Here is a 144179-nt window from a genome sequence, read left to right as displayed (position 1 = left end):
AGAAGGAATTATAATGCAACACACCTATGCACAGATCAGTCTCTGAGTTCCATGAAGAGTACACAATGGGACATCACAGCCAATGCATTTGTTGATAACAGTAGCATTAGTCTCATTTCCTTTCAACAGTAGCTCTCCTCGACTACATGTTCTCATGTTCAAAGTCTGAGATTACTTGCTGGAGATTAAAATTCAGTTTGCAGTGCATTTTCCCCTGTGAAGTCCTCCTCCTTAAGGCTTCTTTCATCCCTTTGAGCAGTGACATTCTCTCAAGACTGAACATATTCCACATAGGCCTTTCAGTTATTCACAAACATAATTTACATATTCAGACATTGTTTTGGCTGTATATCCTCTTTCGAACAGTAATTCCTAAATTTTCATGCATTTGTATACTGATTATTCAGTCTTCATCACTTCACAGCTACATCTCCGTAATGGCACTTTGATTCTATCCATTTGTTTCTATTTGTTCCATCAATTCCTTTACCTTGTTGCTGAGGCTGCATGCTTTTAGATAGAGTGTCTTTAATTTTATCGCTTCAACATTTTCCATATTTTGACTTTATTTGATTCTGACTTTTGTTTCCTCTGCCATTCATATTTCCTCTGTACTTCTCTTCCAACCAGTTCCAGCTTTCACTCCTTTCTGAGATATTTTTGAATCAACTTGTTCAGTGATATTATGACACAGCACTGGATTTGAATCTGAGACTCGTGGCCCAGAGGTAGGAACATTACCACTGCACTACAAGGCCCTTTTCACTCTTTTCCGAATTCCATCTCAGGATTTGATCCACTTGTCATCTAGTTTTAAGCATCCCAAACAGCTCTCGCAAATCTCCCTGCCAGGATATTGGTCCCAGTCATGTTAAGATAAAATTCATCCTCCTTGCACATGTCACACTGGTTTCGCTACCTTGCACATTTAAAGTTCAGCTTCCTGCACCATCCAATCCAGCCACATGTATATTTGCTCTGTACTGCTATTTATGTAGTTGCAAGCACATAACACTGAGAGTGATCCTAAGATTACTGCCTTTGAAGCCCTGCTTTTTAATTTATTTTCTACCACTCCAAACTTTGACTTCTGGATCTCATCCAACTTTCTACCTGTATCGTTGGCAAAATATGGACCATAACCTCTGGCTGTGCACACCCCCGCTCCCCCGTAAGAATGTTCTGTAGCCCTTCAGTGACATCCTTGACCCCGTCACCAAGAAGACAACGTATTATCCTGAAATCATATCTGCCATCACAGAAACGCCTCTTTGTTTCCCTGACTTTTGAATTCTTTACCACCGATGGTCTTCTATGTTTCTTCCTTCTTTCCTGCACAGTTGAGCTTACCATGTTACCATGGACTAGGCTCTGGCTAAATTTCTCTAAGGAACCATCAGCCTTAACAGCATTCAAAACAGAAATCTCTTTAGTGAACAAGATGAAATTGAGACACTTGTGGTCATCCATTTCATCTCTGCTTGCCCTCTCTCACCCTGCAGTGTGATCACCTCACAGATCATAATATTCATGGAAGCACCCCAGATGTTGGATAACAAAATGTAGAGCTGGATGAACACAGCAGGCCAAGCAGCATCTTAGGAGCACAAAAGCTGACGTTTCGGGCCTAGACCCTTCATCTCTGAAACGTCAGTTTTTGTGCTCCTAAGATGCTGCTTGGTCTGCTGTGTTCCTCCAGCTCCACACTTTGTTATCTTGGATTCTCCAGCATCTGCAGTTCCCATCATCTCTGAACTTCAGATGTTGCTTGAGTTCCAAAAGCCACTACCTTGATTCCCAAACACTTGCTGTTTTATGCTACAATATTCTGACTGTTATGACTCCTGAGTACTGCTACTTTATCTTCCAGAGCCCCCACTGTATTATCTCCTAGTACGTGTGCTGCTTTAACCCTAAACACTCATTACTTCAACTGCTAAATTCTTACTGCTACAATGCTTGGAGCTTATTCTGCCTTATCCCTTGAACGCTTGCTGTTTTATCCCTCAAAGTCCTGACTGATCAGGAGAAGAAGAAGAAGCAACGAACCTCAGCCTGCCACCATGACAGACTAGACCATATAAATTCAGAGTGAGACAGAACAACAGCGTTTCAACTGATGCTACACAGCACCAACAATGTCACCTAGAAGGGAGACAAAACATTTTCCTGAAAACCAGTCAGCTTGGTGAACCAACCAACAACTCCAACTAGAGTTTCAGTTTTTGGGGCAATTAGAAACTTGATTGAAAATTGAGCTCGGTTTCTGAAGTCTCTACTCAACCCTATTTGGATAGTTACAAACATAAAAGCTTCCACTGACCAGTACAATAGGGTAACAAATTAGAATGGAATTATATATTTTCTCTTGCATTAAAAAAAATTCCGGGATTTATATGATTTGTGAATTGGTGCAGTTTAATTAGAGCAGTTGAACACAGGTTTATTACAAAAAAAATTTAAAATCTCTATTTGCAACCTGCGTGTGACCAGATTTTAAATCACTGAATACTGAAACTGACTTTTAAAAAACATTGCTGAACATTGGATGTTTTCAGTGATGCACAAACTTTTAAAATTTTAATAGATAAAAACTGTTGAAAGGTACCAACCTGTGCCTTTGTATCAAAAGTGTTTATTTATAAGGTCCTCAATAAAAGACTGAAGCTCTGTGTGATAATTAATTTGATCTCTGGCTGGAATGTGAATGCAAGACTTCTTTAAATCAGTACAAAAGTTTGTGAAAATTGTGCTGAACATTACCTGCATTTGAAACTTCTTGGTTAGTTTCATGGATTCCTCCAATTTCCAGTGAATAAAAATATCATCAGCTTTTATCAATATAAATTTCGAGAAAACACAAGGTGGGAGTAGGAATATTAAAGCACAAATAGGAGATGAGTGTACCTGTGATAGGGTGAAGGAAGGTGTGACTAACCTCTAGAAGACAATATGCTGTAAGTTGGTCAAATTGCCAACTTTCGACTGGCCTCCATGGAATGTGACTGAGCTTCCTCACACACCGTTTCCTGTAAATATTCTATTCTGACAGGTTCTCCACCTTCATCACAACTGCTCTGATGATGTATTATTCCATAAAACTACTTGTGAAATTTCTTCCTGTTTCCTCAACCAGGTATTTCCCTCCAATGTGATTGACAGGGCCCTTGATATTTCCAGCTGTGAGAAGAATCCTGATCTTCTCATCATCTGTCATTGTAATCCTCTGCTCACTCTGACTTTGACCTTTCTTCCATCATCTCAACAGAAGGACTCACTAGGATGTTTCTGCTGTGCTTATTTTTGAGGAAGCCAGTTCTAAAATGTGCATAGTGTTTCTGTGATAACAAAGTGTGAAGCTGGATGAACACAGCAGGCCAAGCAGCATCTTACGAGCACAAAAGCTGACGTTTCGGGCCTTGACCCTTCAGTTCTATGGTCTTGATTTAGCCTACAGTTATAACCAGTTGATCATCGCCGAATGTGACAATGAAAAGATGGCATTCTGAACAGGCACTGGGAACTTTACAAATAGACACAAATGACATTTAATGCCCCTGCCATCATCATATATGTGATAAGTAAAGCTTTTGGAAACTTTAATTTCCAGTCCCTCCTTGTGTGCCTGGATGGCATACATCATCTTTGGCTTGACATTCGAAGAGACAATTATAAGATGAAATAGTAACTGAGCCCATTTGCCACACTCTAACTTGAAAATCAAACCAGAGGAGTGCTTTGCTAATCACAATGAGAACGTCCAAGCAGAGTGGCCATGGCCTAAGATGGGAACGGAGCTGCATGAACGTTTTGGTGCAGCCGATTGCTTTAGGAGGTTTCAGGTAAGGCTATGTACAGTTGGCCATCCACACTATAAGTTACTGTGTAAATTAAAGAATGTTGAAGGATTGCTTGGGACATGAAACATAAGGTATATCATGGGGTATCACAGGTAGTCAGACATAAGCATGTGAAGACTCCTTTAAACACCTTCAAGAAGAAACTTGACTTCTCACTTGTCCTTTTCTACCCAGATTTCCATTCCCCTTTCATAGCGGAAATTGACACTAGTTTCCTTGGCCTGAGAGTGGTTCTGACACAAGTTCAAGGACAGACATGAATGGCTATTGTCTTGGCCAGTTAGAGTCTTGGGAAGCATGAGAAGAGTATGGAAAATTACTCCAGCATGAAACTGAACCATACAAGTGGGGCAGGAGGAAATGTGAATATAGCAGTGGTAGGGGACAAGGGACAAATATTGTCCTCTGTGGCCATGAGCATGAGGCTTAAAGGCTTTGTTGTCTAATGTGGATAAATGAGAGGTTATCCACTTTGGTAGCAAAAACAGGAGTGCGCATTATTGTCTGAACAATGACAGGTTGGACACCAGTCTCTGAAAGTAAGCACGCAGGTACAGCCAACAGTGTAAAAGGCAGGTGGTATGTTGGCCTTCATAGCAAGATTTTAGATACAGGAGGAAGAATTTCTTGCTGCAATTGTATAGGGCCGTGGAAAGAACACACCCGGTGTATTGTGGGCAACTTTGGTTACCTTATCTGAGGAAGGATGTTCCAGCTGTAGAGAGGGTGCAACAGAAGTTTACCAGACTGATTCCTGGGATGACATATGAAGAGAGACTGAATCAGTTAGGAATATATTCACTGGAGTTTAGAAGAATGAGGAGTGGATCTCATGCAAATATTTAAAAGTCTATCAGGAATAGACAGGGTAAACACAGGAAGGATGTTCCCAATGTGACCTGGGAGTCCTGAACCAGGGGTCACAATTTAATGATTTGGCTAGGCCATTTAGAACTGAGATGAGGAGAAAATTCTTTACCCTAAGAGTAATGAATCTGTGAAATTCTCAGCCACAGATGTTGGTTAAGGCCAAAACATTGAATGTTTTCAAGAAATACTTAGGATATGGGATCAAAGGATATGAGGAGAAAGTAGGAAGATGGTACTGAGTTGGATGGTCAGCCATAATCATAGTGATTAACAGAGTAGGCTTGAAGGGCGAAATGTCTTATTCCTGCATTTATTTTCTGTGTTTCTATACCTGGTGCCAGGGTTAAGGACACCTTCCAAGGGTTGGATAGGAACTTGAGTATAGCAGGAGGAGTCCAGTTATCATTGTGTATGTTGGTACAAATTGGATCAATAAGACCAGAAAGGAGGTTCCATTCAATGAATTTGAACAATTAAGACCTAAACAAAATAGCAGAATCTCTAAGGTAATAATCTTAGGATTGTTACCTGAGCTTTGGGAAAATTGGTGTAGGATAGATGAAGTTGAGGAGTTAAATGCTTTCATGTGGGTGGAATTGAATTCAGTTCTTGAGACACTGGCACCAGTACTGGGATAGAACAGAGCTGTTCCACTCAAATGACCTTCACCTGAACCATGCTGGGACCAGTTTCCCAGTGAACCAAATAACTAGAGCAGTAGAGACGCCTTTAAACTAATTTCAATGGGTTATGGTTGGGAAGTGGGCTACATTGGCTTTCAAATAAAAGGGCATGACAGATTTGTAGGGCAATTATCTTGATAATGGTATCCAGAGCAAGGCTGGAAGGGACAGAATGTACAAGCAGAGAAAAGCTTGTATATAGGGTCAAAGAGGGGAAATGGTAAAAAAACAAAATTAATGGCTCTTTACTTAAATATACATAGTACTCCGAATTAAATTCTTACTATCTTTATGGAGACATGTTTACAAGGAGATCAAAATTGGAACTAAATATTCTGTGCTATGTGACTTTTTGAGAGGACAAGCAGGAAGGGAATGGTGGTGGGGTAGCTTTGTAAGTACCAGATGGAAGAAGTATAATAGCAAGAAACAATCTTGGATTAGATGATGTAGAATCTATATGAGTTGAGGTGAGAAATTACAAGGAGAGAAAGATAAGATTTGGAGTAGCCTAAACTCTCCCTAACTGTAGCTGTTCTGTAAGACAGGGAATACATCAGCAGATAATGAGGGCATGTTAAAAAATGTCTATACATTATTCAGGGGTAACTTCGATCTTCATTAGATTGGGAAAATCAAATTGGTGAAGGCAACTACAAGGAAAGTGTCACATGAGAGACAATTTCCTCGAATAACATACTGTAGATCGAATCAAAGCTCAATGTATTTTTAGATCTGGTAATCTGCAAAAGGCAGAATCAATAAATGATCTCAGAATAAAATATCTCCCTGGTAGAATTTAGCAATGTGTTTGAGACTGAGAATCTTGGGTTAGAAATAACTATGACTGTACTGAAATTGGGTAATTACATGGGGATGCACAGCCAACTTGGATGGAATGGACTGGAAAAATAGTTTATCAGGATGGACAGTAGAGAAACAATGACTGCTGTTTAATAAATTAGCTCTTGACTCACAGCAAAGATATATCATAGTGAAAAAGAAAAATTCTAGAATGGTGATAAGCACTTCATAGTTAACAAAAGAAGCCAAAGATAGTAAAGGTAGAGAACATACAATGTGGCAAAAAAGAGTCGTAAACCAGAGGAAAGTGTTAAAAACCAACAAAAGGTGACCAAAAAAATTAAGGGTGAGAAAATAAATTATGAGGGAAAAATAGCAAGTAAATTTTTAAAAAATAGACAGGAAGAGCTTATTTAAATATATACAAAGAAAGAGAGGGACAAACGTGAGCATTTGCCCCTTAGAGAATAAGGCTGAGGAAATAATATTGTGGAACCAGGAAATGGCAAAGGAGTTGAATAAATACATTGCATCAGTCTTCAAGGGTCAAGGGTACGAATAGTATTGCTGAAATATGAAATAATCAAGGGTCTAAAGGAGGGAGGAAATAAACACAGTAAGTATCCCTAGAGAAAACATACCATGGAAAGTAAAGGGGCTAAAGTCTGGCAAGTCCACCGAACCCAATTAGTTATATATTAGGAACAAAAACAAAGTTGCTGGAAAAGCTCATCAAGTCTGGCAGCATCTGTGAAGGAGAAAACAGTTAGCGTTTCGGGTCCGGTGACCCGAAGAGGAATGGTTCTGAGGAAGGGTCACCGGACCCGAAAAGTTAACTCTGTTTTCTCCTTCACAGATGCTGCCAGACTCGATGAGCTTTTCCAACAACTTTGTTTTTGTTCCAGATTTACAGCATCTGCAGTTCTTTTGGTTTTTATTTAGGTTATATATTAGGATTTTAAAGGAAGTTGGTAGAGAGATAGTGGAAGCACTGGTAGTAATCTTCCAAGAATCCACGTTGGGCTGAATTACCTCTCTTTGCACGTAACAGTTCTGTAATTCAGTGATTCTATAGTCAAAGTATTAGCACATGATGATTGTCCCACTTTGGGAATTCAACATCTAACATTAATGATTAGGAATGCAACTTAAAGAGCAAGAACTCATTGAAGCTTTGCAACATCTATGGTGTTGCCAAGAATCATATCACCACAGTATCATCCAGAGGATAATGGACAGCGCAAATTATTTAAATGAACCTTGTATATCTCACACATCCAAAGGCTGCTCTCCACATTACATCTTCTTTAGATGACTCTCAGTGCTTTCCATGCATCTGGGCTCACCACACTTTCTAATGGAGATGGTAAGGTCAATAAATTGATAATCGAGCAGCAGATGAGGCTAATCCAGCTGTTTGAGATGCCATCCAAGAGGACTAAGAGAGAAGTGCTGAGAAGAAAAGCATTGAAAAATTGCATGGCAACAGGAATGACAATCCAATTACGCAAAGCTATTCCTCTGAAATTGCAGTCTCAGGAGTCAGGATAAGGCACAGGAAACATTGACAACCCAGGAGACAGTTTGTGACATTGGAGGTTGACTGTTCAAAAGTCAATTGGAGGAGGCAAGCAGAAACTGAAAGCTCAGCTGGCCAAGGAAAAGACCCAGGGAAAACGGAGTCGAGCGAATTATGCACCTTCTAAGCTTGTTCTTCTCCTCTGCAGCAAATGTGGCAGAAAAAGTCATGCAGACATTCTCAGAAACACCAACTAATGCTTAACACAGAGTTCACCACCACAGAATAAACAACCTCCTTACGAGATGGACAGATGCCACAAACATTTGGTCACCCTAAGTTAACATACCTGAATTCATCTGTTGGTTAGATATGAAATAATTTATTGACATTTCCAATTCTCCCCAGCAATAAATTTAGACCACTGGATAGACTTTGATGCACCTGCTTTTCAGGAAAATTAACTATGGGATGTCCAGGCAGGTTTGTCCAATTTGGCCAGATATATTGGCCTCCCTGCTAAATTCATGGGACCGATTTTTAAGTACCACAGGGAAATACCTAAAACAGACATTTTGCACCTTAAACATGTTAGATTCATAAAAAAAGGAACAGGAGAAGGCCATTCAGTGCTTCAAACCTTCTTCAATATGATCCTGGGAAGGATTATGAGAAGGATCCCTTTAATGAGTTACTATTCAACGAGCAAATCAGGTTGAAACAAAAATAAAAAAGTGGTGGAGAAATTCAGCAGCATCAGTGGAGAGAGAAACAAACTTAATGTTTTGAGTTGAGTGACCCTTCAGGATTATTTACCAACAGCCCAGTTGAAGGTGAGTTTAAAAACATTTTTGTAAAGAAGCCCTTCTGCCGCCAAGACGAACGCTGAGTTCTCCTAAGTTCAATAATGGCTGAATTGCTAACCCATACCTCACCCCCTCCCCTCAGTCCAATCTCCTCCTAAGGTATTGTCAATGAGGTATGTGGTCAACTTTGCATTTTCACATTGAACAAGCTGAATATAGAGGCACAACAAGCACAATCACGTCAGCCTAGAATACAAAGGTTTCAGGACCAATGCAATTGCTCTTTTGGTTGGAACCAGTACTGCTCATACAATGTCGAACCTGATCCCACAGAAAATTTCCAATCAATTATTATCCTCTGGATTCCCACAGAAATAATAGTTCTAATTTCAAAATCTTGATATTGTGTAAAAGTATTTTAAGCTTTTAGTTTTGAACATGAAGGTATGCCACATTAATGCTAAGGCGTGTGTTTATATTTTTGTCTCATGTAATACAAAACCATTTCAGGTTTGATGAACCATCACAGCTAATTAAAAGCCAAAGCTGTCCCACCTTCCCAACTATGTGGATTAAGTGCCCCCTGCTGCCTGTATGTGGATGTTTCCATCTTCCACACAAACCAATCTATGTAAGATTGTTACTTTCAGGCTGAAGTGTGGGCAGGTTCCTAGATTCATTAGAAATTTGATTTGAACTGTCCAAGCTAATTTTATTTAGGACCCTCACAGACAGACAAGGGGAGACTTCTGTTTAATACTATAGCCTGGGCTGGATTTTAATCTAAATTTCAGAACAGTAAGTGTTCCAACAATATACACCATTACAAACAGATAAGGCACATTATTTCACATCCCTCATACATACAATTGAAACATTTAAAATATATAAATTTGTAGAAGTTCTAATTATTAAAATAAAGAGCTTAAATTTGTCTCCTTGTGTAATCAAGTCAGAGGGGCAGCAATTTACCTATTTTCAGGCCAGAATCTACTGTGTTGGCACGAGATGCTAAACCAAACTTGAATCTGGAGGCTCACTGCACTGGAATTAGTGTAATCCCAGCATCTGTAATTCTATGAGAATTGTCTTCAGTTCACTTCTTGAATTTTGGTTTGTTTACATTAACAACAGCAGCCCGAAAGCAGTGCTGATGATATTACAGATTGCCGGAAGCATTCTTGCCTGATTCTATACAAATGACTTTGCTTTTAAGGTTTTTTAAAAAGCTATTTAGCTACAATATTTCAAGCACAGCAAATCCCCATCTCTACCACATTTTGTGATAGCAGTTCTGATATTGTTGATAATGAAATCATACAATGTTATTGTCAATTGATCGGATGCACATACAGAATCACCTGACAATTTAAAATTTTTAAGTTTTCATTTTATTTTGTATTCAAAATACTCCTGACATAATGTGTGTTTGCTTTCTAATAGTGGTTTAGTATGACTATAACAGTTAATGATTGCTCTTTCAATGTTTGTGCCAAAATTGTATTTCCTGGTTTGAACCTTGGGAACTAAGGTTCATTTGAACAAAAGAAAAACAGACAAAGGTTTCTCTAAAAGATTTGATGTGAAAACAGCAAACATTTAAGTACAGTGACCTTCAGACAAGCTCTTGAGGAAGTGGAACAGTGGAGGAAAAGGAAGCTAATTTGTCACCCAAGTCACCACTGCCCAAATGAGGTCAATGTCCCTCACCGTGGATTATAGCACATGGCGGAAGCTGTCACAGTCACACAGCACTTCTGGCACTAGATCTTAATAACCAAACTCTAAAGGGAGTTTCCATCCAACTGGGAAGCATATGGAAATATGAAATACACAATGATCAAGTGAGGGACTTGCGTAACTTGAAAGATATATCCTGTATTATGAAATTATGAATAGGAAAAAAATTGCATGCTTTTAAAGGAGCCACAACCCTTTGTCAACCTATCCATAGTTAAATATCACAAAATTCTGATCTCACAGAGATTACTGTACAGTTTTCACACTTCTCAAAATGTTGTCTTTTTCCACTTAACAACTGGAAATGTGTTTCTTTCTCAAATCATCGTTTCCTACATGGTTAATACAAATTTCTAAACTATCTTTGTGAAACATTTCAGTATAATCTGATGTTCTAGCTTATGCATATTTAAAATGTTAACAATTTCTTAGTCCTGTCATTTTAATGGCTTTGGAATAATTTCTGCATTAAAGGGTATGAAGTTCTAACATTCTCAAAGCTGTGTTTTCTGAAATTGCAAACCTTCACCATGTGATTATGGTGAAGAAGCAATGAATTAGACAAACATCAGAAATGAAATGCTGTAGAAAGACATTTCCATGGAATTCCCTCACTTAATACATAATTCCTGTTTTAACTGAATCTTGAACAACATATGAACTTAACTGCAAGGCTTGACCTAGAATTGTTCTATTAGATGAAGTGGGGCAGATTGTTACAAAAATATGTTGGACATCATTTCAAGCAAGTATCTGAAAAAAATAGATCATGTAAATGAATTGATCTGATAGTAGCACAACATGAGGTAAAATCATTCCTTTAATGCAATACCGTTTACGTTGCCAGCTGAACCATACTCGGCATGCACTCTCCTATTGTGTCCTGTATGGGCATAATCAGGGTCAAAACATGTCACAAGACCTGAATTTTCTTAATTAGTAGTCTGATCACCAAAAAAGGTAGACACCCCAGAAGGAAAAACCAGTTAAAAACATCAGTAATACACAATGATGCACTGGTTGTGTTGGAGCACTGTTCTGAAGTATTCAAACAGGTCAGACCAGCACGCATCAGGTTAATCTTTCTGGCTGCTCAACCAGGGGCAATGACAATAATCTTGGTGCCAAAATAGCTTGGGAGAATGAGTGAGAGTTGTTGAGTGGACATAATGCATGCAACCGTGCAAGTTATACTCCAGGAGCTTTGATGAGTTGCATGTGCAATGTTAAAGTTAGAGTGCCCTGTGGGTGTGTTGTAGCAGAGGGAAAAAGGTGACACCTGCCAAAGCACAGAGTAGTATTGAGCTTCTTCCTACACTGATGTCCGGTCTGCTTAACTCAAGGCACAACAAACCAGAGCGCAAAATGCACTGCTTATCATTCAATTCTCAATCATTTTACAAAAAATATTATAAAGATTGGATGTAAATGTGGAATTAATCTCAATGCTGATATATCAAACCACAATACAAAAGAAAATCACAATTAGTTTTTAATCTTTGGATTTTTTACAATGGAATGAAAGGAATGGTCTGCAGGCTTCCAAAATTAGCTTTTCATAACCAATGGAGTTATTCAGTAGATGTTATGATGTTGTATATCATTAAAAGGTCTGCTTTATGTTATTCTATACATCTTAACGCTTTTGATTTTAGACAACTTATCTGTTTTTTTTCCCAGATATTAGGCTGTAAAATGTTAAAGCTACATCAGATCATTGATTCTTCATTGATTGGACCTTATGAAGACTGCATCAGTGCGGTCTGTCGAGCAGCAGAAGCGTTTACCTCTGCATGTGTGAATGCCAGAAGTTGCTATCAGTTTGAAAGTGTAATGGTGGTGAATGCTGTTAGTTTCATCATGACTACAACTGTAAAATTCATGCTAGCCATTTAAAAGTCCCTTGTCAGTTATTTTAAATGAAGTTGTCATTTATGATTCATGCATTTCCCCATGAATCTCATGTTTCTCTGAACTAATTTCATACATTTCCCAGAAATTGCATATATTTGCTCAGAAATATCATTAAGATCTGTAGAAATGCCTCATATGCAAAAGATCTATACTTTTCTGCAATTTTTGGAGTGCCATAACAGTTGTGTTTCATTCAACTGAAACAGACAGGTGAGATGATCTGAGAGTGACAGCCATGCATGTCAAGACTGTGTTTGACCAAATGTGACATTAAGGAGCCCTAACAAAATGGGAATCAAACTCTCCATTGTTGGGGTCATTCTTGGCATGTAGGAAGACAGTTGTGGTTGTTGCAGGTCAGCTATCTCAGCTACAGGACGTCTCTGCATGAGTTCCTCAGGATAGTGTCAGAAGCCCAACCATCTTCAGCTGGTTCAGCAATGACCCCCTGCCATCGTAAGGTTAGCAGTGGGGATCTTCACAGATGATTGCACAGGACCACTCGCAACTCCTCAGATACTAAAGCAGTCCATGTTTGATTGCAACAAGATCTGGACAATATTCAGACTTGGGCTGACAAGTGGCAAGTAACATTAACACCACACAAATGCTAGGCTACGACCATCTCCAATAAGAGACACTGTAACCACTGCCCCATGACTTTCAATGGCGCAATCATCACTGAATACCCGATTATCAACATCCTGTGGGATTGACACAATTAGACTCAGTAAATAAACACAGTGGCTACAAGAGCAGGTGAGAGGCTAGGAATGTACTGCGGTGAGTAAGTCACCTTCTCTCCAGGGCCTGTCCACCATCCATAGGCACCAGTCAGGTAAAATACTCCCCATTTGCCTGGATGGCTGCGGCTCCAACAACACTCAAAAAGCTTGACACCATCGAGGACAAAGCAGCCCGCTTGATTGGCATTACATCCACAAACATCCACTCTCTCTACCACCGACGCTCAGTAGCAGCAGTGTGTACTATTTACAAGGTGACTTGCAGAAATTCACCAAAGATCCTCAGGCACCACCTTCCAAACCCACAACCACTTCCGTCAAAAAGGACAATTGCAGCTGATACATGAGGACACCACCAAGTGCAAGTTCCCCTTCCAGCCATTCATCAATCTGGCTTGGAAATATATCGCTGTTCCTTCACCGTCGTTGGGTCAAAAATCCTAGAACTCCCTCCCTAATGGCATTGTGGATCAATTCACAGCAGGTGGACAGCAGTGGTTCAAGAAGGCAGCTCACCACCACCTTCTCAAGGGTTACTAGACACAAGCAATAGCCAGGCCCTCATATTTCACAAGTGAATTTAAAAAAGAGAGTGAAACTGGTTAAAAACAGCTGAGCTGATAGTGAATAGGGAGCAGTTTTTACAATGCAGCCATTTTCCTTTTCCATTGATGCTCTGTTTTGGGTTACTGGCAATGATGAATTTAATGCACACAATGATACAGTTCCTCAGAATTATAATAGATATGGTTTTGTTTACATATTTTTTGCCGGCTATAAAGGTTCTTTTGACTTCAGGGTTAATGATCACCCCTGTAAGCAAACACAATATCCTTTATCATCAGAATGCATGTTTGTCCAATAATACAATATTGTTGTAATACCTGTGAGTCTAACAGTGACACTCCCCTATTATCTGAACTTTTTTTTTGCAATTTGCACTTGTAATCACTGTCAGGAAAATTGATTGGCTCATGATAGAAGAGCAGATTCAAAACATTAAGATGCTTTATTTTGCAGTCAGTAAGCAGATGGAAATGATAACTATTACAACAAATGCATTTTTCCATTTTTCTCTCAGTAACAAGCTACTAAAACTTTGTATTGAGATGAACAGCAGACTTCACAGGTGCCCAGTCTGCATATCAAATAATGTTTTGTCTCAAATCAGACTCTTCCACACACAAATCATCCCTGTATCTTAAAGTAGAATCATGGAGTATTACAAACAAGAAAAAGATTACTTTACATAGCAAGATTGTTTTTCTTCATGTGACCTTGTCTATTCTCACTAGCATACTCCTCAATATGTGTTTGCTTTAAGCAGCTAAGTCCTTTCAAATGTATTGTGGGCTCTGCTTCAACACATCTTTGTACTGCTGCTGGTTGCAGCTACTTCTATCAGGAGCTCTGCTCTCATGGCATCCCACATTCATATGTCCGCTGCCAGCCTCACTCATACACTGTTACTCATCTACAACCACTCCGTAACATCCATCATCCAACTAGACCCAGGTTAAGCCACCTCTCTACTGCCCTTCCTTTTGCCCTCAAGAAGAGAGCACTGTAGCTTCTCTGTTTCAAATGGTGAAATACAGACATTTTCCTTTCTGGATATCACATTTTGGAATTCTTTGCATTCTAGCAATTTTAAATAGCTGTTTATTAGTCTATGGTCTGTATATAGAATTTTTAGCATTTCCTTAGCATCCCCATTTCAATGATGTTTACTTTCTTTCCATAGAACTTTATTTATTATTCAGGCTTCTGAGGTATGCAGTTTTTCCCTTGTTTCAGGCTTGAGCTTTCTTGTTATCACATCTTTCATCTTTAGAAAATTATTTCTGATTATCTCTATCCTCCTTCTAATTTCTGCATCACAGCTGCCATCTTCTGCTATGATTTGTCCTAAATAGACAAACTTTTCTACTTTATTTCATTGAAATACCCTTCATTTCAGTCTCCATCCTAGCTGCTTTTGATGTATTCATTCTAACAATCACTGTTTTTGGTGTTCATACTCAATCCATATTCTCAACTTTTAGATTTTACTTGATCTACAAAATTTTGTATGGCTTCATCTGATTCTGCAAATAGTGTGTTTCTGACCTTGCCTCTAATTTTTACATAAAAACACATCTAATTCTCTGTGTATGCGTCCTGAGTACTAACTGTACAGATTTTGATGACAGTCTGTCACGACAGTACAATAATCAGATTTGGTGGCGCAGAGGAAATGTCATTGACCTAGTAGACCAGAACCCCAGGCTAATATTCTGACGGCAGGTGATGAAATTTGAATTCAATAGAAATCTGGAATAAAAAGCTACACTAATGGTAACCATGTAATCGCTGCAGATTGCCACAAAGAAAGAGACATCTTGGTCTCTAATATCCTTTAGGGTAGGTAGTCTGCCATCCTTACCTGGTCTGGTCTACATGTGACCCCAGACTTACAGCAATGCAGTTGACTTTTAATTGGTCTCTGGCAATAAGTGCTTGCCTACCCAGCAATACCCACATTCTGTGAGCAAATTAAGAATAAAACATGTTGTCCTACTCTCCTCCTCAGTGGAATCACATCTAATTGTCACTTTTCAAATCTGGTGTATTTTTCTACCAGCCTAGCAGAGAAGGATCCTGAAGTTCCTCTTTCTCAGCTAATTCCTTTTACCAGTTCTCAGACATTGTCCTCTCTCTGGCAAACATGACCAATTGACAGGGCTCTGAGTTCAATTCTGTCATTTCTGCAAATACTTCCTTTTTGGTAGTCACATGTGAGATGGACAAATTTGTTCCAAATTTCCTTGTTCTGTTACTTTGGAGACGAGTTTGTCCCCAACCTGCCCTACGTTCTTTGTGACACTACTTCCCTCAAGTGGCTATCTCAGCTCCTGCTGTACTGCCCTGTGGCACTCCCATGTGCTTGACTATCCAGAGACTTCCCTAGCCTCCCTCCAAATTTGTAAACACAACTTGCATAGCCAGATTTCTTGCTTATCCAGCAGAGTGTAGATTTGATTTTGCTTCTCAGTTTCCCTACTTGATTTAGGGCTTTCTACATCCTTATTTTGTCCAAGGCATTTTGAGATACTTGCTCCTGGGAGACTGGTTAGCTTCTGCAGTGACATTTTGACTGTGAGAGACTAATTTCCCACTAGTTGTGGGCCAATTTGGGATCTTGCCTGCTCTCCTCCAAATTTGTAAAGAATATTTTAGTTTTCCAGACCTGCAGCTCATCCAGTAGGGGTCCAGATATCCTTTCTTTTAAATTTTCTGTCTGGGAGCTTTCTATGTTCCTATTTGTTCCTGGAAAGAAACAGAAAAAATACACTTTGGTTGCATCTCCTTCAACCTCTGCTACTTCTACATCAGCATCTTTGATTCTTTTTCCAGCTCCTCAATTAACTGTACACCCAGCTTTCAGTGATAATGGGAACTGCAGATGCTGGAGAATCCAAGACAATAAAATGAGAGGCTGGATGAACACAGCAGGCCCAGCAGCATCTCAGGAGCACAAAAGCTGACGTTTCGGGCCTAGACCCTTCATCAGAGAGTTCTCTGATGAAGGGTCTAGGCCCGAAACGTCAGCTTTTGTGCTCCTGAGATGCTGCTGGGCCTGCTGTGTTCATCCAGCCTCACATTTTATTAGCCAGCTTTCAGTGCCTGGGATTTATCAACCTCTCCTGAACTGTCTTTTGGGTGGTTGCAACTGGTCATGTTTAAAGGAGCAACCATTTCCTCAAATTATGTCCCGGTGCCTAAGTTGTGTGATATTTTTTGGACACCTGACTCTCAGGGAGTTGGGTACCTTTTGTTCTCCACCCTATGGCTCTTCAACTGTGCATCTCGCTCACTATCAGTTCATCTGCATGGGAATTATCTTGATCCCTGTTTATTTCGCAAAGTGTTTTCCAATTTGCATTCTGACGTACTCCTCTCATGTCTTTTATACTTTCCTGGTTCTTTTGTTCAATTCCTTTTACTTTACAGTCCTGACTGAAGCCTTTTAATTCCAGACAACCAGTCTTGACCACTTTCACCCCTGATGGGTTCGTTTGTCACTTACAGAGTCCCTGAGCTTTCTCCAGCCTCCTGCAGAATTTAAACTGCTCAGTGTGTACAGTCCCTCTGCACTGGCTATAGGATCCATACTGAGGGTTATGTCTGATCAGGCTCTTGTCTTAGCCTTTCATTGCGCGCTGTACTGACCCAAACTAACCTGATGGCCTTGATAAACGCTGAATGGTTTCCTCTCCATCTTTCCAATATCTACAGGCTCATTTATTCCCCTCAGAATATTTGGATGTTCTTCAGTTCTTTGTCTTTAAGAACAACCTGTCTTTTTGCCTCCTGGTTTCTCATTTTCCTCCCATTGAACCAACTTTCTGATACCTGGTAGTTGGTGGTACCTGCTCGGCTCCATCCACCCTTGGAAGGAAAGTCAGCAGTAAGCTGAAAAACCAGAATTTACTCCCACACCTCACCCAAAGCCAAAACACTGTATGAGCAGGCTGCAACACATGGTGGTGGTGTTGGTGGGGGGGATGGGTCCAACTTCAGTCCCCTGGCCGAGGAAGTAGTCCCGGCCTCTAGAACTGACAGTCTATCAGATTGCCCAGCAGCTGTAATAATGCCAGTAGAGCTCAGTAATGGACACTGCAAGGATTGTAGGCAGGCCCATAAAGTGATGACCACAGAGTTAGGATAGTCATGGCTATTGGACCAAGGGAGGTTCCCCAAATTGAGGGGGTGGGTTTTGAAGGATAAGCAGTAGGAAGAAAGTGGGGGGATGGGTACTGCCCTCTCAAGGAGTGCTCCCAATGAGCAAATGGACAGCCTCCAAAAGTATTATCCTTCTTTGCTTCCTGTCACACCATCGTAAAAAGCTTTGCTTAAAAGTGGGTCAATCAGTCCTCCCAGCTGCCTACTCCAACCACTTTATGGCTTTGCCAGTGCACTACTGAGGTCAACCAAGCTTTTAAAAGGTTTAATTGATGCTTCATTGTTTGTTAAATACGGTGGGCAGGTTATTGATTTCAGCACCACTTCGTAACATGGGGGTGAATGGGAAGTTGATGGACAAACTGCCCAACATATGTTAACATGCCTGCACAGTGAATGGGTATGTAAATCCAACCCCACGTATTGTATTGAAATTTACCATTGCTCTAGTGTTAGCTTAAGGGAAATTTCTGCTCTTATTTACTTGCTATAAAAATTGTTTCAGCTACTGAATTTTCCTTTTGGCTTCCAATTTTTTTTGGTATTAGTTGCTTGGGTTTCTTTGTGCACTTCCATCAAATTTAGCTCATCTGCAAACTGTTTTAATGTTTTAAATTGGCGGTGCTGCCTTACTGTTTGTGAAGTACAATTTTTTTAAATGACCCACAATATCTCTCTTTAGGGTTAGATCAGAAGTTTGCTTTATTCATCATTCAAACCTGGAAGACAATTTTCACAATACATACATGCGCACAAGCGTGCAGGGAAAAAAAGAATCTATTATATGAGGATAATTTTTAAGTAATGCAAAGATATATGAATTCACATGATTTTTCAAGCCCAGAAAGTTTGGATCCTGTGAGGGTTCTTTCCTGTAGGAATTCAGATTCCGGTGGATTCAGCTAGAAAATTGCAGAATTCCTTTTAAAATTGACAAGGATGCAGCAGTATGAGGATGGTGCGTCGAGACACTTGATCCACATTTCTGACAAATACAAGGTATCTTCTTGAATTACACTTCGAGGAAGCTTGGGCTTTAGGCAGGTTTAGTTATGTCTGTAGTCTGGTAGAAGTATTAAGAATAGATTAACTTCTGAGCAAATTGAATGTTATTAGCAGACTAATTATTACCAGACCAAGGCAAGGAGGTCCAGAAATTACTGTTAAATTCTTCAGAAACCAAAAGAGTTTTGGTCATTTGACAGGATGGTCACTTTGGCTAAAGGCAGCGGTTTGATAGCCTTTTGTTCACCAGAACTTGCTATTGTTGACTGCTTTCTGGTGTTTGTTGACTGTACAATTCACACAACAGAAGGATGAAAGACTCCAGCAGGTTGTTAAGGTCTAACCAGATTGCAACTTTCTAGAATTGTACTTAACCTGCATCATATGATTGATGACAGCATGTTTTAGTCCATCGAAGTCTATTTTCTAAAAAATGCTTAATTTTTAAACAATTTATGATCTCTCTCATGTCTTATCAAGATGACAACACACTAGGTGTTGTTATCTCTTTTTATCCAAATGTTAAAGATTTCACCTTCTGGTACATAATTCTCATTTTGTGATTGCGAGTTCCAATGCGTCATTGTATAAATATACCCGTTTTTCTTTAACCTGACTGTATGCTTGATTTTCTTTTCAATGTAATCATACTAGTGTTCCTTTTCTCTCCTCTATCTATGAACATATCTAGCATCTCATCTACCATCCACTCATTCTCTCTTACATTTTTCACTCCTTGAATTAATTATACTAACGTCTATGAATCTCATGATTATTTTAAATGTGCATCCTCTTGATCATGTCTTGCCACCTATTTACTTTAACATAACTTTGTAAAAACTTGCAGACTTCTATCAGATCACTGTTAGTCTCCTGACCTCTAGCCAAAGAATGCTGGCACCTTAGACTGGTGCACATCAGGGACGGCTTTTGAAAGGACCGGAAGACAGGCACTGCGGCTGTTGTCATGACTTTGTCAGATCATCCAGCAATAAGAAGCAATTTCTCAAGTCTTTCTCCATACTGTAACCCGCTGAACCTAGATAACTGTCCACAAAATCTACACTGTACCTTTTCCAATGTTTTTATTCTTCCTAAATGTTTGAAATTGCAGTCTAATTAAGATATATTTCAAGTATTCCCATACGTCTTTGCTTTCCATGTCCTGCTTCAATTCAAAACCAAAGGTTCCATTTGAAATAAAAACAGAAAATGCAAGAGATACTCAATAGCTTGTGGAGCATTTGTGTATAGAAGTGTCATTGAACTGAAACCTTAACTCTCCTTTTATCCACAGATGTTGCCTTACCTGTTGAAAATTTCCAGCTTTTACTATTTTTATTTCAGATTTCCCAAATCCGTGGTATGTTCAATTTGTGAAAGAATTCCAATTGCCTTTTATATGATGTTATTTACTTCCACTGTTACCTGATTTTCGAAGCGCACATGTTCACAGCTTTCCACATTGGTGGAAATGCATTTCAATCTTTCCATAAATATGAGCAGAAAGTGGCCAGTTGGCCCACTCTGCCATTAAATAATAAGATCACAGCTGATCTGTTTTGTGTTTTGAATTCCACTTTCCCATCCACTGCCGATAACATTTGATTCTTCAATCTATCAAGAATCTAACCACCTCCACCTTAAAAAATTCAATTCCCCTGTATTGACTGCCTTCTGAGATAGAGTTCCAAAGCCATGCAATCCTCAAAATTCTCCTAATCTCTCCCAAACAGGCATTTTCACTATCTCTTCAGTCTTTCAAGATATTTCAATACTTTTTTGCGGCCCATTCATTTTCTTAAGTTATGCAACCATTAGCATAAAAACAGAAAGTAGCAATATTGTTCAATACTTTAGAAAAGGTTGCTTGATAACGCACTGTGGTGAGAACCAACACTGGGAATACACAGGAGAGATGAGTGAAATTGCCCATGAAAGTGAGTTGGGAGGTAGAATTCAATGAAATCCTTTGATGCACAGGAACTTTTGACAGTGATACCAGCATGGTATCAGAGTCAGGTCCTGAAGAACACAGATATATTTGCCAAGCATAAACATGACAGCGGTAGGATGCAGATCAGGGAGGTGCACATGGATGGGGAGCCTATGTCTAAAACTCCATGACAGTACTCCCCAGAGGATGAAGAGAAAGATGTGGAGACTGTGACAGGGTCACTTGTAGAACTGGATGTGTTGCACCCTGTTGCGACTAATGTAAACTCATCAATATGACCTGTCAGGTAAATCCTGAGGCATTCTGGCAAATGATGATAGACGATTGTGTGCTAAATAAGAACATTCCAGCCTGTGTGTCAACTGTGGCAGCAGTGGCTGATCTCATAGCAGATATACTCTGGGAAGCTAAAGTATTGGTATTGTACATTTCAACAGGCCCTGGTCCCTACCAGCGAGGAAAGAGGACCAGGATAAACTTGTGTTGACCTTTAAAGGTCAGCTTCTCTTTACCTGAAGGATTCTGTAACTGTCCTTTGATATTCCACCAGTGCATGACCCACAAACCAGAGGATTCAGCTCACCCAGTCAGTTAGTACAATATGTGGATGACTTGTTGCTGATCTCAGGGACTGAGGAGCAACATCCAAATCTCTTGAGTGAGTTGCTACAACAGTTGAGGACTCATGGTTAACCCTGAGAAAGTTCAGACCGGCTAGGAGGTACTTCAGTTCTTGGGACTGAGGACGGGTCATAGACAAAGAGAAATGAAAGAAATTGAAATGATCCAATGATGAGTCAGGGGTCCAAACATTGCTGGCTTTAACAAGATACTGCAAGGAATTCATTGAGGTGTGTGTAGGAATGGTTGCTGCCCTACTCCAAAAGGGAGTTGAACGGATCTGAACAGAGGCTTGTCAAAGTGCTTTTCTTCCAGCTAAATACTGGCCTGCACCTTGAGCCCATCATAGGGGCTATGGAACCCAAGAAGCAGTATACCCTGGAAGTGGCAGCTTCTGACACTAGTCAGACCACAGTTCTGATTCAGGAAGTGCATGGTCAGTCCTGGCCACGTCACCTATGTCTTCAGTGCACTGCCCCATGTTGTCGACATGTGAACAACATCTCTGGGCCAGCTTTGAACAATATAACACCTGTGTATACAGGCACATATGACATACCTTGAGCACACACCATATGCTGACAAGGCTTTTGTTGAAAGGGAGGATTATGGATGGCATCATGAGTGGCTCCCATGTGGCCTGATTTACTCTAAATGCCACTCCCTGACCTCCTTTTCCCTTTCGGAACCAAACTCAAGTCATTCGCATAGATAGTAGGAACTGCCGATGCTGGAGAGTCTGAGATAACGCGGTGTGAAGCTGGATGAACACAGCAAGCTGAGCAGATGCTGCTTGGCCTGCTGTGTTCATCCAGCTTCACACCGTGTTATCTCATTCACATAGGTGTTTTTATCTGGGTGAATTCCAGCACGTATATCTCCCTCAGTGTCCTATACACCCTCAGTGGTGCATGCATAGGTTAGACCCTCACAATCTCTGTTCCTTGCCAGCTTTTGCTCTGGAATAAGCTTTATCTTCAAGTCAGAAGGAGAGCACACCAGGCCACAAGACAGCCGCTTATAGTGCCATCCTTAATCCTCCCTTCCAGATGGGGCTTGGGCAGGCTATACTTCATCTAAAAGGGAAACCAGTGGTGATAGGCTGTTTGCTTCAAGCAATCATAAAAGCCAGAATAATAGTACTACAACCACGCAAAAGCTCATTTTAGGTAGGTAGGGAATAAAAAAGCCAATGAGCTGACTGAAGAGGGAGACAAGAAAGATAGTCATTTGAATCTCTATGGGTCCAGAATAGTAGCAGCGTTTACAGGCAGACGTGAGGTTATATCGCTACCCCTACTCACTGATCTCACAAAGGTTCAAATTAAGGATCCAAATGGAGAATTCTATACACCACATTGATATTCCTAGGACTGAGAGTAACCCATCCTCCCAAACATAGAGGGAACTGTAACCATATCTATAAACTATAGTGCACTGGGTGCAATCGTCCAGGCACAACAAGAATAGAAAGGCCTGGAAGGAGTAGGGAGTCCAGTGACACGGCAGTAAGGTTAGAGGAGGTAAGTAATTCAAAGGACACAGGTGGGTGGTGCCTGAGAAGCATCAACAGAAAGTGATACAGTTAGCCTACAGATCCTAGTGCAAAGCACCAACATGCTGAGGAAGCTTAGGATGGTATCAAACAAATGGAATGGTGGTTTGGAATGCTGTTGAGTATGAAGGACTATGTGAAGGGATGTTTGATGTATCTAACAAACAACCCAGACCCACAGAACAGGAAGGTGGACTTGGGAATGATCCAAAGGGTGGAGAGACCATAGCAGTTGGCCACCATCAGACCTTTACCTACCACAAAAAGGGGGATACAAGAACTGTCTGGTGTTAGTGCACAATTTCATCAAATGGGAGCAAGCTTTCTTGTACAACAGCCACAGCATTGTGGCCTGCCAAAATCCTGGCTAGGGAAATATTTTCAAGACAGGGAGTGGCTGATATTGAGGAATCAGGCTACAGAAGTCACTTCACCAACTGGGTGATGTGAGCAATTATTCAGGAGAGAAGCCAAATGAAACGTTTCACACAAGCCCCAGTATTCAGAGACAGATAAACACACGTACTGGACCATCAAAGCAGCTCTGCAGAAAGACTGTGGAGCTGGATATGGATGGGCGAGCGTAGGGGGAGGGGCTTAGATTAGTTCACAGGTCAGCACAACATCGAGGGCTGAAGAGCCTGTTCTGCGCTGTATTGTTCTATGTTCTATGCTCTATGGATGAACACTGCAGGCTATGCAGCATCTTAGGATGCTGCTTGGCCTGCTGTGTTCATCCAGCTCCACACTTTGTTATCTTGGATTCTCTAGCATCTGCAGTTCCCATTATCTCTGCAGAAAGACTTGAAGGCACAGTCCCAGCAATGAGATTAGTTACTACCCATGGTTCTCATGAATATTCAAGGGGATAAGATATGACTTGCATGAATTGGTGACTGGAAGACCCATGTGTTCTCTTCAATCACCTGCTAATACCAACATCGACAGAACAGTAAGTCCAAGAAGTGGCTAACCAAAAATTAACCTGAGATCTGTAGGACTAATTGCAATTGTTGCATCATCGAGCAACACCAAGAAGAAACCTGAGCACTGTCAATGATGCCTTCTATCATTTTACCGATGATTGGTTAGTACTTGATCAGGTTGGCTTTGTCTTGCATTTTGTGTACAGGACATACCTGGGCAATTTTCCACAATTTATCAGGTGGATGCTTGTGTTGTAACTGTACTGGAAGAGCTTGTCTAAAGGAGCAGCAAGTTCTGGAGCACAATCCTCAGTACTGCTGCTGGAATATAGTCAGGGCCCATAGCCTATGCAGTATCCAGTGCCTCCAATCGTTTCTTGATATCATAGGAGGGAATTAAATTGGCTGAAGACTGACACCTGTGATGCTGGGGACTACTGAAGGAGGCAGATATATTTATTAGGATAATTGTATTGGATACTGGATATTAGGATAATAGTTTTTAAACATAATGAGACATTGGTTTAGTCCTGGAATTTATCTGAGCTTTGGGCTCCTGGTTCAGCTTTGAACATCTATCTATTCTCTCTGTGTGAAGTTGCTTTCTCCTGAAATACAGAAAAGCATTTTTTTTACTTTTCCAATAAATTTCTTCACAAAAGCAACCCTTCGTTGAAATTGCACGGCACTCACTTCAAAAGTAATTCAATACCATCAAAAAGTGCATCAGTGAGAATGGGCAATCGATGTGCACAGGACTGTTTGGGGAAACTTGTCTCTTTGTAAATTTGAAGTGGATTTCCAGTTGGTGAACTCTCTTTATGGTGACTAAATTAAATGCCATTATTCAGATGCCAACATTTCCTTTGACACAGCTCAGTGAAATAAACTAAACGTTTTTTACTCATTGCTGTGAAAATATGACAAAATATTATTAATTAAAATAAATATTAAATATTTCCGACACAAATTGTCTCTCACTGCACATTGGTAGCAAAAAATTAAGTGAACACAAAGAATGATTGTTTTTAATTAGCTAGCCCATACGGCAACAAGAATGCTGTATGACAGATGGTAATGGGATTGATTTTATCAAAAACTTGCACAGTTAAGAAATTTTACACACCTCACTCATAAACACTACGTGGATGATTTAATCAGGAGTAAGATCAGACAGCACCTACAACTTGACTGAATTTTTTTTCCTTGAACTATTAAAAGTCTTGTAATAATACCAATTAGAATTAATATTAAGGGCACAAAGTATTTTTTGCTGCTGAAAATCTAGTGATATAATCTATTTGAGTGCTTTGGGCTGACATAACCTCCAGTGTTCATTGTGAAATAGAATAGCCTGCAGCTTCTTAAGCTTTTTATTGGTTTCTCCTTAAAGCCGAGAAAATCAAACATTCTGGCAGGATCATAATGATAAATTATAGTACATCGTTAAATTGTCTAAACTATTCACTGATTTTGTGTGATCATTCTTTAGAATATATCACAAAAATACATAATAAAGCCAACATATTTCAATGTGCACTGCACATGGATAGACAAAGCAGAAACGTGCATAAAGTGTGACATACAATTGTGCGTTATTTCATTTTTTTATAGGCTTTCATGGACAAACTGTGAGCTATATTTTATTGAGCGACTATACTGGTAATATCAGAGCCTACCTCAGAGCACTCTCAAAAACAATTTCAAGCTATGTATGCATTGGTATTCATAGTACAGCCAAGGGGCACAAAGCTCTTTTTTGTGGTCCTTAACAAACTTGCAGTTGCTATGTTTGTAACTCACTTTATTCTGGCATGTTACTGAACTTAGTCTTATCTTCTGTAAAGGAAAATGAAAGAATGTAATTAGGAAACAGAGGTTATACTGGCATCATTTCTGCAGGTATAAGATCCAATCAGGAACTGCTCACTACAGTAAAACTTAAATGGAACTCACTGTCCAAGTAGAAGCCACATTTAATTACGTTGTGCCAAATATTCCGAGCACTCCTGCAATGCAAACCAGTTAACTAAGCAAAAAATTCATGCCAGTCTTTAATATGATAAAATTGCCAAACACTTCACAGAAAAATACGTTGAGTCAAAGATGTGAATTATTAGGTACAGTAACAATTAGGACAGGAAAAATTTAAGGTAAAAATGTTTAGAGAAAGAATTTCATACATGTGACTTTTGTATCAAATAAATTGATCCTCACTTATTTTGTTAAAGGGAGGAGAGAATGCAGAAGAGTCTACACCTGGGAATGAAGAGTTTGAGGATAGAGGAGAAATTGAGGACATGGAAGAATTTTAACCTGGTATTCGAAATGTAAGTTTGAAGCATGAAGCAATCCAATGGTAAAGGTTGAACTGCAAGGACTAGGCCAAGGGAGGAGACTGGGCAGGATAGAAATAACAAGATGTGGAGCTGGATGAACACAGCAGACCAAGCAGCATCAAAGGAGCAGGAAGGCTGACGTTTCGGGCCTAGACCCTTCTTCAGAAATGGGGGCAGGGAAAGGAGTTCTGAAATAAATAGGGAGAGAGGGGGAGGCAGACAGAGGATGGATAGAGGAGAAGATAGGTGGAGAGGAGACAGACAAGTCAAAGAGGTGGGGATGGAGCCAGTGTAGGTGAGGAGGGTCCGTCCTCGCTGGACCGACCTCTCTCCTCCCTAACTCCCCACCTACACTCACCTTTAACGGCTCCATCCCCATCTCTTTAACTTGCCTGTCTCCTCTTCACCTATCTTCTCCTCTATCCATCTTCTATCTGTCTTCCCCTCTCTCCCTATTTATTTCAGAACTCCCTTCCCCTGCCCTATTTCTGGATAAGTGTCTAGGCCCGAAATGTCAGCCTTCCTGCTCCTTTGATGCTGCTTGGCCTGCTGTGTTCATCCAGCTCCACATCTTGTTATCTTAGATTCTCCAGCATCGGCAGTTCGTACAATCTAGGATAGAAATAGCTGTGTTTCGATTATGCTCAATTTTACAAAGGTTGGAAACATAGAAGCAGAAAATGAAAATAGTTGAGTGTGAAGATGAGAAAGATACACAGAAAGACAGGAATACATTTGCATACAGGGGCAAATATTATTGTTAGTGATGTTTGAATATATTAGTCTTTTTCTTGCAGTGCAGACTCAACGGGCCAAAGGACATCTTCTGCACTGTATGACTATCTGCCAAAATAGCAGAAACTGCACCTGAGACTCAGTGTATGAAGTGCAATTGTAGTGATTGTAATGTGGTCAGCCAGGTTGACCTCATAGAATATGAGTTCCCTGATTGGGGCTGTTACTCTGGTCCAATCAGGGCCCCTGGCTGACAGATATAAACAGGAGTGTCTAAGGGAGATGGATCAGTGTCAAGGACTCTCCATGTGTCAATAAAGGGTAACTTGGTGACTGGACATCGGCCTCTGTGAACTTATTTCAGTGTCTGCTGTTTCATTCCATCATCATTCAAATCTCAAATGTGCAATGGAGCTGAAAATGGCTGCAACTACGTCTGGAGTGGCTACGATATGTGTTTCATTCAGTGAGGGAGAGGCTTCACTTCAAACAAATGAGGCCCTTCTAAAGCATTAGTCAGACATTCAGACTGGATCAGTGAGATACACCTGCAAACACTACAAGCTGTATGACCCATAGACATTAATCTACCGTGAGAACTACAAATACTGGCTCCAAAGCTTCCCTTACCACATCATGCAGCATTGGGGCATGGTGAGCAGCTAATGAAGTGAGATAATGGGAACTGCAGATGCTGAAGAATCTGAAATAACAAAGTGTGGAGCTGGCTGAACACAGAAGGCCAAGCAGCATCATAGGAGCTCCTAAGATGCTGCTTGGCCTGCTGTGTTCATCCAGTTAATGAAGTGAGCTTGGGAAGATGGCATGAGAAAGGCCTTGTGGAGAGATAACCCTCCATGAAACGCAGTGAGATTAAGCCCAAGGCATCAAGTTCAACATGGACGCTGACTGCACCTAGCTCTAGTCGAGCATCTTTTCCAATGTCTCCACTGTGTTTTACTGTTAAAAGAGATTGTCTATCAGTCAGTTCTAGATGGGTCAAAATATCCTCCAATAAACATTTGTTCGACTGAATCCATAACATTGGACCCTGTCAGAAATGCTATTCCCTAGGTACCAATCCCATTCCACAGCCTGGCCATTGCCCCACATGAATCAGACTGTGCATCTTATCTGTCTCTGAACTGAGATTCTATCACATACTACTCTATCACAATGGCTGCCAACTTCCAACTCCTTGACTTCATCTATCCCAGCCTTTACCTTAGTCCATTTGCTGCTGAAATCTTCATCAAAGCTGTAATCACCTCTGGACAGGATTATTCTAATGTTCACCTATGCTGACTTTCTATTGTGCAGCTTCAATATGATTCACCACACCAAAAGTCTGTTGGCTGTATGTGGTGGACAACAGGAACACAATAGATGTGGTGTATCTGGATATCCAAAAGGCATTTGACAAGGTGCTCCACAAAAGGCTGCTCATAAGATAAAGGCATTACAGGCAATGTATTGGCATGGATTGAGGATTGGTTCTCTAGCAGGAAGCAAAGTGCTCCTGAGATGCTGCTTGGCCTGCTGTGTTCATCCAGCCTCACATTTTATCATCTCAGAAGGGAGAAAGAAGTGTATTAGTGGTTGGCGAACAGTGACTAGTGGTGCGCCTCAGGGATCAGTGCAGGGACTGCAATTGTTTATAATTTACATAAATGATTGGGAGTTGGAGACCACTTGTAGTGTGACAAAGTCTGACACTAAGATGAGTGCTAGAATAAAGTGTGCTGAAGGCTCTGAAAGTTTGCAGAGAGATATGGATGGTTTAAGTGAGTGAGAAAAGGTCTGGCAGGCGGAATTCAATGTTGATAAAAATTATGTCATCCTTTTTGGTAGCAATAACAGTAAAAAGGACAATTACTTGAACGGTAAAACAATTGCAGCATTCTGCTGTGCAGAGGGACCAGAATGTCCTTGTGCATTAATCGCAGAAGGATGGTTTGTGGCACAACTGGTAATTAAGAAGGCAAATGGAATTTTGTTCTTCTTTGCCAGAGGGATTCAGTTGAAAAACAGGGAGGTTATGTTCCAGCTCTACAGGGTGCTGGAGAGGCCACAACTGGAGTACTGCATGCAGTTTTGGTCTCCTTACTGAGAAAGGACGTACTGGGATTGGAGGTTGTACAGAGGAGATTCACTCGGTTGATCCCAGAGTTAAGAGAGTTGGTTTATGAGGCAAGGCTGAATAGGCTGGGGATTATATTCGTTGGAATTTAGAATAATGAAGGGGAATCTTACAGAAACATATAAAATTATGAAGGCAAAAGAAAAGGTAGCAGCAGAGATGTTGTTGGCGAGTGAAACTAGAACAAGAGGGCATAGCCTTAAAATTAGGGGAACCAGATTTAGGACTGAATTAAAGAGGAACTTCTTCGCCCATAAGGGAATTCCATGCCCAGTGAAGTAGTTGAGGCTTCCTCATTGAATGTTTTTGAAGCTAAGAAAGATAATTTTTCTGAATAGTAAAGAAACTAAGAGTTATGCTGAGGGGGTGGGTAAGTGGAACTGAGGCCATGTAAAGATCATCCATGAGCATATTGAATGGTGGAACAGGCTTGAAGGGCCAAATGGCCTATTCCAGTTCCTGGTTCTTATGTTCTTATGTCATTATGTATTCCATCCCATACAAAATTCCACTTGCTCATTAATCCTGTCCTGTATGATTTAGAATGGCTCCTGGTCTCACAAGTTCAAAAATGTTAAGTTTACATCCATGGCAAGAGTTTTAGGCCTCTTTAGAAGTAGGTGCAGAGGTGGATGGATGCAAAACATCACAGCCACTAGCCATCATGTCAATTTACTGTTGCTGGCTCTGCTGCAACTGATTCTGATCAGGAGGTGGGAAGGTGGGACACAATACCCTTCCTCAATCACTTCCTTAACCAACTGATCTTGCTAACTAACTAACCAGTTCTGAGGAAGGGACTCTGAACCCAAAACATTAAGTCTGATTTCTCTCCACACATGCTACCAGCTTTTCCAACAATTTCTGCTTTTTTTTTGTTTTGATTATCCAGCATCCACAGTTCTTTTGGCAGCTAACAAGCTTGCCATCTTGCTGTGATGTGATGCGAGCTGTTGTGATGTTGCGGTAATATTCCTGCTACTGAGTCAGAAGGTTCACATTCAAGTGCCTTCTACCACAGAGATGTGTCGAAAAAGATAAATTTTTCTTAAAACTTTGTTTAAGGTCAGTTTGGAATTTGTCGGGGGTCTTAGATCAGAGACAGTGCGTTTCATGGGGTTTTTAACATAGCACTGAGCTAGCTATGACTGTCCCAGGATATTAGGTGGGTCAGATAATAGAGGCCAATAAGTAGAGGCACTCAGGTCTCAGCAGATGAGCAAAGGTGGCAGAGTGAGTCCAGAGATCATGTATCATTATATGATACATGGGAAGGGGATAACATGCACAGTGAGTGCAGCTGAGTACAAGCAAGGTGACAGCTGGATATAGAATTAAGGTTTTCAACCATTAGAGCAAGTGGTGATAAGGATTGTCATCTTTGGTAACAGAGTCCAAATATCAGGCCTGAGAATGGCAGAGCAGAAAAACAAGGGGCAGAAATGCAATAAATATCAAAATCAAGTGCCCCACCCACTAATGAAGAAGCTACTTGAACATTTCAAGGATCAGTGCCGCTGGAGAGCACCAATCCAAGCTAATGATGTTTGAAACGTGTACTCTCATTGAAGAAGGCCTCATGCCACACAACAATTCACTGCACCCTGCAGCATTTTTGCCGGACTGTTGATCCAGAGACCCAGATAACATTCTGGAGATCTGGGTTCGAATCCTGCCACAGCAGATGGTGGAATTTGAATTCAGTAAATATCTGGAATTAAGAATCTAATGATGAACCAATTGTTGGGAAAAACACATCTGGTTCACTAATGTCCTTTAGGGAAGGAAATCTGCCATCCTTACCTGGTCTGGCCTACATGTCACACCAGACCCACAGCAATGTATTTAACTCGAAGCTGTCATCTGGGCAATTGGGATGGGCAGTAAATGCCGCCTGGTCAGCGACGCTCTCATCCCATGAATGAATAAAATAAAAGCTGCTCTGTGACTAACTCAAAACTTTATGCATGAGTGCACTTGATATCCTGTCAGCTATCTTGAAGTTTTCAACCTTCAGCAGCCCAGATAGTGTAAACTTCAGAACTTTAATAACTGTTTGCAGATTGAAAGAAGCAGCAATAACTCTAACTTGAATTGACTGTTAAGGTACAGGGACAAACTGTTATACAGGAATTGAAAGCAATTAGCCATGGCGGTAAAAAGGATGAGTCAAAGCTAGATAAACAAAATTGTTTTAGCAACTATTTGATAACTGGCTGCCATATGCCATTAGGACAAATCATTGTCCTGAAAAATAATTCACTGAGTCAATCACAGGAAAGTTGTGTCTTCAGTCGATGCCAATTGTACCAAGGAACAAGGAAGCTGCTTCTGATAAGAAGGCAAGCTGCAGACTTGATAGCTCCAGAGCAGTAGTCAATATTGTGGATGAAACACAATAAAGAATCATGAACAGTGTCGCACTACAAACTTGAAGGACGGAAAATTGTATAAGAATTCAACTCCAGGATTCCTCAGGAGCAGAACTTCAAACAGTAACACTGCACAGGAATCAAACCTTGGACACATACAGAGACAGGTACTGTTGGTTGAAATTGTAGCTAAATTCCACCATTAATCAGGCAATAGCCAAGTTGGGTTGTGAGGCTTAACTTGCTTACTTGCGAGTCTTATTTTGGGTGCTAAACACAATAAAATTTAAATAATTGTTTTGGTATTTGAATGTGAGATTTCTGACTGGGTGGTTGAATTAAAGGTAGCTTGTGGTAATTTACATACCAAAGGTAGTCTCAAGCTACTACCTGAATCTTATAAATGGAATCTTGGAGACAAGAGATAGCCCTTGAAGAAATGGCTACTTATCCATGCACAAATGTGTTGCAATCACAGCCATTGGCTCACCAGGATCACCAATGAGAAGACAATTGGGCTGCTAAAGATGGGTTTCCTTTGTCTGGCCCAGCATCATTGCAGGCTGGCCTTTGTCACGGTGTGCAGCTGGATTAACAGTCCCTTTAACACAGGGACCAAGGAGGCTAATGATGATGCTGATGGCACCTTGTGAGGCTCTCTTATTCTTCTTAGACCTCAGCCTATGTTTGGTGCACCAGATCACTGCAGGGAAGCACCATTTCAGTGCAACAGGCATTCAATCCACACCTCATATGTCATCAACACCACTGATAGGTCTGTGCTACAGAGTGTTGCATTCTATGCTCGTCAGTAGTTTCCTCATGAATCTGCTCAAAGTTCTTCTACATATGGCTCTCCATGAGACCTGCACTTTTTTATTACAATAATTAAATCACCCCTCCACCTTCTCTGTCGTAAGGTAACCTGTCCTAGCCAAACCAATCTCCCCTATAGCTGCACTTTCTGACCATGGCAGCCCTCGTTCACATAATATTTGATCTGCCAAGTTCATTGCCTTTTATTTAGCCTGTTTAAATCTCCTTGCATCTTCCTTACATTTTCTTCCCAACTCATGTCTCCACCTAATTTTGTGTCATCAGCAAATTTAGAAATATTACATTTGCACCCCACAGCCAAATTGATTGTTCTGGCTACAGAGGGAAGAATTACCTGACTGAATCCTGTGTCGGCAGGACTGAAGTATGAAGACAGACTGGATCAGTTAGGACTATATTCACTGGAGCTTAGAAAAATGAGGGGAAATCGTATAGAAATCATAAAATTCTAACATCACTAGACAAAGAAAAGGCTGGAAGGAAGTCCCTGATGACCAGGGAGTCGAGAATTCAAGATGGTGCCAACACAGAGTGACTCTTTGCGAGCTGTCTACAGCAGATCCTATTCTCACGTTTCTTACAATCATTCTGCACTTTTAAACCTTAATTCTAAGTCTGTTAAAATTACTAACAGTGGTCTACTTCTGAATGGACCTCTCAAATTTCAAATCTAATGTTGATCTTGCTTTTGGGGCACCGTCTTTGCGGCTGTGACTTTGTTTTCCTCGCTCTGTTCTATCAAACTTTGTATAGTTTATTTTACCTGTATTGCATGCAAAACAAAACTTTTAACTATATTTAGATACATGTCACAATGATAAATAAATCAGATCAAATCAAATTACTGTTCCAGAACCAGGGTCACACTTAAAGATACAGGGTAGGTCATTTAGTACTGAGATGAAGAGAAGTTTCTTCGTCCAGAGTGTAGTCAACCTGTGGAATTCTCTGCCACAGAAGTGGTTGGGGTCAAAAGAATCAATGTTTTCAAGGAGATAGATCTAGTTTTTAGGGCTAAAGAGATCAATGAGGAAAATACGGCAATAGGATAGTGATTTGGATAATCAGCCTTGAGCATTTCAAAGGGCAGAGCAGGCTTAAAGGACCAAAGGATCTATTCCTGATCCTATTTTCTATGTTTCCACGCTCGTGAACAACTGTGCTGCAAGTACTGATCCTTGCTAGGTACAGCCTGCCACCTTCCTACTCTCACTCTCTGCATCAACAGATTTTCTCCAATCACTTGCTCTAATTTATTTGCTAAACTCCTATGTGGGACCTTATCAAACCCTTTCTGTAAATCCAAATATACCACATTCACATGTCCTCCTTTATCCATGTTACAAGTAAGTGATTACAAACTGATAGGTCTGTAGATTACTATTCTATTTCTCTCCTCCTTTCTTGAATAGTAGGGTTGCAAATGTTACTTTCAAGTCTGCAGGAACCTATCTAAAATCTATTGGATTTTGGAAGATAACTGCCTATGCATCCATTGGGCAGAATCTTATGGGGATGAATGAATATTAGGCAGCAGTGAGTTGACTAATAAGTGGGATTATTACTTCTAAACAGCTTATTAATAGAGCATCTTACTTCATTAACATGCAGCATCCCAAATTTTTAAACACCAAACATTGAGAATTCTCAATATGGAAGTCAGAGCAAGCAACTTCTGACTTCAGCTTGTTGCTGGCTTAGAAGGGCCTCCATGTTGGTTAGAATGACAATCATGTCAGGGCACAATCCATGGGTAGCAAACACATGCACGTCTTGTCCATGCACACTGGCATTAATATTTGGCATTCAGATCCTCATGGCACCTCAGTCTGATCCACCTTCAGGACACATAGGAAAGTTAATTAGTATTGAAAGGTTGCTGCAAGGACACTTTGTATGCAGGGATAGTGATACAGCTCACAGATTGGACAAAGTTGTATCTCAGGATTGCTTGCTTGCCCGCTTACTGCCCGCTCACTTAGCATCCACCAGCATGTTTGCAGCATTCATGCCTTGCTTTGCCATGCTGGTAGGAGACTGGCATTTCAAGCAGAGCGGAAAAGCTACAGGTTCTGCTTTATTGAGGTAATCTTTCGCAAAGACACACAGACAGACTGTTTGACATGCTTGTCAATAAAGATCAGTCTGGGGTGAAAGTGATATCTTATTGTACTGCTCACCAAGACATCAATCTAACGGTTGTAGTATGAGCCAGCTGCCTGTGGAGCAAACACACTGCACTTTTTTTCAACCAAATGGCGATGTGGGAAAGTGGGTGGGCAATGTGTTCTCTGTCCAGTGATGGGAGCAGCTATTGGTCAGAGGGTCTTGACACAGTCAGTCACAGGCACAGTCTGCACGTAGTTCAGGGGCTTGGTCCCAGTCAGGAGCAAAGTGGAACAACATCAGAGGGCATGGTAGGCTTTAGGATGATATGGGTGGGGGTAGTGTTGACAATGAACACCACTGTGGCTTCATCAAGGGGAGCATAGAAGACTATGGTGGGCATCATTGAGGAGCAAGGTCAGGGCTTGGGTGAGGAAGGACAATAGTAGGCTAAGTTCAATATGGGGTCTCTGTATGGAGAGAATGTACCTTTAAAATAATACAATGCAAAAGGAGCCATGGAAGCTCTGGGTAGGCACACTGTGACTAGCAAGAGCCTGGTGCTGATGGTGTCCACCACAAATTGCATTCCCTGCTATTGTTTGCCGTTCTCTCAATGTGAGACTGGGAAATGGCTGGGTTAGGTCCAGGGTGGGTGCAGTCAGTGTCACCTTAATGGGCATCAGCACAGGCATCATGACTGCTAGATGCTAGGATGTTAAAGCAAATACGTGAAGACCATGATTGCAAATTACAGCTATATTTAATTTCTAATCATTTCATTGTCCGATTGCAATGCATGCAAAGTGAATGTGCTTAGGGTTTGAATGTCAGTCAAAGATGATGTGAAACAATGTCATTGATATTCACAACAAAAATGTTTGCATTTTATTTGGGCAGGTGCTAGTGGCCAAAGTGTTCATCCCTTGTGAAACTTTTGTGGATGCTGTTGCAGGAGGAGATACAAAGCCATGGAAGCAGAAGCAGGCTATCAGTCTGGCCCACCATTTAATAAGATTATGGTTGATCTGATAACCCTCAACTCTGCTTCCCTACCTTTCCCCCTTAATTCTGGATTCCCTTAGTGACATCGCTTCAACATATATCATGTCAAGTACTGCAATGAACTCCAAAGAAATCAATAAAAGGTTGAATGATTGATATGGGCCTGGAATGGGAAGGGAGTCCTAGCACAGTGGGCACTCCCTTTTTGATGTAATGTGGTGGTCATGCAGCCAAGTTACTACTTGTGCTTCAACCGAAGTTATTCCCATAGCTTATATAAGAGAGGCGATGGCCTAAGCGATATTATTCCTGGATCATTAACCCAGAGATCCACATAACATTCTGGGGACCCAGGTTTGAATCCTGCCATGGCAGATCGTGGAATTTAAATTCAATAAATTTCTGGAATTAAGAATCTACTAATGACTGTGAATCGATTGAAAATTGTTGGACAAACCCATCTAGTTTAGTAATTTCCTTTAGGGAAGAAAACTTCCATACTTACCTGGTTTGGGCTACATGTGACTCCAGGCCCACATCAATATGGTTGTATCTGAACTGCTCTGTGGGCAGTTAGGGATGGGCAATAAATGTTGCCTGACCAGTGATATCCTCATCCCGTGAACGAATAAAGAAGCAAAACAAAACCTTCATTCCCCATCTTGCCCTCTAGGGCCATCCTGACAATTTCATTTATAATCTCTTTCAGGCGGGTAACAATGGTAAGTTCAGACACTCCATCTCACGTCTGTGCCCACTGTTTTGCACTGTGTGCTCTTTTCTACTGCAAAGACAGAGAGAGATAAGGCACTGTTTGTCTCACTGGCAAAAGGCCGTGGCTCAGCTGCATAAGAAGCAACAACCTTCACCATTGGCAGATCCTCAGGAGCATTATGGATCTGACCCATTCTTAACAGAGAATAAGAACACCAAACACACACTCTGCCTTTGTTTAGAAGCAGCATAAGGCCTCAGCTGGTGTGCCTATTGGAAGGTGAAGAGCTCCACCATCAGGGTTACATGTGGCACTCACTTGGCCAGCGTGAGAAGGTCATTAAACCTCTTGTGGCACTGCACAGAGTCTTCCAGAAGATACTTCAGCCACTCCCAGCCAGTTCTATTTCATTTGGCTAAAGATCCTTCTCCTGCCATCCTTTAGGAAAAAATTTACCTCACTGCCTCTAGCAACACCTCAAGGCCAGTATCTGTAAAGTGTACGGCTGCTTACTCCGGCTGCCAGACCTTTGCTTTTCTTCGTGTTGCACTGGAGCTGGCGTCCCTTTAAATCAGGCCTTCACTTTCAAAATGCTACCTCCACCTTGCATCTGTTGATTGGACATCAAATCTCTTCTCCAAAGAACTACGTACCATTGTGGAAAATTGCAGGGTGTGACTTCTTCCCGTAGAGCAGAAATTCAAGGTCAGGACCTTAAAATGATGTCACACTCCCAATCCTGGAAGCAAATTACTGGTCCTCTTGATAGGATATACCTTTTCTTTCCTTCCTCTATCAACTCCTCCATGCCTGCAGCCACTAGGAACACCTTATTATTCTAACTCGAGATATGAATGCAAACTTTTCACTTCGTTCCTCCATTGGGAGATACGCCTTCAGTCACTGATGTCACTAAACTATGGAATTCCTCCATAAGACCTTTCAACCTCTCCATCACCCTGATCCCCTTTAAGATCCTCCTTAAATCTGATTTTTTGATGTAGTATCTTGTCGTGAATCCTAATAATGCTTTCACTAGTTGATGTCTATTTTAATCTGATTATGTCTAGACGAAGCTCCTTGTGATGTTTTCTACATTTTAGGTTCTATACAATATATTGATTTGGAGCAGATGGTTGGAAAATAACTTTAAGTTTAATGTTGTTTATTCCAACAAAACTCATAAGAGCTGGATTTTAAAAAATAGGCAGCTTCTACCACCTTGTGGTGACTCACTGTTATGACGATCCGAAACTAGCTTCAGTTATTAGAGGTGATGTCCATTATTAACTAACAAGATACTCATAATGCAGATCAACACTGCTTAGTATGTAAATATTAGAGTCATGGGTCACAGAAACAGACCCTTCAGTTGAATTTTTCCATGCCAACCAAACATCCCAATCTGGCCTAGTCCTTTTTGCCACCATTTGGCTCATATCCCTCAGAACCCTTCCAATTTATGTACCCATCTAGAGGCCTTTTAAATGCTGTAATTGCAACCGTCCCCATCACCTCCTCTGGCAGCTTGTTCCAAACACCCATCATGCTCTGCATGAAAAAGTTGCCCTCAGGCCCTCTTTAAATCTTTACCCTCTCACCTTAAAGCTATGCCTTCCAGTTTCAGACTCAGCCACCCTTGGAAAAATACCTTGGCTATTCACCCTATCCACGCCACTCATGTTTTTATAAACCTTATAAGGTCACCCCTCAGCCTCTGATGCTTCAGGGAGAAAAGAACCAGCTATTCAGCCACCCACTATAGCTCAAACCCTCCAGCCCCAGCAACATCCCTATAAATCTTTCCTGCACCCTCTCAAGTTCCTTCCTATAGAAGCGTGAACAAAACTGTATGCAAACTGTACGCTGTATTCCAAAGGTGCCTCACCATATTGATCAAATATTCTCAGATCTTTCAAATTTTTTTCAGTATTTCTCCATTACCTGTTTTTTTCATGGTTTTGTCTCTGTTAATGACATTGAATCCTCAAGTGTGTTTTACCCGTTTACCTTGGCCAGTTGGGTCTTGCATATGTATGAGCCTTGATAGTCCAGTAGACTGCAGTGCACACTGTGACATGATCCTAACCAAGTTTGATCACAACTCCACATTGTCAATTTTCTTTGTGCATTAGCTTGTTAGAATGCTTATTTTCAAAATAGGAATATCAGCGATTGAATAAATGCTTTACTGTTGTAGAAATGCTGTCACAGTGATACTACAACACTGCACTTCAAAAATATTTCACATTACTGGTGCAGTTGTCTGACCTCAAGCAATTCCTCATGTTTATACCATTCAAATGATTAAAATACTTTCTGTCCATATATTAGCTAACATTCAGGGGTTGTGTTCATACAAGAGAAAGGAAATGTTGTGCTACCAAACACTGAAATATTAAACGAGCAGCTTAGAAATCTTAGAAAATACATGAACACTCAAACACTAAGAATTTGGACAGGGTGGGAAATTCTTCCAGTGTTTTGAAACCTAAAAATGGTTCAAAATGCTCTACATCTTTTGCAAAGACTGTGGAAAGAAAACAAAACAGAAAGCCAAAGAAAGAATAGGTGATCTCAATAAACAGGTATGAAATGAATGTAATAGTGCACAGTGGACAACATTTGGCAGATTATGACGTGGACTTCTGCTGCTCAAAAAGGGTGAATGAAGTGTTTATCATTCTGAACAGTACAGTCAACTAATTGGATGCATGGTTTTCCATCCACTCACTTACCTCTACATCAAGAGCACAGAACTGTACAAAAATTACCTGTTTATACACTTATATGATTATCTTCTGACCTCTATGTTAACAGAAACATTATTTTAGTTTCAATTAAAGTGTTTGAACTTGTATTAACATAGCAGACAGTAAGTTCATATCAGCAAGTTAGGAAACCATTCACTAATGCTGTCAAGAATAATTTCCAGACTGCAATAGCCATCTAATTCAAGTAATTTCAGTTCAATGTTCATCATAAAATATTGGTGTTCTGGCAGTATATTCAGAAGGCAATAGATATGAATTTTATACACTACAGCCAACATCTCTTTCCAAGTAAAAAATGGAAAACATCTAATATAATGACATGTGACAATGAGGTCTGAGTAACTTTTTAAAATCAAATATAAAATAAATTATGTTTCAAAAGAAAAATTGCCAGTATTCCATTGGAACAGTGGGAAATTATCCAGCACAGAAATCTAGCAGTTCCACCATTTTAACAAAAATAATATTGCTTTGCCAAGTCTCAGGCACTGCATGAATCAATCTTGGCTTTTTTAACAGCAGATCAGGGATGGAGAACAGAAACTAGGAGGGAGGACATGAAATACAATTCTTTCCAATGCAACTAAATAAATTTGAGTCACAAAGTGCATTGCAAGGCTTTTTTCCCCACAATGCACAATACAAAAAAATTTAACCCATAGTCCCTTAATGTCATTGTGGCATCCTGACTGGGTTTCTCACAATTCTATTGCAGTTCCTCTCTCAAAAACATAGAAGCTGTTTTCAAAACAACCATAGACTTAAACATAATGGCTTAACTTATGAGAGAGTAGATAAGCAGATAACAGAACCCTGAAGGACTGTTCAAGACTTTATATTGTGGCTTGGAATTTCCTGGAAAGTTTTAGCAAATATTCTCAACATTGAAGTGAGAAGTGGTACCTGCTGATTGAAATTTACATATAAGTGGCTCACTGCTATTTCATACCAAAATATCACCATTTAAACTTCTCTGGAGTTACATGTATTAAATTCTAGTCGACTGATTGATATAATTTCAACTGTCATGGAAAAGTTCAAAATTTATAAGTATTTGGCACTTCTGAATGGGAGAAAAATTAAGGCTGGTGGGAGGTGAATAGGTAATCTTGCTGATATTCCCACCTTGGGAGGCCTTGGAAGTCTCAGAAATCTTGAAAATGACTTCCCCCAGAGCAGGTCATTTCTTCACCGACGTTGTAGACATCCCTTTGGTACCCAGAAGACACAAGGCAGAAGTGGCATCATGGCAAATGGCTTTAAGTGGTGTGCAATTAATATCACTGACAGTGGGATTAATATGACAGGAGGTACTTATTCAGTTGACAGTACATGAACGTTTTGGCATCTTTGTGGGAACAGTTCTGGTCTTCCCTTGTAAGGGGAAGGATTGTTTTCACACAGTCAGTAAGCAGCCAACCCTTCATCTAGGTCCTTTCTGCTCTATTGTCTTCTCTCAGAATGAGAGAAAGGAAGGGATTGAGTGAAATGAAAGTGGTTGGCACAGCTGTTAGTCCTACATGTGGTCAAAAGATGGTATGGTGCCCTGAGCAAGTGAGTGGGCAGCACAGAGATAGGGCAAGATTAACAGTCTGGAAGGTTGGAGGCAAATGAGAGTGACTGGAAGAAGATATAGAAGGGAATATTGAGAATGGCAATCATGAGCATTGATGGGAGGTGAATGCAGTAGCCCAGATAGAGTGCGTATGAAGTCACAGAGACAAGCATGTGGCACTTGTCCTGGTGGAGCAGAGAAGGTCACGAAGCTTCTTTTCACACTGCCTTTGTCTTTGTATAGCATAACCATTGCAGTATCCAATACTTTCAGCCATTTCTTGCTATTATATGGACTGAATTGACTTGGCTGAAGGCTGGCATCCAAAACTGCTGGGACCTTTAGAGGAAGCTGAGATAGTGGCTTATCTACTTGCTACTTCTGGTTGAAAATGGTTGCAAAAGTTTTAGACTTCTCTTTTGCACTGATGTGTGCATGGCTCCCCCATCATTGACTGTGGGGATATTTGTGGAGCTTCCACCTCCTGCTAGTTGCTTACTAAATTTTTATGTTTCTGAAAAACAAAATGATCGGATCCTCCAGGCAGAAGCCACAGAACCAGCTGCAACACAAACATATGTCAGTTATTTGTACATCATAAACATTGCACGTACTCGCTTGATGACCCCCATAGGCCCAGTTCAAAAGCAAATCACATTATCAATTGGAATTCACTCTCACCATCCACAATGGAAAGTCCATCCCACTTGAAAATTACTAATATTTGACTATTGTTATTCTGCTGCTAAGTTCCATGTTGCAAAACAGTAATGCATGCTAATTCTAAAGTCTAACACGAGACTTCCCAAGAAACAACACTTTAGGAGTGAAGCTGATGGACCACTCGGTGTCAGTGTAGGCACCTGAAACAATAATGGCACCTCAACCCTGTCAATATGCAACCTTACCAATGTCTGGGAACTAGTGACAAAATGGGGAGAAATGTTTCACAAACTAGTCAATCAAAAGCCTGACAAAGTCATACACATGGAATTGTACCTTAAAGACGCTGCCATCAGCATCAGCATCACCACCACCATCCCCGGATGTGTCTGTCCCATTGGCAGGGTAGATCCAGCAGAGATAGTGACACAGTAGAAAATAGTCAGGAGTGAGTTGCCCTGGAAATATTCAACATTGAATGCAGACTACGTGATGTCTCTTGGCATCAGGTCAAACGTAGTCAAGGAAACCTGCTGCTGATTATTACCTATCATCCTCCCTCAGCCGATTAAACGGTTTTCCTCCATGTTAAACAACACTTGAACGAAGGACTGTGGAAAAGCACATCATGTAATCTGGATGGGTGACTTCAAAGTCTACCTCAAGAGTGGCTTGGAAGCACCATTACTGATCAAACTGGTCAGGTCCTAAAGCTGCTAGACTGGGTCTATAGCAAGTCCTGAAGGAAGCAATGAGGGAAATATATACTTGACCTCATCCTTACCAAACTGCCAGTCACAGATCCATCTATCCATAACAGTATCAGTAAGAGTGGCCAAAACACCACACTTGTCCAGACAAAGTCTCATTTTCAAATTGAGAATACCCTCACATTTTGAGGCATCTTGCTAAATGGGACATGCTTTGAACAGATCTAGGAATTCAAGACTGGGTATACATAAAGCACTGTGGGTGATTAGCAACAGCAGAGTTGTACTCCAACACAATGTGCTACCTCTTGGCTCACCATATCTCCACTCTACCATTACCATTAAAATTGGAATATCCTGGTTCAATGAAGAGTACAGGAGGGGAGTACTGCTGTAACACTGGCATCTACCTGACAATGTGTAAAGTTGTGCAGGTAAGTCATGTACACAAAAAGACAAAACAATCTTCAGCCAGAAGTTTGAGGGGATGATCCATCTCAGCCATGTCCAGAGGTTCCAAGCATCACTGATACCAGTCTTTAGCTAAGTCGATTTACTCTATGTGATATCAAGAACTGTTGAAGGCACTGGATACTGCAAAGGCAATGGGCCCAGATGACATTCCAGCAACAGTACTGAAGACTTGTGCTCCAGAACTTACATCAACTGTAGGCAAGCTGTTCCAGTACAGTTATAACACAAGCATCTACCTGACAATGGAAAATTGCCCCGATATATCCTGTACATTAAAAGCAGGACAAATCCAACTCGGTCAGTTACCACCCCATCAGTCCACTCTCAATCATTAGCAAAGAGATGGAAGGTGTCATCAACAGTGCTAGCACGCAGCACCTACTTTGCAATAACCTCAGTAGCACCCAGTTTATGTTCTGCCAGAGGCACTCAGCTCCTGACCTCATTACAGGCTTGGTTCAAACATGGGCAGTTCTGCTGAATTCCAGAGGTGATGTTAGAATGACAGCCCTTAACATTAATGCTGCATTTGTCTGAGTGTGGCATGAAGGATCCCTAGCAAAATAGGAATCAATATGAATCCAGGGCAAACTCTCCACGAGTTGGAGTTATACTTGACACATAGGAAGATAGTTGTGGTTATTGGAAGTCAGTCATCACAGTTCCACGACATCTCTGTAAGAGTCCTGCAGGGCAGCCTCATAGGCACAACCACTTTTAACAGCTTCATCAATGACCTTTCACTCTCTCAAAACATCAAAATTACAGATGTTCGTTAATAATTGCTCAATGTTCAACACCATTTACTACCCAGATACTAAAGCAGACCAAACACAGCAAGAACTATACAATATTCAATTTTGGACAGACAGGAAGCAAGTAACAGTCATGCCAAACAGTGGTAGGTTTGATCATCTCCAACAAAAGAGAATCGAACCAACTTTGCTGAATCTCTCAGAATCACTTCATATAAATACAGCTGTTATAAAAGCAGGCCCAAGGCTAGGAACCCTGAAACAAGTTACTAACCTCATGCCTCCCCAAAACTTATGGTGCAGTTAAGGAGTGAAATCTGACAACATTATATGCTTATAAGACAATATACATCGTCACAGGAAGTGATGAAATATCACGTGATCTACTTTTCTTGCGGCTTCACAGCAAGATGAAACCACAATAAGATTTATTTTTAAATAAAGTTAATGTTTTTCTTACATCAACAAGCTCTGTATATATTTCTTTAGCAACACAATGAGACCAATGGTGGTGGGCAGCAGGAACGCTAAAGAATTGGGTTAATCCACCAGGGCAGGGAAAATGTTGACTTGAATTATTTTCATCATCAACAAATGAAATCCATTGAAGTTTCACTGCTGGCATCTTAATTAAAAGTATGCACTGACGCATGAAAATTGTTATAGATTTAAAGTCTCATTATTAGGTTAACTTCAAAATAAATGTTCTGGAACTCCTATACACAGTTCATCTGGAATTCATTGGTCACAGTCTGTGATTCATAATTTATAACAATATATTTACATATTTCATCTCCTACGAAAAAGAATACCATGGCAACCAAACCTCTTTCTGCATGATAAGGCCTAAGATACCTCGTTTAATAAAACATGTAATCCCAATCAAAAAATATAAACTAAAGAATTTAATTAATGGAACAGTTGAAAAAGCAAAACATTAGTTGTTTCTACTTGCTTCCACTCCTTTTTAACTATGCTGTAATTAACATTTTAACACATACTGTTGCTTACCACCACTTACATGAATGAATAGCAGTGTATTTTGTACTTTTGCAGTATGTTAATATGCAACTATTAACTTTCTCCAGCCAAATCTGCTAAGCGTAAATTAAAATAAAGTACTTAGGATTTGACATCAATGAGTAACTACGTTATATTTTGAATTAGCCTTGAGTTGATGTTTATAGGCTATCTCTATACTCAGGCACTAAACAGGTAAAATGCATCTAAAGGTCATTATTCAAGTCCCACAGTTTTGGATTGCCTGATTACTGTTAAAATCCAATTGATCCAAGAAAGTCCATTCGTAAAGGAAGTCTGCCAGCCTTACTTGCCAACGCATGACTCTTAACTTTTTTCTGAAGTAGCCCAGCAAGCCAGCAATTTAAAAGGTAATTTCAGAGGTAAGGAAAACAGTAGGTATAATTGTTGACATTGGCCCAGTCCTTGTGTTGAGACAAGGATGAGGTAAACTCAACCTACACAATCTTACAAAGCCTCCTTGAGAAACTTCTGGGGGCTGGTACTCAGTTTATCAATCTGTTATACATACTAGTTCAGCAGTAGCCTGACATAGTCACGTTTACAGTCATATTAATGAGCTTATACCACAGGCCTCTCCTTCACCATTGCTCACAATGAATTATCCCACCAGAGGTTTAGGGCTAATATTGTCAAGTGGATTTAATACAGACATCAGGGAAGTTTTCTCATGGTTAATACTTGTTGTGACCTTTCAAATGATCATTAAATACTTTACCATGTTGAACATTGTTAGTGGAAGACCTAAAAGAGCTAAGGGCACAGAAAGTGTGCCGGTGGTGTACAGAGTAGCTAATTTGGATTATTCCTGATTGAACCTGGCAAGTCCTAAACTACATAGCCAACACATTAGGCCTGTCTTGTGAGGAAATCAACACAAGAAAGTAATTTTTTGACTTTATCCTCATAGATTGACCTGTAACTGACATGTCTGTCTATGAAAACACTGAGAGAAGTGGCCAATCTCATCAAGACAAGGTCATGTCTACTACAGTGAGCTTAACCTCCTACATGTAATGGATCATAGCCTGGTTGCTAAAATGCGGCAAATTAATATTTCAGTCAATGCACAGCTAACCAAACCTGGTCAAAGCTAGTCAAGCTAGTTGTTGTGGGCTATCTGAAGTGGAATTGTATAGTATCACAAATAACATGAAAGCAGTGAGCAATGGTTAGAGCTAAGTGGTTTCACAAACAAAGGATCAAAGTGAACTCTATTGCCTGTCACACCTAATCCAAGAACTGTAGTGAACAATCGAACAATTAATGAGAAGACGAGGCTCCTGAAGATCAGCATGAGTGGAAAGACACTGTTGACATTTTTGAGGAATCTGTAACGAAAAATGACAATTAGACAATCTTACTAAGCCTCCTCCTGAGGTCCACATAATTTTGATAACTGCATAGGACAAAATAAAGTAAGAGGTGTTTAATGTTATGCTCAGACTCCAGTCAAGATTCCTCAGTTTTTAAGGTGTAGATGGGATACCTCAAACCCAAATCCCCAGGGGAGGAAGGATGATCTGGCTCCTCTTCTTTATTCAGCCATCAGCACAGTTGATTGATAAACTTTCCTTGAGGATACTTTTTGCCCAGAACAATTGAACTTGTGTTTTACATGGAGCTGACTTAACTAGACTTCCATAAATTAACAAAAAGTATGACTTTATGAAGTATTTTATACCAGAAGAAATACTAATACAACATACACATACACAGTTAAGAAATAAGAGATGAGTGCAAAAGATAAACATTTTAAAAAATGCGGTTTGTTCCCACATTGTTCAAAAAGAGTAGACAGTTGAAAGTGAAACCGTTGCAGTGGACATTACTGGTAGCCTTGATATTGGTAGTTAAACAGTCAGTTTCATTATCTTTAGTTTTGCAGGTTGAATGAAATTCTGTAGTTCTGATTCTTTATGACTTTGATTGATTTATCAAGTTCACGGCAAAAGAGAGTCCTGTATTTCCTGTTTCTATTTGTCTCGCTTACAAGTTAGCTAACACTCAAAGTGAGAGAGTCCTTTTACCTGCAAGCCAGGAGTGAAGAGGGATAGTTTTTGACTGTGACTGTCACAGAATGCTAACACTTGTACCTAGGCTTGTTCACTCCAGTAGAGTCAAAACTGTTTTTATTTTTAATGCCCATCCTTGTGTTTTCTTCAAGGAGAAAAACACAAAATGTTTCTGCAGTAGGGACATAATCCACATTGCGTGGATTGATTTTGAGCAGGTGGGGTCATCAGACACTTACTATTATTGTAGCTGCAAGTGAACACAGCCCAGTCTATTCTGACACATCTCTTCCCTCTTTGAAAGGCTGTTTTTTGAAGTTCTTTTCACATCCAGAGGTGTGATTTTCCATAGGCTTCTCTGTCTCCAGGTAGTCACTTATTTTAGAGCTATAGCCATTTATGGCAGTATCAGCCCTCCTTTTCTAAAAAACATTCACAACCACAATACTTTAAGATTCTGACCCATGGTCATGATACATTTCAGCTGCAGTGAGAAAAGTCCTGCACATCACAGCTAGCTGCTGTCTTATACCATCACTATAGCTATGTCACTAGCATCTACTAGACAATGTGGACATTGTATTACTGTAAACCAGTTATCATCATTCTAATCCACCCGTTTCCCATCATATCAGAATCCTCTCAAATCATCAGCAAGCTAATAAGGAATTCATCAACACTGCCATCCAACAATATCTTCTTGCTCACAATGTTCAGGCCATGTTCTATCATAATCACTGAGTCTGAATGCTTGTCAGAATTGTGATCTAAACAGAGATACAAGAACTGAATATTAAAGGTGAGGGAAGAACAGCTGCTTTTGGCAATAAAGTAGCAGTTGACCTAGTATCACACTCAGGACTCCTAGCAAAGATAAAACTCTTCAATGTTTACACTCATCCCTGACATAAAACAACATATCAGTGAGTCATCACAGCCTATGGTCATTACTGCAAGAATTCCTTGGGAAAAGTATGCCAGGATACAACAGGTTATGACAATAAACAGACTTTTGCTGACAAGTGACAGGTAACTTTCACTTTGCCTCATTATCAGATGATGATCATGTCACACAAAAGCTCAGCCACCTCTCATGGCATTCAGTGACGTTACCAGCAATATGTTATGCACCAGAAGTTTAACCAGTTCAGAAACATTATTGCAATAGCAACACAAAGGCTGAGTACTCTGTGATGAGTGGGTCTTCTTCTGAGTCCTCAAAGCCCTTTCACTATATACAGGGCTCAAGTCAGGAGTGTGATAGCATGTGCACTACCCATTTGGATAGATACGCAATGCTTTAGAAGATCAATACAATCTCAAAAAGAGTAATACCAGTTGATTAGCACTTTATCTATCATTTAGTACCCCCCACCCCTCAAAACCACCTTCCATCATCAATTGCTCTGTAGGTGGAGTCTGTATGACATACCGGGTGGACTGGAGCAATTTCTCGACATTGAGAGTAGCTGTGTGCCTCTACCACAGGGCATGGCGGCTCAGTGGTTAGCACTGCTGCCTCACAATGCCAGGAACTTGGGTTTGACTCCACACTCAGGTGACTGTCTGTGTGGAGTGTGCATATTCCCCCTGTGTCGACATGGGTTTCCTCCCACAATCCAAAGATGTGCAGGCTAGGTGGGTTGGCCTGCTAAATTGCCCGTAGTGTTCAGGGAGGTGTAGATTAGGTGCACTATAGGGGGTTGAGGCTGGGTGGAAAATCCAAGGGTTGGTGTGGACCTATTGGGCCAAAGGACCTGTTTCCACACTGTAAGGATTCTATGAAAAACAAGACCAGCAATGTTTGGAATAACATCATTGTAAATTCCTCTCCAACTATATCTATCTTGCTTAAGCTGAGGGCTTTATTTGTCATCACTGCAGCAGTACAACATGGTATCATCATGATAACAAGCACTGCAACAATTCATGAACTATCACCTTCACAGACTCACAAGAGCTGGGTAATAAACTAAGCCTTTCCAGCCCAACCCAACAATGTCTTTTTAAAAATTGTCTAATCCTTGGATCTTTGAGTTGGTTGTGTCTGCCATTTAAAATGCAGCTAGTGGTGTATTTGACCATAGTTGGCCTCTGACTTCATGTTTATCTCATGTTATTTCTAGTGGTTAGAACATTATATAGATAGCATTGACTCGTTGTTTTATGACTCTTGTATAGTTAAATTCCTTCCCTTTGTTGGAAACCATGAAATCTTCTGGCTTTATTCCTATAGTAAATAATTAGGATAACAAATGTTGTCTACCTTAAGCAAGAGCTACCAGTCCCTAACTGAAACAACAAAATGGCAGGTTTCAGGATACATGAGAATTTTTCCCATAATCTCCATAGTATTCAATCAGTATGCTATTTTCAGTTTGTCAATTGTACAAAACATCATTTTAAATATTTGGCAAATAAAATACTACATATACTGTAAGTACATGGGTTAATGTTTTGGCAGCCATTTGATACATTTAACAACCTTTTTAATGTCCTTAGTCTCCCAAGTTATAGGCCAACAATTTTATACTCACACATCGGAAATGTTACAAAGTATCAACAAAAATGACCAACTTCATGTATTTGTGTCACTAATAATGGGAACCAATACATATGATTCAGATTTAATTTTTTTGATATTTTATTTGCCCATAAATTAAGGGCATATTACTTAGCTTCTCATAATACATAATACTTCTCATAAAGCTTCACTAGAATACATTAAAACTAGTGGTGGTGTAAGATTGCTCAATAATAGAGCATGTTCAAACTGTAAGCTTCTCATGCGTGTCCTCTCATAACAGAAGAGCCCAATGTGAAACTGACATGGCCACTTTCAGAACTAGTTTTTGTTCAGTCCTGGGGAATTTCAGCAGTGGCGCAACCTTCAACCTTCATTTGGACATGTAAGATTTTGTGGGTTTGGCAAAAATGTTTCTTGAAAAACATAAAAACAAATTTCATTGCTTGCCTCCACATGGGCTGGTGAACTGTAACATTTCCACATGGGCTGGTGAACTGTAACGTTTCCCAAGAGATGTGGTCTGATGTTTTAAAAGCTTGTTCAAGGGATGTGGCATTGCTGGTTCAGCTAGCATTTATTGCTAGTCCCTATATGTTTTCTGCTCTTCAGTCCAGAATGTGTGTCTACATACAATGGAATGGTTATTGGAGCAGACATCAGCATTGGCAAGATTTTCACGAACAACGTGAAGGAACAGTCAAGTAAGTTCCAATTCAGGATATGGTACTCCCATGTATCTGCTGTGTGTGTCCTTTGAGATGGTAAAAGTCATTGGTTTACCAAGGTGTTGCCAAAGAGCAGGGTGAGTTTCAGCAGAGCATCTTCTGGACGGTACATTCTGATGCCATTGATGTAGTGGAGGGATTGAATGCTGAACATGGATGAATCAAGCAGTATGTTTTGTTTCAGATGGTGCTGAACTTGAGTGTTGTTGGAACTGCACTCATCCAGGCTCATGAACAATTTTCTATCGCATATCCTAATTTCTGCCTTGTAGATGATGGATACGTTTGGCAAGTCTGAAGGTGAATTACTCACTGTTGTTATGTTTCCATTAGGGACAGGTAGCTGTTGCTTAAGGTAGACAAAATCTGTCATCCTAGTTATTTACTAAAGGAATCAAGCCAGAAGATTTCATGGTTTTAAACAAAGAGAACTAATTTTATTATTCCTAGACTCTAACCTGTTCTCCTGGCCATTGTATTTATATGGCTAGTCCAGTTCAGTTTCTGGTCAATGGTAACTCACAATATTAATGCTGAGGATTCATGAGTATCGCAGTGAAATGGCTAGATTCTCCCTTGGAAGAGATGGTAATTTCCTGCCACTTGTGTGACACAAATGTTGCTTGCCACCTACAAGTTCAAGTCTGAAATCTGACTGGTATTGCTGCATTTAAACATGAACAGTCCCCCAAACTGTCTCAGAGATAATGGGAACTGCAGATGCTGGAGAATTCAAGATAACCAAGTGTGAATCTGGATGAACACAGCAGGCCAAGAAGCAACTTAGGAGCACAAAAGCTGATGTTTCAGGCCTAGACCCTTCATCAGAGAAGGGGATGGAGGGGATTCTGAAATAAATAGGGAGAGAGGGGGAGGCGGACCGAAGATGGATAGAGGAGAAGATAGGTGGAGAGGAGAGTACAGGTGGGGAGGTAGGGAGGGGGTAGGTCAGTCCGGGGAGGATGGACAGGTCAAGGAGGCGGGATGAGGTTAGTAGGTGGGAAATGGAGGTACGGCTTGATGTGGGAGGAGGGGTTAGGTGGAGGAAGAACAGGTTAGGGAGGCGGGGACAAGCTGGGCTGGTTTTGGGATGCAGTGGGGCCAGGGGGCACGCTGGGCTGGTTTTGGGATGCAGTGGGGGAAGGGGAGATTTTGAAGCTTGTGAAGTCCACATTGACACCATTGGGCTGCAGGGTTTCCAAGCGGAATATGAATTGCTGTTCCTGCAACCTTCAGGTGGCATGACTGTGGCACCGCAGGAGGTCCAGGATGGACATGTCATTTAAGGAATGGGAGGGGGAGTTAAAATGGTTCGCGACTGGGAGGTGCAGTTGTTTAGTGCGAACCAAGCAGAGATGTTCTGCAAAGCGGTCTCCAAGCCTCCGCTTGGTTTCCCCAATGTAGAGGAAGCCACAACAGGTACAGTGGATACAGTATACCCCATTATGGCACAGTATAGCACTTCCTCTGACACTTCCACCATCTACAATCCGACCCTACCACCCAAAACATTTTTCCATCCCCACCCTTGTCAGCCTTCTGGAGAGACCACTCTCTCTGTGACTCCCTTGTCCGCTCCACACTCCCCTCCAACCCCACCACACCCGGCACCTTCCCCTGCAACCGCAGGAAGTGCTACACTTGTCCCCACACCTCCTCCCTCACCCCCATCCCAGGCCCCAAGATGACTTTCTATATCAAGCAGATGTTCACCTGCACATCTGCCAATGTGGTATACTGTATCCACTGTACCTGTTGTGGCTTCCTCTACATTGGGGAAACCAAGCGGAGGCTTGGGGACCGCTTTACAGAATACCTCTGCTCGGTTCGCACTAAACAACTGCACCTCCCAGTCACGAAACTTTTTAACTCCCCCTCCCATTCCTTAGACGACATGTACATCCTGGGCCTCCTGCAGTGCCACAATGATGCCACCCGAAGGTTGCAGGAACAGCAACTCATATTCCACTTGGGAACCCTGCAACCCAATGGTATCAATGTGGACTTCACAAGCTTCAAAATCTCCCCTTCTCCCACTGCATTCCAAAACTAGCCCAGCGCGCCCCCTGGCCCCACTGCATCCCAAAGCCAGCCCAGATCGTCCCCGCCTCCCTAACCTGTTTTTCCTCCCACCTATCCCCTCCTCCCAACCCAAGCCACACCTCCATTTCTTACCTACTAATCTCATCTCACCTCCTTGACCTGTCTGTCCTCCCCAGAGTGACCTATCCCCTCCCTACCTCCCCATCTATACTGTCCTCTCCACTATATTCTTTTCTCTCTATCTTCGGTCCGCCTCCCCCTCTCTCCCTATTTATTTCAGAACCCTCTCCCCATCCCCCTCTCTGATGAAGGGTCTAGGCCTGAAATGTCAGCTTTTGTGCTCCTGAAATGCTGCTTGGCCTGCTGTGTTCATCCAGCTACACACATTGTTACCCCTAACTGTCTCCGGTGACTTTACGTGTGCAATCAATGATCCCTGCAATTCTGGGAATCAAGCTTCACTGCACTGATTTAAATTCATCATTTGTACGCTCAAAAAGTGTGGCTGTTACCAGCTTGATGCAAAGGTGTGCTGATGCTTGTGAAATGTTGTAATGGATTCTGGTCAATGCCTGAATAACCCCAAAAGAGTGAAATTCAAGGCTACTGTTATCTTTAGAATGATCAGCAATGTAATTAGAACCAGACTTTCCAGCATTTCACTGTCTCCTTGGAGAAATGCAGGATGCAGGCTACATAGGCACTGATGCTCCAACATCTGCAGGACAATGACTCTCTCTGCCTGCTTCCTGCTGTTTATGTCCTCTGTGCACTTTTGTGCAGCAGCAATATATTGGTTTCATTGAGTTTCATGGAGGTTTTCACACACTATATTCACAAACCTGCCTAACTACCACTTCACTACCTACCACACCCCTATGTGGTATTCCTCTTATCTAACGCTCACCCAATTCTCCCACTCACTGTAGCCAAAAGTATTGGCCATTGGCTGGAACTCTCAGAATAGTCTGTCATCTTTGGCACCGCTATCTTTTAAAGGCTGTTGAACACACTGAAAGCATGGTCAGTTTGTGACAATTGCCCCAGACTTGACAAAGAAGGGGAAATTGGTGCCCCATTTTGTGGGCAGGAACCTGAACAGCCTAGTGGATGGGGGTGGTGCAGAGGGGGCTGACAACTTCTCAGAACTGGTAGTAAGATCCATAACACCAGACACTGCCAGCCTGGCCTCAGGCTACTACTTGGTTCAGTGCAGTTTCAGCCATCTGGAACAACACCAAGCAGTGTAGGAAGATCAGTGACCATCTTCATTCTGCTACTTCACATTCCCTTTATGACTGTTACTGTGCCCAACTCCTAAAAAGGCTCATTCTCTACCACTCTCATTAATGAATGCAACAGCATCTCTCACTCACTCTCATGTGCCCAGCATTACATACTACAGCATTGAAGTGCCAAATCACATTATAATTGGATCGGAAATATGCAATGTTGGTGCAGAGACGCTGGCATTTTGTGGATTGACAAGGTGGGTACAGTGCATGAGAGTGATAATGTGAACTGCAGATGCTGGAGAATCCAAGATAATAAAGTGTGAAGCTGGATGAACACAGCAGGCCAAGCAGCATCTCAGGAGCACAAAAGCTGATGTTTCGGGCCTAGACCCTTCACCAGAGAGGAAGATGGGGTGGGGGTTCTGGAATAAATAGGGAGAGAGGGGGAGGCAGACCGAAGATAGAGAGAAAAGAAGATAGATAGAGAGGAGAGTATAGGTGGGGAGGTATGGAAGGGATAGGTCAGTCCAGGGGAGACGGACAGGTCAAGGAAGTGGGATGAGGTTAGTAGGTAGGAAATGGAGGTGCGGCTTGGGGTAGGAGGAAGAACAGGTTAGGGAGGCAGAGACAGGCTGGGCTGGTTTTGGGATGCAGTAGGGGGAGGGGAAGAGCTGGGCTGGTTGTGTGGTGCAGTGGGGGGAGGGGACGAACTGGGCTGCTGCCTTTGACCATATCCTGAGATGTTGTATCAGGTGTCAATGATTCTGTATTAATTGCAGTGATAGTGAGCTATGAACGCCACTAATAAGCATCTTCGCACTACCTAGCAAGAATTCACCTCGACACCCAGACCTCTGTTGGAAAATACAACTTTTTGCATCCAATGTCAAGAAAGCCTGGATGGACTTCTTACACAATTCTCCCAGATTCTTGTCATATCCCTCGTTGTTCAGGGTTTTATAAGATTCCACAAAGTTATGAAACTCAACAAACATTCATTGTTATTGTATTTGTCTCACAGACTAACTTATATTCAAAAGCTACTTTGACTTTATTCAATATATGTCAATGTTATGGTGTTGTGGCTGTTTTAATCCATTATAAAAATGGAGTTTCCTTTTATGGAATGACACAGGGCAGAAATTATGTTTGACAATATTACCAAGTGAAAGTTTATTGCATTAGTATAAGATTCTTCCCTTTGTGTTTCAGGAAGTAATTAACCTATTTAGTTTAAATGGGTTAAAGTCTTCAATAATATGTAGTGGGGGATTTTATACAGACGCATTAGGATTTGCACAATAATCACTAATAGTAAATTCTGTCCTGCTGTACTTTATTGATCTCATTTGCAATACTCTGGGTAGCCACAAATAAATTATCTTCTACTTCTTCCCTCCCTTTTGTTCTCAGGTTTAAATGTTTAATTTATCGATCCTCATTATTGTTAACACCAAGCCATTACATAAAATTTGTGGCTATTTTCTGTGGTTTTTGCAACAAAGACATATAATACATGGATTAGTTATTCCTTTAATAATAAATTCAATATATTCAGATATTTCCAGTAAACATATAAGAATTGAGGATGATTATAATTCTGTTATATTAAAGGTGTAAGCGAATTATCCTCCTGTACCTTACATAAATGATTGAACATTGATCATAGTTTCTTTTGTCATGTATTCACACAGTGTATAAAGAGTGACGATAATCTATACAAGTAAGGCACCCAGATTTGTAAACCATTGTTTTGCTCCTTAGCATATTCTGAAAAGAGATTCCACTTCATCTGGAGATCTAAGATCGGCCATGTCTGCAGGGGCACCATGTACAAAGCTCTGGATAAGTGGGGGGAAACATACTCAATGCCACCCTCATCGTGATGGTCACCTTCGTGTGTGGCTACATCAAACTGTACATAGACATTTACTACGCAAACAGAGGCCACCACCTAATGAGGTTCTATATGTCCCCAGTGTTGCAAAGTATGGATCTGGCCTCGTTGCCACAGAACACTCCAAGTAGTTGGATTGTTCCATATCACTTGAACTTTATGGAGAAATTTGAAAGGTAAAACACCTTTGACCACAAGTCCATCAGGAAGTAGTCAGCATGTAGTGTCCTCAAGACCCTGTGGGAAAAGTAGAGGGTGGGTCCACTGGGTTGTTCCCTGAGCAGACACTCAAAAGTCATTTGGCAGAATGTTTTAATGCCAGAACTATCTAACAAGCAACAAGGCGTCACTTGGCTGATGGCGAGAAGGCAACTTTCATGTACACCCAGACTCTGAGCACCAGTGCATACTGCCCTTGAAGCGGATGGGGAGTGTGGGGCACAGACATCTCCTGTTGGACCATGCCTTTGCAAAGAAGGCTAGAAAAAATGCAGTGGTTTTTGTTTGGGTTCATCCTGAGCAGCTCCATTACGTAAGACAGTGCACTCAGTCTGTTCCCTGGGATGCACACTGAGACAACCATTGACTGTCCCTGGGGGACCATCAACTCTGTGAAAGGCACTGCTTGGTCTGCCTGAAATTTTTTGGTCTTCCAAAACAAGAAGTTGACCTCAACCAAATGTGGGATCGTTCCTCTGGACCCTCTCTGTTACATTCTTTCCAATGTGTAAAAAAGAATTGGTGTATACAGAGCTGTGACTGATAGCATTTTATAAATGTTCATCAAACCTTCCTTGCTTTTGTCCGAGCTAAGAGGCTGAAAGTAATGTTTAAACCTAAAACTTGCTGCTTTGCACAGCTTAATACAGAAATGGTGACTTCTTCTCTACCTCCACTAGATGCTGCCTGGCTTGCTGTGTTCTTCCAGCCTCCTGTTTGATTTGATCTCTACTCTCCCCCTCATTTTTTCTTTCACATACACATTGCCCGGATTGGGGCTCTGCTTGTCACTGGTTCTTTGGCCACATGGGCATGTTACCTGCTGGTGGGAATCTTAAAGTTATTTACACACCTGGTGTTTTCACTGGTCTTATACCAACACCAACAAAAAAGAAAAAAATACAAGATCAGAATCAACTCAGTTCGATACCTGACTCCAAGCTAGATGGCCACAGCCAGTGTACTGTGGAAGAAGCAGCTCTGCTTGTTGGACAAAAAAAAATAGCAACACAAAAATTGTACATTTTAGTTGGATTATTGGTCCTGACGGAACTACATCAAGGTGGACTGCTTGAGGAAAATAGGGTAGGTACATTCGTGGAACAAATATCCAAACAGAACTGCAGACACTGGAAGCCAGAAACAAAAACAGAAACTGCTTGAAAAACTCAGGTCTAGCAGCATCTGTCGAGAGAAAGCAGGATTAACGTTTCAGGTGTAGGTGGTTCTGAAGAAGGGTCATTGGACTCAAAACATTAACTCTGTCCCTTTCTCTAGATGCTCTTGAGGTTTTCCAACAATTTGTTTTGGGTTTCGGGTTCAGACTTTTTTTAGAAAGCCTGTTAAGAAATTGTACGAATCATTTCTAAAGCAAGTGGGAATCTAGGCTCCGACTCATTACCACTGCACTAGATCCTTTATGTACACTTCACGGTCATACTCATTAGGTGATACTTGTGAAAATGCACAACATGGAGATTTGTTTTTAGGTGGCGCGAACCTGCCAACTCCTGGAAAATGGGATTAAAATGGATGTTTGACGCCCAGCAGGGACACGACGATCCACCTTCCGCGCTCCATTATCAACAAAAATACTGTACGATATTAGGGGGATTTCTTTTATTTTCCCTGACAATGATGAGCGTGGGGGACGGGGGCGGGTTCAACTGTTGCGAAAATGTCTAATTTCGTTAGTTATGGTTTCAGAGTGTATCTTAAAGAGTCCACAGTTTTAAATACAACATGATAAAAGAACCCTATTCGTGAAACCGTTCAAAGCTTCCGGTCATGAAGCAACTATCACAATGCCATTTTCCAGCATTTCCTCTAAACAGAGCCGGAACACAAACAAAATGGAGGGAGCACTCCTAAGATGCTGCTTGGCCTGCTGTATTCATCCAGCTCCACACTTTGTTATGCAAGGTCGACCCCGTCAAGATCCCACCCCCGAATACAGGTTTTTTTTAAAAATCGCTTTCTGAATCTGCAGTTCCCATTATCTCTGGAGGCACTCTCTGCGGCCCAAGCAGGATAGAGGCCCCAGGGAGTAGGGGGAAAGAAGGTGAAGATCAATTATTAAATGCCGCCATAAACCTAACCAAATTACCGCCCACCTCGTGATACAGACAATAACAGCACTCTAAGCCACTCCTACAGATACGTTAGATGTCATTTGTGCTCCCAACGCCCACCATTTTAACTGCGTTAACCAATACCACAGCATGAATGCGACCTTACAACACGGAAGGAAGCTAGCCCGGGAAAGTGAGGGGGTTGTTGCTATCCAGTGGATACGGCAGTCCTGAGGCCGGGTCGGCGGCCTTGACAGCGAAAAGGCTGGACAACGATCGGTCTTCGCGCAAGGGGCGGGGCGAAAGTTGGGGGGGGGGGCGCGTCCTCAGGCGGTGATCGCGGCAATCGGCCCCGTCACGGGTGATAGGGGCGCGGGAAGCCTCCGTTCTGGAGGCGGGGTCGGAATGATTGGCAGCGGGTGGGCGGGGTCAGGTCGGGAGGCGCGCTGGGGCGGGGCCATTGATGGCCGGTTGAGGCGCGGAGAAGGGGAAAGACATGTGGGGGGCGTGGCCAAGCGGCCGTTGAGACGGTGGGGTGGGGTCATTGTGCGCACGCGAGGGCATCTCAGAAAGACGGTGATGGACGGCTCTTCGGTGTCTGACGCTGGTTGGGAGAGGGATTTCCGGCCGACGCGACGGGGGCGACGTTTCTCGCAGGTGACGTGACAGGGCGGGGTTTGACTTGAGTATGGTTGGTGGGTAGTAGTGGTTCGGTCGACGATTTGGGAGAGAATCGCTTTGGCAGGTATGTCGGGCTGAGTGAAATCCGTTGGTGAGGAGGCCGCTGGAAGCATCCGGCCGACAGGGGTGGGGCATCCGTGTGTTGCGTAGTATATAGGGCGGTGTCAATATGTATGACGTGTAAGGGGTGGGGTTATGAAGAAGAATGCAATGAAACTGGATGTGGGTGAGGCGTGCCTCGGCACGACGCAGGGAAAGGGGTGGGGTTTCTGTGCCGCAGCGTTTGCTGGGCTTCAATAAAAGATTTTGCGTTTCTTTCGCGCTCTTGATCCACAAGATTCCTTGTCAATAATGGAGGTAAGAATGGTATTTCCTCTTGTCTCTCTCTCAACGGAGCCCTAAAATTTCATGTTTGGGTTGTCTTCTTACGACCGTATTTGTTTGGTTGATGGTGTTGTGTTTCGCTTTGCCGATAATCATCGTTAATGGCGGCCCTGAGCCTGTGCCCTGGGTCTGTCTCTACCATCTGCTATAACATGGACTCTCCGACCGACTTCAAGATGGCGGCTGTGCTGTTGGTTAAATATTCAGAAGGGGTGGAAGAGGGGGAAAGGTTGTGTTTGCTTTAAGAAAGTAACTGTCGAGTTTAACTTCGGCCGGCCTTCATGCGAACCGGCTTTAACCCCAGGAGTGAAGCTTAATGCGTGGCCGATCTTGTGGTCGGTGGGAGGCAGCTCGGCGGCTGGCGCTGTGGCTACACCAGGCGGAAACGGTTGTACTCGAGCTTAACGAAGCAGTCTGGTTGCCGTACTGGCTTCGTTTCGCATCATGATTTTCAAACTTAAATCTGAAAGTACAGAGGTTGCATCTCAGTGCTGATGAAAGTCGAGGTAAAAGGCTATGGGAAACAGGCAGGAAAGTGGAGTTGAGGCCGCTCTGACCGTCTTAAATTACAGGCCAGGCTCGAAGGGCTGAATAATCTCCTCGTAATTCCTACGTTTGTTGTTATCTCTCCAGATCTGCGGCGGAGTACCCCACATCATGACCTACTCCCTTCAGAGTCATACTTCCTTGAGCCTTTTTATTCTTTTATCATTTTATTGAGTATTCAACAAAAATCTGTGCCTTATGCTGACTCTTGTCAAGAAATTCTTACATCTTAGCTTTGGTATCCCATACTTCATAGAATCCCTACAGTGTAGAAACAGGCCCTTCGGCCAAACAAGTCCAAACCGATCCACGGAGCATCCCACCCAGACGCATTTGCCTATAAATCCACCTGATCTACATGTCCCTGAACACTATAGGCAATTTAGTATGGCCAGTTGACCTAGGCTGCACCTCTTTGGACTGTGGGAGGGAGCCCGTACAGATGGGGAGAATGTGAAAACTGACAGTCGCCCGAGGGTGGAATTGAACCCGGGTCCCTGGCACTGAGGCAGCAGTGCTAACTGCTGAGCTGCCATGCTGCACCGTGCTCTCCTTATAATTGCATTATAAAGCTCCTGAGTTATCAGCATGAAATGTTGGGGTTCCTTTGTCCTGATACTTTTGAACACTTGTGTTTAATGAAAGAGTCTTTTGATGTGATATTGTGGTCTCAACTGCAATTGGAGTTCCTGACCATTCAGGGTTGAGTAAAGGAAAAATGGGCATAGTTCAAGATCCTATTGCTTTATTTCATCAGCAATTGCCAGGTTTTTAAAAAGGCATTTATTCGCAATTTCTGCAACCATTTAACATTAAGGTCTTAAAGAAGTTGTCAGTATAGGTAAAGCAGAAGCTAATATGAGCAAATCAAACTCTCAAACAGTGTTGTGATAGTTACCAGAAGAGGAGGGATAGACGCTAGTTAAGGCCCCTGTCATAACTCTCTTTTTGGGAGTTATTTTAAGACACAGGACACCATTCTACTCACGTGTCTTCATACCAACTCTTTGTAGTGTCTTCCATTCTGTCCCATGCTTGTACTGCATCCCTGTATCACTGTATTTTCTTTTGAAACCATCAAATCTTTAAATTTGTATTGTGGGATGTTTTACTTCCATCGGAGTATCTATTTGGCTCCTTGTTATAAGATCACCTCAAAAGTGCAGCTTAAGCACTGCATTGGAATGTCAGCTTTGATTTGTAAAGTTGGCAGACTGCATTGCACTTGGTGCCTCTTGCTAAATCCCTCAAACTATATCTGGCCTTGTGGCATTATTGTTGGACTCTTAATCCAGAGACCTTGGTAATGTTTTGGTGACCTAAGTTCAAGTCTTGGCACAGCGGATTGTTCTATTGAATTCAAATTCAGCGATGAGCGTGAATTGTCAATTGTCAGAAAAATGCAACTGGTTAGTGATGTCATTTAGGTAAAGAAACTGCCATCCTTATCTGGACTACATGCGACTCCAGACACACAGCAACGTAACTGACTCTTGACTGCCCTCTGGTATGGGCAATAAACACTCGCACAGCCAGTGACGCCTTCATCCTCTGAATTTTTTAAAAATTCCAGTGTATTTCACCTTCACAAAACATATGCCAAACAAGTCCATTACTAAGTGCATGGTCATAGGTAAAAAAATCTCACCCATAAGAAATAGGAGCAGTTCTGTCTACCCTTCAAGTCTACTGCACCGTTTGATCATGGCTGATGTTTTCTCAACCCTGATCTCCTGACTTCCCCCTTTCATCTTTGATCCCCTTGGCACACTGTGATATGGCCTCCGCGACCTTCTGTGATAATGACATTTACACCCTCTGGCTGCTGAAATTCCTCCTTCACCTATTTCTAATATGGCCTCTCTTCACTCTGAGGCTTTGCCCTTGGGTCCTAGTCTCTCCTTTGACTGGAAATACCTGCATGTCTGCTGTATCCATGCTGTCTGTAAGTTTCAGTAAGATGCCCCTGTTTGCCTGAACTCCAGAGTATTGACCGAACCACTCCTTGTATGACAAGTTCTTCATCTCCAGGATCATTCTGTCTGCCTCCTCTAGATAACCCCTGCAAGGCCACCATGTTCCTCCTTAAATATGGGGCCCAAAACTGCTCGCAGTATTCCAAATGCAGTTGACCATGTTATACAGCCTGAACAGCATGTCCTTGCTCTTGTATTCTAGCCCTAATATTGTCAATACTGTGAATAGTTGTGATCCCAACAATACCCACTGCGGAACTGAAAAGACTCCTTTTTCTCTACTCTGTTTCTGCTAGTCTGCCAATCTTTTCTCCATGCCAGTATCTTGCCCCTAACACCATGGACTTTATCTTAATTAGCAGCCTCCTGTGCGGCACCTTGTTAAAGGCCTTCTGAAAATCCAAGTAGATCACATCAACCTCTTATGCTTTGGACTCAATAGAGTCCTGCAAATGTCACGAGTTAAGCAGTAGAAAAGGTCAACATCAGAATCAGCATATTAACTTATTTGATCTAGGGTAACACTCTGAACCCCAGCACTTGCACCATCATGCCCCACAGCAGAGTACTATGTGCTAGTCAACAAGTTGATGCAACTCATTCCTGAATTGAATTGAATGCAAGGATATGCACCTGAGTGATTAACCCACAACATTTGCTATGCGTATGTGGGAAAAATTTAATGTTGCTCAATATATTGCTGAAAGGTGTGGCTGCTGGAGGACACGTGGTTCAAAACTTAATTCTGGACCTAAATGAGATGAATATCTCAAGCTGATTTTTCAAAAGACTTGAGTCTGATCTTTTTCAATGCACATCAATGCAAATTAGCCCTGAAAGAGGCAATAAGATGTCTCGCATGTTACAGCTTCATGTCATTATTTGCCAAAATCATCTTGGATTATAATCCTGTTATTTTCATTTAGTGTTATACTCTGGTTCATAAAACTGAAGAATCTGATTTCATATGTCTTCTAAAATCCTGCTGAAGTTCAGTCTATAGAGAGGAGTTATAGCTTAATAGTTGACATTCTAGTTGCCTCATTTGTGTTGTGGAAATCATGATCAGTAGCTATTTGTTTGCATTTTACATACTATAAAACTTTGTTTTGCAGGGTCAAGAACCTAAAGAACCAGAGCAGTTACGCAAGCTGTTTATTGGTGGATTGAGTTTTGAAACTAATGAAGAGAGTTTAAAGGAGCATTTTGAGCAATGGGGACAGTTAACAGATTGTGTGGTAAGATTCTTTGTTTTTTTTACCTTGAGGTGTTCTGCAAACCGCAACAATGCTGATAAGATTTTTTAAAATGTTCCAAATGTGTCAAGATTTTGTACAAGTGGATCATTCGTTGAATATGGTTAATTCCAAAACTTTCCTCCTAATAAAAGCCATGTCAGATTTTTCTCAATTCTCACAAAATGGGTGACTTACGACGTGTCCTGGGTTGTTTTGTTTTCAGAAAGGTTCGCCTTCTTGAAACACTGGAATCCTTGAGGTGATTCTGGGTGATAGGTGAGGGATTAAAGATTCTGTCAACATTGATTTAATTTACAAAGTTAGGATAGTGCATAGTTTGGATATACATTCACAGCAATTATTGGTCTTTTCTTACCTCAATATGACTTTGCCAAAGTAATAATTGTGACTTTGTATATACAGTAGCCACTATACAGACACCTGTTCAGAGTACTAGTTGAATAAGTTGGCCTAGTTTGAATGATGCAAAGCATCTTCAAGGCAGCCGGGTTGTATACCACGTGGAGAATGTGCATCACTGCTGGTGGCTTTCTAGACAATGGGTAGATTTTTCAGGATCAGTAGCTAGGGTGCTCTTGCTGTGTTGGTATAATTTGTTCAGTTTGACTTTCTCCATCTTGTGACAGCCGCACTTCCCTTTACACTTTTAAACAAACGTTGTGTAGAACAGTGATTGCCTTGCTACTGATGGAAATGGCAGTCTATTCTTTTGCTCGGAATTGTTGCTGTCTGGTGCTTTTGTAATGTGAATATTACCTGCACTTGCCAGCTAGATCCTCGATATTGTCCAGATCTTCTGGTGTGTCACGGTTGTTCTGTATGCAAAGGAATTGAGAATTGGGGGTGAACTGTCAGTATTAATGAAGGTGGATGGGGGTAAGGGCACTTTCTTGTAAACTGTTGTTGGGAAGCCTGCTATAATATTGGACCGTTGACCACCTTGACCATCATCTTATTGTGTTGAGTTAGAGTCTGGTGCTGGAGGTCTTTTCCATCGTTCAGTCAGTTTTCAGCTGGCTCATTGTTGTCCAACCTTGCCATATTTTACCTTGATGTTGGTTAATATTAACTGTTGCATCTTCTGTAGTTTTTGTTTTGGTTATTGGTGAGGAGTTTTTTTTGCATAGACATGGCACCTTTTCTGAATTTACATTGAAAGCCATTTTAATTTATTTCAATTACATAACAAAGAAATAGGTCATATGTCTATTTCCACTGTACTCTAAATTTTTTTGTTTTTTGTTTTTAGGTTATGAGAGAACCACAAACAAAACGTTCAAGAGGATTTGGGTTTGTCACTTACTCTTCTGTGTCGGAGGTGGATGCTGCAATGTCTGCACGGCCACACAAAGTTGATGGTCGTGTTGTAGAACCAAAAAGAGCAGTGTCAAGAGAGGTAAATTGTAATTTATGGGAGTACAAATGATCTTCAAAAATGAAGAACAGCACTAACTTATGACTTTGTTTGCAGGATTCTACAAAACCTGGTGCCCATTTAACAGTGAAAAAAATATTTGTTGGTGGTATCAAAGAAGATACTGAGGAATATCATCTGAGAGATTATTTTGAGAAGTATGGCAAGATTGAAAATATTGAAGTTATGACTGATCGTGGAAGTGGGAAAAAACGAGGGTTTGCTTTTGTCACATTTGATGATCATGACTCTGTGGACAAAATTGTCGGTGAGTAACTTACTCGTTGCAGTAGTGTCAACAAACTAAGGACAGAAACCAGGTAAATCCAGAGTGATTTTGTATCCCAACTTTCTGTCCTTGGACTTAGTTGCATGGTCTTTTGACCTCCAAACACATTTAACAATACCATATTTAATCTGTGTTTGAACATGTAAAAAGCATGTACAGTGGCCCTGAAAGTGCTTTGCTTATGATTCTAAATGTCCATCTTTGCAGTAGATCTGCTTGAGCTTGAGGGCATTTAGCAAAATAACTCTTACACTGTAATCCTAGTATGATCCTGTCACTGTTCGCATCAGTCTTCAAATATGATCTAGGAAGTCGCATCTTTAAACTGCAGCATGTTGTTATTATTTGGCTAGAAGCTGCTGTTGGAATTTGGATCCCTACTTTTGCACGGGATAGGTGAACTACTTGGTACAGCTCTGAACCATCAATGTTATGCTAGGCTCTACTGCAAAACAGTAGTTTAGGGAGTCTAGGCTTCAGCTGTTGTATTTGATGGAACTGCAAACATTTTGTGTATTTTTTTTTTAAATCATCAGTTCAGAGATGCAATTGTTCATCTGTGGAGCAGATGGTACTTAAATGTGGGCCTCTTGGTTCAGGACTCTGGGGATGGGGACTGTGCCTCGAGACCCCTACCAAAAATTTTTTTTTTAATACATATTATATAGTCATCTTCATCATAGATGATATTAGACAATTTTGGGGCAGGTGGGACTTGAATCCAGACCTCTTGACTCAAGTCACGGACCCATCACCTTGCCCTAGAACACCTAAAAAGGTTCTGTGTTCAGATGCAATTGTTTCCAATTGAGTGAAAATTTTGTTTGGGTATTTATTTTCTAATCTATCTGCTAAGAGATGTTAACACTTTTCTGCAGCAAATGGAATTTGGACCTGAGTCTTCTGGTCCGGCATTCTAGACACTACCAGTGTGTGACAAGGGCCTCAAGAAAATTCTTATTCTGACCTAATGTTAACTAGTTTTAGTTGCTTCCTTTAGAAAGACCAACTTGCTCTCAATAGGGTTACTGATCTAGTCGTGTGATTTGATTTGTTATTGTCACACGTACTTAGGTACACTGAAAAGTTTTACAGACAAATCATAGCATACAAAGTGCATTAAGGTAATAGAACAGAGTGAGGAAAACAAATGTTATGGCTGCAGAGAAGGCACACAAAGTGAGATCGTCATTAAGTTTAAAATTTGAGAGGTTCACTTGAGAAATGTAATGAGAGCAGGGAAGAAGCTGTACTTAAATCTGTTGATACATGTATTTAAGCTTTTGTCTCTACCTGATGGCAAAGGTTGAAAGAGGTTATAACTGGAGTGGGAGAAGTCTTTGGTTATGTTGGCTCCCTCCTGGAACCAGTGGGAAGTATGGATGGAAAGTTGGCTTGTGTAACAGACTGGGCTGTGTTCTCAACTCTCTGTAGTTTCTTACAGTTCTGAGCAGAGTAGTTACCACAAGAAGCTGCGCATCAATTTAAAATTAGTAAGAGTCTTTAAAGACATGCCCAGTTTCCTTAGACACCTTCAAAAACTAGAGCTGTTATTGTGTGTTTTGACTGTCCCATCGATGTGGCTGGACCAGGTCACATTTTAGTGATCATCTCTCTTTGGAATTTGATGCTCTTGACTGTCTGTCTCCATATTAGCACCAATATCGATGGATGTGTCCTGCATTTTGCTTCCTAAAGTCAATGAACAGCTGTTTCATTTTGCTGGCAGTGAAGAAGAGATTTGTTATCTTTACACCACACCAATAAATATTCGATCTCTTTCCTGTATTATGTCTTGTCATTGTTTGAGGTTCAGCCTACAGTGGTAGTGTCAGCTGTAAACTTGTGCACAGAGTTAGAATGAAATTTGGCAACGCAGTTGTGTATAGGGAGTATAGTAAAAGACTGAGTCCGCAGCTTTGTGAGGGGTTGGTGTTGAGGATTATCGCGGAGGTGTTGTTGCCTTCTCGCTGATTGCAGTCTGTAGGCCAAGGAGTTGAGGATCCAGTTGTAGAAGGTAGAACAGAGACATTGGTGCAGAAGTCTTCCAGTGGCCTAAATTGAAACTGTTCAGTGCATCTTCAGTTACATGAATTTTGTTGTGATTTGACCGAGGCAAAATAAATCTAATTTAGTAGTAATAAAATTTCTCTTGAAGCTCAAGTTTTTACATTTTCCACTTCCTTTTCCTGTTTCAAGTTTAAGTTTTTAATTCTCTGAAAAGTCCAATTCTGTAGACGTTTTCAAAAGGCCATAAGAGATTTATTTGGACGATTCTTCCACGAACTGGTACAAGGACACCAGATTGGCTGAACCACTGCTGTGATAAAAGGTTCTACTTCATGATTCTTTGAGCTGGTTAGTGTCACTTTTAGACTTGCAGTAACATTTTAGAAAACCTAATAAAACTGATCTTCTTGTTTCTAGTTCAAAAATATCACACCGTGAATGGACACAACTGTGAAGTGAGAAAAGCGCTTTCACGACAAGAGATGCAGGGGATTGGATCTGGCCAAAGAGGTAATTGGAGAAGTTAGGATAGTTGGAGTAAAGGAAAGAAAGCAGTTTAACATTAACTTAATTACTTACATTCTCTTTCTCCTTTCTAAGGACGTGGTAGCTCTGGAGGTGGCAATAGCCCTGGCCATTATATGGGCCGTGGTGGTGGTAATTTCGGAGGTGGAAATGGGGGAGGCAATTTCAACCGTGGAGGAAATTTCAGTGGAAGAGGTATGCCAGCTCAGACTTTTCAAAATCCCGTAGGAAAAATTCTAAATATATCATCCAGTATTTCTATTCAGGCTTTTAAAATGAACTTTATTGAATAATTTTCAGGGTTATCAAAGTAGCTCAACATATGACTGATTCCTTTAACCTGGTATGAAACAATTGTATATCTAAATATATTAATTTGTATGCAATTCTTGAGTCCCAAATGTATAATCTTGGGTGAATGGGCCAGGATGAAGGTGTAGTAGATTGAGTATGTTGTCTTCAGCATTTTTTCTTTCCTTTTTTTTCTTCCCACCTCCCTAGGAATGGGAAATTTTGGAGGTGGCCGCGATGATTATGGAGGGAGTGGTGGTGGTGGCTATAATGGGTTTGGTGATGGTAAGTCATGGTTTGAGATATCAATATTTTTGCTGCACTAATCCTCCACTGGATATTTGCGTTTGTCAGCTTTCTCTGATTGTGATTGGTTAATTTTATATTTGAGAAATTTTGACTTTGCAACTTTTGAAACTTTTCTAATTAACCAGTGTAATGTATCTGTTTAATAGTTTTTAATTGACAAATTGAGTTTGCATTTTCAAGAATGTTTTGAATTTTTAAACCCTAAATAAGTTCAGAATATTAAGGTGCCTTTTAAGACTAATGATGACTTTAATCACTGCAGTCACCCGTATCCGTTGCATTGCAATTTATTGCAAATGAGTTTCACTTCTCGCTACTTTAGTACGGAAGTGGTCTTGGTAGGGTGGGAAAATCATAAGAAAAAGTAGTGACCTCTACTCCTCAAAATCCTGGCAGTGTGGGGCTTATGTTTTTGAAAAATCTCACGTGCTGAACCTACTTCTAATTGGAAGTCAGTGGTCAGGTTCCAACCATCTAAAATTTAAATAAGTACTGTGGAAGATGAATGACCGTACAAACAATATTCTCAATGCACACTGAGGTTTCCTGCTGGAAAATCTCTTTTAACAAACTACTATATACGGTTTGTCACACTTCAGTATTGTAAAACTTTCCTGTATCAACTCGCATGTAAACACTCCAGTAAGTATCATGCATGTGTGTCATCTACTTCATAGTCCAGAATATACATCACAGTATGTGATTGGTATCTTTCATATCTTGGTTTGGCTTACATTCATTTAGATGCTTTTCCTCCTTCCATATTTCATACTGGTGTTTTTTTTAACTGCAGGTAAGCAAATGAAGTGACTTAGCTATAATTTATGAAACCTACATTAGATGAGTGTGAAATCTTTAAAAACAGAATAAACAAAATAAAATAATTTGAATTTGACTTAATTGTAATAAGTTGATTATTGTAGTTACACCTATGATTTAAATGTTTTGCATTTCGTGACTTTATTTTCCAGCAGTACTAATCGGTTTGAAGAGTAAGAAGAAAGTGTAATTTTAAACATTATGATATTTTACATTGACGTAGCATTCTTTAAGTCTCAAATTAGCTTCTACCACCCCCGCCAAAATTTCCCGGAAGTCGAACATTTATAGGTTCGAGATCAGCGATTTAAAAGTAGTAGTGTACTGTGGTGCAAAAAAACGAACATTGTGATTTTAGTCAGAATGGACTGAACACCAAAATGGGTGAGGGGAAAATTGGTGAAATTATAATAGAAGTCACTTGGATGACTAATTTACTGCATGAGAAGGGTAGTCATAGCCTGGGCAGGATTCATCAGAGCAACACTTGAGTAAAAGATCAGTGCAGGAAATCTGGGTAAAGAAACATCAATTCTTGGTTTTTTAATACAAATACCTACTAATGTTCTTCAGGTGGCAATTTTGGAGGTGGCCAAGGTTACTGTGGTAGAGGAGGAGGAGGATATGGCGGTGGTGGCCCAGGTTTTGGCAACCAAGGTGGTGGAGGTGGAGGAGGATATGGTGGTGGTGGTGGCTACGACAACTACAATGAAGGTGGAAACTTTGGAGGTAAGATTTTGTCTACTGATGATTAATGAATAAGATGTACAGAAGCAGTGAGTTAAACTGTGGCCTGTTACTTTTAGGGCATTTTGGTGGTGGCGGTGGCGGTGGGAACTACAATGATTTTGGAAACTATCCTAACCAGTCGTCAAATTACGGACCCATGAAGAATAGCAATTATGGTCGGAACTCAGGTCCTTATGGCGGTAAGCACTTTTATTGCGTGTAAAAAGGCCCCTTGATGGAAACTTGCATTCAAGGCGTTTGTATTACATTGGTTACATCACAATCTATAGTCAGGAGGTTGTAACCTATACAAAAATAAAGTTTGTTTTGCAGTTAAGTAACCTGGGATTTTTGCTGCAGGTTAAAACTCGAGGGATTGGGCTCATGGCAAGACATGTAGTTTGATTTTTCTTTAGCCTTATGTGGCATTTGTATGAATTATACTGTAGGGTGGTATAAAATTTCTTCTACCCAATCTGTAAGGGAGCACTTTAAAACCATTTACCACCTTTAGATCATTAGTGAATATATTATTCCCTAGATCTGTTCCAAATTATGCATCTTCTGGAAAAAAAAAACCTGGGTATACGTGCTGATTAGAAATCTCTCTTCCAAAAATAAGACTTTGTTTTAACTCATGCAAGTTAAAATTTACTATTAGTCACCATAAGGCATTCATTTTCTTTTTAGGTGGTTATGGATCTGGTGGTGGTGGTGGTGGTGGTGGTGGTGGAAGTGGAGGAGGTAGCGGTGGTTATGGCAGAAGATACTAACCACATTTGCTGAAAGGTAAGCTTCAACACCAATTGCATGAAAATGTAGTAACTACAATTTACAGTACAATAAATAACTCTTGTCCTGTATCATTCAACAGGCAACAGTTCTTAGCAGGAGAGGATGAGCCAGGAGTTGTCAGGAAAGCTGCAGGTTACTTTGAGACAGAATATCGACCAAGTTCATATTAAAGGCTACCCACAGGAAGAGCGATGGTCCAGTAGTCAGAAAAGTCACTGCAGCATTAACATAAAATCACTTCTTGTTCAGGACTGTTTCCAGTAGAGAGATTGCAAAAAGTGCAGTTGTTTGTTGCAATGTAGTTGCTGTTAGATGTACATTCCTGAGATTTTTTTTAAATACTATGTTCTAGTAATGTCTTTATTTTCCTCATTACCATAGCTGTTGAGCCATGTAATTTGTGGTGGTAGAATTGGGAATAAAAAGGATGAGAACTTTTTAACTAAATGATTTTGTGTAGTAAGTTTTTCTCCATTCCTAATCCAGAAAGATATTCTATTTACTTTTTAGGCTTCTCAACACGCTGGAGCTTACGGGAAGTCCAAAAGCTAAATTGACATGTTAGGTCTGCCAGACTCAAGTTCTAAGGAAGAATAACTGAAGTTGATATGGTGCAACAGAATAGGTCTTTACTTTTAAAATCATCTTAGGCGCACCTGATTAGTCACTGTTTGAGTACAGCATGTTTTTCTTTTGAATGAGGTCAGTAAATATGAAATAATTCCTCCTTGATTCAAACCTGTGGGGAAAGTGCACATCAGAAAATATGCAAACGCATCTGAATTGAGATTCAGTTGTCAGATTATGTTTGAAATTTTCCTTCTGTTGTCTTCTAACTGAATTTGGAATCAAGAACCATGTGTGTACATCGTTATTGATTGCCAGTGTCTGTATGATCTATACTTCAAAAATGGAGCTATTTCTCAAATATGGATAGGAATGTGTCCTTTGGTTAAGATTCACCATAAATGTAAAATTTACATGATTTTGCAGGAAATTGCTGAATTGGCTCATGTTATGCTGTCACCAGATTTGCATGTTTATTCTTGTAACAAATTGAAACAACCTGACTGATATGATTATCTTGATGTTTCGTAGCATAAGTGACATAACTTGCTTATTTTTGAATATAAATGGTTGAAGTATTTCCATATTCAGTTACAGGAAGTGTTTTGGGGCCCCTCAAACCAGATTATTGATTCCTTTCTGCAGTTTTGTATGGCAGTTATGATTGTGTACAATAACACAAGGTATTGGTATTACATTTTTTAATATAGTCGTCATTCTTTTTTTAGAAAGCAGTGTTTTCTTAATGTCAGACCAATTCTGGTGATAATGGTGAGCTGCAATTTCCAGTGCGCACAATGGTCCTGTTTTGTTGTTCATTTTTAGTGGAAACTGTTACTGCTTTGAAGTTAAAAATGTAAAACCTGGCAGTGTTTTGAGTGGATGAATGTGAGGTAATATCTTAGTGGCTATCTGGAGAATAACAGAAGTCACAATCTTAAGCTATCACTAGCTGAAGCTTTTCAAACTTAATGTACGCATATACATCAAATCCTTTTAACAGTAGAATTGCATGCACTGCAACAATATGTAAGATTAAATTTGCAAATCACTTCACTTCAGAATTAGATTTGCATGGTATATAGATCACTTTTGTAAGTTACAGAAATCAAGATACTATAAGAGGACAATGAAAAGGCTATGAATATCTGCAGTGGAGCTACATTAGAACAGTGAATCATGGAGATCCACTAAGACAGGACTACTGCAGCATTTGGACAAGTCAGCATAATTAAAGAATGGCAAGGCAGGAGCAAGAGCCACATCATCGAGAGGAAGGAAAAACAGGAAATGCTGTGCTGTTAGGAATCCTCGTTATCTAAGGCTAGCTTTGCCTTGAATGACAGCTGAAGTATGGAAGAGAGTCTAGCAAGAGTCTACACCCTATGGAACCAACTCAGCCATAGCTACTAGAAGGGCCATCAGGGCAGACTAAGCACTTGTAATAAGACTAGCAGTCAAACGTGAAAGAAAAGTGCTGAGTGTAGGTAAGGTTTGACTTTTATCATCCTTGCATTTAATGAAAGGAGAAATTCATTCTCTTGGATCAAGTCAAGAGAATAACTAATCTGCTTAATTTACAGATTGGATAAGAAGTCGTCTTCCACTTTTACTGTGGCAACTTGCATACTACGTTAATGCTCAATTTCTGGAATGGTAAGATTGAGAAAGATGTATGCATAATAACTAACTTACTTCCCATAATTGTAACTTCAAGCTGTCGGTTTTGTTCTTCAATTATGCACAGTAACAACACGGTGTTAATGCATAATTTATAACAAAATTGAAATTGTCCATTGGCTACATATTATTCCAGACAGATGTAGTCCGAAGAGAACCATGACGTGGTAAATCCAGTTTTACTTCCTCTCAGCATGTGAAACAATGGTATTTGAAGTTCACTGTCACACCATACATAAATAGGGAGTGGGAGCAAAGGTTAGATCTTTTGTTGGTAATCCCTGAATATTTAACTTGGCTGTCACTACAGTGATTTTTTTCACTAGTGATTTTTTAAAAGTTTTTAAATTTTTACATAACTGGCCTTTGTTTATCCCACTGCAAAGTATCCAAAGCTTTCACTGAATGTAGCGTTAAACTTCAATTCCAGAACTATTTAATGGAATTTGTTCATGTGTATGAGCTAAAATGTTGCTAAATTCAACCTGTTGTAGATATGGTCTCAAAATATTGAATTTGATAACTAAAATTGAAATGTTTTATTGAACAATTAATTTACTTTCTTGGATTTCTGTCTGAACTAACTATATTTGCGTACTTTTTTCCTAGCTTCCATTTTGAAAGATTACAGCCATACTTTCTGTCTTGGTATAACAATCATAAATTACTTTTTCATATTACTGCAACAGAATGACTAAACATTGAAGCAAAGGGGGGCACTATTTTTTTGCAAATGGAAATAAATATTTAATAAATTCAGCCTGAATGTTGTCAACTATTTTGTGCAATATTCTTCCATGAAACATTTTGTTTCAGTTGTATGGGGACACTAGCATTGTGATAATGGCTCTTTGGACCATTTAACCCAGAGGTTTAGTTCAATCCGATTGTGATAGTTGGAGGAATTTAAATTCACTTAATTAAATATGGAATAAAGCCTCATGAAACTGGATTGGGATTTTTAAAAAAAGATCTGTTTGGTTATCCTGCTTACAGGGAGGAAGTCTGTTCTTACCCAGTCTGACCTGCATATGACATAATTGCACATTATTAGCTGGAACTGTAGTATCCATTTGTGTTGATGTATTGTGATTATATGTGTCATCACTAAGCCTCCGCACAGTTCTAGTGATGGTGGATGAGCAGCACAAGCAGTTTGCTCATAGTTCCCAACTTTTCCTGTTAATTCTAAGTTGTCAATTAAAATTTTATCTTTTCATTGGTTGTAGAGTCAGCATGAATTGGCTCTGTCAAGCTTTTTAGCACCATACAGTACTTCATTTGAATGGTGGGGAAAAATGATATTTAGGCAAATATCTTCTGTTCCAAAGTATCTTGCAGACACGCAATTACTTTGTCAACTTCATAATGTAGACTCAGTATGGAAATGTGTTAAATGTTGGTGGGAATCACTGAAATTTCTTATTATTAAAGGCACATAATTTGGATCTTTTACTTGAGTGAGTGAACTTGGTGGATGGGGTGTAGTCTCCTGAAAAATTGCAGTTTCTGAAAAAACCTTAGTACAGTATTACTAATATTAGGTAAGTTTGTGTCCAGAGTGAGACTTGACCCCTTCTTTGGCCATGCCCTTTGAGTTGCAAGTGACAACTAGGAGTCAAGTTGATTTTGTGTTTAAAGAACTCAACTGCTTTGTGAATGTATTCTGCTTTTCCTTCCACTTATCACATGCACAACATTATTAGCTATTTTATACATTCATAATTTTATTGCTGGAAAGCTGTACTTGCAGATTGAAAAGCAAGATGAGATTCCAGCAGTTCAAGAAAGAAGCTCATCACCTTCTGGACAGCAAGTAGAATGGGTGACTAAATGCTGGCCAAGCCTGCAAAGTCCACATCATGTGACTTGATCAAAATCAACAATAAAATTCCCATCATCGTTCTAGAAGTTTAACTTGGAACTTCGCATCATTAGCTACCATTCATTCTAGTATTAATCAATTGTGATGCATGTCCTGTGATTTGCAACCGTCCCGTTAGAAATAAGGTATGAAAGATAGGTGTGTAATTACTAAATGTCTTCACTATTCAATCCAATGTCTTGTCTCTGTCTATTGATGCAAGGAATGTTTCTACAAAATACAGACCATTCATGAAGATTCTAGTCACAATGCTGTGGTTATATCAAGTATACGGCAAGCTTGATGGGCCGTCTGGTCTCTTGCTGCCCATCGTAGGTTTATGTGAGCCAGATAGAACTGTGAATACTACTGTTTCCAATCTGTTGCTTCAATTTTATTGTGGGAGAAAAGACTTTTGCGATCTAATACCTTTGTTAATAGTGGGGTTAAGTAGCAGTGTAGACAAATAAGGATGACTTCAGATACTCTGCAGATGGTTGTGACTACACTGACTTGCTACTTGAGTGCTGTTTTCGTTGATACTTATACAAGTGTTCATTTTTCCTATTTGGTCATCTTCTCTCCCACTCCAGCTAAGTAAGCAATCACCAGTCTGCTCACCACTTTGTTCTGCCCTTTGTGATTTGGACCTGTATATCTCTGTATCTGCCTGTATGAATAGTGTGTTACACCTGGAAAAATTTGTAGCTTGTGGTGGCACTCTCTAACTTCACTACACCACTAGGTAAACTTGCATGCTAAAGTGTCCCAGAGTGGGGCTTTGACAAATCAGCAGACTTGAATTGAGGAAGATTTCTTGGGCTGCAAAGTGGAAATAAAAGCTGCATTTAAATGCATTCATGACATTGGCAGACTGTGAGACATGGATGCACCTTCAGGCCATTCACCTCATCAAGATTGTTCAGCTACTTAACCATGCCTAGTATGTTTCTCAACCCTATTCTGCCTCCTCCAGGTGCTTTTAGTATTCCAAATCCAGTCTGACTAGCGCTTCAGCAGCATGTCCCTGCTGTTAAACTGGACCACTTGAAATGAATGTTAACATTGCATTTGTCTTCCGAATTGCTGACTGAACGTGCATGTCAGCTTTTAGAGAATCCTGAACTGGGACTCGTTAGTCCGTTTTGTGCTTCAGATTTCCAAAGACACTTCTGTTTATTCTATCAAAGTGCATAACTTTACATTTAATATTCTATCTGCCACTTCTTTGCCTACTTTCCTAGCCTATCCATAGAACAGTACAGGCCCTTCGGTTCACCATGTTGTGCCAACTTATTATCCTGCTAAGATCAATCTACCCTGCCTACCCTACGTTTTGCTATCCTCCATGTGCCTATCCAAGAGTCACTTTAAAAGTCTCAAGTAATTGACTCCACTGCCACTGTGTAAAGAACCTACCTCCAATCACATTAAAATTATGCTCTTCTGCCCTGGAAGGAAAATGTGTCTAACTATCCGCTGACCTGTTTTTGTTGCCTGCAAACTTAACAACAATGCCCCTCAGTTCCTTTATCCAGATTATGAATAGTTGTGGTCCTAGTGCTGATTCCTGCAGGACCTCAGTAGTCACTGTGTGCACTCCTGAGAAAGACCCCTTTTTGCAATTGTCTGCTTTTTAGCAGTCAGCCAATCCTGTATCCATGACATACCTTGCCCCTAACACTGTGGGTTCTAATTCAGCAGCCTCTTTTCCAACACCTTGTGAAAGGCCTTCTGGAAATCAAATAGAGCACAATCACTTACTCCCCTTTAACTTGTTCAGTACCCCTTCGAGTTCTAATGGATTTGTCAAACATGACCTCCCTTGATAGGGCTGAGTCAGCACAGTTTCATTTACTATGCTCTTCCGTCATTAGTTAATTATGACTTCCTGCTCTGGCATAAAATTTTGTTGAATTCCTATTGTGAGCAGAACGGCTATGAATGCAAAAATTGAAGAACAGCATAATCTGCATCAAAAACATTTTGTGTTCTGGCAGCATTTGTGGAGGAAATGAATAATCTTCTAAATTTGCCATCGCCCCCTGATTTGGTTCACCACACAAGACAGGGCCAGTGGTGCAATTGATAACACATCTGACTACGGAGCAGGACGTTGCAGGTTCTGTGGCTCAAGTGCAATTGGCAGTTGGGGCAGCATGGTGGCTCAGTGTTTAGCACTGCTACCACACAGGGCCGCAAACCCAGGTTCCATTCCAGCCTCCTGGCAACTGTCTGTGTGGTGTTTGCACATTTTTCCTGTGTCTGTGTGGATTTCCTCCAGGTGCTCCAGTTTCCTCCCATAGTCCAAAGATGTGCAGGCTAGGTGGATTGGCCATGCTAAATTGCCCATAGTGTTCAGGGATGTGTATGGTGTATGTTTAGATTAGGTGGGTTATGGGGGAGCGACCTGGGTGGGACGCTCTGAGGGTCAGTTTGGACTTGTTGGGCCAACGGGCCTGTTTCCACACGAGGGATTCTATCAATGTTATCAATAAGTCTGATATGTAGAGATGTGGGCGTGACTTAATGGTTCTCAGCTGAAATCAAAATGAATATTCAAGAATCATTTTGGTCATGGTACATTTATAAATAAATTTTCCAATCTATTTGGTCTAGTGCTGTTTATTTTCTAGGTAAACATATCATTCTGGAGAAGTTTTAAATTTAGTATAGGGTACATCATTCTGAATGAAATTTCAACTAGTAATAGTTAAGCATTAACCTGTCTGAAGACAACTAGTTGATGTGTTGACCTGGACTGGGCTACAGGAGACACACTAACAAGTTGCTACTGCCTCAAAAGCAGTATACTCAACTGCTGTGGACACAGATGTATGATAAATTTAATGCAACAGAATGAAGTTTAAAGATGTTGCTAATTATACAATCACAGAATCCCTACGGTGTGGAAACAGGCCCTTCAGCCCAACAAGTCCACACCAACACAGAGCATCCCACCCAGACCTATTCCCCCTAAGTTACACATCCCCGAACACTACAGGCAATTTAACATAGTCCAAAGATGTGCAGGTTAGGTGGATTGGCTAAGAGAGGAAACCCATGCAGATACTGGGGGAATGTGCAAACTCCACACAGACAGTTGCCTGAGGGGGAATCGAACCCAGGTCCCTGGTGCTACAAGGCAGCAGTGCTAACCAATGAGCCACAGTGCCAGCCACCCTGTGATAATGTTGTAATTCATTGGTAGATAACTGCAATTGTCAATTGGTGAACACACTAGTGCAGGACATGTGATCTGAGATTCACATAGCATGAAGTATGAGCGTGTGCTTTATTATGCATGTGTTGGTAGAGTGACCAGATTTAAAATTTGAGAGTTTTTCTGTAATTTGTTTACCTCATAAAAAAATTCTGGACCTTACCAGCATGAGATTGCTGACAGCATTGTTCCAACAGCAAAATTCTGCAGATGCTGGAAATCTGAAATAACAAAGTGCTGGTACTACTTTCAGCCTAATTCTGTGCAGAGAAACAGGTAAAGTTTCACAATGACCATCCATAGAGTTATGGCATCAACATTGTATTGAGAGAATGATTGCCCTGGCCTTCTAGACATGAGTCTAGTTAACAATTAGCAGTCACATCATGGCAAGTACCACCGACCAACCTTCTCATAGGCCAGATTTCTACATCTCGAGTATTAGCAGCAAATACGCTGCTGCGTGGATTTTTTTTTAAAAACCTTTTAAGTTTCTCCTAAGATGTACTGTGATTTTAAACGTAGGCTGAATCATGAAACTTATTTTTACAAACAGATATATCCATTAAGTTCCACCTACATCTGTATAGTGTGTATGCTCTGCTTCTACATTTGTATGTTGCCAAAATGATAGCCCTGTGCCAAACAAAGTAATTTCTATAGATAATGCTGGATTATCCGAAAACAGTTGAGATTTAGGTGCACATATCTAATGTGTTCACTTTAAATGCAACTCTTGCACGTTTAATTGGTCATGTCTAGTCAAGTAACAATCTAAATGGGGAATGTGAACAGCCTGGGTTTTAGTCACATCATGACTTTTATGCCTAAACTGCATTTTTAAACATTTTGTCCTTTGTCATTTTATTCTTAAAATGAGAAGTTCAGGTGACGTTACTAATTCCAAAGCTTTATACATACACTGCTAATTATTACTTCACCTATGTTTATCTCCTTCCCATCCTGCACACTTTTCTATTACACAAGTTCTGGCACATTGTTGAATCTTGATCAGCCTAACAGGTGGTCCCAATACCATCCAGTATCTTACTGACCATAGAACCAAGCTGTATGCAATTTGAGCTGCTAGTGTTCCCTGAAGTAAAATGGATTTTGTTTTTTAATATGAAGCCCAGCAATGAATTAGGCTAAGTTTTTGAACATTGAATCCCTGTCCACTAATAGCTGATTTTTCCTTTGATAGTTAACTATTTATGGGAATCAGCATAAAATGCCTGTTGACATTAGGTTTCCTGTTGCAGACCACGTTCAGTGATGATGTGCAATTAATGTATGCTGGAATGTGTTTCTTATCAAATGAATGGACTTTCACAGAACATTCATAGAAATTGGGCACTTTATAGGATGCTTTTTCTGAAGAAGAGTCTAGGCCCAAAACATCAGCTTTCCTGCTCCACTGCTGCTTGGCCTGCTGTGTTCATCCAGCTCTACACCTTGTTATCTCTACTTTATAGAAGGTATCGCTTGAGATACATCAGTTACAGATGCAGTGTAGTTTGTTTTTTTTTTAGAACTTGTATCCTCTGGATTCATAACATCTCCTTTGTTCTCTCTTGGATCTTTAATTAGGTGGAGCGGGGAGGATGGTGAAATGCCTTTTTATTTTAGTTTTGCATTTGTTTAGAGTTCAGCTGTCAATGAGGGCTTGACTAAGTCTTTTAAACTTTAGTAACAATGAATGGATCAGTTCACGTTACACTTGGACCAACAAATAGAATACTTCTAACTCTATAGACAAGTAAAATCCATGTGATGGCGTGTATGCAGAAAGTTGTTTTTAAGATTATTTTGTGGATTACTTAAGGTCTAATCACTGGTGTACATGTCTTTCATGCCTAATAAATAAACTTGTAAGATGAAATCTTCAGATCTGCCGGTATATTGTTTTCATTTTTCCCTAATTGGCCTGCTTATTAAACTTGTTTTTGCAGGTTGCTAATGGTTACATCTGCAATTACAACCTCCAAAGCAATGAGTTTCTTAAACAAGTGTTAAATCATATTATTATTCAGATGGAAATCAAGATGGTGGCACCTGTGATATAAGAACTTTTTCACAGTGAGAAGTTGTAATGGAGTGCACTGAAAGTGTGCTTGGAGGCAATTTAGATGGTTATCTGAATGTGGGGTTTAATTTGCAACCGCATGTGAATGCACACAAGTTGTCATATTCAGAGCAGGTACAGGTACAATGAGCCAAATGGCTGCCTATGCTAATGATTCTGTACTGTGAGTGGGAATCAGAAATATGATTAAAGATACCATTGTTTGACTTAGTTTATATCGAGGGAACATAGGTAAGTAAGGAAATTGAACAGCATTTCACTTAACAGAATTTGAGTAATGTTGATCAGACTTTTTGACATTCGAGTAAAGTATTGGCACGTTGTAGAAGAGAGGCAGTTTTTCACGAGCAGCTGAAATACCTTAAGATCAGCAAGATTAACTAACATAATGCACAATTATTTCCAAGATGACCCAGTATAATAAATGATACACTTCAAATTATTACAGAAGCCTAGATGTTAGTAATAATGTGATTGAGAAACAAATCAATGAATTATATTTCTATAGTTGTCATTTTATAGACTAATTTGAAGTTGAAAATGAAAAGCAATGCTCTTGTATGTGCAAAAAAGACTTCAGTGATCATGGGCGTCAACATTAACTATCTTTTTTTAAACCAAATGTTCTAGTCACAAGCTGGAAGAGCAGTATCAGAATACTGAATCATAAAAGTATTTTACAAGTATTGACAATCCTTAATAAGTCCTCCTATTATAGTTTATAAAAACTTGCTGAACCTATAAAGTAGAAGCATATGTACACCATTTGGCTCATGGAGCCCATTGCAACATGTTTGTGTGTGTTTTAATTCCACATTCCTACCTATGTCCAATAAGCTTAGATTCTTGATTAGTTAAGGGAATCCTTCTGCCTCCACCTTATTTAAATTGACCTCAGTACTGGATCCTTGCTTTTCCTGATGTCTATTGGTTTAGACCCTAATGTATATGTGACAATTTCAAAACTTGGAAGTATTGCAAACTGCCTTCTGAGACAGTTGCAAAATCACACCTTTCTCTCAGAAAAGGGGCATGTCAAAGGACAATGCCTCTATTTTAAAATGCTGTGCCCTAGTTTTGGACTCGTATTGCATGAAGAAAAATCCTTTCTTTGCCCAGTTTTTCAGAACTGTTCAAGAACTTCTAGTCACCCCTCACTCCACTCCAGACTGTAAACTCTTTTGTAGAAACAAGCCCACGGGGTGCAACCTCAAAATACTAACCTGTTAAGTCCAATTATTAATGTCACTCTGACCTGCCTCCAACATACTTAGGTCCTGAAAGAGACCAAAACTGAACACAATATTTGAGATATGGCTTAACCAATGCCCTGCATAACTGAGGCACAATATCCTTGCCTGTGTATGAACTGTGACTCGAGCACTACTATACCTAAATCTGCCTGCACCTCAGAATTCTGCAGTTTTTACTGTTTAAGTAATGCTACTTTTATTGTCAAAGTGAGCAGCTTCATATTTTTCCACATCATACTTTTCATCTGCTAGATTTGCCCGTTCACTTAGGGCAAATGCCAAAAGACAGGCTGTGTCTTGCTCAAAATTTACTTTTCCACCTTTTTGTCATCTGTGAATTTAACTACCAGGCCTTTGTTTCCTTCATAGGTACTATTAAACTTTGTCCTCTCAGCCTTCTTGCTATTTTCTGGCCTTCACTTCCCATATTATTATTCGTTCCCCTATCTTTTGATTTGCTCAACTTTGATCCCTCATCACCCTGCCACACTCCTCCCGTTGCCCAGTTTAAGTCCTTTGTTATTTCCATACCTATATGGTTTGATAAAGCACTGATCATAGTCTGGTTCAGGTGCAGGCCATCTCATTAGTGCAACCCCACTTTCCCTGGTTCTGATGCTAGTGCTCCACAACCCAGAACCCATTTCTCCCATACCAGGCTTTGAGTCTTGTATTCATTTCACAAGCCAGAAATTATTGTCCTTGAGGTTCTGCTGTTTGGTACCCAACTCCTACTATTGTATTGTCTCGTATGTGTTTCTTTGTCCTGTCTATATTTGTTGGTTTCTACATAGACCAGAACAGACGGATCCTCTGATTCCAACTTCCTGCCCTGTCCTGAGACGAGATCCTAAGCCCTGGGACTGGCCAGGTTATGCACTCTTGGCTGCACACAACAGTCTATCTCTTTCATCATTACTGCCTCCTACTACTAATGCATTCCTTTTTGTTCCCTCCATGTGAGCAAGTTCTTGTACCATGATGATATGGTTAATCCTGCAGTCCTCTTTTCAACCAAACAGGCAGAAAGAACTTCAAACCCATTGGGCACTCACAAAGGTTGAGGCTACTGTACTCCTGCCTTCTGGATCACTTCACCTTCACACGCAGGTGCATCTCCTTTCCCTGACCACTGAGCAAACCACAAGATCCCTTCCTCGTATGATTGCCTCCAGGTACAAAATATCCAAAAGAGTTTTCTCCCTTCATGATGTGTGGAAATGCATTTAGTTCAGCCTCCAGTTCAAACTCCAAACCAAAACTGGTTTAGCTGAAAACACTTCAGAGGCTTTCGCTTCCCTAATCGTAAAAACAACTTCAATGTTTACCCTATCCAGCCTCTTCTGAATTTGGTACATTTCAAAGTGATCATCTCCCAATCTTTTAAACTCCTAACAATATAAACCCAACTTATTCAGCCTCTCACCGTTGGAAAGTCCTCCTCCTCCTAGGGACCACTTGGTGAGCCTTTGCTATAGGGCTTCCAATTCAAGAATATCCTTCCGAACGATGGAAACCAAGAACAAAACTATATGTTGTTTTTACAATGGGTATCTATTGTACATCCAAACCAGTCTAACCTGCTGTTAGCCTTCCTAATCATTTGCTGAGACTGCATGTTGACATTCTATTTTTCTTGAGACAACACGCATATATCTTTTAACATGAAAGTTTACAAGTTTCGTGTCATTGTTTATTCTGCTTTTCTATTATTACAGAATACATAAAAATTCACTGCATTGTACTTCATTTGCCATCTTGTTGCCTGTTCAATCTCTTTGCAGCCATTATATCTTGCCCGCAGTGTTCTCTCCATCTAACTTCTGGTTGCTGATGAAAGTGCAAGAGCCGAAATACCAGAGGCCATACTCTCTGAATAAACACGTTGAAGACAGGAATGAAGAGGAATGATTTTTTTTTTGTAGAGGTTGTGAATCTCTAGACTTCTTTACTGAAGAGGCCTGTTGAGGCTGAGATAGTTAGATTTTTAATCAGTAAAAGAGTCCAGGATTATGAGGAAGAGACAAGAGAATGGAGTTGAGAACTATTAAATCAGCCATGATCTCGCTAGATGATGAAGCAGAGTCAATGGGCTGAATGGCCTACTTCTGCTATGTCTTATGGTCTTAAAGAACAATATGTTTGATGCTCTGTATTTATGGTTGATCTGCAAAACCTAAAGCTATTCCTTTATTTGTACCTCCATACTTCTGTGAGATATTTGAAGGTTTACTGTCTTTAAATAGCTATTTTTTCTGTGCCCACATTCACTATCTCCAGGAATTCATGATTGAACTAAACAGTTTTACCCAGATTTTAGGTTGATACAGTTAAGAAATTATTGTGTAGGGCTGAAGATCTTCCCTTAAACACTATTAAGTGCCTAATTTTATAATTGAAAGATTGTCAGCTTGTAGGTATGAGTTCTGTAGGAATACTTTCTATCTGTAGGAAATCCTAGCTAGGACTTGAGTAGGAAACATTTGAGTGAGCCCCATAACTCTGATTACAGAAGAACCTGTCCTGTATACAAGTGAACTTACAATTTTTCATGTCCACCTTAAACCTACCTTCTAGTTTTGGAGACCCTACCATAGGGAAAAGACCTTGCCTATTCACCCTAACCATGCCCTTTATGATTTTACAAATCTCCTATAAAGGTCACCCCTCTGCCTCTGAAGCTCCAGGGAAAATGGCCCCAGACTATTCAGCCTCTCCCTATAGCTCAAACCCTCCCACCGTGGTGACATCCTTGTCAATCTTTTCTGAACCTTTTCAAGTTTAACACTATCTTTATTTATGAGATAAACCTTGGCAATTTATAAGTGATTGCTGAAGGGTTTGAAAATTTGAGGTGTGTTTTTGATGGAGTTATTTCAGGAAGAGAGCAAGTACTAATTAGGATGTGTCCAGATTCAGGTCATTATTTTGTCTAATATATATTATTGACTTTAATTTGCATGGAATTTATGAATTTGTGAAATGTACTGATGAGTTTAGCCAAATAGCTGAGGTGGTTAGAATTGAAAGAAGTAGCTGGGATTTTACTGAATGCATTGAGAAGTGAATGGACAGAAAAATGACAAAATTTAAGGAAGATTAAAATATAATATAGACAAGTGTAAAATACTGTATATGGAGTAGTAAAATGGGTAACTCTGATATACAAATTGATACTAAAACTCCTCTGCTGCTTGGCCTGCTGTGTTCATCCAGCTCTACATCTTGTTATCTCAGATTACTGGTTGACCAGTTTTAACAATAATATAGCTGAGCCTTATCCTGTCTTTTTCCTGTTATTCCAATTACAGCAGGAATCTGGACCTTAGTCAGGAGGGATCAAATCCCTTTTTCCCTAGTCACAGCACAGCGACCAACTTTTTTAAAAATTAATATTCAGTCAGGGGATATGGGCAACACTGGCTAAGCTGACATTTGTTGCCCATCCCTAATTGCACCAAGGTTATTTAAGAATCAATCACATTCCTTTGGGCCTAGAGTTGCATGTAACATAACAATCAGCAGCAGACTAAGCAATTCAGCTCCTCAAGCCTGCTCCACCATTGAATACAATCATAGCAGATCTCAACCTGGTCTCAGTTCTACTTCCCATAATCCTTTAACCCATTACTAATTAAAAATCTTTATCTCCTTAAATTTATTGAATCTTCCCCCTCATCTGTTATAAATCTGCCACCCATAATCCTAAAACAATGATCTTTCATCCTAGATTGCCCCACAAGGGGAAACATCTGCTCCCCACTATTTTGCCAATTCCTATTAATACCTTATCTACATCAAATAGAGTTAGAAGGCTGATGGGAGATCTAGCGAACATGGGCCAAAACTGCTTAATCTGTCCTCACTTGACAAGTCTTTTGTCTCTGGAATTAAATCGACTGAACCTTGTCTTAACTGCTTTACTCAAGGAGACGAAATCTGTATGCAGTACCGCCAATGACTTGTACAATTGCAACAACAATTCCCTACTTTATTTCTTTAGCAATGTGCCCAAATTCCATTTGCTGCCTTACCTGCCATCTAGTTTTCTGTGAATTATGCACAAAGACATGCAAATCCCTCTGCACAGAAACATTTTGAAGTTTCTAGGCTGGACCAGGAAAGGATGGCAGATTTCCATCCCTCAAAGGAGACTGTGACTGGGATTTTATGACAAGCTGAAACCTACCATGTCCTAGGTGTTGAGCCTTGATCTTCTGCTTTGAATTATGAGCAAAATTCTTCAATGACTCTGCAGGGTAGGTAGCATCAGTGGAGGAGGAGAGTCAGGGCTAAATGCTTTGGCTTGATCTTTGATGATCCTTCGTTAGAACACTCAGATCTAGAATTTAAGCCCAAGTTCCTCTCTGCACAAGATCAGGCCACAAGAAAGATCTCCAGCATTTACAGAAACTGTTTTTTTAATCTTTTCTGAGTGAGTCATCTACCTACTTATTAAACACACTGACCAAAAACGGGAGCAGAGTTGTGTTCCCATTTCAGATTTGTGCAATGTAAATTCATTCTGTTTAAAACATTGCAATAGTTCAATAAAACTATCTACTTCACTTATGCCTACCCCACCCTGCTTTTTTTCTAGTGTTTACTTTGAGTTCTTGTCATAAAAGTTGTTAGCAATCTGATAACGTATTGACTTTGTAATCAAAATAAAATATTTAAGAAAAAAGTGAGCAAATAAGAAAATAAGTTTACTTTAGGTTTTCTGACAATTAGATTAGATTTGATAATATTTAAAAAGTGCAATGTTCTCTTCTGTCACCATTATATTTGTTTAATTGATATAATTATATGCAATAGAAGTTATATTGGAATCAAATAGAAAATTGCGAGTTACAATTTTAAAAGTATCAAGACTCCAAAATATGTGTGTGGTTCTGGTCTCCTACCTCAACACTGGCAAAATATTGTCACAAAAGCCGGCTGAGATCTCAGATTCCACAAGCTTCTTTTCCTTTAATAAGGACAAATCCTCTGTCTTACACGGCCAAGGAATTCTTCAAAAGATTGCGTGGTCCAATCTGGCATGTTGAAGGAAGGTAATGTCACCATAGTCCGAGCAGACCAAAACCTCTCACGTTAGACAGAGGTAACTGGTGATGATTTGACCCAAGGGTCACCACAATTCAGGGAGAAGTAATGAGTTCTCCAAAAGGGCTATTTGGGTTCCTCAAGTAGGGTTCAAATCTCACAAACCTAAAAGGGATTTATTTATTTCATAAAAGCAGTCAGTGGCTGGGTTCGGGCCACCGATTAACATGCTGCGAAGCGCCGGTGTTTCCAATGGGACATCAGCAACCAAGCACCAACGATTTACCCAAAAAGTGAAACTTGTAGAGAACTTAGCACTGATCCCAACCATAGAATTTCAAATTAAGAAATTAGTCCAAAGAGTTTTATTGATACATTTCTTCTCATTGCCCAGCATCGATTCGCAAGTTCCTTTCGTTCAATGTTCGGGTGGAGAGACGGGCCCCAATTGCTGCTGAACCACGTAATCTGTCGTTCAGCTTGCACAGATAATAAAATGTGAGGCTGGATGAACACAGCAGGCCAAGCAGCATCTCAGGAGCACAAAAGCTGACGTTTCGGGCCTAGACCCTTCATCAGAGAGGGGGATGGGGGGAGGGAACTGGAATAAATAGGGAGAGAGGGGGAGGCGGACCGAAGATGGAGAGTAAAGAAGATAGGTGGGGAGGTAGGGAGGGGATAGGTCAGTCCAGGGAAGACTGACAGGTCAAGGAGGTGGGATGAGGTTAGTAGGTAGCTGGGGGTGCGGCTTGGGGTGGGAGGAAGGGATGGGTGAGTGGAAGAACCGGTTAGGGAGGCAGAGACAGGTTGGACTGGTTTTGGGATGCAGTGGGTGGGGGGGGGAAGAGCTGGGCTGGTTGTGTGGTGCAGTGGGGGGAGGGGATGCACTGGGCTGGTTTAGGGATGCAGTAGGGGAAGGGGAGATTTTGAAACTGGTGAAGTCCACATTGATACCATATGGCTGCAGGGTTCCCAGGCGGAATATGAGTTGCTGTTCCTGCAACCTTCGGGTGGCATCATTGTGGCAGTGCAGGAGGCCCATGATGGACATGTCATCAAGAGAATGGGAGGGGGAGTGGAAATGGTTGGCGACTGGGAGGTGCAGTTGTTTGTTGCGAACTGAGCGGAGGTGTTCTGCAAAGCGGTCCCCAAGCCTCCGCTTGGTTTCCCCAATGTAGAGGAAGCCGCACCGGGTACAGTGGATGCAGTATACCACATTGGCAGATGTGCAGGTGAACCTCTGCTTAATGTGGAATGTCATCTTGGGGCCTGGGATGGGGGTGAGGGAGGAGGTGTGGGGACAAGTGTAGCATTTCCTGCGGTTGCAGGGGAAGGTGCCGGGTGTGGTGGCGTTGGAGGGCAGTGTGGAGCGAACAAGGGAGTCACGGAGAGAGTGGTCTCTCCGGAAAGCAGACAGGGGAGGGGATGGAAAAATGTCTTGGGTGGTGGGGTCGGATTGTAAATGGCGGAAGTGTCGGAGGATAATGCGTTGTATCCGGAGGTTGGTAGGGTGGTGTGTGAGAACGAGGGGGATCCTCTTGGGGCGGTTGTGGCGGGGGCGGGGTGTGAGGGATGTGTCGCGGGAAATGCGGGAGACGCGGTCAAGGGCGTTCTCAATCACCGTGGGGGGAAAGTTGCGGTCCTTAAAGAACTTGGACATCTGGGATGTGCGGGAGTGGAATGTCTTATCGTGGGAGCAGATGCGGCGGGCCTCCGCTCAGTTCGCAACAAACAACTGCACCTCCCAGTCGCCAACCATTTCCACTCCCCCTCCCATTCTCTTGATGACATGTCCATCATGGGCCTCCTGCACTGCCACAATGATGCCACCCGAAGGTTGCAGGAACAGCAACTCATATTCCGCCTGGGAACCCTGCAGCCATATGGTATCAATGTGGACTTCACCAGTTTCAAAATCTCCCCTTCCCCTACTGCATCCCTAAACCAGCCCAGTGCATCCCCTCCCCCCACTGCACCACACAACCAGCCCAGCTCTTCCCCCCCACCCACTGCATCCCAAAACCAGTCCAACCTGTCTCTGCCTCCCTAACCGGTTCTTCCTCTCACCCATCCCTTCCTCCCACCCCAAGCCGCACCCCCAGCTACCTACTAACCTCATCCCACCTCCTTGACCTGTCCGTCTTCCCTGGACTGACCTATCCCCTCCCTACCTCCCCACCTACACCCTCTCCACCTATCTTCTTTACTCTCCATCTTCGGTCCGCCTCCCCCTCTCTCCCTATTTATTCCAGTTCCCTCCCCCCATCCCCCTCTCTGATGAAGGGTCTAGGCCCGAAACGTCAGCTTTTGTGCTCCTGAGATGCTGCTTGGCCTGCTGTGTTCATCCAGCCTCACATTTTATTATCTTGGAATCTCTAGCATCTGCAGTTCCCATTATCTCCGTTCAGCTTGCACAGGTCTGAGGTCTTCAGGAAATGGTTCTTAGTTAACTATCACCAGGACGAGACAAATCCACGTTGGGAGCGAAACAATGTTACCACGTGGCAGCAATATTTTCTGCTCGAGTACAAATTCCTAGCCGTTACAAAGAGAAGTTTTATCTTTTGATATTTTCTAATCAAGCTGTTCAGAGCTACTAATACATCTCTGGAGCATGTGAAACGTGAGCCTGAGCTTCCTCGGTCAGCGATAGAGACCACTACCGCTGTGTTACAGAGCCCTTCTGAAGTGTTATAGTATACACTTCTGCAAGGCAACTCAAAAGCAAGGGTGACAATTAGAACATGGGAAAGAATTTGAGGTAATCATGGTTTGAACTTCACTGATCAGTCAATGTGATATGACAATCAGGAATTCCAATTTTATTGCAACTAATGACTTCTGTTCACCCATATATGGAATATTATCAAGCATTACCCCGAGGCTTACCAATAGATTCTCTCCCATGTGTGGGTTTCAATGCTATCACTCTAGACTGAGGGGTCACTAGTGTGGTGACCAAAATGAGTTTCTCCAAACATCCCCATTTCATGAAGGAAAAAAAAAGTCATGCAATGTTTGCATCTGCAAACTACCCAATAGGCATGGTCTATAAAAAGTTCCATTCGTGAACAAAACCTAATTTGTTCCAGCCTATTCCTGCATCTGCATACTCCCGGAATGGACCATAATTTTAAGTTAGGGATAATTGCTACCAATTGTCTCATGAATGCCACTATTTGACAATCCTGGCACGAGCAGGCAAGTTTCTTGATCAGCTTTTACTGACCTGACTTAAATCATAGGATTTTTTTTCTTGTCATTGGAAGAGTGACACATTGACTGTCCCACAGTTAAATGGATCTGGGTACCATACACTAATGTGGTTTCCCTACAGTTGATGGTGGACTAACTGTTTCTAGCATTTCCAGTCTTCCAGCTCCCACCTAGACAAATTACTATACCTGAATCATACAGATAAATTAAGCAAGAGTAAAAAGAAAGCTTCCTTCATCTGGTTGCTGCCTAATCTGATGCATGTAGGTGAATGCTATTTTAAAAAGACTGCATTAATTTTCATGCACTCAGACAGTTCTATGCACTTTATGACTGGAATAAAACAGATGTTAAACGGAGATGACCCAAGAAACATCTTTACAAAACATGAATGGGCTCAAACCATTTAAATTGCTCTACAGTGTCACCTATGTTTTACAAAATTAATAGGAATTTAGCATCTAGTTTCATTCATAATTCAAAATTGCCCTCAGCACTGCTTGGTGTTTTCTAAATTGTCTGTCAAAACTGAATATCAAGCAGATAATTTTAATTCTCTACTTCCTTCCAAACCTAATGAGATGAACATGATTTTTATTGCTCCCCTATTAAAAACAATTTCAGTGGGCAAAATTTAAAAGTAGCTTGGTCCAGACAACAAGTTTCAGTCGTGACCTGTCTTTCAGCTCTCCATGATCAAAATGGAGACGAGAGTTAGTGTTTTTTTTCTTAAAAAAAGTGAGTATAAGCTTCCCTCATCAAGTTACATTGTGAACCTAAATTCAGCAGTTAAGAACAATTTGCATCCGCATCATGGGTGTAAACTCGAGACTCAATTAGGAACATCAGCTAAGAATGGACTCATGCAGGTTCCCATATTTTCTCCAGCTGTTTTGGGGTTGTGCACATTTTTAAATAGTTGAAATGAATGTCTCAAGTACTATAACTATACCTATGCAGCTAATATACCTTAGTTGCATTTTATTTCCCTTCAGTCATTTAAACCTTAAAAGCATTCACATTTCCTATTAAACTAAGTAACACATTTAAACTTATCAAGACGCTATTTGATTAGATTGTGGCTGAGCTATATAACAAGCTCAATGCACAGAATAGCCCACTCCTATTATGAAGTATATGGTGGACGAAATTCAGAGTGAAAATACATGAACAGAAATTGTTAGTTACAACAGCACTGATAGAAAATGTCCAAATGCAGAGACCCTACCACAAATGACTGATCTGGAATTTTTGTCTCAGAATTCTACAAGTTGCTTTTTGCACCATTTAAAAGAAACAAATCTGGTGTTTACTCAAAAATACTTGAATGATTAATATGTGCAAGATTGAATGTTAACACATTTGTTCCAAACAAACACATTACTATGTATTGGGAGTCTACTTCAAAGTCAAACATGGAAAATACTCAACTGCACCATGATCTGAATTATAGCCATTTAACTATAGAGATGAATTTACTTGCATCTTTCTCTCTGTCAGTCCTTTGGGAGCCAGTTTTGGTCTTAAACAGGACTTCCTTTGGAGGTAGTCCATGTTGTTATTCAGTTCCCAGAAGCCTGTCTGCAAAGTGACTTATAAAAATACTTCGAAGATGATTATCTGCAAAGTTCACACAAGCACTGGGAACATAACCTACTCAGAACTTTCAATAAGTCTCTCCTCAGTTCTTGAATAATTTATACAAAGTACAGGCTGTTTCCAGTGATTGTGCAGTCAACCTAAAACAACTCTGAAGCACGACAGCAAATGGTGCAGACCAGGTAAAGGATGCAAGGAGATACTTATGGACTATTCATCTACAATAAAGTGGTATTCAGAAGATCAGCTACTAATAAAACCAACTAAATAGATCCTTTTTATGTTAGATTATAGTTGTATAAACATTGAAGTTACTTGCATAACAAATCAACACTTGCAGGGCATAAAGACAGTTACATTTATTTTTTTCTATAAGCAATGAAAAATCATAATACATTTTCAATTCTCTTATCCATTTTTAACAAGGTTATAAAACAAGTACTGTACTTGCAACAGAGGAAACATAGCTTACTAAAATACAATCTTTAATTCTATGAAATATTTTCATTTTAAAAGCAAATGAGATCTGCATATATAAATAAAATGTGCAGTATTTACAAATCTATACAGGCACACTAATAGAAAACAGGTGTGATAAGCAATAGAGAAATAATCAAAATAAAAGCACTGGCAAAATGTAGGAGAATTTACAGTCAATTTGCAGTCTTTGCCATTGTTTCATCTAAGCCACTAACAGCGATTTAAAAAATAGCTTCAGTTAGTTTTCTTTTGCATAGGAGACTCAATAACATGAAAAAGGAAAACTCAAACTTGAAATTCGTAAGAGTTTCAGTTTTCTATTATTTTTTAAAAAGTCCAGATATTTTGAAATTTCATTCTCTTTTTATCTCAAGTTTCTTGCTCCTAGGAACAAGGAATACACTGCCATCACTGGTCTGCTGCAATGAGTATTCATTGGGAGAATACGAATTTCCATCTTCATCTCTTAGCATACTAAAGACCTCATGATATAGATTGTTCAACTGTTGCTTGATCTGGAGGAGATTTTTGGTATGTTCTCCCTTTTCTTGCAGAAGCTCCTCCTTCTCATCTTTAAGTAGATCCAGATCTTGTTCAAGACCCAATATATTTTCTAGTTTGCGCTTGCGGCAATTCTGGGCAGCCACCTTGTTTTTGCCACGGCGACGGATGTCACGGATAAGAGCAAGCTGGGCCTCGCCGAGCTGATACTTGGACACCATTTCATTGAAATCATCAACAGGAAGGTTGACAATCTTTTTGACAGAGAAAGGAACATTCAGTGCTTTAGCCCTCTGCTCGTCCCTGGAGAGTCGAGCTTCCGATCGTTTTGAATGCTTATCTTTGGTGAATGGGACTTTATTGTGCCCAGGACTCACTGGAAGGTCATCCTTTGGTCCTTTGTTGTAAAGGTTCAGTCTAGCATTTGACTTTGTAACGCTGTGAAGAGAGGATGCCTGATAGTTACAGTCACTTTGAAACTGTACTGGGTACAATTCACCAAATTCAGGCTGAACACTCCCAGAACAGCTTTCCATGTCATCCGTGTCAGAATCACTACAACCATTAGAAACATCTCCACAAACAGATGACTGCATTGAATTACCTGGAGAAGATCCTCCAGGACTTGAGCCCATAGACAAGCCAGAGTCAGAATCCAGAACCTCAGGCAAATTTTGTGGCTGATTACAATCAAAATCTTTATTCACCTCCAACTGAGCGATATTGATTTGTTCAAGAAGAGAATCATCTAGAATGCCAGTGAGTGAGTCATTCATATTGTTACCTTGGGAAATGTTGCTGTTTCTCTGCATATTCAGAGACGTAGAGAAAAGCAGGTCACTGAAATGATTATTGTTGAATGAAAGGTTCATGCCATCTGACAGATTTGTTTTAGGCTGAAAGAGTGTGGGACTTTCAGATGGCATTACTTCCTCATATGGACCATCAAAGAGAGAGAGAAAACTGGTATTGCTGCCTGACACATGATCAGCTAACAGAGTTGTACTGAGGCTGCAGCTGTCATTTTGCATTTCAGAAGATTTACTTTTGGAAGAATATTCTGTAGATCCAGTACTTGTAATATCGTCATTCTGCATGTACAAACACTGTTCAGAAAGAGCACAAACACAGCATGAAAATAAATACCTTAATCACTTAGACCCTTCAGTACTTTTTTTGAAAACTAAGAGTTATGAAAGGGTGTAACAAGATAGACGTGGAGAAACTTCACTTCATCAAATCTTGTGGCTGCATACACAACATTGTAACTAAAAATAAATTCAAGTGAAATTTCTTTACTGAGAGAGTAGTTACATTGTGCTACTCATGCAATACATGAGTAAATTGATGAAATAAGGGTAAACTATACAAAAATATGAAGGAGAAAGGCTTGATATTCATCCTGATGGGACTGGAGGAAAGTTCGTGGGAAGTAGTTCATATGAAACATTAAAATTAGTATAGGATTGAATAAGCCGTTTCTATGCTGCCATTTCTATGCAAGGTAGTGCAGAAAATGGTTTTAAATAGGTCAGGATTGATCTATTAAAAAGTCAGAAGATAGAGGTTGAATACCTAGCCAGCTACAATTTACTTCAAGCAAAATGAAATGAAAAAACTCTAATTACCTCTTCAGTTAAACAGCCATTCTAATTAAAAGCATAGTGCCGTAAACAAACAAAAAAACTCAAAACATGCCCCATTTATTTGTTAATGTTAATAAATGTTAAGGCAAGTGTTTGATATTGTTGATGTGAAGGAGAATAAAGTTTTCTATGCAGCATGATCTTTTGACAATGTATTAAGAGAGAGAAAAGCCTCTGAAAGCTGGTGGTCAATGTTATTTTCCTGCATGAGATGCGCTGGCAAATTGCTTGAGTATTTTAGAATTGCCCAGGGACCTGCTTCTAACACTAAAAATTCATAATTAAGAAAGATTAAACATTAAGCTGAAAAAAGTCTCATTCTCATACATTCCTACCCCTATAAATAATTATATCCATTGAGACGGGGCCATACATGTTAATGACAGACCAATGTTCAAAACAAAATGTAGCTTCTATAGATTAGAGAAAAATTATATATAATTACTTCACCCCAGCTCTGCCCCTAACATTGTCTAAAAATGCAGTAATTGTACTCAAATTGTAGTATATGCTACAATTAAATCCTGCAAATCAAATGTAGACACTCTGCAGGATGAAAGCTTTTATTGTTTAAAATGTCTACTTATCTGCATTTAAGCGCATGCACACTCACAAATTAAGGTCACATAATATGCATTTGAAGAGAAAGGTAAACGGAGCTGGATCTTGGATGTCAGATTAATATTGTAAAAGACAATGACCGTCTTGTTCTGTGAACAAATAGTATTACAGGTCTGAATTCTTTGGGTGTTTGTTACATGCATGCTCCTTCTGAATTCAGCTATTGTACTTACCTGAAGTTCTGGGATCGAAAGCAGCTCTTGCCAGGTTTGCTCCAAGTCCTCCAGAGGGTTTGATTCGGGTGCTGTGGATGGAAGGATTGCAGTAGTTCCTTGCTGCGTCTGATGAGGAGACATTGGCTGTGGACTGGTCTGGGCCGGAACAGGAGGTTCAAGGGCAACTGGACGAGACTAGAAACAAGTTTGTTTTAATTTGAAAAGAGAAGAGAACTTTTCTGTTGTCTGGCCTTTACCACATTTCCTGAGTTATGTTGCAAAAATCTTAAAAAGGAACAATTTAGGTTCCCTGAATCAGTATGGTTACATTTCCATACAAAAGCTTCCACACTGCTTTCAGTCACGATGATTGAAACAAACAGTTAATCTAGATAACACTTCAATCTGTCCATCATTTGATTGTTTAAAAACAAGTCTTAAATTTTTACCAAATTCACCAGACAGCCAACATAGTAAATTTAACAAGATCCAAACTGTAAAATGAATGTTTGTTCTTACAAAATATCTAAAATCTTTGCCACAGGAAGCAATATTTTCAAAATTTCAAAATATTGTTAACCCAGCAAACAGCACCTTTCTATGATTTTCAGTTAGATGGCAGGACAAACAATAAAAGGGCTTACCTCTATATCATTTACAAATGGAAATGACTCTGCAAGAAGCTGCATACATTCATCAAATGACAAAGCTCCATCATCTCTCTCCGTTATTTTTACAGACTATGTTGAAAATTGGTTGGCAACCAAAAATTTTTTATAACATTGGGGAGAGAAGAAGAGTAAAAAAGTTAATGAGATTTTTGCATATATTTGGAGATTAAAATTAGATGTATTAGTTATTTTTAAATAAATCTAGCAAACAGCAATACATGGTTCCTCAGAATTCAGCTGTGCTTCATACAGAGCTGTTAAAGTCTTTGTACCTGTGTAGGCTCTGTAATTCCTCCTGAGATTTCAGGTTCACTGTGCTTGGCTGGCCGAATGGCAACAAATTCACCTGTTTCTTCATCTAGCTGCAGCTGTGCCAGTAAAGCCTTCTCTTGTTCTTTCTGCAACTGTTCCTGCTTTTCCTTCTCAAGTTTCTTCTGCTTCTCTAGCTCATATTCTTTTTGTCTGTAGTTATAATCAAAATCTTCACGAACAACACCGAGATCTATGTCCTGCCTCCACAGGATGTCAATTAAATCAATGTTCTGTTTTTAAAAAATGCAAATGACAGGCCCAATTAATAGTAATAGTAATTTAAATACTAAAAATATTTACATTAAAATTTACTATTAATATTTTATAAAGTGTTGCTGGAAAACACACAAATGCACTAGCAAAGATACAAGACTACACACAAACAGACCGGGGCTGGTTATGAATATATTAATCTGATGGTTAGGTGGAAATGATTAACCATTTCATGTCACACCCACCCGCTCCAAGTTCAAAATGACACGACTAAATTGTTTCAAAGGCAAGGTATTCGCTGCTGAGCGAAATTAAAAGCCTAAATGTCTGTTACTTCTGCACCTTTTTCCTTTTAAACACCCTTGTAGGCACTGTAATAATTGGTTCCTGTTTTAATTTCAATACAATTTCACAAAAAAAATCCTGTGTAGCATAAAATTGGAAATGTTAAAATGTACATTAAATATAAATCTGGTATTTAAACATGAGCAGGATAAAGCATATCAATGAAAAATATGCTAGGTGTAGTTCACCTGCATGCTACTCCTCATTTGGTAAGGTAATACTCAAATGCAAGTTTTGCCATTTACAGCTAAAGGGAAACAGTAGACGATTCATGTATTATGAAAGACTGAACAGAAACATCTTCACTTCCTTGATTGCTCAATGTATGGCATCATCTTACTGGAAGAGAAGCAGTGGTCTGACTGGGTCTTAGTGAACTTGGGAAATTCCCGTTCAACCCCGTAACCACAAGAATGAGTTTATTTGCATAGTGACCAGGCGGGAGGAACAAGATGACAAAAACAAGCAGATACCTGTTCTGCACATCATTGCTAACTCAAACTGCAGCAAAATCAGATTTGGGCTATTCCCAATTGAGCCATTCCTTCCTAATTAAGAAGTCAGATGACCTTTTTCAGGGCCTCTAACACAGCAGTCTGTAAACCAGTGTAAGATAGCAGATCCTAGGCAAACTGGCCTGGAACTCTTGTGCTGTTCCAGTGGGACAAAGACCCATGAAACAGTACAATATGTGCAGAAACTTGTAACCCATGCAACGCTGTTTTTAAAAATAATTGGATAACACAGCAATGAAATTACACATTACAAGTAGTCACCCAAACAAGGCAGGAAATATCTAGGAGTTATCAAAACCAAATCAAGTACGATTAAATTTAATTCAATATACCTAATAAATTGAAGATTAGTCCAAAGGAAGGTAACCAAGGAAGTTCAGGTTGGTTTTACAATTCTAATTGGTCTACTACCAATTAGAATCCTAATTGTATTCACTGCCTCACTGGTGCCTTCATTGCTAAATTCTGGAATTATTTTCCTAAACCTCACCACCTTCAGATATTTTGCAAAAACCTACTTCTTCGACCAACTTTTTTGGTCACCTAGCTTAATACCTTGGGGCAGTTTATCACAAATTTGCAGCATAAAATGCTAGTTGTTCCAATAATGTTGTTCAAGGGAAGTTAAGAGTAACTGCAATCCTATGCTGTCTACCTTAAATCGAGTTTCACTTCCACCAATGGTCTTTGCTCCATGGTTAGAAAGCAAAAAGTAATAGGCGAAATGTGACATGTAAGTGTTATCCATATTCCAAGAACAAATACAATGATTTATTTATCTCTGATACTCACAGCCAACTTGTGAAGCTGATTGCCTGAAACACAGCACATCTTTCTTGCTGAAAATGCAGAAATTCAGATTTGGTCCCTGTACTGTCCTTTTTAGATTCTGGCTGAAGTGCACTGTTAGCTTGTTGTCTGAATGTTATTTTCTATGCTAGCAACAGAACGGTAATTAACCTAAGAAATGAAGGATTTCCTTTAGAAAAGTTTTTCATGGCATCTTTATAATCAAGGAACTGAATCTGCACAAAGAATGGATCCAAAGCAACATGGAAAAAAAAAGCAATGAACCACATCATTCCTGAATGCAAACTACAAAATCCTGTCCAAGGTCAACTGGGTCAGGTCTGCCCTGGGATTGATGAGTCACCCCAACCAAAATGTGTGCTGTACCAGGCAGGGTGATCTAAGAGCCTCACGCTCCTCAGGAATATGATTGCTTATGTGCAGGACAGTGGGGTTTGGGTGCTGGCTGCTCTACAAAATGGGGTTTGGAGAGGGAATGTGCAATCAGATCAAACTGCTCTATACCAACATCGTTAGTGCAGTCTCAGTAAATGATTGGGAACCAGAGCTTCCTGATCAGATCTGGAGTAAGGTAAGGCTGCCTGCTCTCTCCTACCTTGTATATTGTATAGGGCTATTTGCATCCGTCAGGCAAGCTGCGAGCCCGAGAGGGGTGAATTTTCCTGGTAGATGCCTGCAATTCAAAGCTCTCTGTACATGGATGACATTGCCATTTTCTGCTTGGATCTGCAATCAATGTGCAGACTCATAAGCTTCTGCGATCAGTTTTAGCTGGCCTCTGGAGCAGAGGTAAAAAGAGAGAGCATGTTCTTTGGGATTTAGGTCAACCGATCCTTCGCTCCCTTCATCAGCACAGATCACTTGAAGGTGCTGGGAATATGTTCAGAGGCTGGGACATGCACGTCATCAAAACGAAGCATAAACTGGTCTTTTGGGAGCATGGCTCCCTCTCCATTGCAGGTAAAAACCTTGTCATCATCAGGTGTGAGGCACTCTGTTGTTGTAGGTGGTGCAGATCTGGCCCATCCCCCAAGACTGCACTCTTTCAGTCACCCAAGCCACCTTCCATTTCATCTGGAAGTGTAAGATACACCACATATGCAGGGACTCCATGTGTGAAAATGTGGATAAGGGGGATGATGAATATGCTCAACAACATTGCCCTCATCCTGATGGCCACCTTTGCGAGTAACTGCATCAGCTGTGTGGAACCTTGGTGCACAAACACCAACTTTCACTACGTACAGGTTCTACCTGTCTTTGGCATTGCAAAGGATGGGACTGGCCAAGTTGTTGGACCATTCCGTATCACATGTTCTTTGTACAGAAATGTGTGAAGAACACTACCTTTGACCACTAGTCCATCAGGAAGTGGTCAGCACTTCAGGTCCTTGAAACCCTAAGGGAAAAAAAATAGAGGGTGGATCTTGTCATGTGGTTCCCTGAGCAGACTGTCAGGAATCATTTAGCAGAATGTCTCATCAGAAATTTCTAACAAGCTGTTTGGCTGTTAGTGAGAAGGGAACTAACCATGAGATCCATCATTATGCTCGATCGATTTGCGCTACTACACGCTACCCTCAAGGAAAAGTTGGGGGGGGGGGGGGGGGGAGCGGTTTTGAAACCATCATGCATCTCCTTCTGGGATGTACCTTTACAAAGAGAATCTAGAGAGAAAGACACAGCGATTTGTGTAGACATTTAGCCCAAGCAACTCCATGATGCTGTGTTCAATGTCTGTACCGCAGGACACACACCAAGTCAACCAGCTGCACCTGGAGGACCACTAACTTGGTGACACTCTTCAGTCTTCCTGAAACTAGTTGGTCTTTCAGTATAAGGAGTTGATCCCAACTGAGTGTTGCAGACTGGCACATTCCAAGATCCAGGACTACACGCTGAGGGACACACGAAAGCTTGGGCCTAGTGACGCCAAGGCAGAGGAGAGAAAAGTCACTGTCTGAGATCTTCCTGAAGGTAAACAGGAGTGTGTTCAGATGTTGGACCTCCCAGTGTCTCAAATACATGTAAATATTAGTATTGCATGTATAAGAGTTTTTTTTTGGATGGAGTCAAATGTTTTGTTTGTTTACTTGATATGCAACTGTCCAGAACCAAACTGCATTTATGACAATGTATATGTAGGGTTTTTAAAAATGAAAAGTATATTTTTGAAATAAAAAACATTTTTGTTGAACTTTCCTAACCAAACACTGGGAAACAAAAACCAATGTCTTCAGCACTCATCACAAACACTTTTCATGAGCATGTGAATTACTGACCACACATACTAAACCAGGCTACTCAACTGGTGTGTCCTGATAAGCTGTGTTTAAGCCTCATTTTGGGCTGGAGGAACATTTGTATTGGAATTCATCAGCGGTTTACAATAGAATTCTCGGCTTGCCTGATATACACAAGTGACATTGAAGTTGTCTCCCACACAGCAAGATCAAAGTCTACAGATCGTAGAAAACCTGGGAGTATTCTAAGCAGGGAGGTAAATGGTCCTGAACTCCTAAAAGGACAAAAAAAAACAAGTTGCTAGATTTGGAAGATGGGTGATCGATGGGAATCGACAGGAGATTTTGTGGTCAGGATCAGGATTCCCGGAAGGTACGTTGTCTCCCTGGTGCCACGGTCCGTGACGTCTCCGATCGGGTGTATAAGGTTCTAAAAGGGGAGGGCGAACAGCCAGAAATTGTGTTACATATTGGCAATAATGATATAGCCAGAAATAGGATTGAGGATATAAAAAGTGATTTCAGGGAGTTAGGATGGAAGCTGCAAAGCAGGACAAACAGAGTAGTGTTCTCTAGTTTACTACCGGTGCCACGAGATAGCAAGGTGAGGAACAGGGAGCGGGCACAGCTTAACACATGGCTGCGCAGCTGGTGTAGGAGGGAGGGCTTCAGATATGTAGACAATTGGGATGCCTTCTGGGGAAGGTGGGACCTGTACAAGAAGGACAGGTTGCATCTGAACTGGAAGGGGACCAATGTCCTGAGTGGAAGGTTTGCTCGAGTAGTTCAAGAGGGTTTAAACTAGTATGGCAGGGGATGGGAACCTGAGCTGTATACCAGAGGTGAGAGTTGATGCAGGTGAGGCAATAGCAAGTAGACCAGCTAGTGGGAAGGAACCAAGGGATCAGTTAAAGTGTGTTTGCTTTAACACAAGGAGTATCAGGAATAAAAGTGATGAACTTAGAGCATGGATCAGTACCTGGTGCTATGATGTTGTGGCCATAACAGAGACATGGGTTTCTCAGGGGCAGGAATGGTTGCTGGATGTTCCAGGGTTTAGAGCATTTAAAAAGAATGGGGGGGGGGGGGGGGGGAGGAGGAGGAGAAGAGGAGGGGGTGTTCTACTACTAATCAGAGAGGGTATCACAGCTACAGAAGCTTCCATTGACGAGGAAGATCTGCCTACCGAGTCAGTGTGGGTGGAAATTAGGAACAGCAAAGGAGTCGTCACCTCGCTAGGGGTTTATTACAGGCCCCCCAATAGCAGCAGGGAGATTGAAGAAAGCATAGGTCGGCAGATTTTGGAAAAGTGCGGACGTAGTAGGGTTGTAGTAATGGGTGACTTTAACTTTCCCAATATTGATTGGAACCTCCTTCGAGCAGAAGATTTGAATGGAGCGGTTTTTGTAAGGGGTGTTCAGGAGGGTTTCCTGACTCAGTACGTTGACAGGCCGACGAGGGGAGAGGCCATTCTAGACTTGGTGGTCGGAAACGAGCCGGGGCAGGTATCAGATCTTGTGGTGGGTGACCATTTTGGTGATAGTGACCATAACTGCCTCACATTCTACATAGCTATGGAGAAGGAGAGGATTAGGCAAAATGGGAGGATATTTAATTGGGGAAGAGGAAACTATGGCGCGATTAGACATGAGTTAGGAAGCATGGACTGGGAGCAATTGTTCCATGGTAAAGGCACTATAGACATGTGGAGACTGTTTAAGGAACAGTTGTTGCGAGTGATGAGTAAATATGTCGCTCCGAGACAGGCAAGAAGGGGTAAGATAAAAGGAACCTTGGATGACGAGAGCGGTGGAGCTTCTCGTCAAAAGGAACAAGGTAGCTTACATAAGGTGGAGGAAGCTAGGGTCAAGCTCAGCTCTAGAGGATTACAGGCAGACGAGGAAAGAGCTCAAAAATGGTCTGAGGAGAGCCAGGAGGGGGCACGAGAAAGGCTTGGCAGAACAGATTAGGGAGAACACAAAAGGCATTTTACACTTGTGAGGAATAAGAGAATGGTCAAAGAAAGAGTAGGGCCGATCAGGGATAGCATAGGGAGCTTGTGTGTGGAGTCTGAGGAGGTAGGGGGAAGCCCTAAATGAGTTTTTTGCTTCTGTCTTTACGAAAGAAACGAACTTTGTAGTGAACGAAACCTTTGAAGAGCAGGTATGCATGCTGGAAGGGATAGAGATAGAGAAAGCTGATGTGCTGAAAATCTTGTCAAACATTAAGATTGACAAGTCGCCAGGCCCGGACCAGATTTGTCCTCTGCTGCTTTGGGAAGTGAGAAATGCAATTGCTTCGCCACTTGCGAAGATCTTTGCATCCTCCCTCTCCACTGGAGTCGTACCTGAGGACTGGAGAGAGGCAAATGTAATTCCTCTCTTCAAGAAAGGAAATAGGGAAATCCCCGGCAATTACACGCCAGTTAGTCTCACGTCTGTTGTCTGCAAGGTGTGAGAAAGGATTCTGAGGGAAAGGATTTATGACCATCTGGAAGAGCATGGCTTGATTAAATGCAGTCTACACGGCTTTGGAGTGGGGCAGGTCATGCCTCACAAACCTTATCGAGTTCTTCGAGGATGGGACTAGAAACGTTGATGAGGGTCGAGCTGTGGATGTGGTGTATATGGACTTCAGTAAGGCATTTGATAAGGTTCCCCATGGTAGGCTCATTCAGAAGGTCAGGAGGAATGGGATACAGGGGAACTTAGCTGTCGGGATACAGAATTGGCTGGCCAACAGAAGACAGCGAGTGGTAGTAGAAGGAAAATATTCTGCCTGGAAGTCAGTGGTGAGTGGTGTTCCACAGGGCTCTGTCCTTGGGCCTCTACGGTTTGTAATTTTTATTAATGACTTGGACGAGGGGATTGAAGGATGGGTCAGCAAGTTTGCAGATGACACAAAGGTTGGAGGTGTCATTGACAGTATAGAGGGCTGTTGTAGGCTGCAGCGGGACATTGACAGGATGCAGAGATGGGCTGAGAGGTGGCAGATGGAGTTCAACCTGGATAAATGCAAGGTGATGCATTTTGGAAGGTCGAATTTGAAAGCTGAGTACAGGATTAAGGATAGGATTCTTGGCAGTGTGGAGAAACTGAGGGATCTTGGTGTGCGGATACATAGATCGCTTAAAATGGCCACCCAAGTGGACAGGGTTAAGAAAGCATATGGTGTTTTGGCTTTCATTAACTAGGGGATTGAGTTTAAGAGTCGTGAGATCTTGTTGCAGCTCTATACAACTTTGGTTAGACCACATTTGGAATACTGCGTCCAGTTCTGGTCGCCCTATTATAGGAAAGATGTGGATGCTTTGGAGACGGTTCAGAGGAGGTTTACCAGGATGCTGCCTGGACTGGAGGGCTTATCTTATGAAGAGGTTGACTGAGCTCGGTCTCTTTTCATTGGAGAAAAGGAGGAGGAGGAGAGGGGACCTAATTGAGGTATACAAGATAATGAGAGGCATAGATAGAGTTTATAGCCAGAGACTATTTCCCAGGGCAGAAAAGGCTAACACGAGGGGTCATAGTTTTAAGCTGGTTGGAGGAAAGTATAGAGGGGATGTCAGAGGCGGGTTCTTTACACGGAGTTGAGAGAGCATGGAATGCGTTGCCAGCAGCAGTTGTGGAAGCAAGGTCATTGGGGACATTTAAGAGACTGCTGGACATGCGTATGGTCACAGAAATTTGAGGGTGCATACATGAGGATCAATGGTCGGCACAATATCGTGGGCTGAAGGGCCTGTTCTGTGCTGTACTGTTCTATGTTCTATGTACTCGGCATGCATCCACAGCTTCAATATCCATTAGTGTGGAGACCAAAACTAGATGCAGTATTCCAAGTGCAGTTTATACAATCAAACTATAATATTAAGTTACCTTAAACGCCAGTAATAGTTTTCACTTTAGCTGTGGGGATTTATAATCCTCATGATATTACAACCCCATGTCTTAGATTTTTCATTGCTTAGGAAATCCAAAATCCTAGAATATCTAATGAATACTATATTAGCTGGACAACATTCAATAATCAAAATTGGAAGAATAAATTCTACAGACTTCATCCAATTGCATATCCTCATACCACATGACCCCTTGTCTTGTCATTTTTTAATGATTTAATGATTGCTTTATATGATTTTGCAATTTAAATATTGCGTTGAAAGGCAAATGCAGAAAAAAAACCTTAAATATTTATTGAAGGCTAAACCCAGCTCAGAAACATTCCATGTTTCAAACAGAAACAACAGAGATAGCAAAAATAGCTATTTAGAAGATTGTTCATTGCTGGATCTGCCCCAACTGCAGAGTGCAAGCCAGAGAGCAATACAACAGTTCATTCTAAGAGGGATGCACAGACAGCTGACCTTCTGCAATCAGAAAACCATCCAACCACATCTTGAAGGTGAGCAACAATAGCAGAAACATATTATACTGCACACAGTCTCTTAGTTAGGATAAAGCCCTCCCCCACCCCAACTCTCTGAAAAGTGACGATTTGAGTGCTTGGGGGTTCCTATTCAGTACGATTTATTTTGACACTTAAATTGATTGTCTCAATAACTTAAATAAACATAGACCCTCCAATCAGACACCTGCAAACCTCTCCATTTTGAGACAGGAGTTCTCAATTTGAGTTAAATTGAGGTAGAGTCAAACTGTAATGCTGTTCTATAATAATTGTACTCAAGTTTCAGTACACAGCACACAGTCAGAACAAACAATATTTACAGCTACCTTGGCTTAGTGCTCGCTCACTTGGTCGAAGCCAGACGTTCAAGGCACTCAGAGATTTCTTAAGTGCTATTATAAAGTCACACAGCATGGAAACAGACCCTTTGGTCCAACTCATCCATGCTGACAAAGTTTCCCAAACCAAACTAGTCCCACTTGCCTACATTTCACCCATATCCTTCTGAACATATCCTATTTATGTACATGTCCAAATGTCTTTTAAATGTTGTAACTGTACCTGCATTTATCACTTCTTCTGGCAGTTTATTCCACATAAAAAACTCACCTTCAGAAAATGTTGTCCCCTCAGCTCCCTTTTAAAATCTCTTTCTCCTCTCAGCTTAAAAACATGACCCGTTATTTTGAACTCCCATACCCCAGGGAAAAGGCCTTTACTATTCACCCCATTCATGCCCCTCATGGTTTTATTAAATCTCTATAAAGGTCACCCCTTTAAAATTGGAAGAATAAATTCTACAGACTTCATCCAATTGCATATCCTCATACCACATGACCCCTTGTCTTGTCATTTTTTAATGATTTAATGATTGCTTTATATGATTTTGCAATTTAAATATTGCGTTGAAAGGCAAATGCAGAAAAAAAACCTTAAATATTTATTGAAGGCTAAACCCAGCTCAGAAACTTGGAGCCTCTATGCTCCAATGAAAAAGTCCCAGTCTACCTAGTCTCTCCTTTATCATCAATTTTGGTATCGTTCACAAACATACTAACCACACTTCCCCAATTCTCATCCAAATCGTTTACTATTAATGACAAACAACAGTAGATCCAGCATCAATCCCTGCTGAAAAAACACAACAGCTGTTCGCAGGCCTCCAGTCCAAAGAAAACAACCTTTCACCACCATCCTTTGGTTCCTACCATCAAACCAATTGACAAGCTCTCCCTGAAACCCATATGTTCCAACTTATCTAGTCTACCAAACGGAGCTTAGTAAAGTCTTTGACAAGGTTCTATGTGGACAATGGTTTCTGCTCTGCCATGAATCTTTTTGGTTAAAAAAAACCAAGTCAAGTTGGTGACACACCATTTCCAAGCACAAAGCTAAGCTGACTATCCCTAATCAAATCATGTCTCTACAAATGCATGTAATTCTCTCTCTCAGAATCCCCTCCAAAAACTTAGCCACCACAGACTGGTGAGTGGTGGCTAAGTGCCATCTTTCAGGTGGTGCAAAAATACCATCCCGTACAGTCAGTTCTGCTATAACGCATGTTTCAGCGACAACGCAACTGACAAATAGGGGAATGCTCTTTTTAAAATACAAATTTATGTTGGCTATAAACACGATTTAAGAGGCTGATTGCAGCCAGAGGGGGATAAGGACAGTGCTCGTCAATTTTGAAAGAACTTTAACATCAAAGAATGCAAATCGACATTATTGTGGAGGCCTGGGGTGGTGTTAGTAAGGATTGCTTGCATGCAGTTTGGCAGAAGCGTCTCCCAAATATCATTCCAAGATTTGAACCACTTTGACCAGTCAGAGGAGCTCCCAAGAATCAAATAACATTGTGCTGATCTTGCAAAGCAAGTTGGATTTGAAGTAGTAGTGAGTGAGGATGTTGAACAACTGTTTAGGTCCCACTGTGAAGGCCGCTCTACATCTGATCTACAACTTGTCACTGAGGGGGAAGGGGAAGCTGGAGATGAAGATGAAGATGAAGTCCAGAATGAGGCACAATGAGAGCTTTCTGCTTCTGTTCTGTTTTGTCTTCTTTCCTGAGGGAAGTTGGGAAGCAGTTGCAGCTCCTAAAAAATAATGATTACAATGCAGCAAGGTAGTAGTTTGTGGAATAAGATCTTACTTGGCACCCTATGAACAGCTTCTTTATGAAAAAAGGGAAAGAGCAAAGCAGCAAACACTGGTCGTCTTTTGTTAAGCCAACCCACAAAGAAACACTGTCAAAAGGACAGTGAACTACAGCCATCCACTTCTGGATAAACTACTTTTCGCCCTAACCCTGCAACCACAACTGCTGATGCTGATGACAATTTTGAGCACGTGCATTAACAAGACAGCAGCCTCAAAACTTCCTTCCGCCACCCCCCCCCCCCCCCCCCCCGTCCACCCCCACCCCCCCATCAAGTCATCTTGACATTTTTTCCCCAAGGTAAGGTGGTAAATTTACTTTTATTTCATTATTAGATCGGAATTAAACACATTCATAACGTGCTATCCTCCGTGTTCAGCTTTTGAGTGGCATGATGGTTAGCACTGCTGCCTCACAGCGCCAGGAACTCTGGTTTGATTCCACCCTCCAGCAACAGTGTGCTGTGTGCATGTTCTCCTTGTGTCTGCATGGGTTTCCTCCCACAGTCCAACAATGTTCAGGCTATGTAGACTGCCAATTTAGCACAGCCAATCGTGTTCAGGGAAGTGTAGATTAGGTGGGTTATAGGGGAGTGGTTCTGGTTGGGATGCTCTCAGGGCCAGTCAGTGTTGGCTTGTTGGGCCGAATGGCCTGTTGTTTCAACACTGCAGGGATTCCATGATTTTTGAACAATTCTGTTTTGTGGTCTGCCCCAACCCCACGTTTCCCCATAGGGGAAAGTTATTACTATAGCATAATTTTCTATAACACGATGTTGTGTAGGAATGCAACTATCTTGTTATAGCAGAATCAGCTGTATGAGTATTTAAAGTGGGGAGTGGAGTTCTCCCAATGTCCCAAATAATGTTCATCACAACCAAAACTAGCAAATATAGAGTAAATTGGTTACTTTGGTTTTTACAAAAAGGAAACATTGTAAACACCAATAACATTTCTCAGATACTTCATCATCCATGAAGCACTTTAGGTCATGCAGAGGATAAAAAAATCGTGCAAGTTTTTTGCATGACCTGCAGTGACATCTGGCACACATGAACAAATCATCACACAAGAACAAAGCTAAAAGTGTGGTTTGTCTTCTATACCACATGGTTGCATAATCAGAAATCACTATTCCAAAGAGTCAGGGAAAATTACAAACCATGCATTTAAGACAATTCTGTCGTGCAAATAATTTTCAGTCTAACATGCTGTTGACAGTTATTAAATGCCTTTGTAAACATGTCTGTGTGAAGGAATTACTAGCTGAATAGAGCAACAATAAGACAAAAGCGGACTTGCCTCTAGAAATACCTGATGATTGTACACACTAGTAGCGCAACACATGCAAACTCTCAACAACCCGCTCAGATGGCAACAGCAGTATATTAAACACTATGCTTGTACTGGAGGATGTTGGGTTGCCCTTGATTTCTTGTAGAGAAACAAGACAGAAATAAATACACACTCTATAGGCTTAAACTTTCAGGGCAGCTTAGAACTGAAGGGACATAGAAAGTTCTTAATTCCAAGGAACTGATGGATTAGTCAAGTGAAAAGCAAGTGTATTTTAACTTTCAAATGCAACCCTAAACTCAGTTTTAAAAATTACATACAAGATCAACTGGGTCAATAAATCTATTAAAGGAATTCAGAAGTGACCCCTTTACCTGGAAGTTGGCTTGAATTTGGAATAGCACGGATGTATTTAAGAGAACATGAAAAGGACATGAAGTAACATGTTATTACAATGTAGAATGGGTAAAGTTCACATGGAGCACTATCACTGGTGTGGGCCCTTTGGGCCGAACAACTTCTGTGCTGTAGGCTCTGTGTAATTCTATGCGGTTATGTAGTAGGTTTCCAGTCACAAGTTAGTGAAGATCATGTGCATTATACTTTGTCGCATCAGGGTTATGCAAAAAGCTTCTACATTTGGACAGAGGGTCTACTGATGTTAAATATTTCAAGTGAATTTCAGCTGAAGACAATCATTTATTAAGAAACTTGCCAAAGCCAGGATTCAAAATTTAAACACCACAGCTTTCATCTAATAAAGATCAACTGTGTACAAATTTGAGCTATGTAAAGCTGGTTAAAGCAGTAGAGCTGCTTGGGTTCCAAAAGGAGTCCTGCCAGACTTAGAGGTCAGATGCAAAGATAAGCACATTGCACGAGCCACACGACTTCATTTTAAAAACACACAGATCAATCTGTATCTACAAAAACAGATGAATTAATGGTGTGGGTGGGGATCCTCGGGTAAATTTGAAAGGCATTACAGATAAACAGTGTAAAACAGAATGAAGGATTAGACACAAACGCAAGGAAAAAAAGTAAACAAGCTGTAAAGTGTTTCAATGTAAGATAGGATTTCTTCAAATGGTTAAGTAAATCGTTTTGAAAAAACGATAGGGTGTAAAGTCAGAAATTTTGAAAAATTGCAGTGAACTTTACATGACAGTCATGCGTAAAGAGAATTTAATTTTCATTCATTCTTAAATTGCCCCGAGTAGGGTTTAGGAGTCAAGCACATTGAGAGTTTGGGATTCACTTGTAGGCTAGACCAGCAAGGAGCAATAGTGGGTTTTAAAGACAATAGGCCACCTTTAATGACATTGAGTGAACCAAATGCCATAATGACAATGATTATAAAGGAGGAAAATATGCCCCCTTTACCCGGTCTGGCCGACATTTCACCTCAAAAATGTAGGTTTTTCCCTCAACCTATAAAAATGACCTAGCAAGCCACTTGGTTCAAGGGCAATTATGGACAGGCAACAAATGCTAGCTTTGATGGGGAGACTGACATCTGATAGAGAAGCGTCAGATGTCAGGCCAAAGATGAAGGAGATTAACTGGACTCATCCTGTTGATAAGCAAACCTTAAGAAATCTCAGCTGTCTTGGGGTCGAGGGCCTTGTACACAGCGTGTCATTTTTAGCTGCCAGACCTACTTCAGACTTATGCTGCTTTTGGGGAATCTCCCCTGCCAGAATTGTAAAGTTTCTTTAAAGGCATCTACTTTGAGGCAGCCAAGTTTCTTGCACAGTTGAGATGTCCACGAAGAAAGAGAATATTCAAGGATAAATCATAGTTGTCTTAAAAGCACTGTCAATGTGTTATACTTGGTGGTGTGAAAGTCTGTGCCTTCTTGGTTGAATTTATTCTAGTTAGTGTATAGATTAGCAAACCACCTATTTTAAGATGATAAAGCTTCACAAACCGATTGAAGCATGTACTGAATTGACTACAGGCTGCCCAACTTGAAGTGGGCAGGTGCTATCCAATGATAAATGATCTTTTTCACCATTAGACATAATACCTGGTGCATATTGTAGCCAAGTCAAATGAGGGCTTACAGCCTGCAACTGTGACTTCTTGAGTGGTGCTGAAAGTAGATCACAAGGCTGCAGTATCCTCTACAGGGTCGAGGCCTGAGCAAATTAGTTTGGAGATCCTACGTTGTTCAAGTATCTGGGATCACATTTTAGCATTTGACAATATCAAAGAAAAATGACGAGATTCTAATGCTCTTCTGCAGACGACAAAGTCACGTGATAAATGACTTTACAAGTCATCTTCAGGACTCCACTCTGGATTTAAGTCAGCATTTACTCCCTTAGCTTTCTTCTCCATTGAGATACCCACAAGACAGCCTATTTTCTACCAGCTGGGGGGTCTGGTTCACGAGCACTAGGGTTTAACCACACACCAGCAAACCTACATATTGGAGATGCAACTCTGGACTTAAGTATCCATCTCTTTTCCCCAGTCAATAAAAATTTTGTTGGTTGGAACTTTACCACCACTTTAATATGTCATCATATGAGCTAGTTGGACACTTGGTCACCATAAGACAGATTGGCAGCTGCCATCCTCTTTTGAGGTTGGGTTTACAGAGTATGTTTTGTCAAGTGTGCTAGAGGAATGCAACAAAGTGGACTAATAAGAGGCAACTTTGGTCTTAACCAAGATGTAATTAATCAGCTGACAGTGGTCAGATACAAGTTTCATTGATACGATAGATATCATTAATAGTTTGAGGAGATTTAAATGGCAAGACTACCTTCTTTGAAAGGAGAGTGGTTTTCCACCCACATCTTTGGGCATCTTATTAGTATACCTTAAATGAAATCCCCAGCATTAAACCCTTTGGAACCAAATGGCCAACAGAAAGCAGTAAAAGAACGATGTGATGAACAGGCAAATTTTATCTTCTATGCTAACACACTGGCTACAGCACACCAACTAGAAACATATTCTGTGTCTTGTAAATGCTGTAATTTTTCCAAATGATTTTTTGAATTTGCTCATCTAAGTAACATGGTTATATAACCATGTTATTTTCCTGAAAACTATTATTTTCATGTGTTTGTACTATCATGAATATTTAGAAAGCTAACAATGCTAGATATCTACTCACTTCCAGCTCTGATCAACGTCCACACCTGAAGCATGATCTGTTCTCTCCAGAGATAGTGACTAGCCTGCATTTCCAGTAACTTCTCTGATGCAATTGCGAGCATCTGTGTGTCGTGTCATTTTGGACAGATTAGCTGTTCACCAGATTTTAGATGCATTAAAATCACTGAGTCATTAGAAATCAGATTAAAATCCATCTGCAAGGGTTTGGTTTTGTCACTATTTTTGACTGTCCTGAAGTGGCGAGTATGTATTATTCGAGTTAAAAATGCAAAGACAGTACTCTATGTATGAATCAGTTTTAGGATTTCAGACTGCACATCAATCAAGTACTGCAATTCACGCTTGCCAAAGCATCTTATTTTATGTGAAAGTCTTTGTATATCAATCAGATCCATTTTAGAAACATTCATGAATATATTATCAATCCACTGGATGGAAATCTTTCCTAATTAGTGGAAGATTTTCATGTGCTGTTCTATCTTATTTTGTTAAAATGTTAACAGGCTCTGCTACCAACATGAATAAGTTTGAGAACTACCAGAGGGAATAAGCCTTTGCTAGTCTAATCAACTGGTGGTGCAGGGTACCAGTAGTGACAGTTACTGTTCTCTGCAATCTTAACCCTGAACTGTTGTGGTCGACTGGTCGACTGGCACTCACTCATAATAAAAATAAACGCACGGTGCTTCTCAGGAATGTTACAAAACAAAATTTGACTCAATCGTGCAAAGAGCTATTAGAGTAAATACAGACTAAATACTTACATTCTGAAAGTATCTTTACAGGACTGATCTACATTCTTAGTACGTACTCAACAGATGTTCTTTTAACAAAAAAGAAAAATCATTCTTACACCAAGACCACTTATTGTCCATCCTCATTATTTATATAAATATGGATGAGAATTTCAGATTCATGATTAGTAAGTTTGCAGATGACACCAAAAATTAGTGGTATAGTCAAGTGAAGAATGTTATCTAAGATTACAAAGGGATCTTGACCAGTTGGGCCAATTGGCCAAGGAGTGGCACAAACCACAATGCTGCAAGGGAAGGAGTTCCAGAATTTTGACCTGCCAACACTGAAGGAACTGAGATATTGCTCCAAGTAAGGATTCTGTACAATTGGCATAGAAAGCTGCAATTATTGGTGTTCCGATCATTTATTGCCCTGATCTTTCAAGGTGGTAGAGACTGCATGTTTGAAAAGGTGCTATCAAAGAAGCCTTCGCGAATTGCTGAAGTGCCCCTGTACACAGTACACATGGCGACAACTAAGCAGCAGTTGTAAAGGGAGTAAAATGTTTCTAGTGGTCAACAGGCAAAGTACTTAATGGAGTACCATTCTAAACACACTTCTTTATCTGGGATGTTGTTCATGACTTTGCAGTCACATTCATCCAGGTAAATGGAGAGTATTCCTGACATGGACTTTGAATTTAGCTTGAGTCAGGTGGTGAGTTACTTGATTCAGGATTCCCAGCCACTGACCTACTTTTTGTAGTCACAACATTTAATCCATACAGGGATTTGTTATTCAATCCAATTTCATAACTCCCCCTTAAATTACAAACAATTTTAGTTACCAACACACTAGACACAGACATTTTGCCTCCCCTCAATTGGTTAATATTGGGGAAGTAACGAACAGTATTTCTGACACTCCCAAAACAGGACTTCAGTTAGGGGTTTAAGATCACAGCAGTCATGCTGGGAAATGTGGTTTAGGTTTCAAACAGGCCTGCATGCAATAGTCAAATGATAATACAACATTCTAATAACTAGTGACATTGTTGCTATTATAAAACATTCAGTGGAACAGAGACGTCAACTATTTTCTAAATGGGGAAGGCTTCAGAAACCTGAAGCACAAAGGATTAACATGCAGGTACAGTTGGCATCTGGAAGGTTCATGCAATGTTGGCAATCATTGGACAAGGACTAGGATACAAGAGCAGGAACGTGCTGCCGAGGCTGTAGAAGGCTCAGGCCAGACCACATTTGGAATATCATGAGCAGTTTTGGGCCCTGTATTTAAAGAAGGATCTGCTGGTTTTGCAGGTTCACAAGTATGACCCCATAGATCAATGGGGTCATCATGTGAGAAGTGGTTGAGAACTCCAGGTCTGCAGCCCATGGAAATTAAGGATAATGGGGAATTTTTTTTTTGTTCTTGTTGAAACTGATGATCACACAGAAGCCCAAATACAGTGGACATGGAGAAGATGTTTTCACCATGACAGACTATGATCTGAAGTCACAGCCTCGGAGCAAAGAGACAACCCTGTAGAACGGAGATGAGGGGGAACTTCTTCAGCTAGAGAGTGGTGTATCCGAAGAACTCATTGCCACAAAGGGCTGTGGAGACCAAGTTGTTATGTGCACTTAGGACAGTGCGATAGGTTTTAGATTGGTAATGGAATCAAGGTTTGTGGGGAGAAGACTAGCAAAGACTTATAGGGCAGGCGTGATGGGATAAGTGACCTAATTCTATTCCAATATTTTATCGTCTTACAACATTCCTCTTGAACTCAGGAGAGGGAGTTTCCAAGTTAGGGCTGACAGATTCTACCCCAGATGAAAATTGTGTGTTTACAAACATTTTTTATAACAGCAAGACTAGAAATACACAAATTTTCTAAATGGGAAAACTATGAATGTTTTCACTGAAGCAGAGATGTTAAGAATGTTGATAATAAGAAACCACAATCTCAATGAAGCATGACATAACTTTATTTTGTATCATTACACAGATAATTGACATGGATTAATTGATTGAGTTTGGCACAGCTATGTTGTAACTTACTTCATTAAGATAAAGCATCATTCACATTAGCAAAATGCTCAGATTCTTACTGGAGCAAGATGACTTCTTGCAATCAAGTAGTGCATCTACATGTTTACAGAAGATCTTATCTGCAGGCAGCAACTAATGTTTGAAGGCTCTCAATTTTCTCAGTACTAGTGAATTCAATAATCACGAGACATTTTTTGAAGATGTTTAATGCTAGATCAGAAAAACAAACAGTGAAGCAAATAGCCACAACTTAATGTATACTATTTCATACAAAGCATCTTTGACAATGCCAAGATAATAAAATGTGAGGCTGGATGAACACAGCAGGCCAAGCAGCATCTCAGGAGCACAAAAGCTGACGTTTCGGGCCTAGACCCTCATCTAGCCCTAACCCTAACCCTCTCTGATGAAGGATCTAGGCCCGAAACGTCAGCTTTTGTGCTCCTGAGATGCTGCTTGGCCTGCTGTGTTCATCCAGCCTCACATTTTATTATCTTGGAATTCTCCAGCATCTGCAGTTCCCATTATCTTTGACAATGCCAAGTGTGTTTCTTTTGTTGCTTTATTTACAAATGAATAAAATGAAATGCAGAGACTATTGCTCCATTAGTACTTTCACTTAACTAGAATTCCTGCACTGGTTAAACTAATGCCAATTTGCAACTAAGCCAGTTTTAAAAGCCTTAGGATCCCATCTGTAGTCCATACCATGCAGTAAAGTGGGGAAAAACAAAATTAGAGTTTTCCCATTTTTGATCGCTTCCAGTAACCTGTTATTGGAGTGTGAATTTGCACCACGTGGACTCAAGATGAATACTGACCAACTCATGACCAGCTCATCTTGTGGTGGAAAAAAGTTTTCCTCCAACAGGCTGTTTTACCTGTTGCACGAATGCTTTATCGTTTCTCAAAGCACGAGAAACTGGGCGAGAATATTGTGGCCATGAAGGATCCAAAAGACATTTATTACAAAAATGTACAAATACTAACAAAAACAGAATTGCTAGAAAAACTCAGGTCTGTCAGCATCTGCAGAGAAAAAGCAGAATTAATGTTTCAGGTCCAGTGACCCTTCTTCGTAATTGCACACACACTGAAGATGGGGTGGGAGGAAGCGGAGGAAAAAACAATAGCGCAAGAGCACACGAACAGCAGTTGGGCAGAAAAAGAAGTCTTCAGGACTCAACATCAAGTTCAATAATTTTAGGCCTAAACACTTTCTCCCATGTCCTTAGCTCAACACTACATACCAGGCGTTGTGCTAGCAGCACACAACGATAAGTGGAGTGCTAGGAGTTATAGCAGTTGGTATGTCATTTTGCAACTGTACTGAACATTGGTTAGGCTGCTTATACAGTACTGCATTCAATTCTGGTCTCCCTGCCATAAACTGCTGTTAAACTGGTCAGGATTCAAAAAAGGTTTTGTTGGCAGGATTAGAGGGTTTGAGTTACTGGGAGAGGCTGAATAGGCTGAGGGTGGACCGTAGAGGTTTATAAAATCAGTAGGGGCATGAATCGGGTGACAAGTTAAAGTCGCTCTCCTCCCCCCCAGGATAGGGGTATCCAAAATTAGAGGGCATAAGTTTAAGGTGGCAGGGACACCACACCCGGCACCTTCCCCTGCAACCGCAGGAAGTGCTACACTTGCCCCCACACCACCTCCCTCACACCCATCTCAGGCCCCAGGATGGCCTTCCATATCAAACAGATTTTCACCTGCACATCTGCCAATGTGGTATACTGTATCCATTGCACCCAGTGTGGCTTCCTCTACGTTGGGGAAACCAAGCAGAGGCTTGGGGACGGCTTTGCAGAACACCTCCGCTCGGTTCGCAACAAACAACTGCACCTCCCAGTCGTGAACCATTTCAACTCCCACTCCCATTCCTCAGACGACACGTCCATCATGGGCCTTCTGCAGTGCCACAATGATGCCACCTGAAGGTTGCAGGAACAGCAACTCATTCTGCTTGGGAACCCTGCAGCCCAATGGTATCAACGTGGACTTCACAGCTTCAAAATCTCCCCTCCCCCCACTGCATCCCAAAACCAGCCCAGCCTGTCTGCTTCCCTAACCTGTTCTTCCTCTCACCCATCCCTTCCTCCCACCTCAAGCGGCCCCTCCATTTCCTACCTACCACCTCATCCCACCTCCTTGACCTGTCCATCTCCCCTGGACTGACCTATCCCCTCCCTACTTATCTTCTTTACTCTCCATCTTCGGTCCGCCTCCCCCTCTCTCCCTATTTATTCCAGTTCCCTCTCCCCAACCCCCTCTCTGATGAAGGGTCCAGGCCCGAAACATCAGCTTTTGTGCTCCTGAGATGCTGCTTGGCCTGCTGTGTTCATCCAGCTCCACACTGTTATCTTGGATTCTCCAGCATCTGCAGTTCCCATTATCACATGTATTCAGTTACAAATGGACACAAATTAGCAGCTGTTGTTTCCCCCAGGGCTGACTGTTACCAGTTCCTTTTCCTACTCAACTGTTGTCTCTCTACCACCTCTCCCTTACCCCCAAAATTAGGGTCTCATTCCCGTCTATTCCACCCAACCAGCACCCACCTCTCCAAATCGTCAACATGTATGTTCACCGTTTCTTAATTACAGTCAGTTCTGAAGAATGATCACTGCCACCCCCCCAAAAACAGTTAACTCTGCTCTGCCCCATCAGTTATTGCCTGACTTGAGTTTTCCTCACAACTTCTGTTTTGAGTGTCTGATCCCCAGCGTTCAGTCTTTTTGGCTTTTTTGTACATACAAATATCATATTTTTTAGCCACCTAAAAAGTGGCTAGACTAAGATTGGGCTCTTGGGTTTCCATAGAGGAGCATGTTTCCAGCACAGATTGCACTTCAAGTGATCAATGATAAGGTGGGATACAAAATCTTTAAACCCTCAGGTATACAGTGATATCACAAGCATGTCACAAATGCAAGTGAGATAATCACCGGTGAAAATATGCTCAACAAGTTGCCAACATCTGCAGATAAAAATAATCCCCTCAAACACAATGGTTTCCAGTATATTTCTTCAAGTTTGTTGGATCAGTATTAATGGCACCTTTGTTGTATGTTCATAATGAAAGAAAAGGCTCAAACTCTACTCCATGAGCAACATTTCTGAAACAGTTTTGCCAAAAATCAGTAACGTCTTGAGGATTGATGCAAGAACAATTGGAGCTCATGTGCAATGCACAGAGTTCTGACTAAGAATGAAAAATACCTTGCAATTATACAATGTAGAGACTAAAGTCAAAGAAATTTCTTTGTAGGCACACAGAAGCACTCAGAATACAAGTGAGCATAACAACAGAAATTTAAAAAGTTGTTAAACTTTTCTTTAAAAACAGATCACCTAATACAGTCATTGAGTCAGAGCTGTACAGCATGGAAAGAGATGCTTCAGTCCAACTTGTCCATGCTGGCCAGATATCTTAATTTTGTTCCATTTGCCAGAATTTGGACCTTATCTGCCTCAAAAATACTGACATTAATATCTTCATTTATTAGAAGGCAAAAAGGCTGTAGCTAGTTGCCTTCCATTTCAGTTAGTGCCTGTCAACAATAGTCTGAAAACAGATCTGGGTCCACCTGCATGATAATTATGTTTGGCCTCGTATTGGCAGCATCTCTCAAACATACTGTAGCCTCTGATTTGTCATACTATTTGAAACATCCAATCCTATGCAAAATTTCTTTACATTAAATAGGTTACAAGTCAATACCTTCTGTCCCTGTTCTATTCACTAGCTACCAGCAACTCCATCCCTCTCCCTGGCAACTGTTAAGGCCAGGGAACAGTTTACTACTACAGAGTGAAACTTCCAACCTCTGATGGCCTCCGTCACAACAGGCTACTTCCCATTTCGGAAACATTATTGGCATTTATCTTAGCCTCAAGTGAACTGCTGCTGAAACCTTCATGGAAGCCCTGTTGCAATGAGATTCCACTCCCTAATGCTCTCCTGGCTAGTCTTGCATTGTGAACTTGGGGCTATCTAAAATTCTGCTACTAATTTCTGAAAAAATCACACCAAGTCCTGTTTATCAATCACCTCTATACTCAAAGACTGACAGTAGCTCTTGGTCTGGCCATGCTTCTATTTTTAAGCTTTCATCCTGACTTTCAAATACCATGCCCTCATTCTCTCCCTATTTTTTGTGATCTCCTTCAGTGCTACAGCAATGTTCACATGCACTCCTCCCTTCTTCCACACTCCCAGTTATCTTTGGTCCACCATTTGTGGCCTTGCATTCAGCAGCTTAATCTCCCAACTCTAGAATTTCTCCATCCTGTAAAGACATTATTAAAGCCTATCTGTAACCAATATCTCCTTATGAGGCTCAATCTTTGTGATTATTTGTTTCTGTGATGCACCTTACAACTTTTTACTAATTTAAATTTGTTGGTGTACTTTACATAGCTACAGTTGCCCATTTTTCTAAAATCAAATGGATTCGGGTTTAACCATAGGTTTAAGCTTGCGCAGCTGCAATCTTGACCTGCTTAGATGCATCTCCAAGGCAACCTGCAAACAAACCCAACATTCAGGTTTCATTCAAACAACCACTAAATTAAAAAACCTTCCTGTACACTACAATGCATGCTGCTATATTCACCGTGAGATCAGATACTGAGTAAAGCAACAAATTGTCATTAAATACTTAAACAGATATAGAAAATCAGTCCAAAGGTAAAACATCAGCTGACATTAGAAGTGAAGAGCACGACACACAAGTGTAACAAACGAGGCAGAAAAAAAAGTAGCAGGCAACATTTAATTTCAGATGGAACATGAAGCAGGTGACTTGAGATTGGCCAACTGCTGAATACCTCATCCAATTGCCCTTCTTGGTGGGAAGATGGCAGGTGGGACACGTAGTTGTTGCCATCTATTCCATAGCGTTGCTGGAATGGAACTTAACCGGCTGTACGGTCAGCTTGGAAAACGTACTCTAAACATGGAGAATAATATGCATCTGCTTAAGGAGTAAAGCAAGGAGTCAATACAGACACCCATGTGGCAACCCACCATCTGGAGTTCTCTAATCATATATAAAGCTTAAGTAGAGCACTTTTCTAACCCTAATCCTAAAAAGCTTTGCTTGCAAAAATAATTAACAGCTTTTAATGCAAAAAAAAGGTAAGGAAAGAAAAGCCAAAAACAAGTGCAAGTATTTTTGGTTTGGATTATCAATTTCTAAAGGGTTTTGCTAATAATTAAACTCACCTGAAAACAAGCAAAGCAAACACAGCATTGTCTCCATTGTCATTTACCTACATCAGATAAGATCAGAATGTTTCTTTCAATGAACTGGAACCAGTTATTTCAGATCATGAATTTCACAAGAATAACCTTCACTTGACTGTAGCCCTGTTCTTCATGTTTATTCACTGGCTTGCAATAATAGAAGAGATTTATAGCACATCTAGGCCCAATATGCCAAGATTACTACATGCAGAAACTTTATATACATAGTCCTGGAAGTGGTCTCAAAAAACCCTGTACAGTTATAGCAGGATTTCTCTCTGGCTACGACAATATAGCAATTGTCTTCTTATTTGCTGTACCTGCATTCTAACTTCCTCCGCACTTTGGATGAGCACACCTACATCCGAATATCAGAAGTTTCACATTTTAAAAGTATTCCGATTTTCTATTCTTCTCAGCAAGGTGAAGAATTTCACTCTTATAATCCACGTGCTATATTGTTGCCCACTCAACCTATGTAATACCTCGGTCCTCCCCAAAACTTACTTCTCAACTAATAGTGTCAAACTTGGGGATATCACGTAATTGCCTCATCCAAGTCATTAGCATAGATAAGTGGCCAAGACCCCCAGCACTGACTCTCCACCACCTGCCAACTTGAAAATGCATGAAGTATGCTCATTCTGTATTCTGTCCATCAACCGCTCTTGTATTCTCGATAAAATAGTACTCCAAACCCATAAAGTATTGTCCTGGCTATTAGCCGGTTATGTAGAATTTTATCAATTTTTTTTTGGAACTATTAGCATATACACAGCATCTACTTATTCCTGTTGGTCTACTTTACCGGGTAAATCCTCTTAAAAAAGTCCTACAAAATTTTTCTTCAGTAAAAATCACACTGACTTACTCCAATTATTGTGTTTTTCAGTGCTAAAGGCCATTTCAACAGCGGTCAACAGCAAATCCACAATCAGTTTTGCTTGAGAGAATGTGGCAGCAGATGCAAGTGAACACTGCTGCCTCCTAGTTATCTCCAAATCAAACACCACTGACAAGATATTATATCCACCATTCCTTAATTTAGTCAGCGGAAGTAAATCCTGGAATAGTATTCTAGTTGCACTGTAGGCATACATTAGCCACGTGGACTGCAGTGAATCAAGAAGGTAGCTTGTTGTCAAAAGTAGTTAGGGATGAGCAATAAAGGCCAGCTGAGTAAACAGTAACCAAACCCCACTAAAGAACAATTTTAAAAATTATGGGCTGTAAATTTAGATTCTTCACTCAAAGTGGTACAGGCATGTAATGCATTGCCAGCGAGGGTAGTAGAGTTGGACTCAATTGGGGCATTTAAGAGGTTATTAGATAGGGATATGGATGATAGCATAAAGGTAAGAGTGGAGGTTAGATAGACCTTACATTTAGGGCAAAGATTCGGCACAACATCGTGTACTGTGCTGTACAGTTCTATGTTCTAATGAAATGCTTTAAGAAGTCAATAGTGTAATTTTGAAGAATGGCCATTAATAATTTAGGGAGACATCAGGAACAAGCTGCAGCTGGTATAACACTCACAGGTGTAATGCAGAATTAACTGAACAAAAGCATTTGGCTCTGTCTCTCTCACACACACACACTTTGGCAAAGATACTTTTAAAATATAAACGAACAATTTATTTTAAGTAGCAAACACCACAGGGTTTTGTACAGAAACTAGCTGAAGACAAAAAGCACTGTTCATGGGTGAAGTCACCCATGTAATTAAATTGCATAACTTGATATCTGCTCATCCAATCTGCAGATCAAAGCTGACAGTGCGGCACAAAGAGATTAAGTGAAAAATGTTCAACAACAGAAAAGTGGCTAATACTCAGACGTACAAATTTTTAAATTCATTCATGGAATTTGGGCATTATTGGCAAAATGGTATTTGTTGACAATTCATAATTGCCCTTGAAGGTGATGAGTTGCCTTCTGGAACAACTGTAGTCTATGTGTTAGCAATACAATCACAATATTATTAGTAAGGGTCTTCCTTTGGGCCAGAATCCTAGAAAAGGGATACAATTCCAATTCACAATAGTAAGAGACTCAGAGGGACACTTGCAGGTGTTTGTCTCCCTTACACGGGGTGGGAGGCTCTATTCATGGCCCCATAGCTGTTGTGCAGCATACATATCCCTCTTTCATCAGTGATCAATTTTCATTATTTGTTCAGCTCTTTCATTTTGAATTTTCAGCAACATCCAAATTAAAAATTCACTAATTCCTATGAGAACTTTTTTTGGTTCCTTCGCTATTTGTTGGATTTTTCTGACATGTATCACCTACAAATAGTGAGGACCCCATGTATCTGCTGCCCTTGGCTTTCTAGGTGATAGTGGTTGGGGTCTAAATGATGCAGTCAAAGAACAGCCTTGGTGAGTTGCTGTACTCCATCTTGCAGATGGTATATGCTACTTCCATTGAGGAAGCACTAAATTTTCTGTGTGTTCGATGGAGCGTCATCAAGCAGGCTTCGTCCTTCATGGCATCAAGCCTCTTGGAGGTTTTGGTTATCCAGACAAGTATTCTTTCACACTTTTTGACTCGTGCCTTATAGATGACAGACAGGTTTTGACAAGTCAGGTGGTGAGCTATTCACTGCCGAACTCCTAGCCTGATCTGTTCGTTGTAACAATAGTATTGATAATGCTTAGTCTAGTTCAGTTTCTAGTCAATGGTAATCCTTAACCAGGTTGAAATCCCATCCACTGCTGAATATCAAAATTAGATGACAGTGATTTAGCTGGCAATGGGCTGCTAGCATGCAATTTGTCATAAGCTTTGGTAGAATAGGTTTTGGTCAGACCATAATATTTTTCTATCAAATAAATCAAACTTGTTAATTTATAACAATATAGGTCATGAATCTACCAGCATACATGAACATATCAAATATTTTATCCACAAATTTTAGACTTCATTCAGATTAGTTTATCAAATTTAAAGGTGGTGTTTAATTTATTTTGTAAAAATTTTAACAAGTTCAATAAAACAAAAACACTCTTACATTAACACCAGGATCAAAGCAAGGTGGTATGGGAAGAATGGTAGTAACTGGCACAGTTCACACAGACTCAGTGCACAGGCTCTGACCCAAGTTCACCAAGATAACCATTTCCACACCCTTTAGATAATTTTGTAATCAACAACTTCAAAATGTCAATGGAATGGTAATGAATGTTAGCAAACAGTACAAGAACAAATTAACAAATACTTTAAATTGAAGGGTGTATCTTTCTAAATAGAGTACAAACTTATGATTTATGGTGAATTGCATAGTCAAGGAACGTAAAGTCTACAATGGTAGAAATCAAACAAATGCCAGCAACACATCAGACAGCAGTAAATAAAGTTAACATTTCAGGTACAGGCCTGTCTTCAAATCCTCAGTCACTTTCAAACCAACCATTTCTTACTTATTAATTCTTTGCTTTTCAATACCTAAATCCTTACTTTTACTAACTATTTATTTTACCCTGTTTGTTGCTCAGTAGTATTTCTAACAAAGAACAGTGATTTCAGTACAACTGAAGTGTGGCTCAAGAAGCCAAATTGTATTACATCACTTTTCATGTTTACTCCCCTACTCTTCCTCCATAGCCTAGTATTTTCCCTCCCATTAAGCACTAATTCAATTCTTTTACAAAGTGGTATTAGACACCGATTTTGCTAGTGCTTCAGGCAGTGTATTCCAGTTCACAACAAACAGTGTAAAAATGTTTCTGTACAATGTATTCGTCAATTATCGCAAACTAGTGTATTCTGTTTATCAAGCCTATTACTACTGGAAGCAAAATTTTCATTTACTCTAATAAAATACTTCAAATGTTTTGTACACTTCCAAATCTCCCCTTAGCCTTCTGGAAAGGAGAATTCCCAGAAAACTTTTATGGACAAATTTATTAAGTCTCATCACCACTCTCCCACGGTCTTAACATCATTCAAAAGAAAATGTAACATCCAGAATTGGCTAAAATACTCAGCCCTCACCAGGGTTGATAAAGATTTTGCATAACCTCCTTGTTGTGCTCCAAGCCTCTACTTAATGACAAAGATTACACCTGTTTTTTGTTTTGAAAAAGCATCAGTCCTATCTATTCAATCTATCACCTTCAAAAAGACTTGGGTACACTAACCCTCAGGTCCATCTAGTTTGTATTATGAAGAATTTTTAAAAGTCCCACAATTTCTAAAAATTAATTTCATTTTCCCTAGTGACAAAAAAACCATAGGTCAATATCTATATTCAGTCTTTCTCCATTCTTCATGAAGTGTGTTACACTTGCTTTTTTCCACTCCACTAGTTTGCTAGATTCGCGAAAAACTAACAGCTACTGAGTCTATTATAATCTGTAACCACTACAGAAGCAACCCATAGTTCCAGGTACATACACATCTCACACCACCTTCATCTGCCCTCTGTTTAAATAACAAGTTCTTTGAAGAAAGATTTAAATTTAGCAAATGCGGATTTTCATTTATTAACTCATATTTTTTCAAAGTGTCAATTTTGTCCTGAATTAATCTCAGGATTTTCCCCACAAATGATGTAGGACTGATTGGTCTGCTTATCCCTGACCCCACCCCTTGGAAAAAGGTTTAACATTTGCAGCCTTCTGCACAGCTTCCATCTTCTAAGCAGGATCAGAACACTGTAGCCATAGTTTACACACTTACATTGTGTGACCTAGCATGCATCCCAGGAGATTCCAAAGCACTCTCCTTGCCAATTAAGTGCTTCTGACATAATCATTGCCTACGTGCGCTCATTAACAGAAGCGTATCACACAGAAATGGGACATTCAGCCCATCTACTCCTTTCACTAGAGCAAGACAAAACTAGTTTGTCTTCATCTGCTTTAAGTGGATGTTCAAGGTCATTAAAAAGCAAAGATACATCAACCATCCCCTATGACAAAGTGCACAATTTCCGATATTTCCACACAAGTTTCTCTGGTCCTCTCATCACACTTGAAGTTCCAAACATTGATCCAAGTAATTTCCACAAATAAAGATTTCCCTCTGCAAAATGTCACCCCCATCAGAATCCTTGATTATTTAGAAATCAGACTAGAGAAAGATGGGAGGAAATAGGTTGTAGAACCTGTCTTAACACCTTAACTCTAGTCTCAAGTACAGTTTCCCATAGATGCAACTGACTTCTACCTGGTGCTTCTGGGCTCTAATCTCTCCATAAATTGAGGTACATGTAATGAGGGTACCAACACTGCATAGAATACTTGAACAAGTAACTATAGCCTAACTTGGCCTCATACTTATTATGAATTTGTTTATGTCTTAGTCACATCGGACAATTCCAGTGCTCCCTGGTCAACCTCCCATTTCCCACAAATGGAAGTTCAACCAAAAACTCTACACTTCATTTCAATCCAATGTACTCCAGGTTCATTTATCTATATTGGATCATGGTCCTGCACTGTTCAAATTTCAAGTAGTCCTTATGCTTACAAGTGTTCTGACTTGTCTCTTTCATAGTATTGTCAAGTCCTTCAACTTCCTAAATATAGCATTGTTCTCAGCTGGACCTCTTCTGTCTTGTCCCACCATTGGCAGTGTAAAATGGGAAGTGACCCATTAACTGTATTGTCATTATGTTCCAGTTCCCTTGTCAAACCTTTCCTTTCTCCTTTAAGAGATTTCTTAAAACCAGCTTTTTGACCAAACATTTATTCACCACTTCTAATGTCTCTTTTAGTTCAGTGCTCATCAGGTGGAGAGAACTCAAATAGTCAAGCCTGAAAATAAGAGGGTTAAGGTTTCAGCAGCAGATTGCCTGACTCAGTGGATCATCATAAGCAGGTGGCCTGTATGATGGAAAGTACATGAGATTGGAAATCCTCAGAGTCAAGTCGAACACCAAAGTGGCAAATTCTGATTCAGACAGAGATAGCTGTCGGGTAGCAGAATGAAATTGGTAGCTAGCTTCAAATGCTTTGTTCCTCCCAAATTTTATAATTGTGAGCATGTTAGACAAATAATCTGACAAAACAAAAAGATAGTGATTAAGTGGAGAGTGTTGGTGGCAAGGTAAAGCCAGGTTTCATGATACATTTGGAATACGTCTACAGCTGATGTCAGCAAACAGCATCTCCATGAAAAAAAGAGGGTGAGTTTCAAGGATAAATCCTTGGGAACTCCAGAATTCATAGATATGGGGACAGTCTTACGGTGCTGATCAAACCAGAAATTCATTTGCATCACCTTTCAGGCAGCTGCATCTAACATCCTCTGGGTAGTCCAAAAATGACATTGGCTTGTGGAGTCATGAAAAGGTATGCACAGGCTCATTCAGATGCAGATTCTTACTATCGTGGGAAAAAAATATAATGAGTGACGACGTATGTGCTTTTCTGATTGTGGCTTCTCAGCCAGGAAACGTTACTGCAATTTTGCAAGCTGATGGGCCCAAAACGTCAGCCGTCCTCCTCTGATTCTGCTCGGCCTGTGTTCATCCAGCTCCACACCTTGTTATCTCTTAACACAAAATTAAGGAACACCAATAGATATTTTCAATCCACGAGTAACAAATACAAATGGGTAATCAAGTCAACAGATCGAGATTTACCTCCATCCTTCTCTCCATTTCAAAGTAAACTTGCTATTGGCTATTGATTACCTACCTTAACAACTGGGCTGCAGCCATGAAGTGTAGTTACATAGCTAGTAGCCAGCATGACCAAAATAAAACTAGTGCACCGTACAAATCCATCCAAAGTGGACTTTTGCACACTTGAAGCAACACTTATTTCACAAACCTCTTGGTTTCTTTAAGACATGACTTGAAATGTACATCTTTGAGCAGGCTATCGGTCAAATGACCGAATAACTCATGGTTTAATTTTGTTTGATAACACTCCCATCAATCACCCAGAGATATTTTACCTGGCGTGACACAACACACTGAAGAGTGCTGTAGAAATGCTGACTGTCAGTGATTGACAGGCAAAGGAATTTTTGACTCACCTAGGCATATTATACAGTTTTTTTTAAAAGAAAAAAGTAAACAGTTCTTTTTCATAATATTCTTAGTGCCCAGAGTACGGCATTGGATCAAAACAACAGCCAATTAGAAAGGAAGGAAATGAAATGTTTGAACATGTAAATTAGCAGTTAAAGTAATTAAACAATGCCTACACTAAAGACAACTAGATTGAGTAAAAACTTAGCAAAGGTACCTAGACAACAACTTCATACAGCTGTGAACCTTCCCAATAATAAAATAACAAGGGTTGCAAATTTCAGTGATGGAGCAATAGACAAAAGTAGAATAATTCCTTGGCAGGCCTCCATTGTTCTTTAAAAACTTTTTTTTGAAAAATTGTTATCTCCATTTTCATCCTTTACTTTGTACAATACACAGCCAAGAAGTTGACTAATTAATTTGATCCGAACTCTGTAGATCCAGCCGGAACAAAACGGGTGGAACGGCTTCTTGTACTGCAACCATTACGAGATTCCATCTGTGGCTAATGACCTTCACCGTACAGTAAGTATTTCACATCATCACGCAAATCAGTCAAGGCATCGATATCAATCATTTACTACCAGAAAAAAAATGCTGTCCTACAATCGCTGCACTCGTACTAAAGGTCAGGAATCTAGCCAAACGCGAATGCAACTCACGTGACACAACACACCGAATTGAAATGTTAGGACAAATAAAGGAGGAACAAGCGGTTTGACAGGTTACGGAGAGGAAGGGAAAGAGTTTAAAGTTTAAAAGAAGACACTAGATTTTATTTTTAATCACTACGTTTACTGAGCGTTCGATAAACAGAACCAAACCCTTGTCAGACCAGCTTGTCTTTCACCTGCCATTCAGTTACTGTAAAGGCTTGTGGGTGGGAACAAGATCACACCCTGATATCAGCTGGAAACCTCAAGGGGTCAGACGACAACCAAGCTCGAAAGCTCTTCAGAAGAAAAAAAATCACAAGACTGGGAAACGCTGCACTGGCCCACGCAAAGTTACCATCATGGGGACCCGAACGATACAGACAAATGTCCTTGCGGCCAATCTTTTTCAGACACTTTTCAGGACAATAAAATGACTTGGCATTGTGCAATAAGTTTGGCGCAGATTCCGAAATAACGCTTTGGGCAAATGCCCAGGTCCCATCGTTGCGCTTCATATCGTCAGAGGCTTCGAAAATATGTCGTAGGAGTAGATGGGTGAGGAAGTCCAATCCAAAAAGATGATGAAAATTGATGAGGGGAAGGAGGAGAGACAAATGACCGCGATCTTAAAACTAGCCACCCAATTTACTTTATTCACGAGAACCTGTACATTTTCACGTAAACGATCCACCGCCACATTGAAAACCTTCGCGTAACACGGTCAGAGCAAACTATCTTTAAAGTTTAACTAGCTTGCCTCCCTTTGCTACATGTTTTCCCCCGGGCCGCCTCCGGTCAATTTGCTCCGCAACGTTTCCCTGCTGTCTATACTGAAGCTGTCGCTGAGAGATTACTAGACACCGACTGGCATCTGTACCTGCTGCTGCGCCACTGACCGCTCGATCTCCATCGTCGCTACCTATCACCCCCTTCGATCACGCGCAACCGGCCTGACTCTTCCAGCTCTTATGACGCACGCTGGCCAGAGCTCCGCGAGACTCAGCCCTAGCCCTGCCCACCGCCGCCCGGACCACTCAACAGGCCGCGTCTCTCCGTCAATCACGCTTCACGTCCCGCCCCCACCATTGCGATTCGCTCCCACCCTGTCGATCATCAGGCCGTTCCTCCACCCAGCCGTCATCGTCAGTCCGGTCTTCCGAACCGAACACTTTGTGCCAGGTATAATTTGATTGTATGAAAAGGAGCGGTACAGACCCGCACGTTGAGTGCAAAATATTGCACAAATGGTAATGTCTGGCTTTTTGATTGATTTCAAATCTAAAGAGATCATTCATAACCCCAGGATCAGCAACGCCGTATAATTAAGAGTATAGTTTGTTTTATTGTAATAGGAGCATATCCTCTCCGTATAGGTCTATGTATTTACATGTATTAAAAAATACAGGGTATTGTGGACATAAAGGATGAAAATGGTATATTAACACTTAAAATTCGAAATGACCGTGAACAAGATCAGCTTTCATAATATGGCTTAAATCCCTCCCCCAGGAAGTTTGATACTTACAGTACTTATAGCAAAACCATTGGATATAAGCATTTTAAAAAATAAGTTTAGAAATGGTCACGTATTTAATCGAAATACGAATAGAAAATATATATAGTTTTAAAAGGCTATATCTAGGAAAAAACAAAATCAACAAATAAAACCACTTCATTCAATCAGGTTTAAAGAGACATTCAATTCAGTATAGATGTACAATAGTTAAAATTTGAAGCTGACATCGATGTTTATCCAAAGAGCTTTTTTCATAAGCACTCACACGAAATACAATCCATCGCATAATGTCTGGCCCGCCTCCGCAGTCGGTCTCAGAACCTTCCTGAGGAACTGGAAAACATTCTCGGCAAAAAGTCCCCTTTTAAATGACGTCCCTGAAATTGCGCAATGGTGCTGCCTCCACGGTAGGGCAGCAGGGCCGCATATGAAGCAATGTTGCGATAAATGGCAATTTTTAAAAATGTTATTTCATAACGTTTTTAGGATTGTGTTTTGCATTTTAAATCCTCATATGCAGGCTGTGCCGAAGGTAAAACGGACAGTTTTACGAAGTTTTACCTACCTACCTGCTCCGAAGTGAAAACATGTTAAACATCAAAGCTGATCAATAAAGATAGAAATACTATTGATTAAAATCGGTATGGCAAGGAATAGGCAATAAATGACAGCAACACTCACATCCCATGAATGAATTTAAGACACAGACAGTTTGTGATCAGCATACCCTCACAATTGCTTTCTAAATTAAATTTAAATCTTTATATTCCCAGACTGTCTATAAATGAATACCTGTATATAATTTTGTTGCAGCATTCAATGAAGACAAAAACTTCAGTATGTTTATATATAAAATTTCGTAGTTATTTAGTTGCACATCCAGAACAATTAAAGTAGAAATACTGTATTTTTCCCACTTCTGTACCTTTTGAGGAAGTGAAATTATTGGATTTCAAAATTAAAACCATAGAATACAGGAAATTCGCAGAAAATTTCAAACGAGAAAATATTATTTTACCCGACGGATCTACGTACATTTTCCAACTTTATTGTGTATTTCAAACATTCAATTTTCCTTAATGCTACTTTGGATTTCATTCGGTTCGGACATTTGGCATTGGGGAGAGTAGCTTGGCATTCTGACAACACCCTAGACATAAGTATAAAGGATGGAGGACCATATAGTCAACACTATTGGACAGCACAAAGTCATAAAGAACCGAAACAGACCCTTTGTGCCAACTCATCCATGCTGTCTACGTTTCCCAAATTTAAAAAAAAAGTCTCATTTGCCTGCATTTGGCCCACAAACCTCCAAACATTTCCTATTCATGAGCCTGTACATGTTAAATGTTGCAAATTAGTAATAACTTTCCTAAGCAGGGCAACCAGAACTGTACAGAGCACTCCAAGAGTGGCCTAACTAATATCCTGTTCAACCTCAACATAACATCCCAACTCCTATACATAATGGTCTGTGCAATGAAGATAGGCTTGCTAAATGCCTTTTTTAACACCTTAGGTTTCCTTATCATCTGACATAAAACTGTTTCAGCCATGGATTATTGATTAGATCACAGTTACATTCGTATGATCATCTGTACATGTAGCATGTATATAAATTGCCAACCACACGCTGAAGATTTGGGATCCGTCAATGCTTTCAATTTAATATTCATCTGTAAATCCCTTTTATGTACTCTTCCAATGCTCCAGCACTCTCTCGTCCTCTGACAATGGCTTCTTGAACACCCTCCATCAATTTAGCAGGCTGGCAGTGAGGGAAATTGATTCAGGGAAACTATTGATAAATTAATAAAAGTTTGTGACATTGGATCCTCAATTTTCTGGATGATACACACTTTTGTGGAGGGTCCAGGATGTAGGCAAAGTCTCTAAAAGTACCAAATTTATAATGTTCAAATATCTGAGTGATGAAATAAGTTCCAATTTAGACTGCAAAAAGGTTTATACGGTATTTGCTCCATTTCCATCACAGAAAATGACTGCAGATTGATTTAGTTTTGAAGTAACAGTTACAGATATAATTTCAAAGATTTCACAGTGAAAATTACTGTTCAAGAATGACTTCATAAAATGTATCACACTCAGAATTATTTAACACAAATTGAAGAACATAAAACATTAGAAAAGTTGAAAACAGGTTTAAATAAAAACGAAACTCAGTATTCACCAATGTAGCATGAGGTGATTTATTTCAGTAGGAACATTTATAGAATATCTATAGGAAGGAAAATAAAAGTCATTTGGCCCATTGTGTCTGTGCCAGTCAAAAATCGAACAGCCTGCTGTTATCTCACTTTGCCGCATTTAGTTCATAGCTCTTCAGCTCCAGTGCTCATAATGGTTATCCCAGACATCTTTTGAAATTAGTCCAGAGCTTCTATCTCTACTACTATTTCAGGCAGTCTCCGTCCTGTGAATGAAAAAATATATTCCTAATCTGCTTTCTGATCTTTCCACCAATCACTTCAACCCTGTGCCCCCTCATTACTGACAGCTCTGCTGAGGTAAATAAGTCCTTTCCGTAAGTCCTTATTCAGGTCCCTGACAATTTTGTACACCTCAATTAAATCTCCCTTCAGCTTCCTCTATTGCAAGGAGAACAACTTCAGCCTATGTAATCTTTCCTTATAACTAACGTTTTCAGTCCTGGTAATATCCACACAAATCTCACTGAGTCATAGGCTCATAGAGATGTACAGCAGGGAAACAGGCACTTCGGTCCAACTCATCATGCCAACCAGATACCCTAAATTAATCTGGTTCCATTTGCCAGTATTTAGTCCATATCACTTTAAACCCTTCCTAATCAAGTACCCATCCAGATGCCTTTTAAATGTTGCAATTGTAGTAGCCTCCACCACTTCCTCTGGCTGCTTACTCCATATAAGCACCACTCTCTATGTGAAAAAGTTGCCCCTTAGATCCCTTTTAAATCTTTCCCCTCTCATCATAGACCTATGCCCCCTGGTTTTGAACTCCTCTACCCTAGGAAAAAGACCTTGTCTATTCACCCCATCCAGAATCGTTGTGATTTTATAAACTTCTATAAGGTCACCCCACAGCCTCCGATACTCGAGGGAAAATAGTAGTAGCCTATTCATACTCTCTCTATAGCTCAAGCCCTCTACTCTGGCAACATCCTTGTAAATCTTTTCCGAGCCCTTTCAAGTTTCACAACTTCCTTCCTAAAGCAGGGAGACCAGAATTGCATGCAGTATTCCAATAGTGGGCTAACCAATGTCCTGTACAGCTGCAACATGACCTCCTAACTTCTATATTCAGTGATAATGGGAACTGCAGATGCTGGAGAATCCAAGATAATAAAATGTGAGGCTGGATGAACACAACAGGCCCAGCAGCATCTCAGGAGCACAAAAGCTGACGTTTCGGGCCTAGACCCTTCATCAGAGAGCTTCTATACTCAATCAACTTACTAATAAAGGCAAACATACCAAATGCCTTCTTCACTATCCTAATAACTCTACTTTTGAGGAAATATGAACCTGCATTCCAAGGTCTCACTGTTCAGCAACACACCCCTGGGCCTTATCATTCAGTGTATAAGCTCTGCCCTGATTGGCCTTTCCAAAATGCAGCCCCTCACATTTATTTAAATTAAACTCTATCTGCCACTCCTCAGCCCATTGGCGCATTTGATCAAGATTCCGTTGTTTCCGTTAGGCGGGGAGACTAGGACCCGTGGGCACAGCCTTAAAATTAGAGGGGGTAAATTTAAAACTGAAATGAGACGACATTTCTTCAGCCAGAGAGTGGTGGGCTTGCGGAATTACTTGCCGCAGAGTGCAGTGGAGGCCGGGACATTGGATGCCTTCACGGCAGAGATCGACAAATTCTTGATCTCAAAGGAATCAAGGGCTACGGGGAGAGTGCAGGGAAGTGGTGTTGAAATGCCCATCAGCGATGATTTAAATGGCGGAGTGGACTTGATGGGCCGAATGGCCTTACTTCCACTCCTATGTCTTATGGTTCTTTGAGTAACCTTCTTCACTGCCCACTACTCCACCAATTTTGGTTTCATCTGCAAACTTACTAACCATGCCTCCTATGTTCACATTAAAAATAATTTATATAAATGACAAAAAAGCAGTGGTCCCAGCACCAACCTTGTGGCACACCACTGGCCACAGGCCTCCAGTCTGTAAAGTAACCCTCTATCACTATTCTTTGTCTCCAACCTTCAAGGCAGTTCTGTATACACATGACTAGTTCTCCCTGTATTCCATGTGATCTAATCTCAGTAACCAGTCTGCTGTGTGGAACTTTATTGAAAATCTTACTGAAGTTCATATTAGATCATATCCATCACTTTGTCTTCATCAATCCTCTCCATTACTTCTACAAAAAACTCAATCAAGTTATATCTATACGCTTTCTTGTGCAATTACATCCTTTCTGTAATGAGTGCCCAGAACTGCACACAGCACTCAAAGTTATGGCCTAACTAATGACTTATATAGTTCGAGCATCAACCTGCTCTTAAATTCTGCTTCTGCATTGCTTCTTAACCTCTTAGTCAACCTTTCCTGTTAACTTTAGTGGTTTGTGGACAATCATTCCAGGGGCCCTCACTTCATGTACAATTTATAGTATTCTCCCATGTATTGCATATTTCTTCAATCAGTTTGATATCCCCAAAATACATCACCTCGCTCTTCGTCAGGTTGAATTCCATTTGACACGTGTCTGCCCATCTAACCAGTCCAATGATATCTTGGAGAGATGAAACAAAATAAACAGTACAACTCTAAATAGGAGCAGAGGGACTTGGGTATATATTTGTTAATGTCATTAGCAGTGGCAGGAAATGTTGAGAGCATGATGAATAAAGTAATCAGTGTACCAGGCCTTAATAACAAGGGCATGGAGTACAAGAGCAATGAAGCTATGATGAATTTGTACATGACATCAGTTTGGCCTCAGCTGGAGTATTGCATCCAGTTGTGGGTACCACAATTTAGGAAGGATGTGAGGGCGTTGACATGAGTACAGAAGAGATATGCAAGAATAGCTCCAACGATGAGGAACTTCAGTTATAAAAAAAGATTAGAGAAGTTACTGTTTTCTTTGGATAAAAGTCTGCAGGAAGAGATCAGATGGAAGTTTTCAAAATCATAAGTGATAGGAAGTATGGTTAGTAAGTTTGTAGATCACACAAAAATTAGTGGTGTAGTGGACAGTGAAGAAGGTTACCTCAAAGTGCAATCATGAACCTGGACAGACTAGATAGAAATTGTTTCAGAGGTAGTAGGAACCGCAGATGCTGGCGAATCTGAGATAACAAGGTGCATATCTGGATGAACACCACAGGCTACACAGCTTCACAGGAGCAGAAAGGTTGACGTTTCGGGCCTAGAACCTTCTTCAGAAGAAGGGTCCAGGCCCGAAACGTCAGCCTTCCTGCTCCTGTGATGCTGCTTGGCCTGCTGTGTTCATCCAGATCTACACCTTGTTATCGGAGATAGAAATTGTTACCTCTTGTGAAAGGATTGAAGACAAGGGGCATAAATTTAAAATAATTAGCTAAAGTAACAAAACAAAAATAAAACAAAAGTGATATGACGAAAAAAGCATTTTCAGATAGTTAGTGGTTAGTGTCTGGAATTCACAGACTGCCAGTGTGAAAAACAGGTTCAATGAATGCATTCAAAAGGCAGTTGTCTCATTTGAAAAGGACAATGTGAAAGGTTACGATGAGCAGGCAGGAGAATGGCATGAAGTAAATTGGTCATTTGGACATCCTTCGGCGCCTCCTTCTCTGATTCCGTGTTGTAACATTTCTGTGATTCGATTATTGCCAATGCCTTTTGCTTCTTTTTCGGTTTCCAGGATCTGCACTATTTTATTTTCTTTTTGTGATGGAACAGCCGTTAGAGTGAAGAGAGACAATGAGCTGTTTGAGGAGAGTGGTGATTACGGCCGTTGTAAACGAGACAATAGATGAACACCAGTGATATTGGGAAATAGTAAGGGGATTGTGGCATGCTGTGACTACTCTTGCGGAGAGCTCCTCAGCCTCTTGCATTAGCTCTGTTCAACAGATACTCTATTAGATCAACTGATTCTCCTGTATCCACAATATCAATGAGTTTATTAATATTTTAAGTAATTAGTAACCAAAACGGACGCAACTCAACCTTGCATAGGACTCATCGAAGTTGCGAACCGCTACCTTTCAACGCTTATGTGCGTTAACTAGTCACTATTTTCACTCTCAATTAGTTATTATCGATAGCCCCAAGAGAAAGGTAAGCTTACTCTACTCGCCGGTGTGTAGTAACACTTTCACGTAATATCAGGCATAAATACCATTCTTCAGCACAATTTTGAGTAAATTGATGACAAATGTTAAGTAAAATCTCTGGAGATGCCGGGGATTGAACCCGGGACCTCATACATGCGAAGCATGCGCTCTACCACTGAGCTACATCCCCTCCTACAGTCCTACTTCTGTAAACGGTTCTTTGAAATTATGAAAACAATTTTCTGTCAACTTTTTTTAATGTTGTGAACATAATGCTGCCAAAATTTTACGAATTATATTACTTTAAATCGCTATCGTTTGCGATAGATAACTACATTAATGCTGTCTGCAATGAAACAATGCTATTGCATACGTGTAATAGGTACAGTGTTGGTCGCTCCTTCAAATTGTTTACAACACATTCACGAGAATATCTCAGCTCCACTTGCCGAGCCAAAAAAAAATGGAGATGCCGGGGATTGAACCCGGGGCCTCATACATGCAAAGCATGCGCTCTACCACTGAGCTACATCCCCTGTACAGCACACTTCCTAACACTTACTATTTCTCGGTGCTTATGCTGTGTGATAGATTTGTTTTCAGTGTTTGTTTAATTTTGATTCAATGTGATTCGAGGAAAATTAAAAACGATCAAGAATCTGTGAAAATTATTCGAAGTGAGGTCAAGGTTTTTGCAGTCTATTGGCTGAGAATATAGCGACTAGTGTAGGGTTATAACTGATGAAGGGTGTCAGATTCTCCAGCATCTACAGTTCTTACTATCTCTGATATATGATACCCATTTGGTCTCGGACATTCAAGATTGGACCACTTATAGAATTCACTTTATTACCCAGATCTAACTGTTCACTACAAGCCGCTCAGGGTAAATAGATAAGGGATATTAAGCAAATGGAATACCTGCTGAGTGTTTTCCAGCATTTTCTGGTCTTAAGCAGAACTTATTATTTTTGCAATTAGGTTCTTTTCCTTCTTACTTCGATAATTAGCCATATTACCAGTAAGGAAGTTATAACCCTAGATAACACTGTGTGAAGCTGGATGAACACAACGGGCCAAGCAGCATCAGAGGAGCAAGAAAGCTGACGTTTTGATGAGGACTCACCGGACTCGAAATATGAAAGAGATAGTAAGGACTGCCGACCCCTTCAGTCGGGAGTATGTAGCGGACAAGGGAGCCTCCAACCTCATCATTCCCCAACTGCCCGTTTCTATCTCCTTCCCAAAATCCATAAACCTAACTGCCCTGGCCGACCATTGTCTTTGCCTGCTCCTGCCCCACTGAACTCATCTCCACTTACCTTGACTCTGTTTTTTGCCCTAGGTCCCGGAACTCCCCACCTTCCGCTAGGTCCAGGAACTCCCCACCTATGTCCAGGAAACCATCACGCCCTTCACCTCCTACAATTCCCTGGGCCCTCACACCTCATCTTCATTATGGACATCCAATCCCTGTACACTTGTAACCCCCATGCAGATGGCCTAAAAGCCCTCTGCTTCTTTCTCTCCCTTAGGCCCAACCAGTCCCCCTCTACTGACACCCTCATCCGCTTAACAGAGCTTGTCCTTGCCCTGAACAACTTCTCCTTTAACTCTTCCCACTTCCTACAGACCTAGGGGATGGCCATGGGCACCCATTTGGACCCAAGCTATGCTTGCCTCTTCATAGGATATATGGAACAGTCCCTTTTCCGCTGCTACACTGGCACTACCCCCCACCTGTTCCTTTGTTACATTGATAAATGTTTTGGCACTGCCTTGTGCTTGCACGAGAAGCTTGAACAGTTCATCAACCCAATTAACACCTTTCACCCCAACCTCAAATTCACCTGGACCATCTCCGATACCTCTCTCTCCTTCATGGGCCTCTATGTCTCTATTTCTGGTAACCGCCTCAAAACTGACATATATTTCAAGCCCACCAACACCCACAGCTACTTGCACTACACTTCCTCTCACCCACCTTCCTGCAAAAATGCAATCCTCTACTCCCAATTCCTCTGTTCCACCTTGTCTGCTCCCAAGATGGGGCATTCCACTCCCGCACATCCCAGATGTCCTCCTATTTCAAGGACTCTAACTTACTCCATCCAGTAATCAAAAATGCCTAAAACCGCATCTCTTGCATTTCCCACACTTCTACTGTCACACCCCTTCTCCAACAAAAATAAAGACATGATTCCCTCGGCCCTTACATATCACCCCACCAATCTCTGCATCCAGGACATCATTCTCCACCACTTCCACCACATACAATCTGACTGCACAACCAAAGAGATATTAAGGTGGTGGATTGGGTGCAGTCAAACAGCTTCCATTGTCCTGGATAGCGTCAAACTTCTTAGGTGTTGTTGGAGCTGCATGCATCCAGGCAGGTTGGGAGTACTTAATCACACTGCTGATTTGTGCCTTGCAGATGGTAGACGAGTGGTGAGTTAGTTACTGCAGGATTCCTAGCCACTGACCTGCCCTTGTAGCCATTCTACTTATGTGATCCATCCAATTCGCTTTATAGTCAAGGGTAGTCCCCAGGGTGTTGATACTAGTAGATTCAATGATGGTGTCGCTGTTGAATGTCAAGGGGTATTGGTTGGATTCTTTCTTTTTGAAGATGGTTATTGTCTGACACTTGTGAAATGGAAAAGTTGCTTGCCACTTATTAATCCAAGCCTGGATGCGGTGCATGCAAGCCTTGCTGCAGAAACACATGGCCAGCTTCAATATCTGAGGAGATAATATCTGAGGAGATGAAAATAGTGCTGAATGTTGTGCATCCATTAGCAAACATTCTTACTTCTGACCCAATTTTCGCATTGCCAGGTAGATGCCAGTGTTTTAATCATACTAGAACAGCTTGATTACGAGTCTGATACTTCTACAGCACACGTCTTCAGTGTTATTACTGGAATGTTGTCAGCACCCACAGCTTTGTAGTATCAGAAACACAGTGTACTCACCACATATTTCAGCTGAAAATGAGCACGAATAGTATTTGAGCATTATGGTTTTTATTACAAGACCACATTTGACCTTTTGTAGAAACTAACTTTATAGTTATTCAATGCATTTCTTCTTAAAATAAACATTTGGAAATATATATATTTTAACATCTCATACGCTCTCATTTACGGGTATGGATTTCATCAGGTCTCCTGTTGTAATCTGCCACAATCTCCTTAAAAAATAATGGGCATCAGTTTTTACCAAATAATTAGAGTCCAGACTAATATTCATATATAGATTAAATAGGTGTTAAAGTAAATGACAGACTTCAGCCATAGTGAAAAAAGAGCTCATGCGTTGAAAAATGATCAACTGAGCAAGCTGTAAAACCTAAAAGATTAAACTTAGGCATAGGTTCTCAACTGAAAGTTCAACCAACTCATTTAGACTCTGATTATTACAAGTCATTGCATCATCAAACCTCATTTGCAAAGTTTCTGTTCAATTACTTGGCAAGATATCATAGGCCACAGCCGGTGCTGTGTCTGATTTATCAAACAGCTTGAAAAGAAAATTCTTTTACTTTAAATGCTTTCAGCTGAAGCATTTTTCAGTACAGCTCATTGCTGAAACTTGGGTATGCAAACTTATTTCTGAAGAAAAAGAAGTTTGATTTTGTTTTGATGTGCATCAGTACAGGTGAAGTGTTGAAATATTTCCAAATAAATGGTACAATATTATTAATGCATGTTTTATTTTCAGACGGTATTGTGTTTTCAGAATATAAATCACAGTGAAGGAGAAAAGAAGAAGTAAATAGTCATTATGTTGTTAAATGTCAAGATAACAGTTTGAATACAGAAAGGAAATGTGTTATTCATGTGCTTGGCCCTTCTTTTTTATGATTTTCATAATTTTTTCTTATTCTGGAGAGACCTTGCTTAAATTAATTTAATTTGGATACTGGTCAGAAGTATCATTTCAATATTACATAAAACCAGAAGCTATTTTGGCTACAAATAATCCATTGGACTTTTGCCCAAATCAATCCATTCCAAGGCTTAATGCCAAAGGTTTGCTCGAGTCAATAAATTTTACTATTAAGTATTACTGGAAATTCTGGTTTATGTTAATTTCACAGCAAATAGATTAAAAGATTTTGCGGTTTCTGTAATGTTGATAATTGTTTTGAATTTTAATAATCACAGAATAGTAAACCTTGCAAATCTGAAACACAATAGATTGTGCTTTCTAATCCCAAAATCACAATTTGTGTAATGTGTACATTCTCAGTTTATCCAAAAAAATTGCTTGTTTATTTGTACATTGATGTTATTATGTCCTGTGATTCTGATAAGTTAGAAATAATCACATTAGACTCAAAATTGTGGAGCTTCACATGTATTTCCTGAAGCTACCCATGTGGCTGCTAGACTGATAGTCTAATACGTTGTTATTTGGCACATGATTCCATTGCAATAGTAATATGGCAGCTCAGGTTATAAATTCACTTATCAAGGTAAAGGGGAAGCAGTGGGTCTATATATTTGAATTTTCAGAATGTGTTTGATAAGATATCACACATTAGGCAACTTAATAAGAGCCCCTGATTTTGGACATGTATATTGGCATGAATAGAGGATTGGCTAACCTAATAGAAGACAGAGAGTTGGGATAAGGGGGAGTTTTCAGGAGGGCAATCCATAATAGATGGAGTGTTACAAGTTTACAGATGACAGAAAATAGGTGAAAAAGCAAGTGGTGAGCATGACACAGTCTGCAGAGGGATATAGTCAGGTCTGTGGACATAAAGTTGGCAAAGGAATATAATGTGGAAAAGTGTAAGGTGATGCATTTTGGTGGGAAGGATAGAAAGAATTAATAAGAGGAGAAAGATGGCAGAAAACTGCAGCACAGAGAGATTCAGGAGTCCTTGAGCATAAATCATAAAAGCTGGCATCAAAGTTCAGCAGGCGGTAGGGAAGGGAAATGGAATGTTGGCCTTTATTTCAAAGGGAACAAAGTATAAAAGTAGGGAGGTTATGCTAAAACTATATAAAGCCGCAGCTGGAATACTATGAACAGTTTGGCTCTCTTATCTAGAAAAAATTGTACTTGAATTGTAGACAGCTCAGAGGTTCACAAGGTTGACACTGGGTATGGAGAGACTGTCTTATAAGGAGAGGCTAAGTAGGTTGTCTGTACTTATTGGAATTTAGAAGAATGAGAGGCAATCTTCTTGAAAGACATTGGACTTTTGGGGGGCTTGACATAGTAGATGTGGAAAGATCAACTGATCTTGTGGGAGAGTAGAGGACCCGAGGGCATAAGCTCAGAATAAGGGGTCCCACATTTAAGATCGAGATAAAGAGGAATTTCTTTACTCAGAGGTTTGTGAATCTATGGAATTCTTTACCATATACAGCTGTTGAGCCTGGATTATTAGCAATATTCAAGGCCAAGACATATTGATTTTTAATCAGTGAGGGAATCAAGGGTTATAGGGAAAAGGCAAGAAAGTGGATTGTCAGATCAGCTGTGACCCCAGATTAGTTCCCAGCTCCATATGACATCTGTTCTTGTTCTTCCATATGCTCCTATCTATATATATTATGCCTTTATATTAGCATAACTATTCCAAACATTAACTTCAGTTTATAAAGTAAAAAAGATTAACAATTGAGTTTTATAAATAAACTAATTGCCTTCATATTAATTTATAGTTTATTTTCTTCTCTGAGAAAAACACTATTCATAATATAATTTAGGTGTTAAGATTTTGTGCCTCCACATTTATACTTAGCCTTCATTGCTCTCAGTGGTGAGATGACATACTGCACAGACAATGTTGTGCATGTTTCTGCTTGGGCTGTAGGAGTGTGATAATACAGCTGATCGTTAATAAATCCTACAATCCCTGTACTTTAAAAAAAATCCATATGTAGAAAATATTTACAAAGCAATGAAAGAAACAAAATTGTTATTCATTTTTTGTAACTCCAGATTCTATGTTCTCACCAAAACACAAGACATCCCTCTTCAAGGACATCTGATAATTTCTTAGACAAATCTCTCTGTATGTAAAACAGTCTGACAATGAGTGTTTCACATAACCCATTCTATTTTTGAAATCTCATGTCTTCCCAAAATTTCCTTCGCAATAACAAAGGCAATTTTCAACATTTTCTGTATACCAAAGACTTTAATGAAACCAAAGCAGTGGATTTGCAAGTATGGGATGAAAACAAAAATATTTTTCTTCTACCTTTTGTAGACATGGTGACTAGATTCATTTTGTTAATAGTAATTTATAACAGAACAAAGAAAAAACATTGAATTGCTCCTAATTTCAACAAAATAATGGAAAGATGCATATGAATGCTATTGGAAGCACTGGCAAAATTCACCATGGACAATGGTAGCAAATTTGTTAGTGAGGAATCAAGGAGTATGTTTGAGAATGTGAATGCGGTAACATTACACACAGCAATAGAAAGTCCTTTTATTTATGGATTTGTGGAAGAACTCACACTATGACTAAAGAAATGTACTAACGAAATTCTAATTGACCAATAGAATTGTAAATTGAAAACTGCTTTAGCTTGGACAGTGCATGCACAAAATATGCTTCAGATGAATGGGGGTTGTAGCCAATTTCAATTATTTCATGGCAGGAATCTGAAATACTTACAAATGATATGGGATTGTTCCTCAGCTTTGGAAGAGACTTTAATTAGTTCAATTTTTGTAAAACACTTGAATATCACTGTCTACTAGTAGAAAAGCATTTATTAGAGAGGATGTTTCAGAAATGATCAGGCCCATTAGATAAGTACTTTAATACTAGAGACATGGCATATTCCAAGAGGGAAAGGCAAAGTCAATGGAAAAACAATAATTGTGCAAGATAGTAACCAAACTTAAAATTAGAGGGGGTAAATTTAAAACTGAAATGAGATGACATTTCTTCAGCCAGAGAGTGGTGGGCTTGTGGAATTCATTGCCACGGAGTGCAGTGGAGGCCGGGACGTTGGATGCCTTCAAGGCAGAGATCAACAAATTCTTGATCTCAGAAGGAATCAAGGGCTACGGGGAGAGTGCAGGGAAGTGGAGTTGAATTGCCCATCAGCCATGATTTAAATGGCGGAGTGACTTGATGGGCTGAATGGCCTTACTTCCACTCCTATGTCTTATGGTCAAACCATGAAAGCATATTCCACTAGCTTCCTGGCACTAATTGCACATTGATTGTGTTTTTAAATATTTGTTCATGGGATGTGGTGGTCTCTAACAGGCCAACATTCTAACACATCTTTAAGTGATGCGGAAAAGTTATGAACTGCCTTTTTGTATCACTGCAATCTTTTGGATGTAAGGACACCCAGCATGCTATCAAGAAGGGAGTTATGGATTTTGACATAGACATTGAAGGAATGGCAATATAATTCCAAGTCAGGATGGTGTATGATTTGAAGGGGAATTTGCAGCCGGTAATTTTCCCATTGAACTTCTTGCCCTTGTCCATCCAGATAGTAGAGATTGTATGTTTGGAAGATGCTGCTGATGGATCTAAAGTGAATTATTGAAGTTCATCTTGTAGATGGCACACAATATTGCCATTGTGTGTCAGTGGTGAGGGGAACATTGTTGAACATGGTGGATGTGGTGCCAGTCAACCAAGTTGCTTTGTCCTGCATGATGTTAAGCTTCTTGAATGTTGTTAGAGCTGCACTCATCCAAGCAAGTGGGGAATATTCCATCACACTCTTGACATAAGCCTTGTAGATGGTGGACTGGCTTTGGAGAGACAGGAGGTAAGTTACTTGCTTCAGGATTCCTATCATCTGACCTGCTGTTGTAGCCATAGTAAACATATTGCAGGACCAGTATAGTTTCTGGTCAATGATAATCCTCAGAATGTTTATAGTTGGGGCCACTGCTGATAGTATTATCATTGAATATAAAGTGATGATGGTTAGACTCTCTCGTTTGAAATGGTACTTGCCTGGCACTTGTGTAGCTTAAATGTCATTTGCCATTTGTCAACCCAAGACTGGGTATTGAGAAGTCTAACTTCATTTGGGCATGCTTCAGTCTCTGAGCATTCATGAATGGTGCTGAACTTTCTAAAATCATCAGCAAACATCACCACTTTTGACCTTAGAATGGAGGGAAGGTCTTTGATGAAGCAGCTGAAGATGAATTGGCCTAAAACTATCTTGAAGATCTCCTGCAGAGATGTCCTGGAGTTGAGCAAGTTAGCCTCCAACAACCATACCATCTTCCTTTGGGCTTGGTATGATTTCAACCAGCAAAGAATAGGAAGAATAGAGGGCTGAATATTATTTGGCTGGAGAATAGCAGAATTCACAAAAAAAGCATATAAATACAGCAGGTGATTGAGAAGGCAAATAAAATTTTGGTGTTCATTTCAAAGGAAATGTAATCTAAAAACTGAGAGGTCTTAATAAAACTATACAAGGCAGTAGTTAGACCACGAGATAACAAGGTGTAGAGCTGGATGAACACAGCAGGCCAAGCAGCATCTTAGGAGCAGGAAAGCTGACGTTTCGGGCCGAGACCCCCACACCTGGTATGTTATTAACTTTTGGCTCCCTTATCTATGGAAGGATACTGTGACATTTGAAGCTGTCCAGAAAATGTTAACAAGGTTGATCCTGGTTAGCGAGGGAGGAGAGGTTGGGTAGGTTGGGCTTGTCCTCATTGACAGGATAGATGCATAGAAATTGTTTCCCCTTGTGGGAGAATCTAGAATGAGATGCTTAACCTCCAAATAAGGGGTCTCCAATTTAAAACAGAGATGAGGAGTTTTTTTTCCCTCAGAAAGTAGTAAATCTGTGGAATTCTTTACCACCGAGGGCTCTGGAGGCTTAGACCTTAAGTATATTCAAGGCTGAGACAAACAGATTTTTAATTTGTGAAAGAGTGAAAGGTTATGGAAAAAAGGCAGTAAAGTGGAGATCAGGGTTGTTAGATCAGCCACGATCTCATTGAATGGCAAAGCAGGTTTGATGGGCTGAATGGCCTATTTTTGCAACTTGTTATATGTTCTTGTGGACTTTCCCAATTTCAATTGCCTGTAATGTTTCTAACACTTCTTGATGTCACACTTTGTCCAAATGCAGCCTTGATGTCAAGGGCAGTCAATCCTATGGAATTCAACTCTTTTGTCCATGAGTGAACCAAGGCTATAATGAGGCCAGGAGCTGAGTGGCTTTGGCTGAATCCAAAATTGAGAGTCAGAGCTATTATGGCTAAGTAAACCCTGCTTGATAGTACGTTGATGACATCTTCCATTGTTTTACTAATGACTCTATGTTGACGAATGGGCTGATAATTCACTGTGCTGGATTTGTAATGCTTTTTGTGCACAGATCATACGCAGGGTCTAGGCCCGAAACGTCAGCTTTTGTGCTCCTGAGATGCTGCTTGGCCTGCTGTGTTCGTCCAGCCTCACATTTTATTATCTTGGAATCTCCAGCATCTGCAGTTCCCATCATCTCAGATAATTTCCACATTGTTTGGGGGAGATACAAATTTTCTAGCTGTAATGGAACAGATTGGCTTGGCAAGTTGTGGAGCATAGTATTGTTGAAATGTTGTCAGGGCCAAAGCCCATCTAATAGCCTGTATGTTCAGCCCTTTGTTGATATCATGTGGAGTGAATTGAATTGGCTGAAGACTGGTATTGTGATGCTCGATTAGACTAAAATGTTCATCCATTCGGCACTTCTGGCTGAAGATCGGTGCAAATGCTTCAGCCTTATACTTTGCATCAATTTGTTGTCTTCTCCATTATTGAGGATTGATATATTTGTGGACTGTTCTCCAGTGAGTGTTTAATCATCCGTCACATTCATGACTGGATGTGGCAGGACTGTAGACCTAAGATCTGATCTGTCGGTTATGAAATTAATTGGTTCTATCAATCCATTGCTGCTCATGCAATCTGGCATCCAGATAGTCCTGTGTTGTAGTTTAACCAGGTTGACATCTCACTTGTAGGTTGCCTAGTGCTACTCATTTCATTCCCTCCCACATTCTTCATTCAACCAGGATTGGTCCTCTGGCTTGATGGCAAGAGGATCTTCCAGGCCATGAACTTGCAGATTGCGTTGAAGTATATTTCTGCTGCTATTGATGGCTTATGATACTGCAAGGATGCCAAGTCTTGAGTTGCTAAATCTGTTTAAAATCTATTCCATTTATCACAGCATTGCTGCCACAGCACTCAGTGGAGTGCATCCTCTCTAGAGGTAGGAGATGGTCTCCACAAGGATGTGCAGTTGTCACTCCTACTGGCATTGTCACAGACAGGTACATCTGCAGCAGGCAAACTGGTGAGGATAAAGTCAAGTATATCTTTTCGTCTTATTGGTTTTCTCACCACCACCCAAAGACTCAATCTAACAGCTGTGTTCTTTAGGACTTGATCAATATGTCAGTAGTCGTGCTGCCAAGAATCGAAGTCCCCTACATAGAGTACATCATTTACCCTTCCCATCCACAGTGCTTCATCCAAGGGGTGTTCAGCATGAAAGAATACTTGTTTAATAGCCAAGGTAGCAAAGGGTGGCAGTCAACAAGAGTTTCCTTGTTCATGTTTTATTTGCACAAATGCTAGAAACTGAAGGTGCACCATGCAGTTTACACGAACATATGGTGGACCTTTACAGGTTACTGATTGAGGTAGATATGGTCAGTCTATATGTAGATCAAGTGATAGTGAAGGTTAGGATAAGATCATTTATCATAAATATCAAGTCTCAAAAGTTGGGTCTAGATTGACATATATGCTAGAGTGGCTATCATGTGGAGGAAAGCCACCATATTAGGAAGAGCAGAAAAATGTGCAGGATTACAAGACAGACTAAATTGGGAGCCCTGAATCACAGTATTACCGAGAGAATGCTAATAAGATCCCAATAAATCAGGTCAGATTCTCAAAGGAGCAAGATTCTACAACGGAGAAGTTCAATTTGGCAATTAAACTGGCTTTGCATATAATCTACTCTGGATACTTGCAATGATTTATTAGAATTAGGAGTTGTGCCGAATTAGACTACGATTAGGGAAGTGATGAAAAGAAGGCTTTGAAGAAATTGAGTTGAGAATAGTTCAGAACAGAAAGTTATATTGATAATTGTTCATTCTGGGACAATGTCTAATTAAAAAGAGTGCCTCAGACAAGAGGGTGAGGACTGAAACCAAGTAGTTTGTACAAGTCACCAGCTATCAGACTATTTTGCAAAAAGAACTACTTGTCCAAATAAATTATTGGTTGTCCTTGAAGAGGGACTCCATGTCTTACTATGAATTTTGAGAGCACAAAAATATTCATGTTCTAATCTTATTTTAATCTTATTGTTTTTAAAACTGGGGGTACAGTGGAATGTGTTAAAGATTGAGTAATAAACCACAAAATACAACACTCAAGAAGCTTGACTCCAACAGGATGTAGCAATGCACTTGATTGGTTCCACATTCAAAAACTTTTAAATCTCTCGACCCTGATGCTCAGTAAAAGCAATTTGTGCCATGCACGAGATGCACAACAGAAATTCATAGAGGTTCCTTTGACAATATCTTCCAATCTCATGACCACCATCATCTAGAAGGACAAGGACAACAGATACATGGGAAAACCAGCACCTATAAGACCTATCCAAGCTATCCTGATTCGGAAATATAAATATGACCCTTCAGATGGATAAAAATCCTAGAACTCCCAACCTAATGGCATAGTCAGGTTTGCAGTGGTTCAAGAACGCATCTCACCAATACCTTTTCAAGGGCAGTTAGGGATAGACAATAAATATTGGCCCAGGCAACAGCATCTATATACCATGAGTGAGTTAAAATTAGATTGTAGTTTCATTTTATATGCATTGTCATGAAATTTGTTTGCTAATTTAAGAAATAATAGTATACTCTT

The 144179-nt window shown here is 40.6% G+C and overlaps 2 protein-coding genes and 2 non-coding genes across 9 annotated transcripts; 1 reads left to right on the top strand and 3 right to left on the bottom strand.

Annotated features, from left to right (window-relative positions):
* The first annotated feature begins 57210 nt into the window (after positions 1-57210).
* On the top strand, positions 57211-77928 carry hnrnpa3 (heterogeneous nuclear ribonucleoprotein A3). Of its 5 annotated transcripts, XR_009445942.1 has the most exons (12): positions 57211-57342; positions 61388-61510; positions 62781-62927; positions 63003-63213; positions 65662-65754; positions 65845-65964; positions 66271-66345; positions 67762-67917; positions 67995-68117; positions 68608-68706; positions 70863-70935; positions 72701-77928. XR_009445942.1 is itself a non-coding variant. In XM_048534723.2 (11 exons), the coding sequence occupies exons 1-10, from the start codon at positions 57265-57267 to the stop codon at positions 68688-68690; spliced, it is 1209 nt and encodes a 402-aa protein (XP_048390680.2). In that variant the 5' UTR covers positions 57211-57264; the 3' UTR covers positions 68691-68706; positions 70863-77928. The 5 variants fall into 5 exon arrangements, 4 of the variants coding, with proteins under 4 accessions (XP_048390680.2, XP_048390679.2, XP_048390682.2 ...); XM_048534723.2 differs by having other exon boundaries at positions 70863-77928; XM_048534722.2 differs by lacking the exons at positions 70863-70935; positions 72701-77928 and adding an exon at positions 68792-69159.
* Positions 77929-89645: 11717 nt separating this feature from the next.
* nfe2l2a (nfe2 like bZIP transcription factor 2a) lies at positions 89646-126347 on the bottom strand. 2 transcript variants are annotated; one of them, XM_048534502.2, is made up of 5 exons: positions 126236-126347; positions 93596-93865; positions 93297-93392; positions 92671-92847; positions 89646-91336 (listed from the first exon to the last, which is right to left on the bottom strand). In XM_048534502.2, exons 1-5 carry the CDS (start codon positions 126254-126256, stop codon positions 90083-90085), a joined length of 1818 nt encoding a protein of 605 aa, XP_048390459.1. In that variant the 5' UTR covers positions 126257-126347; the 3' UTR covers positions 89646-90082. The 2 variants fall into 2 exon arrangements, with proteins under 2 accessions (XP_048390459.1, XP_048390458.1); XM_048534501.2 differs by lacking the exon at positions 126236-126347 and adding an exon at positions 125332-125447 and having other exon boundaries at positions 89647-91336.
* A 6030-nt stretch (positions 126348-132377) lies between these two features.
* trnaa-cgc (transfer RNA alanine (anticodon CGC)) lies at positions 132378-132449 on the bottom strand. Its single transcript has one exon. It is a non-coding gene; the product is annotated as a tRNA-Ala (tRNA).
* A 274-nt stretch (positions 132450-132723) lies between these two features.
* trnaa-ugc (transfer RNA alanine (anticodon UGC)) lies at positions 132724-132795 on the bottom strand. Its single transcript has one exon. It is a non-coding gene; the product is annotated as a tRNA-Ala (tRNA).
* Positions 132796-144179: the final 11384 nt, after the last annotated feature.

Source organism: Stegostoma tigrinum, chromosome 7, assembly GCF_030684315.1.
Source record: "Stegostoma tigrinum isolate sSteTig4 chromosome 7, sSteTig4.hap1, whole genome shotgun sequence".
In the NCBI taxonomy this organism is placed as follows: domain Eukaryota; kingdom Metazoa; phylum Chordata; class Chondrichthyes; order Orectolobiformes; family Stegostomatidae; genus Stegostoma; species Stegostoma tigrinum.
Note: the sequence above shows the minus strand (reverse complement) of the source record. Positions and strands in the feature narration are given on the sequence as shown.

What these genes read in the sequence shown, in the direction of transcription:
- nfe2l2a (XM_048534501.2), bottom strand. Translation starts at nt 125,364, where the DNA reads ATGGAGATCGAGCGGTCAGTGGCGCAGCAGCAG. An exon ending in CATTTGTAAATGATATAGAG is followed by an intron (nt 92,848 to 93,296) that starts GTAAGCCCTTTT and finishes ACTTGTTTCTAG; the next exon opens with TCTCGTCCAGTTGCCCTTGA. An exon ending in TTTCGATCCCAGAACTTCAG is followed by an intron (nt 91,337 to 92,670) that starts GTAAGTACAATA and finishes CTTTCTGAACAG; the next exon opens with TGTTTGTACATGCAGAATGA.
- hnrnpa3 (XM_048534723.2), top strand. Translation starts at nt 57,265, where the DNA reads ATGGACGGCTCTTCGGTGTCTGACGCTGGTTGGGAGAGGGATTTCCGG. An exon ending in CTATAATGGGTTTGGTGATG is followed by an intron (nt 66,346 to 67,761) that starts GTAAGTCATGGT and finishes AATGTTCTTCAG; the next exon opens with GTGGCAATTTTGGAGGTGGC. An exon ending in TGAAGGTGGAAACTTTGGAG is followed by an intron (nt 67,918 to 67,994) that starts GTAAGATTTTGT and finishes TGTTACTTTTAG; the next exon opens with GGCATTTTGGTGGTGGCGGT.